Consider the following 123549-nt stretch of genomic DNA (forward strand, 5'->3'; position numbering starts at 1 on the left):
TAAAAACCGACTGTTTTTTTTTGGAATAAAACAGCGACTTTGCTCTGTATTTTTGTATGGTATTTGTTGTATTCTAGTTTTCTTGGTCTCATTTTATATTATTATAATCAAAAAGAAGCGCTAAGCCACAAGGGCTATACAGCGCTGCAGGGTAGGGAAGGAAGCGAGGGCATTGGGCGGCAGAAGGGAGGAGGGATGATCAGTAGGTTACAGAAAACAGCGGGGCAGGGGATAGTACGGGGATAGAGGGTAGCAAGAGATTGAGGTAGAAAGGGCTGAAGGTATCAGAATTTGTGAAGTCAGTCAGTTGTTGTCAAAAAGTCAATGAGAGAGTCTGGATGAAATGTGGGTCCATCAGCGAGAAGGGAAGGTAAAGAGAGAGCAGCGGACTGAAGACGATGACGGAGGTAAATTCTGCGTGCTCGTTGATAAAGTGGGCAGTTCAACAGAATGTGGCTGACTGATAATGGAGCCTGGCAATTCTCACAGAGAGGAGCAGGGCGCCTCTCCATGAGATATCCATGAGTAAGACGAGTATGGCCAATGCGAAGACGGGAGAGAGTAGTCTCCCAACCTCGACAATGGTGATAAGAAGACGGCCAGTAACCTATACTCGGTTTAATAGATTGAAGTTTGTTACCGAGCAGAGTAGACCAACATTGTTGCCAACGGGCGTGAAGGTGGGAAGATATTGCAGCAAAATAGTCCGTAAATGGAATACCTCTATATGAAACTGGTAGATCATGTACTGCTGACCGAGCAGCAGTGTCTGCCTGTTCATTGCCCTGTACATCAACATGACCAGGGACCCAGCAAAAAACAATATCTTTATGCTTGGTAAAGATGCGGCGTAGCCAAAGTTGGATACGGAGGACTAAGAGTTGAGGTGTATCAAATTTCTGTATAGCCTGTTAAGCACTAATGGAGTCTGAGACAACCACAAATGATGACAAAGGCATAGATGCAATACGGATAAGTGCTGCAAGGATGGCATACAATTCAGCAGTAAAAATACTAGCCGAAGATAGTAAATGCCCTCGTACGACGCTGTCTGGAAACACTGCTGCGAATCCTACGCCGTCAGAAGACTTAGAGCCATCTGTGTACACAGCAATGGCATGAGAATGAGAGTGGAAGTGGTCAAGAAAAAGAGAGAGGGAAGCGACTGTAGACAGTTGGGCTTTCGAGCAAGGGAGAGAGAAAGAACAGACTCGAACAGCTAGAACTTCCCAGGGGGGTAGGGAAAAGTGAGATGCTACATGAACATAGAAAGGTGGTAATTGAAGAGAAGACAAGAGCAAATGAAAGCGAAGAGAGAAGGGACGGAGTAAACAGGGGCGGCGAACAAATAAAGAATGTTTACTAATATCAGTGACCATTCTTTAAATGGAAGGATTGCGAAGATCATGAGAGCATACATAGTAGCGAAGGCAATGGGCATCACGGCGATCGGATAAGGATGGAATGTTCGCTTCTGCATAGAGGCTCTCAACAGGGGAAGAGCGAAAAACACCAAGGCATAAATGTAATCCTTGGTGATGAATGGGGTTAAGGCTAGTGAGAGTAGCAGGAGATGCCGCTGAATAGATCTGGTCACCATAATCAAGTTTCGATAAAATGAGGGTGGAATGTAGGCGAAGGAGGGTTCGACGATCAGCTCCCCATGAAAGATGATTATTATTATTATTATTATAATCAAGGGGAAGCGCTAAACCCGTAGGATTATGCAGCGCCCAGGGGAGGGGGGATGTGGAAGGCATTCAGGCTTAATTTGGGGAACTGGAGCACAGATCCAATTCCCTAAATCAAGAGCCCCTCACCAACATCAAGGAACCTTCCATGAGGGGCCATGAAAGATGAGCAAGGGTTTTAAGAAGGTTCAGCCGGCTGTGACAAGTTGCCTTCAGAGAGGTAATGTGAGGTTTCCAGGATAACCTACGGTCAAAGAGGAGGCTCAGAAACTTGACTGTATCACGTTCAGGGATACGGGAGCCATAGAGGTACAAAGGATGATCAGAGATGACAGAGCGTCTAGTGAAAGTAATTTGGTGGGTTTTAGTGCTGGAAAATTTAAACCCATGTGTGGTGGCCCATTTGGAAACACGGTCAACCGCATGCTGAGAGAAACTGTAACGAGGCGACAGTCAGCGCCTGCACAGGCAATAGCGAAGTCATCAACATAGAGTGATGACCAAATATTTGATGGAAGACTAGAGGCCAAATCATTAATAGCAAGGAGAAAAAGTGTTGTGCTCAGAACACATCCCTGGGGGACACCAGCTTGGATAAAGTCCGGGGAGAGCACATTATTAACCCGAACACGGAAGTGTCTATCAGTTAAAAAGTTCTTAAGGAAGGATGGTAGATTGCCTCGGAGGCCTAAGGAGTGGGCTTGGGCCAAAATATTATACCTCCAAGTTGTGTCATATGCCTTCTCAAGGTCAAAAAATATGGCAATAACTGAGTGGTTATTCGCAAAGGCATTACGAACATAGGTATCCAAGCTTAGTAAGGGGTCTATGGTAGAACGTCCCTTATGAAAGCCATATTGACGAGTGGAGAGACTGTTGTGTGTCTCTAAATACCACACTAAACATCTATTTACCAGGCATTCCATCACTTTGCAAACTGCACTGGTAAGAGCAATGGGACGATAGTGGGAGGCTTCATGTCCTGTAGTGCCTGGTTTGCGGAAAGGGGGAACAATGGCAGATTTCCACAGCTGTGGAAGAACTCCTTGTGACCAAATAAGATTGAAAAGGCGTAATAGGACTGCAAGGGCTGACTGATGTAAATGTTGTAGCATACGAATATGAATGTCGTCGGGCCCAGCTGCCGATGATCAGCAAGCTGAGAGTGTTGCCTCCAGTTCTTGAAGTGTAAAAGGCACATTATACCGTTCTTCTCTGAGAGAAGAAAAGTCCAAGGGTACTAACTCTCTGGCAGACTTTGAGGAAAGAAACGAGGGGCATAGATGGAGCCCCTGAGAAATACGGACCAGATGATTGCCAATTTCATTGGCAACATCTAGTGGGTTTGCTATATCAACACCGGCAACCCGCAGAACAGGAGCCGGGTCAGGAGAATATTTACCACTTAGTTTTCGTACTTTTATCCAGACTGCACACATAGAGGAAGCAGAGGTGATGGTGGAGACAATCTTGCCAGCAAGTGCGTTTAGCGTCACGGATGACATGGCGAGCGATCGCACGCTTCTGCTTAAAATCAAGAAGCCTCTCCGTGGTTCTATTGTACCGGTACCTGCCCCATGCAGCGAGTTTCAAACGTACTGCACGAGCACAAGCAGGAGACCACCAAGGCACGCATTTCTGAGAATGCCTGCCCGAAGTTTGGGGTATAGAATGAGAAGCTGCGGTTAAAACGGAGGACGAGAAGAGGTGTAAAAGCTCATCAATGGAGGACGAAGAAGGAACCTCACTAGAAACAGTTAGTTGTGAGTAAAGGTTCCAAATTGCCAGCGTGGGATACAAAGAGGTGGTGAATATGAAGGGGAAGTAAGAATGATTGGGAAATGATCGCTGCCATGTAAATCCGGGAGAACAGACCAGGTGAAGTCTAATGCGGTGGAGGAAGAGCAGACTGAGAGAGTGATGCAAAAGTGAGAGAGTCCGAGGATCAAAATGGGTGAGAGTACCTGTATTTAAAACATGGAGGGGGTGGGTGGCAAGAAAAGCCTCTAACTGAATCCCACGGGAATCACAGTGAGACCCCCCCAGAGGAAATGATGGGCATTAAAATTGCCAAGTAACAGAATTGGTGGTGGTAATGACGAAACAAGAAAGGCAATATCCGGAATAGATAATGCCCGAGAAGGAGAGAGAGATAAAGAACAGAGCGTATACCACCTATGCAAGTGGATACGGGCTGCTGTGTAATGCAGCGAAGTACGAACAAATAGCTGATGGTACGGAATATCAGTGCGTAGAAGAAGGGCACTTTCATTAAAGGTCCCATCAGGAAAAGGATCTGAAGAATACAATAAATTATAGCCTGAGATGGGAGAGATAACAGCAGAGTGTAATTTTGGTTCCTGTAAGCAAACACCAACAAGGAAAAACTGGGAGAGTAACATCTGAAGCTCACCCCGATTACCCGAGGCCGCATACATTCCACTGTAAATAGGCCATGATTGGCAATGATTAAGATACTTGAAATCCGCAGGTAAGGGTTCCTACAGACTAAAGGGGTTAGAAAAGTCCACATGCGGAGGCAGCGGAAAACGTTCAAGCAGCGAAGGAACGGTGCGCTGTGAAGAAAGGAGTTGTGCAGATAGAGGAGAGGAGAGAGAAGGAACAGAGGGTGGATCAGTGTCCATTGATGGTTTGGTCTCTGCAATGTATTCAGAGATTGCTTCAAGTGTTTCGGAATTCAGAGACGTCGTATGGGGGAGAATACTGGAGATGTTAGGGGGAGGACGAGTAAAGATTGGAACTGTAATGGACTGTACCAAGGTAGGGGGAGGCGAAAGGGTGGAGGGAACTGGAGAAAAAGCGTGGAAGGGGACAGAAGAGGCAGAAACCTGGGAGGTGGCAGAGGAGGAAGAAACTTGGGAGGGAACAGGGGAGGCAGGTGAACCTCTACACTTGTAACAGAGCCAGTGAGAGGGGAAGAACCCGGTACAGAGACAGGGAAGGTAAAATGAGGAGGTGGAAGGGTGGAAGGAGGGGTTAAAGGACCTTTTTTTGACTTCTGAGAAGTAGAGGGACAATTGGGAGGTGTCGTATGAGGTCTCGTCGATACTGAGGCTTGTGAGGGAGAACACGAAGAAGCGAGAACAGACTGAGGCGTTGAAGTAGGGACGTCTGAGCCTAGGACAGCAAAAGAATTAGATACAGGAGTGACTATGGGAGAGGTAACCACAGAGGAGGCTGCAGAAGATGGGACCCCAGAAGTGGGGGGAGGTTTTGAAACACGGGAATAAGAAACACTATGTAGTCTCCCTTGGAGGTGGAGATGAGAAACTGCCATGGCATAAGGTAGACCTTCCGCCTCTTTGAGGTAACGGATTTCCCGCTCATTTAAGTAGACTTGGCAACAGAGAGAGTACGAAGGGTGAGCCTCATGACAATTAAGGCAAGAGGGAGGTCGATTGCAAGACGTATTAGAATGGTCATCGGCATTTGGCTATGGATCTGCAATATTTCGCTGGATGGCCAAATCGCCAGCAATTTCTACACTGTTGCGGTGTAGGGATCACCTTTCGAACTTGTAACCGATGTCCTGCTACATAAACTGAGGATGGGAGTTCACGGCTTCAAAAGTTAAACGAGCCACATTGCTAGGGTATTGTCTCCGCCCGCGGGCAGGAAGAACATGAGTGTCTACCTTGAGGATTGGGAGATCTTGGAGTTCCAGCTGTTCAAGAATGTCATTGCCACATGTCTGGAAATTTTGTTGAACTATGGTATGGGGCAGAATGACGGTACCACTACAAGAATTGAGGGAATGATGTTTTTCAATAGTGACAGGAACAGTATCTATATGGGAAAGAAGAGAAAGATCATGAGCTTGGGTAGCATTCTGTAGTGTGATGTGCATACCGCTCTTAAGAGCATGAAAAGAAATATCTTTACCAACATGGCGTAGGAGCGCCTTTCCAATACTGTGGTCGGAAAGATAGGTGGTAGAGGAAGTCGGTCGTAAAGTGAAGAATTTAGTCCATTGTGCAGTCTGAAACCGAGCATGGAAAGGGAGTGCAGGACGTGTCGATCTTTTCTGAGAAGAACAAGAAGGTGGAGAAGTATCATCAGCAGGTAATTGTCATTGGCGTTTAGGCGTGGGACCAGAGTTGGTCCGACGTGGAACGGGCCGGCGATTCGAAAATTGCTGCACCGTAGAGGGAGAGGCCGGAAGCATAGTCAAAGGAGAGCAGAGGTCAGATAAATCAAGAGAGTCAGTCGAGACATCAGTACCTGAAGCGGGTGAGGAAACAGCACCGGCAAGAGGTACAGAGGCATGAGGAGTGTCCGAAGAGTGGTCCAAAGACGAGGCGGGGTCAGAACGGGGTTGGGTATCAAGAAGGGGCCCGGGGGTACCAGGTTCATGGATTGGGTTCTCCATGGTTAGGTTACTTCTTTCTTTTTGTTTTTAAGAAAAAAAAGAAAGAAAAGAAAATAAAAATAAAAAAAGAATAAAAAAAAAGGGGGGACCGGGGAGGGATAGTTCCTAGGAGGAATGAAAGGGCCAGAAATCTCCCTCCGCGCCCAAGAGGACCTCAGCACCGCAAGTAGCGTAGATGCAGCATGGAACCCGTGCCATACCCTACCCATCATGCCAGTAAACCAGCAATCCGGGATAGCAACCTCACATCTGCCGAGCTACCTCGGTGGACAAAAGAGAGGGCGGCTGGATATCCACCACAAAGCATACCTCCTTCGGCCACCACCCCCGGAATCCGAAAGGTGGCTTCCAGAGATACACCCGTCGCCCGAAAGACAACCAAAGCCACTCTCCGGGATACCGGAGAGGGATCGGGACATCCCCAGGCGATCCAGATTCCATGGCAAACTACGCCACCGCCAAGAACCTCAACGGAATGGGATGGACCCCGGTACCCTTTCCCCTACCTAGGAACTAGCGTGCCTGTGGGAAAAAATCCCAAAGGCCAAAAAGGAAGGGCAAGAAGGGAGGGGTGGGGAGGAGGAGGAGGAGGAAAGGAAAAAGGGGAGGATGGGATAGGGAAGAGGAGATTGGGGGGTAATTAGGTTCGGTCTGAGGAAGGAGACCGACAGGTCTAATTCTTCAGACCAAGAGCCTCTTCACCGCGCCAAGGAGCCCCCCTTGAAGAGGTCTCATTTTATAGAATGGAAGACATATTACAGAAATTGAGATGATTTTGACTGGTTTTACAATGAAAAGTACCTTGAAATTGAGCTCAAAGTAACAAATGTTCGATTTTTACCAAAGTTCAAAAGTAAACAAATCATGCCAAGCGTCCAATACACGTCAACTGGCGAGTCTAATATTCTTTCGCAAGTGCGCCAATATTATTTATACCATTTTTTACACTAATGCAGTAGTCTGCATAACAGTAAATCTTCTATTTTTTGTGAGAATAAAAATTCAAAGTGGAAAGCAAAAGAATGTAAGAAGGGCCTTGAGACGTGACTGATGAACAGAGGAAATGTCATTTTAGTGCCAGTAATATCTTTCTTGTTTATTCTGGACCCTATTCGGAAATTGGCATCTTTTGAAATTTGTGTGAAATTGGCAAAATTACTAAATACTGACCACTGTACTGGATAGTTGAAATTGGTAAATGGGTGGTTTCTTGCACTCATACGATAGAAAGAATGGAGTTCTAGCGAAATATTCATGTTTTCTGTAGACTAGTACAGTGGAATTGGCCGAAAATGGGCTTCAAAGTGGGCAAAATCGCCGATGCGTAAACATCGCCGAGACCGCTAACTTCACGAGAGCATAATTCCGTAAGTTTTCCAACAAATTTCATACTTTTGGTGTCATTATGATCGGGAAAAGATTCTCTATCTTTTCATAAGAATTTTTTTTTTTTTAATTTGGCCGACCCTGAGAACAAGTCTTGGAGAGGGCCTGTCGACCCTCAAAGGTTTAAACATATGGGAATCATACATATTAAAAATGTGCCAAACTCAATTAAAATAATGATCCATTTTTTATCAATTTAAGCATGAAACCTGCATGGGTTATTATACAGAGCTACAAGGCCAGGGTTAAGCTATCTACAAGGGAAGTCCCCTGTAATAAATGGAATTTACGGGCTAACATGGAAAGCCAAAATTGGCATAATCAGTGTCTGCACTGACTCTCTCAGAAAGCCCAATTTTCAGGGTTTTCTGAAAGGAGGGCAAGCAAGATGAGAGTGCCCAGGTGCTGAAAACAGACTTGAAATAAATTCTGTGAGCTTTTTGATAAATGGTACAATCAAAAGTAGTTTGACCGAGATTGGACAAGTTTCACAGGGAGGCACTCCATGTAATGATAGCTGTGTGTGTCTTCTGTGGCCAATATGCAGTTGAATAAAAAAAAAGTTTCCCAAATGTGACTACAGTGAACAGACACTGACCAAGAACCCAACTGTGGTTTTACCAAGAGGTGCTTCTCACCGACAAACTAGGACTAAAGACACTGCCATTTATCCAAAATATTTTGAAACAAAAAATGGAAAATAGTATGAATAGGGTACATGTGCAAGATGAAGAGGTCCTGGACTGGGCAATGTGCAGAACTTGCAAGTTCATTGCCTTGGACCAAGACCCCATAAGAGACTATCTTTAGAAGAGGTGACAACTGGAGTTGAATGATGGGATGCTCAAAGCTTTGAAGACCTTGCAATGCACTTTAAGTTAGACTACAACAACAACAAGAGAGAGAGAGAAAGAAAAAGAGAGAGAGAGAGAGAGAGATACTAAGGAATATAGCAAGTGACATCTGAAAGATGTGCATAAACTGAGTTCCTTGGCACTACACTTTTTATCCTCTTCGATGGATCAAGAGCGAGAGAGAAGGGAGGGCTGGATGAGGTAGACGTGAGGGAAGCAGGATAAAGAAATAGATAAAGATACATAGATACAAAGCATACACAAATATAGTACACCAATTGGTAATATTTGCTTTCTGTGGATACTCCAGTGATGAGATTTTCCTAAAATAATTTGTGACAGAAAAACTGTCAATAGGTTAATAACACAATAAACAAAAACAATATAATACTGTAGTATTAACAACTGTATGAAGGTTAGAAAAATTGCCTGTACATTGATTAAGCCTAGTGTTCACGATTTATACATTCTAGCAATAATTTACATGTATATTTACAAATTACATGTAAGGCACCATTCTGGGAAGAACAACATTCCTCCTTTACATACATACATACATACATACATATATCAACAATTTAACACTGACAATAATTAAACCAATGTCACTGATGCAGTAATAAAAATGCTAACTGAACTATGGATGTATACAGTGTATATATTTATATCAACATTTCATGAGATCATTTTTGTAGGCCACATTATAATTAACAATGATAAAAGTTAGCTAAAGATTCATGTAGTGACAGCTGCTGAATACTACATTTAGGTTGTGCTTCATATATTTAAATACCAATCATTCTCAAGGTCACTAATGATTCCACAACCCACAATTCGGAAAAAAAAAGTTTTAGTTCTCGCCAAAATATTGTCTAGTTTCATCTCCAATTTGTGGGTTGTGTACTGCTCCATCCATGGTACTGGATCTTTATGTTTTCCTGAACAGAAGTTTTTTTTTGCTTTGTGCAATGACTACATTAATATCAGTTTCGAATAATTTGTCTATCTTGTGCATTAAAAACAAAACAAATATCACATACCTAGGGACTTTTCTACCTGTTCATTACAGGCAGCTGTAAAATTAAAAGAAACCTTTTAAAAATTCCATATAGGCCACAAAATTATGAAAACTCACTCACTTTCAAATGCAGTGTGAACAGTGTCACTGCACATATCTGTGAATATCACAAAGGCTCAATTCATTTTGCTGCTGTTTCCAAGTAATATTGTTCAATTTTACATAAGCTTAACACATTTAAGACAGCAAAACACTTTTCGCACTGTTTGTAGTTAAACACTGTTGTCCAAGTACAGATGTTTAGCACAAATTTTATAAAAACCACAAGAAAGTGCATCTGTATTTCTTTAAACGAATAAACTCACCGATTTTCATTTCGAATTTATCAATGGTTCTATGTTCACAATGAGTTTAAATGCTGTTGGTAAATTCTATAAAAGATTTTTAATTGCATGAGCATTTGAGGCATTTAACCCTTTGACTGTCGCAACCCCCAATCCTGAGGTGTCTCCTGGTGTCGCAAAATTTAAAAAAAAAAAAAAAAAATTTTTTTTTCTTATGAAATGATAGAGAATCTTTTCCTCATTGTAATGACACCAAAAAAAACTGAATTTGATGGAAAACTGACGGAATTATGCTCTCGCGAAGTTAGCAACCTCGGCGCTGTTTAGAAATCGGCGATTTCGCCCACTATGAGCCCTATTTTCGGCTAATTCCATTGTTCCAGTCGCCCAAACTCATAGCTATTTCTTTAGAACTCCATTTTTTCTATCGATTGAGTACAAGAAACTGCCCATTTACCGATTTTAACTACCTAATAATGTGGTCAGAAATTTGCAATTTGGCCAATTTCACGAAAACTAAAAAATATGACAATTTCAAAATAAGGTCCAGAATGAACAATGCAGATATTCCTGGCTCTAAAATAACATTTTCTTTGCTCATCAGTCATGTCTCCAGGCCCCTCTGATATTACTCTTGCTTTCTATTTTGAATTTTTATTCAAACAAAACATAGAAGACTTACTATTATGCAGACTACTGCAATACTGTAATAATTGTATAAATAACATCAACCCATTCATGACTGCATATTAGAATGGCTAGTTGGACATTTATTGGACAATGGCATCATTTGTTTACTTTTGAACATTGGCAAAAATCAAACATTTCCCCTACTTTGAGCTCCATTTCTAGGTTCTATTTATAGTAAAATCAATCAAAATCACCTTTATTTCTATAATATGTTTTCCATTCTATCAAATGAGACCAAGAAAAAGAGAATACAACCATAAATACTATACGAAAATAGACCACAAAGTCGGCATTTTAATTAAAAAAAAAACGGCCGAAGTTTTTTTTTCTCATTATGCACTGCGTGCTCCAGGATTTTTTTTTATATGGTGCACACTGGCCACACAGACCCATTCTCTCACATGTGGGCCTACCAGCTTTCTCCTGCTTGATTTGAAGCCGCTAGAATTTATGAGTATATATACGTCAAACACGGTACCTCGTAAGACGTATATATACGGCCGCGACAGTCAAAGGGTTAATATCCTAAAACTCTTTGTTTTCAAATGTTCTGAAAGGTTTTAAGTTCCTAACATAAAAATAATACTAACTGTAATACTACCTTCACATGGTATTAGACTTCATGTTTCTGTTGACCAAAATTTCCAAAACATATTGGCCTGAAACCTCACAGCCTTTGCTAACATTGGAGAGAGAGAGAGAGAGAGACAGTTGCAATCACTCACCATGAAAAGGTTCTCTTGCTTTCAAAATAAAACATTGCATATAACCAAACTTCCAGAAATAGAGTGGAAACTCAAGAATCTTTTATAATGGGCTGAGTTGATGTGTATACTGATAACATATTAACACAAGTAATAACTGGCTACTGATTCATGTATGACTTTTTTATACAATAATTTAGTCATCCAAGAAGTTTTCTGAGGAGATAATATGCCAGTCATATATATCTGGAGTAGTATCTTCCATTTCATTAACATCAGCCATTGGCATGCTTTCACGATTAGCCCAACAGACGACATTTATATCATCACTTGCCGAGTGCCATCGTTCGTCCTCCTCTTCCTCATCTCCATCATTCTCTTCATTATCACTCATATTAAAGGCAGCTTGAATAGGAATAACAGGAAATGTATTACTGGTATTTTCTTGTTCATTAGTACTTTCATTATCACCATTGTCATCTTCAGAATCTCCGAACAAAGACTGAATATTAGCAGGAGAAAACACTGGGTTACCTTCTTCATTAAAACTTTCTTCCTGAGCATCAGCTTCTTGAATTTCCTCTGATTCATTGCTGTCATTGTCTGCATCACCATCAACACTATCATCATTGTCGTCATCCTCTCCCATGTTTGTTATGTGCACAGGAGATGGATTGAACCCTTCCATTAATTCTTGTAATAAGTTGGAGAATATGTGACACCTGCAAAATAAATATTACACATCAAATGTTAAAGATAGAAAATAATATATCATAAGACACTGAATTATTTTTTAATAAAACATTCAAAAAGAAAGCCAAATTTAATTAGTCTAGCATACTGATTGATAAAAATATACAAGACATTTCTCTCGCATCCAGACAGAATCCACCTAAAATAAGAATATTTTAAGTTATCCCAGCTTTAACTTTAATTTCAGGCTTGGACTGCAGGCCAATAGAAGTCTGAAAAATGCTGTTCAAACTGTGGGCCTTTCACAAAAATTGCATCATGTGCACTTTTTTTTTTTTAACTATTATCATTATTATTATTTGGGGAGTGGGGGGGCACTTGGACATTCAACAGGCATGCATGAATGTGACAGGAGTGGAGGCAAGTGGATTTTATGATTTGTGTTATTGGTGTGAGAGCAAGGTAACATTTATGGAGGGATTCAGGGATACTGGTTAGCCGGACTAGAGTCCTGGAGGTGGGAAGTACAGTGTCTGCACACTAAAGGAGAGGTGGGGATATTACAGTTTGAAGAAGCAGCTGAGCTGTAGTGTTGGCATGCCTCTGGCAAAATGGTGGATTGAGTAATAGTGAAAGTGTTTTTTCTGGTCGAAGTGGCCAGTGTAAAAAAAAAAAAAAAAAAAAAAAAAAAAAAAAGATATCAAGGAATTAAATTTCAATTAAAGCATCAGTCATTCAATCTATAAAGATAAATGCATGGAAGATAGAAAATATTCTATTCCACATGCTTTAATCAAATTTTGGAGATCTAGGGAGGTATCTTATTACAGCTTGCCTCAAAAATCATTAAGGAGGAATCACTAGTTGTTCCATATACTTTTTCCTCATCCCCCTCCCCTATTGTTACTGCCATATTAATATTGTGGAAAATGTAGTGTGATGTTGAGGAAAATGCAGTGTAGTATTGTCAAAAAATGTGAAACATAATACAGTGGACCCCCGCATAACGATTACCTCCGAATGCGACCAATTATGTAAGTGTATTTATGTAAGTGCGTTTGTACGTGTATGTTTGGGGGTCTGAAATGGACTAATCTACTTCACAATATTCCTTATGGGAACAAATTCGGTCAGTACTGGCACCTGAACATACTTATGGAGTGAAAAAATATCGTTAACCGGGGGTCCACTGTACTGTACAAAATGTAGTTTAATAGTTGAAAATGTAAAATCTATATAGTACAGTGCCCTGAGTATGCTTCATCTGTGAAATGTTGCAGTTTTTGAACTGTAGATTGGCATGCCTCTGGCAAGACAGTGATGGAGTGAATGATGATGATGAAACTGTTTCTTCTTTTTAGGGTCATCCTGCCTTGGTGGGAAAGGCCTGTGTGTTAATAAAGAGAATTTCCTACATATAAATTTCCAGTCTGATAATTTTGAGTACAGTACTAATATACATGTATGTGGAACACTGATACTGTATTTCATTAAGAAATTTTAAGTAATTAGTTGTAGGAAATCAAAAGATGCCAACTATGTAATGTAATTTGGAGGCCAAATTGGTAAATAAATTAAGCCTTAAACTATTTAATAAAAATGTACCCAAATAAATTTGAATAAATATTAATTGGGCCAAAATTACAACAGGCACACCAAGACAGATTTGGATAATCAAGATGCCACTTAAACAAATCAGGCAAAATAAAATCCTTAGATTACTGCTAAAGTGTACATTAAAATTTACAGTGGAACCCCAGTTTTCATCCGGTCCGGTTATCGTACACTTCAGTTTTCGACCATTTTTTCCGGTGAATTTTCCCCGTTTTCATACATCAGCTCAGAAATTGTCCATATGAGATGCGTCCACCTACCCGCGGGACGCGGCCACTTATACATTTGTGACTCAGTCTACCTTACTCGTTCAGTGAGCATTACTCTGTGCTTTCATCTGAAACATTTTGTAATAATCCATTTTTTTTTGTGCTTACGACTGCTAAATAAGCCATCATTGAGCCAAAGAAAGTTCCAGGTGCCAGCCCTTTCGTAAAGAAGGTGAGAAACACGATAAAATTCAAGAAAGAACTCGTAGCGTTCATGCGGCGGAACTCGCCAGCCAGGATGTATGGGAAGTCCAAATCAACGATCAGTTCCATCCTGGGGAAGAAAAAAGAAATCAAGGAAGCTGATGTTGCGAAAGGGGTAAATCTGCTAACGAAACAGAGACTGCAAACAATCGAAGATGTTCAGAAGTGGTTGTTGGTGTGGATCAACCAAAAACAGTTAGCGGGAGATAGTGTTTTGAGGCAATAATCTGCGAAAAGGCAAGGCAGTTGCATGCGGATCTTGTAAAGAAAATGCCTGGAATGAGTGCTGCTGTTAGTGAATTTAAGGTCAGCAAAGGCTGGTTCAACAGATTCAAGAAGCGAAGTGACATACACAGTGTAGTAAGGCGTGGCGAGGCTGCAAGTTCGGACAAACATGGGGCCGAAGAATTCTTTGATGAATTCAAGGAGTAAGTAGAGGCTGAAAGATTCCTCCCCCAACAAGTGTTCAACTGTGACGAAACAGGCCTCTTTTGGAAGAAAATGCCAAAGAGGACCTACGTCACACAGGAGGAAAAGGCACTGCCAGGACACAAGCCTATGAAGGATAGGCTAACTCTTTTGTTTTGTGGTAATGTTAGTTGGGATTTCAAAGTGATGCCTTTACTAGTGTATCTGGAGACCTGAAGTTTACCTGGAGAGGGTTTCGGGGATCAATGCCCCCAGGCTCGGTCTGAGACCAGGCCTCATGGTGGATCAGGGTCTGATCAACCAAGCTGTTACTGCTGGCCGCTAGAAAATCCCAGTGTTCAGGAAAAATATCAAGAGTAAATTATGTATGATGTGGAAGGCTAACAATAAGGAATGGGTCATGAGGCAAATTTTCACTGAGTGGGCCTGAGAGTGAAGAAATACCTCCTGGAAAATAAATTGCCACTCAAGTGCCTCCTGGTAATGGACAATGCTCCTGCTCATCCTCCAGACTTGGAAGACCAATTATTGGGGAAGTTTAGCTTCATCACAGTGAAGTTCTTGCCCCCTAATACCACTCCTCTCATTCAGCCCATGGACCAGCAGGTCATTTCAAACTTCAAAAAACTCTATACCAAAGCATTGTTTCAAAGGTGCTTTGAAGTGACCTCGGACACTGAATTAACCCCCACTCTTCATAGATCTAAACTTACTCACTGTTCAGAACATCCACACTTACTACTGTGCAACCTACATTTACATAACCTTAAATTCCAACATTAACCCTGACCTAAAACACTTTCTTGATAGTTGTGACAGGACCCACAGGCATAACACCAGACACAAGCATCTCTATGACATTCCCTGTGTCTGGCTAAACCTATCCAAAAATTCAATGTACATAACAGGACTTAAAATCTGGAACACCCTACCTGGAAACTTTAGAACTGCAGAAGCATTCATCACTTTCAAAACTACCGTTAGAAAGCATCTTATCTCCCTGACACACCCCAAATCAGCTAACTACATGAAAACCACCTATTCTCTTGTATCATACACACACAAAAAGCAACCTAGACTTTCCCTCGATATCTGCGATTCCCCACATTTCACACCTACGCTCACTCAATTGACTATAAACATAGAAATACGTAATACAACTATTACCTAATGAATCTTAACTAGTCATAAGTTTGCCTGTGATACTCCAATATAGGAGCTTCAATAGAAACTATGTATTGTACCAAAACAAAACCATTCACATTGCTAAATTTATGAACTGTAATGCAATTACTTAGCCTTAATATCAATATGCTCCTTAATCTGTACCAATATTGAGTTTTGAATTAATCTTAGTCTGCCCGAAATGCCTAGTCATGCTAGGTGTGATAGTGGCCCTCTCTAATTAGTTTTATATAATATGTAAACCACACAATATCCTATAATATGTAAATCCCACATTGTAAACTTTATGGAGAATAAACTTGATTTGATTTGATGTAAGAGAGTTCTGGAGAAATCACTTCAATATCCTCAACTACATAAGCCTTATAGATAAGACTTGGCAGGGAGTGACTTCCAGGATGATTAACTCTTCCTCAAGAAAACTGTGGCCAGAATGTGTCCTCCAGAAGGATTTTGAAGGGTTTGAGGCTGACCCTGATGACCCTACTCCTGTTGTGGAATCTATTGTGTCTTTGGGGAAGTCCATGGGGTTGGAGGTGAGTGGCCAGGATGTGGAAGAGTTGGTGGATGACCACAGGGAAGAGCTGCAAGACCTTCATCTGGAACAGCAACAGACCTTAGCTGAGGAAATTGCTTCAGAGGAGGAGGAAGAAAGAGGGAAGAATGTGCTGTCTTCAGCGATTAAGGACATTTGTGCAAAGTGGAGCGAGGTGCAAAGTTTTGTGGAAAAATATCACCCTAACAAAGCTGTTCCAATCTGTGTCAGCAACATGTTCAATGACAATGCCGTGTCCTATTTTAGGCAAATCTTAAAGTGACGCCAGAAACAGGCCTCTCTGGACGGATTTTTTTTGTACGACAGGGGTCCAGTGACTCAAGCTGGACCTAGTGCCAGTAAAAGACAAAGGGAAGTAACCCCAGATAGGGCTTTGACACCTGAAGCCCTTATGGAAGAGGATTACCCTTCCAAACAATAACCTCTCCTCCCTCCCACCTCCTCGCTGTCTTCCATATGCCAACAAGAGTCTTCAATAAAGGTAAAAGTGATGTTAAATGTTCATTTATCAACTTCATTAGTCATTTATATTTATTTCTCATAGTTTTCTGTATGTAAAACTATAGTTATTTTCTATAAAATGTATTTTTTGTTAATATTTTTTGGGTGTCTGAAATGAATTGGATTTACATTATTTCTTATGGGAAATATTACTTCAATTTTCATAGAAATCAATTTTTGGCCGACCTTCTGGAACGGATTAAAGACAAAAACCGTGGTTCCACTGTATTTACTTTTGATCAAGAATATTAAAAAATATTAAATTTAGAATTACTGTACTGTATACCAGTTAAGGATAACAGTAACATACTGTATCAGCTAATAAAACAGAATGCCAAGATTAGATTTATTCTAAATTCTAAATATAATACTTTAGTTACCTCCAAGTTCCTGGACCTTGAAGGAAGGAGTCCTGAGAATGGCCACAGTTGCTCATGGTGTAATTAAGGGCAAATAGGGATAAAATACAGTAGATTGAATATGAACTACTCAAAATGTCACATTAAGTGATCCAGACTTAATTTCTGCAAAAGAGCACTTTTGATTTTCTTCAAGGTAAAGTACTCACTAAACTGGAATACAATACTGCTGTACACAAATGACTCAATTAAGGCAGGTACATACTATATTCATGGGTTAGCACTAAACCTGTTGGGGTCATACAGCACCTGTGTAAAGGGTAGTAACCAGATTCAATCCAAGGAAGGGTAGCGTAGCTTCGATTCAAGAGCCCTTCACCAGCATCAAGGTGCCCCTCTTGGAGGGTCTAACCCTTAAACTGTCCAAACGTAGATCTACATCCATGTGCGGGGGGGGGGGGGGGGGGATGTTCCGAACTTAGATCTACTTTTTTTTACATGCTTTCAAACAGGGAAAATCAAGGTCGGAGCGCTATGCACGTGAACGAAGATCTACGTTTGGACAGTTTAAGGGTTAATGTAGATAAAACTGCACATCAAGAATGTGCAGAGAACTTTTACTGCCATTCCAATTCACTGCCTAAAATCCCTCAATTTGTACTTCCTAGAGTACAAGAGAGAAAGATATACTATACTTAAAACTTACTAATTTATGATGTACTGAAGTCGGATAAAATGGCCCATGATGACAGACATTACAATTTTGGCAAGCTATACTTTTAGCTTTTTATTTTCACTGGTAATTATGCACTTTTTTTTTTTTTAAAGTAACACTAAATTTAGTGTTTTTACTTGAAAACATAAGCGTTTCTATAGTCTTTTATACATTAACCCTTTCACTGTCCAAACCCCTGAAAAACCTGCAATGGTAATATTTTTCTTATGGAATACTGAAGGCGCAAGGTTAGCAGTCTAGGGACAATTTAAGAATCGGTGAATCCCATTTTCCAACAATTCCAATGCTCCAATTGAGCAGAGTCTCAGGTCTTTCTCTAATATACCTTCTATTCTTTTGATTAAGCACATTTAACTAACAGAACTACCTTATAAAGTACAAAGAAGTACGTAATTTGGCAATTTTACACAATCGAGAAAAATTCCAATTTAAAAATAAAGAGTACAAAATAGACACTGTAGGCATTCTATATATTAAAACATTTCCTTTGTTCATTAATCAGGTCCCCATGTCTCTCCTGTATTACACTAACCTTCTATTTTGAATGCAGCATCATGCAAAAGATGAAAAGATTTACTCTATTTCTTGGATAATAAAATATAATCAGGAATGATTGATCATATTTACCGAGTCCCACTAATTGAACCAGATCTAGTAAAAGCCAATAAAACAGATAAGTTGTAGGAGGTCCTTACCCATCATTAGGAAATCTGGCAAAAATTGAAAATTTCCACTACTGTCAGTCCTGAAACCAACTAAAATCATCTCTATTTCAGTAGTATATCTTCTAATTTGTAGTGTAGGGATCATCCTAGGAATGGAGGGAGTAAAAGAGGGTTTTGTGTTCAAGGGGCTTGGACATGCAGCAGGTATGTGTGAGCATATTAGATTGGAGCGAATGGTTTTTGGGACGAAGAAATGTTGGAGTGTGAGCAGTGTAATATTTTATGAAGGGATTCATGGAAACCAGTTAGCCAAACTTGAGTCCTGGAGATGGGAAGTACAATGCCTGCACTTTAAAGGAGGAGGGGTTTGGGATATTGGCCATTTGGAATGACATCTAAACTGCCGTATCTTAGCGCCTATGCAAAGACGGTAATTATGTGTGAATGATGGTGAAAGTGTTGAATGATGGTAAATGTGTTTGTTTCTTTTTTGGGTCACCCTACCTTCATGGGAGATGGCCAACGTGTTAAAAAAAAAAAAATTCCATTCCATCAAATACCAAGAAACAGCCTAGAAAACACCTCAAAGTCCCTTTTAAAAATCAAACAAGGTCAGTTTTGCTTTTCCAATTGTGCACTGCATGGCACAGGATTTTTTCTATATAGTGCACACACACTGCACAGACCCATTCTCTCATATCTAGGCCAAAATTTACCACTCACAGCTTATCTGTGGGAGCCAAGCTCAAAAAGTAGAGCTGTGCAAGGGATTTTGGCATCAAGAATGTGGATTTATGTGACAGATAGTGAAAGGGTTAAAATAAACTGAACAACATATTAACCTAATAAATTCTAAATAAAATCCAAAAATTAACTCCACAAGTCTTAAAACTCAAGAATTCCTAAACTGGTTAGCTTTAAACAAAACTGGAAGAATCTAGCTATTTAAATAAAGACAAAAAAAACGTAATTTTCTATAATTTCAACAAATTTGAAAACTTAAGCTAATACTATAAATCTTAATTTTTTTTAATCCTAACAACATTTAAACAAAACTGAAAAAATACAAAAGCTAAATATTTAACCCTTTCGGTGTTTTGGCCATACTAGTATGGCTTACGAGCCAGGGTTTTTGACGTACTAGTACGCATAAATTCTAGCACCCTCAAATCTAGCAAGAGAAAGCTGGTAGGCCTACATATGAAAGAATGGGTCTATGTGGTCAGTGCGCACAGTATAAAAAAAATCCTGCAGCACACAGTGCGTAATGAGAAAAAAAAAATGACCGTGTTTTTGGTTTAAAACATCGACTTTGCACTGTATTTTCGTATGGTATTTATTGTTGTATTCTAGTTTTCCTGGTCTCATTGTATAGAAGACATATTACAGAAATTGAGATGATTTTGACTGGTTTTACAATAAAAAGTACCTTGAAATTGAGCTCAAAGTAGCAGAAATGTTCGATTTTTACCAAAGTTCAAAGGTAAACAAATCATGCTAAGCATCCAATACACGTCAACTGGCGAGTCTAATATTCTTTCACAAGTGCGCCGATATTATTTATACCATTTCTACACTAATGCAGTAGTCTGCATAACAGTAAATCTTATTTTTTTTTTGTGAGAATAAAAAAATCAAAGTGGAAAGCAAAAGAAATGTAAGAGGGGCCTGGGGATGTGACTAATGAACAGAGGAAATGTTATTTTAGTGCCAGGAATGTCTTTCTTGTTTATTCTGGACCCTATTTGGAAATTGGCATCTTTTGAAATTTGTGTGAAATTGGCAAAATTGCTAAATTCTGATTACTTTATTAGATAATTGAAATCGGTAAATGGGTGGTTTCTTGTACATACTCATTCGATAGAAAAAACGGAGTTCTAGCAAAATAGTTATGATTTTTGTTGACTAGTACACTGGAATTGGCCGAAAATGGGGCTCAAAGTGGGCAAAATCGCCGATGAGTAAACATCGTCGAGACTGCTAACTTCGCGAGAGCATAATTCCGTAAGTTTTCCATCAAATTTCATACTTTTGGTGTCATTATGATTGGGAAAAGATTCTCTATCTTTTCATAAGAAAAAATAGTTTTTTTTTTTTTAATTTTGGCAACCCTGAAAACAAGTCTCTAAGAGAGCCTGGTGACCCTCAAAGGGTTAAAATGTGTTTAAAATGCGTGCGTGAGCGTGTTGGATAGGATTGAATGGAGACAAATGGTATTTGGGACCTGACGAGCTGTTGGAGTGTGAGCAGGGTAATATTTAGTGAAGGGATTCAGGGAAACCGGTTATTTTATATAACCGGACTTGAGTCCTGGAAATGGGAAGTACAATGCCTGCACTCTAAAGGAGGGGTTTGGGATATTGGCAGTTTGGAGGGATTTTGGGAGATGTTAAGTGAATGTATAGGAACCTTTGAACCAAGTGAGAGAGTAATTGTGGTAGGGGACTTGAATGCTAAAGTAGGAGAAACTTTTAGAGAGGGTGTGGTAGGTAAGTTTGGGGTGCCAGGTGTAAATGATAATGGGAGCCCTTTGATTGAACTTTGTATAGAAAGGGGTTTAGTTATAGGTAATACATATTTTAAGAAAAAGAGGATAAATAAGTATACACGATATGATGTAGGGCGAAATGACAGTAGTTTGTTGGATTATGTATTGGTAGATAAAAGACTGTTGAGTAGACTTCAGGATGTACATGTTTATAGAGGGGCCACAGATATATCAGATCACTTTCTAGTTGTAGCTACACTGAGAGTAAAAGGTAGATGGGATACAAGGAGAATAGAAGCATCAGGGAAGAGAGAGGTGAAGGTTTATAAACTAAAAGAGGAGGCAGTTAGGGTAAGATATAAACAGCTATTGGAGGATAGATGGGCTAATGAGAGCATAGGCAATGGGGTCGAAGAGGTATGGGGTAGGTTTAAAAATGTAGTGTTAGAGTGTTCAGCAGAAGTTTGTGGTTACAGGAAAGTGGGTGCAGGAGGGAAGAGGAGCGATTGGTGGAATGATGATGTAAAGAGAGTAGTAAGGGAGAAAAAGTTAGCATATGAGAAGTTTTTACAAAGTAGAAGTGATGCAAGGAGGGAAGAGTATATGGAGAAAAAGAGAGAGGTTAAGAGAGTGGTGAAGCAATGTAAAAAGAGAGCAAATGAGAGAGTGGGTGAGATGTTATCAACAAATTTTGTTGAAAATAAGAAAAAGTTTTGGAGTGAGATTAACAAGTTAAGAAAGCCTAGAGAACAAATGGATTTGTCAGTTAAAAATAGGAGAGGAGAGTTATTAAATGGAGAGTTAGAGGTATTGGGAAGATGGAAGGAATATTTTGAGGAATTGTTAAATGTTGATGAAGATAGGGAAGCTGTGATTTCGTGTATAGGGCAAGGAGGAATAACATCTTGTAGGAGTGAGGAAGAGCCAGTTGTGAGTGTGGGGGAAGTTCGTGAGGCAGTAGGTAAAATGAAAGGGGGTAAGGCAGCCGGGATTGATGGGATAAAGATAGAAATGTTAAAAGCAGGTGGGGATATAGTTTTGGAGTGGTTGGTGCAATTGTTTAATAAATGTATGGAAGAGGGTAAGGTACCTAGGGATTGGCAGAGAGCATGCATAGTTCCTTTGTATAAAGGCAAAGGGGATAAAAGAGAGTGCAAAAATTATAGGGGGATAAGTCTGTTGAGTGTACCTGGTAAAGTGTATGGTAGAGTTATAATTGAAAGAATTAAGAGTAAGACGGAGAATAGGATAGCAGATGAACAAGGAGGCTTTAGGAAAGGTAGGGGGTGTGTGGACCAGGTGTTTACAGTGAAACATATAAGTGAACAGTATTTAGATAAGGCTAAAGAGGTCTTTGTGGCATTTATGGATTTGGAAAAGGCGTATGACAGGGTGGATAGGGGGGCAATGTGGCAGATGTTGCAAGTGTATGGTGTAGGAGGTAGGTTACTGAAAGCAGTGAAGAGTTTTTACGAGGATAGTGAGGCTCAAGTTAGAGTATGTAGGAAAGAGGGAAATTTTTTCCCAGTAAAAGTAGGCCTTAGACAAGGATGTGTGATGTCACCGTGGTTGTTTAATATATTTATAGATGGGGTTGTAAGAGAAGTAAATGCGAGGGTCTTGGCAAGAGGCGTGGAGTTAAAAGATAAAGAATCACACACAAAGTGGGAGTTGTCACAGCTGCTCTTTGCTGATGACACTGTGCTCTTGGGAGATTCTGAAGAGAAGTTGCAGAGATTGGTGGATGAATTTGGTAGGGTGTGCAAAAGAAGAAAATTAAAGGTGAATACAGGAAAGAGTAAGGTTATGAGGATAACAAAAAGATTAGGTGATGAAAGATTGAATATCAGATTGGAGGGAGAGAGTATGGAGGAGGTGAACGTATTCAGATATTTGGGAGTGGACGTGTCAGCGGATGGGTCTATGAAAGATGAGGTGAATCATAGAATTGATGAGGGAAAAAGAGTGAGTGGTGCACTTAGGAGTCTGTGGAGACAAAGAACTTTGTCCTTGGAGGCAAAGAGGGGAATGTATGAGAGTATAGTTTTACCAACGCTCTTATATGGGTGTGAAGCGTGGGTGATGAATGTTGCAGCGAGGAGAAGGCTGGAGGCAGTGGAGATGTCATGTCTGAGGGCAATGTGTGGTGTGAATATAATGCAGAGAATTCGTAGTTTGGAAGTTAGGAGGAGGTGCGGGATTACCAAAACTGTTGTCCAGAGGGCTGAGGAAGGGTTGTTGAGGTGGTTCGGACATGTAGAGAGAATGGAGCGAAACAGAATGACTTCAAGAGTGTATCAGTCTGTAGTGGAAGGAAGGCGGGGTAGGGGTCGGCCTAGGAAGGGTTGGAGGGAGGGGGTAAAGGAGGTTTTGTGTGCGAGGGGCTTGGACTTCCAGCAGGCATGCTTGAGCGTGTTTGATAGGAGTGAATGGAGACAAATGGTTTTTAATACTTGACGTGCTGTTGGAGTGTGAGCAAAGTAACATTTATGAAGGGATTCAGGGAAACCGGCAGGCCGGACTTGAGTCCTGGAGATGGGAAGTACAGTGCCTGCACTCTGAAGGAGGGGTGTTAATGTTGCAGTTTAAAAACTGTAGTGTAAAGCACCCTTCTGGCAAGACAGTGATGGAGTGAATGATGGTGAAAGTTTTTCTTTTTCGGGCCACCCTGCCTTGGTGGGAATCGGCCGGTGTGATAATAAAAAAAATAAAAAAATATTGTGTATTTTTATATGTATATACTTCTAAACTCCAAGGTAGTAGGTTCGTAGACAGCAACCGCCCAGGGAGGTACTACCGTCCTGCCAAGTGAGTGTAAAACGAAAGCCTGTAATTGTTTTACATGATGGTACGATTGCTGGTGTTTATTTATTCTGTCTCATACACATGCAAGATTTCAGGTACGTCTTGCTACTTCTACTTACACTTAGGTCACACTACACATATATGTACAAACATATATATACACACCCCTCTGGGTTTTCTTCTATTTTCTAGCTAGTTCTTGTTCTTGTTTATTTCCTCTTACCTCCATGGGGAAGTGGAACAGAATTCTTCCTCCGTAAGTCATACGTGTTGTAAGAGGCGACTAAAATGCCAGGAGCAAGGGGCTAGTAACCCCTTCTCTTGTATATATTACTAAGTGTAAAAGGAGAAACTTTCGTTTTTCCTTTTGGGCCACCCCGCCTCGGTGGGATACGGCTGGTGTGTTGAAAGAAGAAAGACTTCTAAACTGTTGTATTCTGGGTACCTCTGCAAAAACAGTGATTATGTGTGAGTGAGATGAAAGTGTTGAATGATGAAAGTATTTTCTTTTTGGGGATTTTTTCTTTCTTTTTGGGTCACCCTGCCTTGGTGGGAGACGGCCGACATGTTGAAAAAAAAAAAAATCGGTAACTCAGGTATTCAAAAGTTAGGCATGTCCTGCATGTCTAATAATAACCAGGAAATATAATGCCATACCAAGATTTCTACATTTTCCTTTACTCACTCTCCAGGAAAAACAGGTTTCATAAGTTTTGATTAATGGTAGGTTAATTTTGTTTTGATGTGTGCAGAAATGATTAATAAGAACCATAATCACATTTCCTGGGGTTCTGATAAAACATTCGTACACATTCCTTCAAGTACCAGATACAAGTGCATTATTAAAAATTTAAATAATTATCTTTTCATCATTATTGCAGAAAACAGCACTGGCAACTTTTGTCCCTGTGTGATCCAAAAAAAGTATCCTCACATTGCATATCTCCAGTCCAATTTACCTCAATTCACATGATAAGAATAGTGCAGTGGCAAAGTTTCTAGTGCATTTATTTAATAAATTTTAATTACAGGTAAATATAATTCTCTGTACAGCAGAACTGTACCTTAAAAAATCAACAACAATTTGTACAAAGCTGTTGCTTTAAGATCGAGTGGGGGTACAGGGCAAAGATTAAAAAGATATGAAGGGGGGGGGGACCTAGGAATAGCCTTCTTGTATTAATACTGGTAGAATTACCGACAATATGTTAAGTAAAAGGACAAATGCAACTAATGTGACATTTTATTGTGGCAATGTTTCACTCTCCAGGAGCTTTATTAAGCCGTTACAAATAATACACGGACACAGAGGGTATACATATATACATGTATAGGCTTTAGAGTGAGGTGTAATACTAGTGGTAGTAGTAGTACTGTGTAGCAATATTAGTTGTAGTAGTAGTAATACAATATGGTAGAACAAACATACACATGAGTAAAAGGTTATACAAGCTATTACCTGGGTAGCATAAAAATAGGTTAGACAAATATTTCTGTTGGAGGATGGATTAGAGAAGACCTATTTTAGTGTTCCTCCTTTTTAATGTGCTTGTGTAGTATTAGCAGCAGAGACTATGTGAGGGCAGGGTTTACTGTTTTCAGGAGGATTCTTGCTAAGACTTCAGAGATGATGAAGCTGCCTTTGTTTTGTTTGTGTTAGAAACCGTGATTAATGCTGATTCAAGGCACTTGTGTCTGCGGAAATTAGTTTCTTGATCACTAATCGGGTGTCCCTGAATTTCATGAGATGATTAGTGGAATTTCGGTGTTGTACGCAGGCGTTGTTCAAGTTATCGTTCCTACATGCATTATTGTGTTCACTGAGGCGTGTTTCAAGGTTTCTTGTTGTCTCGCCTACATAAATCTGTCACAGCCTCCACAGGGTATAGTGCAAACCCCTGCATTGACAAATTTAATCCGTTCCGTGACCTTGTTCGTATCCTGATTTATTCGTATGTTAAGTCAATTTTCCTTATTTAAATTAATTGAAATGCAATTAATCTGTTTCAGCCTCTCAGGAGGCATGACAAAATAATGCTAATAACTCTACGGCTTAGTTATCTATCACAATTCATCTAATATGACATAATAAACAATATTAATAACATAGAAACATGATATATACTCTAGAATTAATAAAATAGGTCATAATATGGCAAGTGATGGCAATGCCGGCAGCGGCAGAAAGCATCCGCCATTTACTCTCCCACTCTAGTGTCTTCCCAGTCCATAACCCCACACCTAGCTTGTGTTTATCTATGATTAGTGGTGAGGTTCTCACATATGTAACCACAGGTGTGGTCAAGACAGATGTACATATATGTGAAAACATGATCACTGTGGCCACAGTGTTGGCGGCAGCGGCCACAGTGGTGGTGGTGGCGGTGTTGGCGGCCAGCTGCCTCACTATGCTGCTGCCTTCTTTGTTTCTCTAGCTTTTTTCATAGTTTTTAATCACTTCCTGAGCTTCTTACTGATTGTACGCAAATACTGTCTCTTCAGGCGAGGCATTGTGTAAGAAATTTGCACAATGTAAGACAAAATTACGCATCCCAAGGGTCTGCTGTGGACACTCAAGAGTGGCACACATCTTCCTTTTGACCCTTGGTTGGCACTGAGATAGCTGTGGTCTAGCAGTACTTACAGCCACACAGAGGGTTACCAATTTGTATTTTGAAGCATTTGGCACAAAAATATTAAAAAAATTATGAAAAATGTCTAAAAATGACAGCATATTATTATTGTTATAATTACTATTATTCTTAGTATGTTATTTATTTATTTTTATTTATTAACACACTGGCCGATTCCCACCAAGGCAGGGTGGCCCGAAAAAAGAAAAACTTTCACCATCATTCACTCCATCAGTCTTGCCAGTAGGGTGCTTTACACTACAGTTTTTAAACTGCAACATTAACATCCCTTCTTCAGAGTGCAGGCACTGTACTTCCCATCTCCAGGACTCAAGTCCGGCCTGCAGGTTTCCCTGAATCCCTTCATTAATGTTACTTTGCTCACACTCCAACAGCATGTCAAGTATGTACGTATTATAATTATTAATACATACGTATTATAATTATTATTATTATTATTATTAATTTAGGGAACTGAAGCACAGATCCAATTCCTTAGATCAAGAGCCCATCACCAAGTATATACTAATAATAATAATTAATAATAATAATAATAATATTGGCAGTTTGGAGGGATATGTTGTGTATCTTTATATGTATATGCTTCTAAACTGTTGTATTCTGAGCACCTCTGCAAAAACAGTGATAATGTGTGAGTGTGGTGAAAGTGTTGAATGATGATGAAAGTATTTTCTTTTTGGGGATTTTCTTTCTTTTTTGGGTCACCCTGCCTCGGTGGGAGACGGCCGACTTGTTGGAAAAAAAAAAATAACAACAGTAATCATAATAATAATAATAATAATAATAACAATAAGGAGAAACTTCAAAAGGCTGCCAGTAGTTGGTGCCACCATCAGCAAAACATTGGTAACTACTACCAGTACACTTTCACCTGTCTAGACTTAGTAGTCCATTAGTATTAGGTTAAGTCTGCCCGAAATGTTTCGGCATGATGGTGACTCTCTTCTTTAATCATATTATGATATGAAAACACACATTGTAACCTTTGCAAAGAAATAAATATTTTATTTATTTATTTATTTAAGGAACCTCCCTTGAGGGGTAAGTTCGCATCCTGAAATTTCGTTCGTATCCAGAAGCAAAAAATCGACCGAACGACAGTTTGTATCTTGAAAAATTCGCATGGTGGGGCGTTCGTAAGCCGAGGGTCCACTGTATAACATATCCCTCCAGACTGCCAATGTCCCAAACCCCTCCTTTAAAGTGCAGGCATTGTACTTCCCATTTCCAGTACTCAAGTCCAGCTATATAAAAATAACCAGTTTTCCTGAATCCCTTCACTAATTACAGTTACCCTGCTCACACTCCAACAGCTCGTCAGGTCCCAAAAACCATTCGCCTCCATTCACTAATATCTAACACGCTCATGCACACTTGCTGGAAATTCAAGCCCCTAGCCCAAAAAACCTCCTTTACCCCCTCCCTCCAACCTTTTCGAGGACGACCCCTACCCCACCTTCCTTCCCCTACAGATTTATACTCTCTCCATGTCATCCTACTTTGATCCATTCTCCCTAAATGACCAAACCACCTCAACAACCCCTCTTCAGCCCTCTGGCCTAATACTTTTATTAACTCCACACCTTCTAATTTCCACTCTGAATTTTCTGCATAATATTTACACCACACATTGCCCTTCTTTGCCTCCATAGATAACTTTTTGGTCTCCACATATACCTCAACACACCACTCTCCGTTTTTCCTTCATCAATTCTATGGTTATATTACGAGTGTAGCGATTAACCCTTAAACTGTCCAAACGTAGATCTATTTTTTTTACATGCTTTCAAATGGAGAAAATCAAGGTCGGAGTGCTACGCGCGTAAACGTAGATCTACGTTTGGAAAGTTTAAGGGTTAAGCAATAGAAAAAGGATGAAATGAAATAAACTCCTGACAGCATATGCTGCTCTGCCTATCTTCTGCAAGGTGTGTAAATGGTGTATGTACACCAATTAATTTCTACATTATGGTTTTCTTATGAAAGAAGTGATTTAATGCATTTAGCCTCACAAACTATATTTTCTCTTATAAGACTAACATGTCTGAAGGAGGAAAGAATGGGAAGACGTTTTCATAGCTGGAGCAAGAATGCCTGCGACCACCACATACGTAATAACATACATATCTTATTCATTCTAGAGAGTATACGAGGCTTTTATGTTACTTATATTGTTTAATATGTCATATTAGATGAATTTTGATAGATAAGTAAGCCGTAGAGCAGATATTAGCGTCATATTGAAATACTATTTTGTCATGCTTCCTGACAGCAGGAATTCCCCTGGAGCAAATTAGTAATGGCATTTCAATTATTGAGGAAAATTAACCCAGCATACGAATAAATCAGGATACGAACAAGATCATGGAACGGATTAAATTCGTAAGCAGAGGTTCCACTTTATCTGTCTGGTTTTATATAGGAAATCTTTGGTGAGCATCTCCCACTGTTGTATGCTGATGGGTTCATATGTGGACTGGTCATTCAAAAGGTCCATTCTGGTGTTTTATTCACTGGTGTTGAGTATGACAACTCCATTGCCACATTCCTTTCAGACTGACCACATCAGGTATAGGCAGTGCACCACACAAACTAGCCGGAGTTCTTGCCAAACATCTTTCCCGCTCATCATAAGCATTTAGGCGACCTCAACTGCATCAGAGACCTCTCCATCCGAAACAAGAAACTAAGTATAGTTTGGACGTGGCTTCCCTCTTCACTAAAGTACCCACCACACAAGCCATTGACCTTCTACGACAAAGTCAATCAGGACCTTAAACTTCCTCTACCTCCCAGAGATTTCATTGACCTGATTGAACTCTGCATTAATTTTAACTGTTTTTCTTTCAATAACAGGCTCTACAAACAAACCTATGGCATGGGAATGGGGTCCCCCTTCAGCACCATCTTAGCCAACTTGTATATGGAACACCTAGAGGCTGAACACTTCGCCAACATCATCCCATCAAGTGTCAATTAGTTACATTATGTGGACGATGTCCTCGTAATAACTCCCAAATGTTTTGACGGACGGAATCTTCAGGCAAGGCTCAACGCAGGTGAACCGGTGATCCAGTTTACACTAGAAGAAAAGCCCAATGACAAGCTACCTCTTCTAGACGTCCTCATCCACAAAGTAGATAATCTAAGATTTCAAGTTCACCGGAAACCTACAAATAAAAATGATCTCACACACTTCCATTCCAATCAAGATACTAGGCCCAAAAGAGGCATCATCACTGGATTTTTCCTAAGAGCTTACCAAATTTGTAGTCCTGAGTTTCTTGACGAGGAATGTACATACATTCACCAAACCTTCACTGAGTTACATTTTCCTTCCTTTTTCATCAAAGACTGCAAAAAAGAGCTCTTCAGATCATTAATTCTCCACCCACCAACACCACTCCTAACAAAGTTATAATTCTTCCCAACAGCCAGGTTGCACTGAACGTTTTTTAAAGTACTAGCACAAGCTAACACTAGTCAACATCGCTTCCAGCACTTCAATAAAGGATCTAACCAGGACAAAATCCATGCACCATGAACCAGTCAATGCAGGGGTTTGCACTATATCCTGTGGAGGCTGTGACAAGATTTATGTAGGTGAAACAGCAAGAAACCTTGAAACACGCCTCAATGAACACATTAATGCATGTAGGAACGATAACTTGAACAACGCCTGCATACAACACCAAAATTCCACCAATCATCTCATGAAATTCAGGGACACCCAATTAGTGATCGAAGAAACTAATTTCTGAAGACACAAGTGCCTTGAATCAGTATTAATTGCAGTTTCTAATGCAATTTAACAAAACAAAGGCAGCTTCATCATCTCTGAAGTCTTAGTGAGAATCCTCCTGAAAACAGTAAACTCTGCCATCACAGTCTCTACTGCTAATAATTTTTGACTATAGGCAAGCTAATATGAGCAAGAATAAGTTACTCGGATAAGTGACAATTGCACCTATTGCTGAATGGTGTAAGGCAGGCCATCAAATTAAGGAAACAAATTATTGGCATTTGTGAGCATTCAGTGACTAATCTGGCATATCAGTTCTGTGGTGGTGGTGATGACATGCCAACAGCATGACTACATCCAGGGAAGCCTAGACAAATGTCTATGTACTTTAACTGTAATGCTGTATTACAGCTGAAACACATGGGGACATTTGTCTAGGATTCCCTGGAAATGTTCATGGTGTGGGGATATCATCACTAGAACAGATTACTCTGAGGCACTCGATGTATGCTCAAGGCATATTCCTTTAAGAAAAAGGAGGAGTAGATGTAAAACAGAAAGAGACAGGTGCTCCCTTTACAGGCAAAGAAAAAGAATAACAGAGCAGCTAAAAGAGGCCAATATATCTGCAATGTTTTTCTTCTTCTCTTTTTTAGTAATTGTATACAGGAGAAGGGGTTACTAGCCCATTGCTCCCGGCATTTTAGTCGCCTCATACGACACGCATGGCTTACGGAGGAAAGATTCTTTTCCACTTCCCCATGGACAATAGAAGAAATAAAAAAGAACAAGAGCTATTTAGAGGAGCCTAGATGTATGTATATATATATATATGCATATCTGCAATGCGTAGGGAGACACTGTTTCACAGTCAGAGAAATAGCTACCAAACATAAAAACTAAAGACTGAAAGGAATCGGCCGGTGTGATAATAATAAAAAAAAAATATCTGCAATTATAGGAGTCAGGAATCGCGGGAAGAACTAAAAGCCATAAATGAAATCGAAAGAAACCCAAAGTATTTCTTTTCTTATGCCAAATCAAAGTTGAGAACAACATCCAGTATTGGGCCCCTACTTAAACAAGATGAGTTCTATACAGATGACAGCAAGGAAATGAGTGAGCTACTCAAGTCTCAATACGACTCAGTTTTAAGCAAGCCGCTAACCAGACAGAGTTGAAGATCTAAATGAATTTTTTATGAGAGAGCCACAGAATTTGGTAAACACAAGCCTATCTGATGCTATCCTGATGCCAAATGACTTCGAACAGGCGATAAATGACATGCCCATGCACTCTTGGTAGATGGATCCATAATTTCCTGACAAATAGAACACAAAGAGTAGTAGTCAACAGAGTAAAGTCTGAGGCAGCTATGGTGAAAAGCTCTGTCCTGCAAGGCACACTACTCGCTCCTACAGTGGACCCCCGCACAACGATCACCTCCGAATGCAACCAATTATGTAAGTGTATTTATGTAAGTGCGTTTGTACGTGTATGTTTGGGGGTCTGAAATGGACTAATCTACTTCACAATATTCCTTATGGGAACAAATTCGGTCAGTACTGGCACCTGAACATACTTCTGGAGTGAAAAAATATCGTTAACCAAGGGTCCACTGTATCTTGTTCCTCATCCTCATATCAGACAGACAGGGATATAAGCCACAGTGCCGTGTCTTCCTTTGCAGATGACACCCGAATCTGCATGACAGTGTCTTCCATTGAAGACACTGCAAGGCTCCAGGCAGACATTAACCAAATCTTTCAATAGACTGCAGAAAACAGTATGAAGTTCAACGATGAGAAATTTCAATTACTCTGATATGGTAAACATGAGGAAATTAAAACTTCATCAGAGTATAAAACAAATTCTAACCACACAATAGAGCGAAAAACAGACGTCAAAGACCTGGGAGTGATCATGTCGGAGGATCTCACCTTCAAGGACCATAACATTGTATCAATCGTAGCTGCTAGAAAAATGACAGGATGGATAATGAGAACCTTCAAAACTAGGGATGTCAAGCCCATGATGACACTCTTCAAGTTGCTTGTTCTATCTAGTCTGGAATATTGCTGCACACTAACAACACCTTTCAAGGCAGGTGAAATTGCTGACCTAGAAAATGTACAGAGAACCTTCACAGCACGCATAAATGAGGTAAAACACCTCAATTACTGGGAGCGCTTGAAGTTCCTGAACCTTTACTCCCTGGAACACAGGTGGGAGAGATACATGATTATATACACCTGGAAAATCCTAGAGGGACTAGTACCAAACTTGCACATGAAAATCACTCTACGAAAGCAAAAGACTCGGCAGACGATGCAACATCCCCCAAGTGAAAAGCAGGGGTGCCACTAGCACATTAAGAGACAACACAATAAGTATCAGGGGGCCCAAGACTGTTCAACTGCCTCCCAGCATACATAAGGGGGCATTACCAATAGACCCCTAGCTGTCTTCAAGCAGGCACTGGACAAGCACCTAAAGTCGGTACCTGACCAGCCAGGCTGTGGTTCGTAGGTTGGATTGCATGCAGCCAGCAGTAACAGCCTGGTTGATAAGGCTCTGATCCACCATGAGGCCTGGTCACAGACTGGGCTGCAAGGGTGTTGACCCCGGAACTCTCTCCAGGTAAACTACCACCATCACAGAACTGATATGCCCAGTTCATCACTGAATGCTCACATATGCCAATGGCTTCTATCATTTCCTTTATTTGATGGCCTGCCTCATGTTATCCATTAATCTGAGCAACTGCCACTTGTATCAGTGACTTATTCTTGCCCATATTAGTTTGTTTATAGCCAAAATATGTCCAGTGAAGTCAGCACTCAAAACCACACAATGCAGGGAATCACGTGACATCCCACTGTGTTGTCAGGCAAGCATTAATTTTTGTTGCACAGAAACTCAATAGGATCGGTATTATTTCAACATTAAAATATGAAGGGCACCTCAACTCGGTATACTCTAACGATAAGCACTGAATTTCTGCATAGAAAATGCAACACTGCAAGAGAAAAAACATGTATTTATTTAAAACAAAATTTTAAAAATAACACTGTCTTTACTTGGTCCTGCTTGGAAAATATATCTGAGCAAAATTCTCCCTGAAAAAGATTTAAAACAGTAAACCAAAAATGTTCTGATATTACCATTACTTATGATGAAGGCTAAATTAGAGTTCATTTACTATATCAAACAATAAAACAAACAAAAATTATTACATGACCAATCTCTAATGGTTATACTCCTCTCCAAGGAATCCCCCAACTGAAGTCTGTATACACCATGCATTTTAAATAAAAGCTTTTCGTTGTCTTATAGTCAGGCTACAATCAACCTTGATGTACCTTTCATCGTCATGCTCCACATTCTCTTCAGCATTCTCTTCTACCTCCTCCTCTTCCTCTTCCTCTTCCTCCTCCTCCTCCTCCTCCTCTTCTTCCTCCTCCTGTTGGTCTTGCTCAGATGATATGTCCACTTGCTCTAGTGGTGGTAAGTCAACTACTTCAAAGACATTGTTATCTTCTGGAGCTTGGGCAGCATCACTAGCTGGTGCAGAAGCCAATCTGCTTTGGATAAATTCATTACAAACATGTGACACAATGAGCAATATTGAAATACAGAGTACAGTAATAGTAACAGTAGTAAAAATTTACTAATTCATACATACATGGTTGTACAGTATAATAATGAAAGGTATGTGGCCACTATATGTCAGTATAGGTAAACTGATGACAAAACAGCCAGGTACTGAGAATCCTTTACAGGTGTATTTTGCATATACAGTACCAGAGTAAAGTAACACATACTTTGACTGTCGCGGTCGTATGTATATACAAATCGAGCGGGAGAAAATACACCTATATATGAATTCCATGGTTTTGAAGCGGGTGTGACCGAGAAAATTACCCAGGATAACATAATTAGTGATGAAAACCCTTGTTCATATTCACCTGTACCAGAACGAAAGAGGAAACTATAAAACTGGAGGCATTAAGGTATCTTTGGAGATAAATAACTTTACCCAGGAGGCAAAAATGTGTGAATGGCAAACACTATGCTTTCACCAAGATCACGCCTACACCAGTACCATAGTGTCAGCACATACTGGGCGACAGACCGCCTGATTTCAACCCCTGAGTAAACGTGTGTTTATGTACCTGAAACAAAAGTGCTGTATGTATTTTTATCCCTTACGACACTAACACACTGGGTGTAAAACATGGGTTTTAAGTAGTACATATATTGCAGCAAGGAGGCTGGAGGCAGTGGAGATGTCATGTCTGAGGGGATTTTGTGGTGAGAATATATGAAGAGAATTCATAGTTTGGTGATTAGAAAGAGGTGCGGGGTCACAAAGTATTATCCAGAGGGCTGAGAGAATGATTTGGCTGGAGGTGATTTGGACATTTAGAGAGGATGACAGCTTTGAGGGGACTTGAGCTAGAACACACCAAAGCCATGCTGGTGTGGGGTTCTTCTGTAAAAACTTGCCTTTGTGGTCACAGTGGGCCCAAGCTAACATACATTTCAATGGTGTATAGAAATATATCTAGCTGAATTATTTTTTTTAGGTGTGCCATGGACCAGTGGTTAACACACTGGCCTAAGAGTTTTAGGACTTGCCTGCCATTGGTTTGAGCCCCACCAGTCCCATGATTTGATTTAATACTCTACCTGGTAGGCTTGTCGATAAAATTATAATGCTAGTCTTGAAACTCAAAGTGGGATGTCTCAGGTTTCCCTGAGGCTACTGGCTGCATCTTAAGTGCCTTCCAGGCTTGTAGTGGAGGGTTGTGTCCATGATGCCCCTGCATTGTGTGGTCTTGAGGGCTGAGTTTGTTGGACATTTCTGGTTACTGATTATTTAATATCGGCAGGAATAAGTTGCTGACACAAAAGACAATTGCAAAGATCATTCGTATATACAAGGCAGGCCATCAAGTGAAGGAAATAGTTGAAAGAACCAATGTATGTGAGCATCCAGCAAGGACCTGGTTGTGGCCGTTCCTAGAGGACAATATGTATTGTGCCCACACCAAAAGCACATTCTCAGAAGCCTTGAAAAATATCTCTACTATTGTTAACCATAACAACAAATCTAGGTTTGCTCCATTTTATCATTTGCCGGAACATTTCATGCAGTGTGATGCAAGATTTTTATACAAGATAGTGCTCCATAACACAATGAAATCTGTTGTTCACTGGTTTCATGCCTGCGATGTATCTTTGATGACTAGCCAAGATATTCCCCAGATTTGACCTCCATTGAGAACCTCTGGGTCCTGATAGATCTCTACTAGGGAAAGATATCAGCCCATTCCCACTGCTTTAGGACACCATCCGTAAGTTATGGGGGAATTTACCCAATGAAACCCTGACGTGTTGACGTGTACTTAGCTCTGTGAAGACCTGTTTGCGCGCTCTCTACGAATTGAAGCAAGATGCCCTCCATCGAGCAACTTTACCAACAGCTTAAGGAAGAATTGAGGATGGCGAAGTTGGAGATTCGGCGACTGACCGAGGAAAACAAGATGATTCGTAGTAGTCCTCCTGTTTTGAGTCCTCAGGTCAAGAAGGGAAACTGGTCAGTGGCTGGACAGCAGGGAACGAAGTTGACGATCAAGAAGACGAATGGAAAGGTAGAAACGATGAAGAAGAAAGAGACTGCCGTGGAAACTGTTGTGGAAACATCTAATACATTCTCAGTGCTACCCGACGAATGTGAGTCGACTACTGGGAACATCACGACGAACGACACACAGGAAGGTAAGAATATTGTTGTTGTTAGGGATAGCCAAGTTAGGTATATGGATAGCATTCTGCTTGAGTAGAGACAAAGAGTTTGCTTTCCTGGGGCTGGGATGGAGGATATTGTTAGCTGTCTGGATGACATCGTATGGGAGCAATCCTATTATCTTTCTCAGTGCTGCAACGATATTGGCAGACGTAGGAGTGAAGACCGGATTAGCAGGTATAGGTCAGCAATAGAAATAATTAGGAGTAAGGGTGGGAACCCTGTCATATGTGGTATTTTGCCAAGGAGAGGAGTTGGAAATGAATGGTTGTCCAGGGCAATTGGTGTCAATTGCTGGCTGGACAAATACTGTAAGGAAAATGCGGTAACATTCATTGACAACTGGGACCTCTTCTATGGCAGAAATGACATGTATGCCAGGGATGGGATTCACTTATCTAGGTCTGGGGTGGTAGCACTGGCAACTGCAGTGGAGGGAGCAGTTAGGACTTTAAACTAGGAATAGTTAGTGGTATGGGTTTTGGCAGGAAAACAGTGAAGTCCCAGTGTAGTAATATTACGAGTTCTAGGGGAACTAGTAATAAGCAGAACGAGGTAGATATTGAAAAGCCAGGGACTTTGGGTGATAAGGACAGTAATAGGTTTAGTAGAAAAACAGAAATGAGCAGGTAGGGTAAAGAGAAAGGAGAGTCTTTCAATGTTTATTATGCTAATTACCGTAGTGCTAGGAATAAGATGGACGAGTTGAGATTAGATGCTAGTGCAGGTAACATTGATGTATTTGCCTTAACTGAGACGTGGTTTAATTCAAAAAGTCGGGACATGCCTGCGGAATGTCATATTCAGGGTTTTAAATTGTTCCAAGTAGATAGAAGTATCGGGAAGGGGGGTGGGGTGGCATTGTATGTCTGAGATCGCTTGAACTGTTGCATAAAAACGGGTATTAAGTCTGAAGTAACACATACAGAGTCTGTTTGGATAGAATTTTCAGAGGGGCATGAAAAACTGATTTTAGGATTGATATACCATCCCCCAAACTTAGATAGGGACCAAGGGAGATTACTATGGGAGGAAATTGTTAAGGCCACAAGGCACGATAATGTAGTAATTCTAGGTGACTTTAACTTTAGTCATATTGATTGGAATTTCTTGACTGGGAATTTAGAATCATACGACTTCTTAGAAGTAGTTTAGGATTGTTTTTTGAAGCAGTTTGTGACAGAACCTACAAGGGGAAATAACCTGCTTGACTTAGTTATGGCAAACAATGAATCCCTTGTTAATAATTTAGAAATTTCAGAGGAACTGGGTGCTAGCGACCACAAATCAATTACATTTAGCATTGAATGGAAGTACGATAGTAGCGATAACTCAGTAACAGTCCCAGATTTTCGCTTAGCAGATTACGATGGGCTTAGAGAACACTTATCATCTGTTGACTAGGGTAACGAAGAGAGCTATCAATATGACAGTTTTCTGAACACTATACATGCTGCTCAAAGAACGTTTATCCCATATAAAGAAATTAGATCAAATAGAAATGACCCAAAATGGATGAATAATAGGCTCAAATATCTACTAGGGCATAAGAAAGGAATTTATAGGCGTATCAAAAGAGGTGAGGGTCATCTTATGAATCAGTATATTGACATTAAGAGGGACATTAAAAAGGGGATAAGAAAAGCTAAAAGGGACTATGAAATTAAAGTTGCTAGGGATTCTAAAACTAACCCAAAAAGTTTTTTCCAGGTCTATAGAACAAAAGTTAGAGATAAGATAGGTCCCCTTAAAAAAAACTATAGGCACCTTACTGACAAAGAGAATGAAATGTGCTCGATTTTTAATAATTATTTTCTCTCAGTTTTTACACAGGAAGACACTAACAATATTCCAGTAATTAATTTTTATAGTGGGCTAGAAGAAGATAAATTATGTAACATCACAGTCACTAGTGAAATGGTTGTGAAGCAGATAGACAGACTGAAGTAAAGTAAGTCGCCGGGTCCTGATGAGGTTTTTTCAAGGGTTCTTAAGGAATGCAAAATGGAACTCTGTGAGCCATTAACTAATATTTTTAATTTATCTCTTCAAACAGGTGTAGTGTCTGATATGTGGAAGATGGCTAATGTAATTCCTATTTTTAAAACAGGGGACAAGTCGTTACCGTCAAATTACCGCCCAATAAGCCTGACCTCAATTGTAGGCAAATTACTAGAGTCAATTATAGCTGAGATTATAAGAAGCCATCTCGATAAGCATAGCTTGATTAATGATACTCAGCATGGATTCACAAGAGGCCGGTCTTGTCTAACTAATTTATTAACTTTCTTCAGTAAAGCTTTTGAGGCTGTTGACCACGATAAAGAATTTGATATTATTTACTTAGATTTTAGTAAGGCTTTTGATAGAGTTCCGCACCATAGACTGTTAAAGAAAGTGGCAGCTCATGGAATTGCGGGAAAAGTGCTCTCGTGGATCAAGTCATGGCTCACTGACAGGAAGCAGAGAGTGTCCATAAATGGGGTTAAATCCGAGTGGGGATCTGTAACAAGTGGCGTTCCACAGGGATCAGTCTTGGGCCCGTTGTTGTTTATAATATATATCAATGATCTTGATAAGGGAATTACTAGTGATATGAGCAAATTCGCCGATGACACAAAGATAGGTAGGATAATTGATTCATCAAACGTAGATGTTATGGAACTTCACGAGGATTTAAACAAACTCTATTCTTGGTCAGAAAAGTGGCAGATGCAGTTCAATGTAGATAAATGCAAGGTTCTGAAGCTTGGGAGTGCCCATAACCCTAGTACTTATAAGTTAAATGATGTAGAACTTAGCCATACAGATTGCGAAAAGGACTTGGGGGTTATGGTGAGCAGCAACCTTAAACCAAGACAGCAATGCCTAAGCATACGTAATAAGGCAAATAAATTACTGGGATTTATATCAAGAAGTGTAAGCAACAGAAGTCCAGAGGTCATACTGCAGCTTTATACATCATTAGTAAGGCCTCACCTAGATTATGCAGCTCAGTTCTGGTCTCCATATTACAGAATGGACATAAATTCGTTAGAAAACATTCAGCGTAGGATGACTAAATTAATACATAGCATTAGAAATCTACCTTATGAAGAATGATTGAAGACTCTTAAGTTACATTCACCTGTTAGACGAAGAATGAGGGGAGACCTGATCGAAGTGTATAAGTGGAAGATAGGTATTAATAAAGGGGATATTAATAAGGTCTTGAGGATGTCTCTCCAAGAGAGAACCCGCAGTAATGGATTTAAATTAGATAAGTTTAGATTTAGAAAGGACATAGGAAAGTATTGGTTTGGAAATAGGGTAGTTGATGAGTGGAACAGTCTACCTAGTTGGGTTATTGAGGCTGGGACTTTGGGTAGTTTCAAATTTAGGTTGGATAAGTACATGAGTGGGAGGGGTTGGATTTGAGTGGGACTTTCACATCAGAGCTTATTTCTTGGGTGGCATTGAAAACTGGGTTGGGCAAATGTTTTGTTAGTGGGATGAATTGTAAAGGACCTGCCTAGTATGGGCCAACAGGCCTCCTGCAGTGTTCCTCCTTTCTTATGTTCTTAATCATTTACTAGACAGTTGAAGGATGCCCTAAAGTGCACTCATTTTAATAACAAGCACTGTATGTTTACGAGCACCTTCACTACTACTACTACTGCCTGCTGTCTACCTCCCCAACTTCCCTATTGTATTGCCTTGACACATCCATCTCTCAACGAGTTATCCTGATGTCATGTCTGCACGTTTCAGCATCCAGACACAGGTACAAGCAGGATCAAGCCGAAATTTGCCGAATTTCTTTGAGAATTGTAGAAACAGTGACCCCACGCTACAGCGACCCACGCTACTGCGTCCCACACTGTTTCTCAAGTCACGTGTTCAGCGTCACTTGTATGTTCTGTTGTTGTTGTTCAGCGCAGCACAGCTATTTCAGCAACCCAGAGGTGAGTTTTGTGGTGATTTCTGCGTCCAGAGTGAGTTTCTCCACGTGGTTGTGGGAGAAGAGGAGGAAGTAGCCGGGTTCCTGCCTCACTCACACCTCACCCGCCTACCACCACTATGTGCCCACTCCCTCTGCTGTGTTTTCTGCTGTTTTTCAGGTAAATTCATTGCCAGAGCTGTGTATCCGAGTGCCCAAGGCCACTCAAAGCTACGTGGATCAGCATGCTACGTAGATCACGACGCCACGTGGGGTGTGGACAACGCCACATGGACCTACGAGCCACGTGAGTTAACAAGCCAGATGTCCCAGGCCATATGCTGTGGTCTGCTGCCCGCATCACATTGACGTCACTGACGATGCTGCCCGACTTCACGTCACCCACGGTGCTGCCAGACTTCATGACGTCACGATGTCTGCCTGACGTCACCTCGAAATGTCTGCTGATGTCACAGTGCTGCTGACGTCACCTCGCGACGTCATGCCTGACATCACATGATGTCACATCGAGTGTTTCAGTAATTATGTCAGTATTGTCGAGAAGATTGAGAAAAGATATATGTCGTGTGTTAATTAATTCCTTTGTCAGTGTTCTCACATGTTAGTGTATGGCTTAGTGTCATTTTGTGCACAGAAAAGCATCATCTGCTAGTTTAAGCCATGTTGTACCGCATGTACCGCGGGTGTGTGTGCAGTTTTCTGTGTGGTCTTGAGCCCAGCTGTGTGTCGACCACAGGTCTGCGGCCAGACCCCTGTGTAGCACCTTGTGTTGTCACCCGGTGTGACCAGCACATTTGACAGCTGATATTAGTCAACCCTGAGCATATGAGCCCCTTGTACAGAAAGCTCTTATTGTTCTCCGCTCATAGATGTTCTGCAGAATCATACCTGCTACGATTTCAATCGAGATTTGTTTCACTTCACCTCCAGACCTTCAGAGTGCAGTTATATGTAGAGAAACAAGTCTGGGGACACTTAGACTAACCTCTGCTATAACTCCAACTGCCGAGAGAATGACACTCGTCAAGCCACAGTTAGCCCTGTTGGCAGGCGCTGTGTCAGCCTCGTGTCATAGCTTCAGTGAGCTCCTGCACAAAGATGATGTCACTTTGACTGCTAGCTCACTCACTGCAGTCTGATGTATGATGTTATGACTCCCAGATGTTTCGCCCAGTCATCTCTGCCACGACTCGCTCCACGACTTACTCCATGCTCGCCGACAGTGACAGCCCAGTGACAGTACCAGTCGAGAAGTGTCCTCCTGAGTCGCTTGCCAGAAGTCCTGCCCAGTTGCCAAGTTTTGACGACTCCTCACTTGAGGGCACCAGCATATCGTGCTCCAGGTTGAGTGAAACCTGCAGTGGCTCCTACAATGACTGCTTCACCGTTCTAGAGGAGACCGTAACCCGTTACGTCACAGCTCAGCCGCAGCGATGTCTCCTGTGTTGCAGTATCTGTCCAGACACACGAAGGTGTGCAGTGATGCCCTTCCAACGCTCACTGCCTATGACCACAATGTTTTGCACACCCCACGTTTTTTTCTTCCCTCCCTGTAGGAAGTTCTTTTCCATGTCCATATGTATATATATGTTTTTTTATTTTGTGTTCTGTGCCCTGTTCCTACGAGAGAGAGTGACCGAGTTTTTTTACCACCAGTATTGTCGCGTCGGGACGACGCGAGGTAGGTGGCTGAGCAAATGTAGACAGCCTGTACTGTCTGCACAGACAGCCTATTCTGTTTGCCAGCTTAGTTCATATTTCGTGGCACTAAGGTGCTGCCCCCTACAGGCCTGCCCAGGTCAGTGGGACGCTAGTCCCACTCGCTCGCTCACTCACTCAGCGGCCTAGCAGTAGTCAACAGTCTTACTCCCTCTCTCCCTCGTGGGATGGCCCTCCCGGCCATGGGCACTCAACACACAAGCCTGTGTGCCCACCACGACTTTGCAAATAAAGTAAGAAGCCTCCGAAGACGTTTATCATTGAACCCCGCTCTGCAAGAGCCACCAAACAATCGCGTTATAGGCATTCTCTACTTTTTCTCTCACCAGTTGTGAACCGACAATGGTCCAGGACAGACCTGAATGCCATCAGTAAGATTCCTTTCCTAAGTAGGGTTTTTTGGTATACTGTATTGTACACAAATGCTGACGAATTTTTATTTTGAAATATGCAATAACTGATGACCCTAAATTTAAAGCTTACTGAATAGGTTCCATGGTGGGCGACATATCTTTCTAGCAAGCGCAATGTGATAAACTCTTATAAGAGTAGGGCAGAATTGCATTAAGCTGAAGCAATGCCTACGTGGGCAAGATGGACCCTTAAACAGAGTAGTGCTTAATATTCCAGTTTGGTCCACTTGGTACAGGTAAGAGAGAAGCAGTGCTCACCGGTCTAAGTCCCGCAGGTGCTGATCAATCCTCCTAGCCAGCTCAAGATCCCGCTCCTCAAACTCTCGCCTGCAGAATCACAAAAAAGCTTGATTAAGGACCTAGAAGGGAAAGGGGAGAAAGGAGGTGCTTTGAATTTTTTAAAGGAATATCTTAGCACATTAGTAAGTTTATTTAGGCACAGGTACACAAGTGCAATTATCAGTGTCAATTACCTAGGATAACCAAAAAACAAGTTAGACTGACTTATTTCCACTGGGGTTCTTGAAATGTCTATTTTACAACAGCTTATTCATTGTTCCAGAATTATGTAAACAAAATAAATACATTACTTCTTACACATTCCTCAAATTCCAGAGACAATGGAATAAAAGGTTAAGATCTACGGTGGATCAAGAGAAATCAGGGTTAACCAGCAAATCGTGAGATTTTACAGAGGATGTGTGTAGTGAACAGTGGGATTAATTGTAGCAAATGATTGTTTAGGCCCTGGAGAAAAAAAAAGGTAAAAGGGGGAAGGGTAGAATGAGTGGCAGAACATTAGCACAAAAACAGCTTGAAATGGTGCATAACTCTTACTAGCATATTGCAAAGCAGTCAAGTGCAAGGGAAGGAACGTCAGCAAGAGGGATGAGATTTAAAAAGTGTAATGAAGAGGAAAAGGAAAATGACAAACCTGAGATGCTGAATAATAACATAATTATCCAGGAGATCATCCACTCGGACTTCCTCATGCAACATGCGACAGAGGGAGCACTCTATAGAGCCATCATTCCTCCAAAGTTTCTTGGCACAGTCATAGCAGAAGGTGTGGAGACACAGCAGCAGTTTGGGTGTTCTCTTGACGTCCTGAATATCGTAATCTTCAAAGCAGATGGGACAGGAGAGTTCCCTGGAGGCCAGGTCTTCCGGACAGTATGTTGCCATGACCACAGTCCTCCTGGTATCACTCTTTCATTGTACCAACAATACCAATCACACTCAATGCTTAGCTAAAATAACAGCGTGTAATTTCCCCCATTTGCCCTCCTTAACACCCATTGATTTGTAACAAAATAATACTTAAAGAGTTGTTGGATAACAGCCTACGAATGTTTCTTCCACTAAGATGCTCACAGTGCACACAAGGTGCAGCAATAATGAAGGACAATAGATCACTCACGCCATCACTGGTAAATAAACGAAGCTGTCTTTCACTCTCATGAAATCTTTCATTTACAACCTGATTCTTCCTTGTTACAGCACAGCAAGGTGCAATATGCACTCGTTGGTACATATACAAAGATTAACACCAAATACCTCAGTACTTTGAGTATAAAATAACGATATGAGGTACGGTACTCCTCTTGCCAGTAGACTAAAGCAACTGGTTTCTTAAGGAGATTTGCGTTCGTTTTAAAACTTCGATCATTATATGTTCGTTGTCCTTTCAGAACAAAACGAATCTTCTACGAAAAGTCTGTATTTTATAGTTAGTGTTCTTTTAAAACTGTGTAAGATTGGAAACGCTGGTGAGAATGATATTAATGTTATATATATATATTCTTATTGGGCATCATCAGAATCGAACGCAAGATGTTGCACTCAACCTAAGAGTTGCCACATTCAAATGTTCTTTTTTTTCATTCATTGAGGTTTTCTTTCTCCGTAAAACCCGAAATTTGAATCTCCTTTAAGTTGCTTGGTATATGCACATTATTTCCACAGAAGCTACATATGACTCCTACACATGCTTGTATATATAAACGAGGTATATTTAATCACTCTTCGCTAACACTCAGTATATCACACTTCCATGAACTACACAAACAATCTCGATTATTTAGTCACTACATATATATTATTGTTATTATTATAATCAAGGGGATGCGCTAAACCCGTAGCGCCTGGGGGGAGATGTGGAAGGCATTCAGGCTTAATTCGGGGAACTGGAGCACAGCTCCAGTTCCCTAAATCAAGAGCCCCTCACCAACATCAAGGAACCTTCCCTGAGGGGACTACATATATAACACATAACTTTAACAATGGTCTTGAAGGTACATGTTATCAGTACACAAAATAGCATACTAAGTAGATTTAACGTAAAATAACTTAGTACAGTCAATGATTTATTCTCATTGGGTTCCCTAAAAAAAAAAAATCTTCCATAAGCGATAATGATAAGATGAAGGTACTCGTTACCACAAGAAAAAAGCAACCTGCAAGTAAGTAAGTTTACTTAGGTACAGTTTTACACAATTTCTGGATGATTGCAATTGTAGTTTTAGTTTAGTTTAATATGTTTATTATGCACCCCATACCCATCCTGTGGGCGGTAGTCAAAAGATTACAGAGGTACATAATTGGTCCAGGGACTGGACTCCAAAGTTTTGATAGCTGAGCAAGTTACAGAGGCAATGAACTCACAATTTACAAAGGTAATGAACTCACAATTTACAAAGGTAATGAACTCACAATTTACAAAGGTAATGAACTCCAGGTAAGTCTGGTCACAATCATGACAAGTTACAAAGGTATTTACAGATTACAGAGGTACGTAATGGGTCCAGGGACTGGGCCCCCAAAGTTTTGATAGCTGAACTAGGTACAAAGGTAATGAGCTCACAAGTTACAAAGGTAATGAATTCTGTAGAATGGTTACTTACGTTTATACTTTGGCTACAATCATGAACAAATTATAGAGTAATGAGCAATTCACACTTCCACACCCGGTCACAACTGTAATGAGTTATTGGTGCAAATATTGAATTGTATTAAATAGAAAGTCAAATATTGTAACTGTAATCTTGGGGAGCGCTAAACCCGTATTATTATTATAATAAAAAAAGAAGCGCTAAACCACAAGGGCTATACAGCGCTGCTTGAGAAGAGAAAGCTAAACACAATGGCTTATTTGGTCTTTAAGATAATGGTGTATATTTCTCAGCGTATATACATTTAGAGTTCACCTGAATTCCCCATTTTAGAGATTAAAATATTCGTGACATTAAAGTACAAGTGATTTACAGTCTTAATCACCCATGTGTGATCTCTGAGGACCTCCTTACCTTCGTAATGTCCTTGGTACATATTTTCCAAACGTCAGAAAATAATAGTTTGGCGAAAATAAGTGAACATTAAAATGGTATAAAATACCGACAGATTGTTAGGTAAGACACATATGCAACAGTTAGGTATCTTTATTTCGAAACGTTTCGCCTACACAGTAGGCTTCTTCAGTCGAGTACAGAAAAGTTGATAGAAGCAGAAGATACTTGAAGACGATGTAATCAGTCCATCACCCTTAAAGTTTTGAGGTGGTCTGACAGAATGGAGCCTTATATAGTGCCAGGAGGTGAGACGTAGGTTGCTTTGGGAGGGCGAAACGTCTACAATAAAGATATCCAGATGTTGCACATGTGTCTTAACTTTCATATTGTCGGTATTTTATACCTTTCTTACACAACTTGTCAGACACTGCAACATCATGGAATCTTGGTTCAGAGGACATCTACAAGACCTTCTTCACGGCTGCTGCAACTAACCCATCTCTTTGGGAAGGACCTACTTCCACTGGGGAATCCCGCCTACCAGTGACTGCCCTCGTCTGCTGCCCGTCCCTTCCACTGACGCCTATATAAACGTCAGTCTTCTTGCCTTTGCTCCAGATTCTCCTCCACCACGATGCTGTGAACACTAACTCCAAGGCCGAGGGACTGATTACCTCATCTTTTGTATATAGTTCTACTGTCTTCCTATTATGTCCTAGAATCTGCATTGATAAAGCCACTGGATGGCGAAACGTCTACAATAAAGATATCCAGATGTTGCACATGTGTCTTAACTTTCATATTGTCGGTATTTTATACCTTTCTTACACAAAATCACAGGCATTTCACCAATGGCCTTCTCAATTGAGTTTGCAAGTGCTACCACCCCAGCCCCAGAGAGATGTACCCCATCCCTTGCATACATATCATGTTTGCCATAAAAGTTGTTCCAGTTGTCAATGAATGGGATTGCAAGTTCCTTGCAGTATCTGTCTAGCCAGCAATTTACACCAATTTCCCTAGACAACCATTCATTTCCTACTCCCCTTCTAGGCAAGATGCTACATATGATTGGGACCCCTCCCTTAGACTTAATGAAATCTATAGCTGACCTGTACTTATCTAGCAGCTCTTCTCTCCTACCCTTCCCAATATCATTTCCACCAGCACTGAGACAGATAATGGGCTTGTTCCCATTACCTGACATGATATTATCCAGCCTGTTAACTATGTCCCCAACACTAGCTCCAGGGAAGCACACTCTATCTCTCATCTTCTTATTCCTATTACAAAAAGCACGGTCAATATATCTTATCTGAGAGTCACCAACCACAAGAATGCGCTTACCTCTGTTAGCAGGGGCAGTAGTACCCTTACCTTCAGTGGCCACTGAAGTACATTCATCCTGAAGAACAGAGAAGCAATTTCCTACCTTCAGATCTTCACTCTTAACTTTCCTTATTCTGATTCTCCTCCCATTACTGGAAACCACTCGCCACTAGTAGCAGGTGCTGGACTGCACCTCACTGCTGGTAGCCATTTCTACCTCCCCACCTACAGCCTCCTCACAGCGAGAGACAGACTGCACCTCATTGCTAGAAGCCTCATTCCCCACAACTCCAGCCACCTCACACTCTCTCCCAGACCCATTGAGGTGGACCTTCAGCCTCCTAATCTCCTCCTGGAGAAGCAAGACCTCCTCCTTCAACTCTCCAACCTCAATTTTTAAAACACTGCAGAAGCAAGCCATGCTTTGTAACCGTCCACGCTAATCCCCAAAGCAGCTCAGGGTCTGTGACCTCACGTGACGACTGACGACTGACCACTGATGAATTGGCAGAGTACAAATAAACCCTTGGGGTCATACAGTGCCTAGGGGATGAGAGACAGTCAGGCTCGACCAATGAGGATAGATCAAATTCCATGGAACAAGATTCCATCACCAGTATCAAGGCACCTGCCATGAGGGGGACTGTCAAGTGTGATTTATGTACCAATGTTATCAATACTAATTTTGAGCTACTTTAATTTTATTACTATTAATACCAGTATGATGCTACTTTGACTGACTTCCATTACAGATATTATAATCACAGTGTACTCAGAACAAAGTCCATTAGTCATACACCAGACCATACCCATTATTCATTTTATTTTTTTTTAACACGTCAGCCGTTTCCCACTGAGACAGGGCCACTCAAAAACAAAGAAAAACCCAAAAAAGAAACTTTTATCATCATTCAATACTTTCACCATTACTTATACATAATCAATGTCTTTGCAGAGGTGATCAGATACAACAGTTTAGATGTCCCTCCAAACTGTGAAATATCCCATATCCCTCCTTTGAGGTGCAGGCATTGTACTTCCCATTTCCAGGTCTCAAGTCTGGCTAATGGGTTTCCCTGCATCCCTTCACAAACTATTACTCTGATCACACTCCAATAGCTTGTCAGATCCCAAAAACCATTCATCTCCATTCACTCCTCTCTAATACGCTCATGCATGCTTGCTGGAAGTCCAAGCCTCTCGCCCACAAAACTTCCTTTATCCCCTCCATCCAACCTCTTCGAGGATGACCCCTACCCCACCTTCCTTTCCCTACAGATTTATACGCTCTCCAGGTCATTCTACTTTATTCCATTCTCTAAATGACCATACCACCTCAACAACCCCTCTTCAGCCCACTAATACTTTTAGTAGCTCCACACCGCCTAATTACCACACTACGAATTCTCTGCATAATATTTACACCACACAGTGCCCTTAGTCACACCTCCATTGCCTCCAGCTGCCTCCTTGCTGCAGCATTTACAACCCATGCTTCATACCCACATAAGAGTGTTGGTACCACTATACTTTTGTACATTCCCTACTTTACCTCCATGGATATTGTTTTTTTGTCTCCATAGATACCTCAGTTGAAAGGCTATCTCCCCCAACCAGCGAACCAGTACTAGGGTCGAACGATGGGGCCCCGTCGTTCGATCAGTGCCCAGGTTCAAGCCAATGAGAAGATGGTTTTGTCAATTGCAGAGGTGTTGTGGGTACCACCTGCCTGTCTGCCCTTGTCATTCCCATTCTAGAGCTGGTTGAAGCACGGTCTGCTCTCTAGTGGCTTCTATCCTGCCTTGCTTACTGTGGAGTGCACTAATACCTATTGTTGTACATAGTGTACATACTTCTGTTCTTACTTGGTGAAGGATAATATAAGTCAGAAGTTTTTCTGCTGTGTTTATTTTGCTCCCTTTACACCCAGGATAACAGGTCTTTGAATTCCTGGGTTGTAATATCAATGCAAAACTCACTTTTTTTTTCCTTCTTCAAAGTTCCTCGAAATATCCTTGCCATTTACCCACTACCTTGCCCTGCTGCATTTCATACCCTAATAATCATCCGTCACTCTTGCTACCCAATACCCCTGCATCCTTCCCTGCCCTGCTGTGCTGTATGACACTTGTAGGTTTAGGATTTTTTTGATAATAATAAGAATAATAGGTAGTAGGTTGGTAGACAGCAACCACCCAGGGAGGTACTACCGTCCTGCCAAGTGAGTGTAAAACGAAGCCTGTGATTGTTTTACATGATGGTAGGATTGCTGATGTCTTTTGTCTGTCTCATAAATATGCAAGATTACAGGCATGTCTTGCTACTTCTACTTACACTTAGGTCACACTACACATACATGTACACATTTATTTATACACACTCATCTGAGTTTTCTTTGATTTTATCTTAATAGTTCTTGGTCTTATTAATTTTCCTTTTATATCCATGGGGAAGTGGAATAAGAATCTTTCCTCCGTAAGCCATGCGTGTTGTAAAAGTCAACTAAAATGCCGGGAACAATGGGCTAGTAACCCCTTTTCCTGTAAAGATTACTAAAAAGAATAAGAAGAAGAAAATTGTCAAAGTGGGAAGTCTGAATGTGCGTGGATGTTGTGCAGATGATAAGAAAGAGATGATTGTGGATGTTATGAATGAGAAGAAGCTGGATGTCCTGGCTTTAAGTGAAACAAAGCTGAAGGGGGTGGGAGAGTTTCAGTGGAGAGGAATAAATGGGATTAGGTCAGGGGTTTCAAATAGAGTTAGAGCTAAAGAAGGAGTAGCAATAATATTGAAGGATAAGCTATGGCAGGAAAAGAGGGACTATAAATGTATTAATTCAAGGATTATGTGGAGTAAAATAAAGATTGGATGTGAAAAGTGGGTTATAATAAGCGTGTATGCACCTGGAGAAGAGAGAAGTGTAGAGGAGAGAGAGAGATTTTGGGAAATGTTGAGTGAATGCGTGGGGAGTTTTGAATCAAGTGTGAGAGTAATGGTGGTTGGGGATTTTAATGCTAAAGTGGGTAAAAATGTTATGGAGGGAGTAGTAGGTAAATTTGGGGTGCCAGGGGTAAATGTAAATGGGGAGCCTTTAATTGAGCTATGTGTAGAAAGAAATTTGGTAATAAGTAATACATATTTTATGAAAAAGAGGATAAATAAATATACAAGGTATGATGTAGCACGTAATGAAAGTAGTTTATTAGATTATGTATTGGTGGATAAAAGGTTGATGGGTAGGCTCCAGGATGTACATGTTTATAGAGGGGCAACTGATATATCGGATCATTATTTAGTTGTAGCTACAGTTAGAGTAAGAGGTAGATGGGAAAAGAGGAAGGTGGCAACAACAAGTAAGAGGGAAGTGAAAGTGTATAAACTAAGGGAGGAGGAAGTTCGGGTGAGATATAAGCGACTATTGGCAGAAAGGTGGGCTAGTGCAAAGATGAGTAGTGGGGGGGTTGAAGAGGGTTGGAATAGTTTTAAAAATGCAGTATTAGAATGTGGGGCAGAAGTTTGTGGTTATAGGAGGGTGGGGGCAGGAGGAAAGAGGAGTGATTGGTGGAATGATGAAGTAAAGGGTGTGATAAAAGAGAAAAAGGTAGCTTATGAGAGGTTTTTACAAAGCAGAAGTGTTATAAGAAGAGCAGAGTATATGGAGAGTAAAAGAAAGGTAAAGAGAGTGGTGAGAGAGTGCAAAAGGAGAGCAGATGATAGAGTGGGAGAGGCACTGTCAAGAAATTTTAATGAAAATAAGAAAAAATTTTGGAGTGAGTTAAACAAGTTAAGAAAGCCTAGGGAAAATATGGATTTGTCAGTTAAAAACAGAGTAGGGGAGTTAGTAGATGGGGAGATGGAGGTATTGGGTAGATGGCGAGAATATTTTGAGGAACTTTTAAATGTTAAGGAAGAAACAGAGGCAGTAATTTCATGCACTGGTCAGGGAGGTATACCATCTTTTAGGAGTGAAGAAGAGCAGAATGTAAGTGTGGGGGAGGTACGTGAGGCATTACGTAAAATGAAAGGGGGTAAAGCAGCTGGAACTGATGGGATCATGACAGAAATGTTAAAAGCAGGGGGGGATATAGTGTTGGAGTGGTTGGTACTTTTGTTTAATAAATGTATGAAAGAGGGGAAGGTACCTAGGGATTGGCAGAGAGCATGTATAGTCCCTTTATATAAAGGGAAAGGGGACAAAAGAGACTGTAAAAATTATAGAGGAATAAGCTTACTGAGTATACCAGGAAAAGTGTACGGTAGGGTTATAATTGAAAGAATTAGAGGTAAGACAGAATGTAGGATTGCGGATGAGCAAGGAGGTTTTAGAGTGGGTAGGGGATGTGTAGATCAGGTGTTTACATTGAAGCATATATGTGAACAGTATTTAGATAAAGATAGGGAAGTTTTTATTGCATTTATGGATTTAGAAAAGGCATATGATAGAGTGGATAGAGGAGCAATGTGGCAGATGTTGCAAGTATATGGAATAGGTGGTAAGTTATTAAATGCTGTAAAGAGTTTTTATGAGGATAGTGAGGCTCAGGTTAGGGTGTGTAGTAGAGAGGGAGACTACTTCCCGGTAAAAGTAGGTCTTAGACAGGGATGTGTAATGTCACCATGGTTGTTTAATATATTTATAGATGGGGTTGTAAAGGAAGTAAATGCTAGGGTGTTTGGGAGAGGGGTGGGATTAAATTATGGGGAATCAAATTCAAAATGGGAATTGACACAGTTACTTTTTGCTGATGATACTGTGCTTATGGGAGATTCTAAAGAAAAATTGCAAAGGTTAGTGGATGAGTTTGGGAATGTGTGTAAAGGTAGAAAGTTGAAAGTGAACATAGAAAAGAGTAAGGTGATGAGGGTGTCAAATGATTTAGATAAAGAAAAATTGGATATCAAATTGGGGAGGAGGAGTATGGAAGAAGTGAATGTTTTCAGATACTTGGGAGTTGACGTGTCGGCGGATGGATTTATGAAGGATGAGGTTAATCATAGAATTGATGAGGGAAAAAAGGTGAGTGGTGCGTTGAGGTATATGTGGAGTCAAAAAACGTTATCTATGGAGGCAAAGAAGGGAATGTATGAAAGTATAGTAGTACCAACACTCTTATATGGGTGTGAAGCTTGGGTGGTAAATGCAGCAGCGAGGAGACGGTTGGAGGCAGCGGAGATGTCCTGTTTAAGGGCAATGTGTGGTGTAAATATTATGCAGAAAATTCGGAGTGTGGAAATTAGGAGAAGGTGTGGAGTTAATAAAAGTATTAGTCAGAGGGCAGAAGAGGGGTTGTTGAGGTGGTTTGGTCATTTAGAGAGAATGGATCACAGTAGAATGACATGGAAAGCATATAAATCTATAGGGGAAGGAAGGCGGGGTAGGGGTCGTCCTCGAAAGGGTTGGAGAGAGGGGGTAAAGGAGGTTTTGTGGGTAAGGGGCTTGGACTTCCAGCAAGCGTGCGTGAGCGTGTTAGATAGGAGTGAATGGAGACGAATGGTACTTGGGACCTGACGATCTGTTGGAGTGTGAGCAGGGTAATATTTAGTGAAGGGATTCAGGGAAACCGGTTATTTTCATATAGTCGGACTTGAGTCCTGGAAATGGGAAGTACAATGCCTGCACTTTAAAGGAGGGGTTTGGGATATTGGCAGTTTGGAGGGATATGTTGTGTATCTTTATATGTTTATGCTTCTAGACTGTTGTATTCTGAGCACCTCTGCAAAAACAGTGATAATGTGCGAGTGTGGTGAAAGTGTTGAATGATGATGAAAGTATTTTCTTTTTGGGGATTTTCTTTCTTTTTTGGGTCACCCTGCCTCGGTGGGAGACGGCCGGCTTGTTGAAAAAAAAAAAAAAAAAAAAAAGAATAATACCCAATACCTCCAGCTTTCCATCTACTAACTCCCCTACTCTGTTTTTAACTGACAAATCCATTTGTTCCCTAGGCTTTCTTAACCTGTTTATCTCACTTTAAACCATGGTTTTTCGTTTTCATTTTATGTGTTTGTTTTTTGGGTATCTCAATGACTTTGAACACTGCGATTAAAACTAATCAGCTATCAATCTTATAAATTAATGTTTTTTTTTGCTTGGAGTATGAACCAATTGATGTTAATAAAAAAATGTTCTATTATTTAAAAATTGGAGTTACAGCATATTTATCAAGCATCCTTTCACATTTTTAAACAAAATATAAATTACCAAATTAAGGTGTAAATAATAAGAATAATTGTTTAATAACTTTATTTTTCTTTCTATAATCTAAACTGTAGGTCCTACAGCAATATCATTATCAGGTCCTAATGTAAGGTCAATGGCATAAGCCTGATAAAAAAAAAAATCCTTAATGTCTGGTACAATACATGTTCATTTTTGGAGACATTCCTCCACAAAAATCAGTAAAATCAAGGATAATTGAACTATTCCTTACATCAGTGCCCGTTGTTACAATCATAAACAGAATGCCTCAGGACTCCCAGACCTTTCACAGGATAAGTTTGAGGGATCACATACCAAGTCAAATATTAGATAACCTATTATACTAGCATGTGTCATCATTTTTAATTTTAACAAGTCGGCCGTCTCCCACAGAGGCAAGGTGACCCAAAAAGAAAGAAAATCCTCAAAAAGAAAATACTTTCATCATCATTCAACACTTTCATCTCACTCACACATAATCACTGTTTTTGCAGAGGTGCTCAGAATACAACAGTTTAAAAATATATAAGTATAAGGATACACAACATATCCCTCCAAACTGCCAATATCCCAAACCCCTCCTTTAAAGTGCAGGCACTGTACTTCCCATTTCCAGGACCTAAGTCCAGCTATATAAAAATAACCGGTTTCCCTGAATCTCTACGCTAAATATTACCCTGCTCACACTCCAACAGCTCGTCAGGTCCCAAATACCATTCGTCTCCATTCACTCCTAACACGCTCACACACGCTTGCTGGAAGTCCAAGCCCCTCGCCCACAAAACCTCCTTTACCCCCTCCCTCCAACCTTTTCGAGGACAACCCCTACCCCGCCTTCCTTCCCCTACAGATTTATATGCTCTCCATGTTATTCTACTTTGGTCATAATATACATGTATAATGTATTATAATTAGATTACTTATATTTCTCACAGCATTCTCAATATTCAATTTCTCAACCACTAATCACAGAGTACATAATCAATATCAAGTGTCAGACAGACCACCCTTAACATTAAACTTAGTGACCTTTGTCATGCAGATCATGCAGCACAGGCTCAGTAAAATGGCACAAACACCATCAGGCCATGTACAATAAACTTTGTTTTTCTCCCTTCATGAGTAGTTTATGGTTAGAGGAAATCAGAGAAGTTTAAACAGTAAATGTCCTTGTAAGTTGTCTGGAGATCTAAGGCCTACTTTTATTGAAAAAATATTTTTCTCCTTTCCTCCATACCTGAAAAAACCATATACAGTGGTACCTTGACTTACAAGTGCCCCAAAATTATGAGTTTTCCAAGTTACGAGATGTCGCTCAGTTGATTTTTTGCTCTGAGTTGCGAGCCAAAATCTGAGTTACGAACGAGCTTCAGATATGCAGCCACTCACAGGAGAGAGGAAATATCAAAAACCTTGATGATAACCAATGTGTAACATCCTTTCAATTTTGATACCACTGGTAGTGTCATCCTGCTAGAATGTTCTATAACATATGCCCTAAGTAAAGAGAAACAATTCTGGAACGTGTAATACATGTTTGGCAGGCCGGCTTGTTGGGTGGCCGGCTGGCTGGCTGATTTGCTTTGGCTGTATCTATCTCCTTCTGTCTGTCTGTATCTATCTCTGTTTCTGTCTATCTGCCTCTATCTGTGTGTCTATCTCTGTCTCACAGGTACACATGCTGTAAATAGTTATACATAGTGTAAATTACCCAGGATAACCCCAAAAAAATCCAGATAAAGTGCTATACTATCCTTGTAGATATAAGGCATATTAAGCATGACTGGCAAGTAATACACACTTTCACTTGTTCAGGAATCAGATGTGGCCGACTCTGCATCGTGTGTAATATCTGTTGGTTCATGAGCGGCTCTCTCTCTCTGAGACAGAGACAAATAGAGACAGAAAGACAGATAAACAGAGACAGATAAACAGAGACAGATAAACATAGACAGACAAATAGAGATAGAAACAGATAGATACAAACAGATAGACAGACATGTTTATTTGTAACAGTGAAAAATAAATACAAGGCACTGCATGATCATTAAATGTCACTCCACTGGCAGTGGAGTGACACTCATCTTACACCATGCTTCAAGAAGTTTCATATATACTTCAGCATTTCTAAAACATTGCTGGGACCTTGCAAAAAAGTAAAAAATCATTTCTTATTTTTAAATACATTTTTATTTAAAAACCCATAACAAAAAAAAACTGGGGTGTTTTTTTGGGAGCTGGAATGGATTAATGGCATTTCAATTAATTTTAATGAGGAAAATTGATTTGCTATATGAGCAAATTGATTTACGAGCTCTGTCACGGAACAAATTAAACTCGTAAGTCAAGGTACCACTGTAGAGGACATTTAATGGATCCACCTCAATTTAATGAACTTTAGAAATGCTTGACAAATTCCACTGCATCAATTGATTCTGAAACAATGGACAAAGTCAGCTGTTTACAGAACTGTGTTATTATCATGATCATGGCAACACATTCCCATCTCTCTTCACCAGAATCAAATTGCCAATAGTGGCTACCCATTCTCCTTATTAGCCTGTTAAATAGAGGATTTACTGTATATGGCATTAGATATGGTATTTTGTAATCCTGAGACTGCTATTCACAGCCAAAATATCATGTGTTCTGGTACCTTAATTAAAAAATAAAAAAAAAAAAAAAAAAGATCTAGATATCAAAAAAACTGATCAATACAAAATCAATTAAACTGTTAACAATGAATCAAGTTTTCTAATCTACAAAATAACTATGGATAAGCTACACTACTAAACAATTTTAATCCAGGTAGTTTTACTATCCCCCCAATGAAAAGCAGGGGTGCCATGAGTATGCTAAGACACAGGGGGCCAAGACTGTTCAACTGACTCCCAGCATACATAAGAGGGATTACCAATAGACCCCTGGCTGTCTTCAAGAAGGTGCTGGACAGGCACCTAAAGTCAGTGTACTTGGTCAGCTGGGCTATGGTTTGTACATCGGCTTGTGTGCGGCCAGCAGTAACAGCCTGGTTGATCAGGCCATTTCTCTGCAAAGCCTGGTCACAGACCGGGTAGCAGGGGTATTGACCCCTGAAACCTTCTCCAGGTATACTCCAGGTATCCCATATTACACTAGCCAACTAACTAACAGTCAAATGAACTAGTTTTTAACTTTTGTTTATGAATAAATGTAATTTATATATCAATACATGTATATATTTTTTTTAACACGTCGGCAGTCTCTCATCAAGGCAGAGTGACCCAAAAAAGAAAGAAACACTTTCACCATCATTCACACATAATCACTGTCTTTGCAGAGGCACCCAGATATGACACTTCAGATGTCACTCCAGTCTATATCCCAAACCCCTAACTTAAAATGCAAGCATTGTACTTCCCACTTCCAGAACTCAAGTCCAGCTAACTTGTTTTCCTGAATCCCTTCGCACAATATTATCCTGCTCACACTCCAACAGCTTGTCAGGTCCCAAAAACCATTCGTCTCTATTTACTACTAACATGCTCACACAGGAGCTGTGACTTGACCCTTGCAACCACATATGGGTTAGTACACATGCATTAAAACACACACACATATACATATACTGTACTCCTATCTAACATGCTCATGCATGCATGCTGGAAGTCAAAGCTCCTCACCCACAAAACCTCCTTTACCCCCTCCTTCCAACCTTTTCGGGGACGACCCCTACCCCACCTTCCTTTCCCTACAGATTTATACACTCTCCAAGTTATTCTACTTTGTTCCATTCTTTCTAAATGACCAAACCACCTCAACAACCCCTCTTCAGCCCTCTGACTAATGCTTTTATTTACTCCACACCTCCTCCTAATATCCACACTCTGAATTCTCTGCACAATATTTACACCACACACTGCCCTTAGACAGGACATCTCCACTGCCTCCAGCTGTCTCCTTGCTGCAGCATTTACAACCCAAACTTCACACCCATATAAGAGTGCTGGTACCACTATACTTTTGTACATTCCCTTCTTTGCCTCCATGGATAACAATTTTTGTCTCCATGGATACCTCAACACACCACTCACCTTATTTCCTTCATCAATTCTATGGTTAACCTCATCTTTCATAAACCCATCCGCTGACAAGTCAACTCCCAAATACTTGTATCTGAAAACATTCACTTCTTCCATACTCCCTCTCTCCAATGTGATATCCAATTTTTCTTTATCTAAATCGTCCTTGAAAAGGTTGGAGGGAGGGGGTAAAGGAGGTTTTGTGGGAGAGGGGCTTGGACTTTCAGCAAGCGTGCATGAGCGTGTTAGATAGGAGTGAATGGAGACAAATGGTATTTGGGACCTGACGAGCTGTTGGAGTGTGAGCAGGGTAATATTTAGTGAAGGGATTCAGGGAAACCGGTTATTTTCATATACATGTAGTCGGACTTGAGTCCTGGAAATGGGAAGTACGATGCCTGCACTTTAGAGGAGGGGTTTGGGATATTGGCAGTTTGGAGGGATATGTTGTGTATCTTTATACGCATATGCTTCTAAACTGTTGTATTCTGAGCACCTCTGCAAAAACAGTGATAATGTGTGAGTGTGGTGAAAGTGTTGAATGATGATGAAAGTATTTTCTTTTTGGGGATTTTCTTTCTTTTTTGGGTCACCCTGCCTCGGTGGGAGATGGCCGACTTGTTAAAAAAAAAAAAAAACATGTACATGTATATATATATACAGTAGAACTCCCATATCTGCGGAGGATGCGTTCCAAGGTCCTGCAATGGATACTGAAACCACAGACAGTAGCAAACCCTATATATAAGTCCTATTCATGCCTATTATAAAGCTTACTTGATAAATTATGAACAATAATTGGAGACTTATCACTTTTTCACTGATGGGAAGCACTTAAAATAAAATAAAAAAATTAAATATTTATTTCTTTGCTAAGGTTACAATGTGTGTTTACATATCTAAATAAACTATTATTGTTATTATTATAAGAAAGTCACTATCATGCCGAGGCATTTTGCACAGACTTAACCTCATGACTTCTCATAGGCTTTGGAGAATGGCCATCTTCTCAACTTTTGCTCTTTGGGGCCATTATTATGTAAAATAAAGAAGTATTTTTTGGCCACAGTAAACTGTTGATAACTGAAACCGCTGATAATGAATCAGTGGATATGGCCAACGTGTTAAAAAAAAATCCACTTTTTCTTTTTTTAAATCCACATATATACATATATATTATGCAGTGTATATTATACATAGTGTTATATACAAGTAAATCAAATTAATAAAATGTCAGGTACCATATCAGAAATGCATCCTATTAATAAAATGAAGAAAATATTACAGGGCTGAAGAGTTTTAACTGATCAGAGTTGAACTGTATAATAATCCTTGAGTTACTAGACAACAATAACCTCAAATACCATAGCTTAATTTGCAAGTTATAACTAATAAGTGTTCATTTTTTTTTATAATACTGAAGAGAGATTCAAAACTACTTTCACTGATTTCCTTCAAGAAATTTTTTTTCAAAATTAAATTATAAGCTTTCCCCAAGATCGATATTTTGGAGAGAAGACTATGGATATTGTTGAAGACGACAACAGTAAAACATAAAATACGTTACAATATTTCTATAAAAAATCGTTAGGCAATTCATTTAGGAACATTAGTCTTTCATTAAACTACAGTAACAAGCAATGGATGACTGATGGCTATTGTGAGGGATAAAAAATCTAACATTAAATGGTCCAATAATGGTTCATATTCATGAGAAAGTCGAACTTTCATTTTAAAGTTTTCTAAAGCTTACATGGAATATTTATTCACGAAACTTATTCTAAAGCTATAATAACAGTTTTTTAACACAGGCTGTTTTCCACCAAGACAGAGTGGCTCAAAGGACAAACCTCATTCACTATTACTCATTTTCTGGCTGTCTTTCCATAAGTGCAGACATCACGAGTGAATTGACTTTCTGAACCCCCAACATAAGAATCTATACTTCAAACTGCAGGTACATGTACTGTTCTTGTGTAACAAATTTTCATTAATGGAACTTTGAAATGATTAATTAGCCATTTTTGTACTGTCATAAATATACTGTATTATACAACTGAAACTTAAGAGTACATTGCAGAATTAAGACTTTCACTGCATTCTTAAGACTAACTTGTCTTCCAACTCTCATAAAAGAACTAGCATAGGTATATGTGAGAGAGAGTTGCCCTTCCCCATTTATGCAGTAACATTTGGTGATCTTGTCCACTGTTTCTACCTTCAAAGTGTCCCTTACACAGTATTATTTTCCCATTCTTTTTTTTTTATCTTTTTTTCCACTTAATTTGCAACTTTTTCATTTTTTTTCTTTTTCTTTCTCATTTGTAAATGTTACTGAAGAAAAAATTTAATTTTTGTCCGCACATTGTCTCTGGTCAAAATTCAGTAGCAACTCATTCACAATATAATACAGTACATAAACCATAAACAGGTTCACTCACTTTATGGGAATCACTTTAAGCAAATTCACTATTATGGGATGTCCTATTTTTATTGGCAATTATGCACTTAATGGTTGCTCTATTAGGTACACCTTTGCACCTGCTCGTTAATAGAAACTTCTAAACGGCAGCACCTCAATGCCTAGAAGCATGAAGATATGGTCAAGAGGTTCAGTTATTGTTTAAATCAAACATCAGAAGTAACTTTAACCATGGAATGATTGATGGTGCCAGATGGGGTGGTTCAAGGATCTCAAACTGCTGATCTGAGATTTTTACACACAAATCTCTAGAGTTTACTGAGAATGGTTTGATAAATACAAAACATCCAGTGAGCAGCAGGTCTGTGAGTGAAAATGCCTAGATAATGAGAGAGGACAAAGGCCAGACTGGTTCAAACTGACATGAGGGTGACAGTAAGTTAAATAACCACGTTACAATAGTGGTTTGCAGAAGAGCATCTCTGAATGTGCAACATGTTGAATCTTGAAGCAGAAAAACCACACCGGGTTCCACTCTTGTCAGCTAAGACAGGAACCTGAAGCTACAGTGGGCACACACTCACCAAAACTGGACAGTTGAAGATCAGAAAAACATCGCCCAGTCTGACGAACTGTGTTTTCTGATGCAACTGGCAGATGGAAGTGTCAGAATTTAGCATGAACTTTTGGGATGTGGCAGAACAGGAGATTTGCAGCATGAATGTGCAACAGACAAACCTTATAGCAACATGGACCAGGATATCTAAGGAATGTTTCCTGCATCTTGTTGAATCCATGCCAAGAATTCAGGCTGTTCTGGGGGCAAAGGGGGCACTACCCAATACCAGAAGGGTGTACCTAATAAAGTGGCCACTGAGTACATTTGCCATATGCAATCAGTGTGGTCTGCAAAGTGTAATGAAGTCTAACTATATGTACTGAATAAAGTGCCGATGACTTGACTCATCTTAACATAACTGCCATGGGCCTGGAACACATCTAAAGTTTAAAATGAAGATAACTTGCACTGTATTCAATAGATGCTCTAATTATTTCAAGTCAAATATTGCAATGTATGGAGTTTTTTGAACCAATAGTTTTTGATGAATACTATTGCAATACCATAAAAATAAAACTGAAAAAAACTCACATTTTAACATAGTCTTTCTTATTTAATAAATTATTAGTTTAGTATTTACAATGAAGAAAAATAAGTCACTATAATGTAGCTGGAACCAATTCAATAAACTCTCAATTATAGAGGAAATTGCAAATGATGTTTCAGTCTTTCCTGAACCACTATCAAGCCACAACTATAACTTAATATTCCAGGATGGATTGTAATGTCTTTAGTTTCCTCTTGAAGTGTGATTTTTTTATAATAATATATATGGCAGTTTACAATGGTTGATTACCTGTTCATTCTGAGAATTTCTTGTGGTCATAAAACAAAATACAGTAGGGCCTCGCTTTACGGCGTTTAGTCTTACAGCGTTTCGTTAATACGGACATTTCAAATTATGTTGAAAAACTCATTATATGGCTTCCCCACCAGACTTTCTAATACGGTCACCGCGCCACACCCAGTTTATTTACATTTTCCGTGAGCTCCGCGTCTCTCCATTATGTCTGGAAACTTTCCAAAATTTCAAGTATTTTAAAGTTATTTCATATTTTATATATACAGTGGACCCCCGCTTAACGATCACCTCCAAATGCGACCAATTATGTAAGTGTATTTATGTAAGTGCGTTTGTACGTGTATGTTTGGGGGTCTGAAATGGACTAATCTACTTCACAATATTCCTTATGGGAAAAAATTCGGTCAGTACTGGCACCTGAACATACTACTGGAATGAAAAAAGTTCGTTAACCGGGGGTCCACTGTACTCTGATAACTATATTTATGTGTACCTGTACCTAAATAAACTTACACACTGTGCTGGTGTGCGAGTGTTACATGAGAATGGGAATGTTGTTCATTATTTATTCTACTGTACCAACGTGGCAACAACTTGTACACAATGTAAAGTGTTTGTATTATGGTATAATACAAATGTGTATGAACCAAAACCAGACGCGTTCGTCTGTTTGTTTACATACCCCACGTCTCTGTCCTCTCTCATTTACTAGTTATATCTCTCTCTCTCATTTATTTGTTTTATCTTGTTAACTCACCTCTCACCCTACATTAAGACTACAAACATTTTAAGTTAGGTTATGAGTGAACTGTATATGCATTTTATCACTCTGGTGTGCTTTAAATGTTGTAATATATTATGTGTGGGTGGGGTGGCCTGGCCTGGCTACCATACCTACCACACCTGATTTCTTACAGTAAATGCTACTCATCTCACCCTATATTAAGACTACAAATATTTTAAGGTAAGTAATGATTATACTATATGTGTATTTTACTTTTTGTTTTTTAATTCCTAGTTCTATTGCTAACTTAATATATGTTAGTGTAAACTTGTTATCTAGTATTTATACGCGTTTATAAGTGGAAAAAAAAGGCATTCCACTTTATGGTGATTTCCGCCTTACGGCGGTAGCCTGCAACCTAGCCTGTCATGTAAGTGAAGCCCTACTGTACTAATTCAGTACTTATTAACCCAATTTAAAGTATTAATATAGTAGTATTTAAAAAATCTATTTAAAGCTTGAATTTTTCAAAATAAAGTGTCAACTTTATCAATTATAACAAGATAAATTAATACACAGTAACTTATTGTGTTCCTAGAATTCCCCCTTAACCCTAATGATATGAGAAGATTTAAGTTTGAAGATTACATAAGCTTCACTGTTGCTCTGCATCACAGTCATATGGTCCTTTGTCAGTGCCATTCTGAATAATTTCGTCTTCTGGAAATGTATACTCTCCTTGATCTGTAAAGTCAACAACACATTGATGTAGTTAAAACAACAAACTTATATGAAAGATTTTCCTAGGATATTATTATTATTATTATAAAAAAGAAGCACTAAACCACAAGGGATATACAGTGCTGCAGGGCAGGGAAGAATGTGAGGGTATCGGGTAGCAAGAGTGAGAGGGATGAGTAGTAGGTTATGGAGTACAGTGGGGCAGTGGATAGTGCAGGGGTATAGGGTAGCAAGAGATTGAGGTAGAAAGAACTGAGGGGAGTGCTAAAGGTATCATCATCAGAGTTTGTGGAGTAAATCAGTTGCTGTCAAAAAGTCAATGAGAGAGTCTGGATTAAAGGAGGGTCCATCAGCAAGAAAGGACAGTAAAGAAATACATTGGAGGTAAATTCTGCGTGCTTGTTGATAGAGTGGGCAGCCAAATAAAATGTAGCTAACAGATACTGGAACCCGACAATTCTCACAGAGAGGAACAGGGCGCCTCTCCATGAGATACTCATGAGTAAGACGAGTGTGGCTGATGTGAAGACAGGAGAGAGTAGTCTCCCAACCTCGACATTGATGACAAGAAGACGGCCAGTAACCTATACTCAGTTTAATAGAATGAAGTTTGTTATAGAGCAGCGCAGACCAATGTTGTTGCCAATGGGTGCGAAGGTGGGTAGCAGTTACAGCAAAATAGTCCATGAATGGAGCACCTCTACATGAAGCTGGGAGGTTATGTACTGCTGATTGCGCAGCAGTGTCTGCCTGTTCATTGCCCTGTACGTCAACATGACCAGGGATCCAACAAAAAAACAATATCTTTGTGCTTGGTAGAGATATAGCATAACCAAAGTTGGATATGGAGAACTATGGGGTGAGACGCATCAAATTTTTGTATAGCCTGTAATGCACTAAGGGAGTCTGAAACAACCACAAATGGTGACACAGGCATAGATGCAATATGGATTAGTGCTGCAAGAATGGCATACAATTCAGCAGTATAAATGCTAGCCAAGGTGATGGAAGGAGAATGAGAGTGGAAGTGGTCAAGAAAAAGAGAGCGGGAAGCTACTGTAGGCAGTTGGGCTTTCACGCATGGCAATGAGAAAGAAGAGACACGAACAGCTGGAACTTCTCAAGGGGGTAAGGAAAAGTGAGATGCTACATGAACATAGAAAGTACATGAACATAGAAAGGTGGTAAGTGAAGGCAAGACAAAAGCGAATGTAGGCAAAGAGAAAAGGGACGGAGTAAACAGGGGTGACAAACAAATAAAGAATGTCTACTAACATCAGCAACTATTCTATATATGGAAGGATTGAGATCATGAGAACGAACATAATAGTTAGTTAGTTTAATATGTTTATTATGCACCCCATACCCATCCTGTGGGCGGTAGTCAAAAGATTACAGAGGTACATAATTGGTCCAGGGACTGGACTCCAAAGTTTTGATAGCTGACATAATAGCAAAGGCAATGAGCATCACAGCGGTCGGGCAAGGATGGAATATTCGCTTCTGCAAAGAGACTCTCAACAGGCTAAGAGCGAAAAGCACCACGGAATAAACGTAATCCCTGGTGATGGATGGGACTAAGGCTAGAGAGAGTAGCAGGAGAGGCCGCTGAATAGATCTGGTCACCATAATTGAGTTTTGATAAAATTAGGGCTGAATGTAGGTGAAGGAGAGTTCTACGATCAGCTCCCCATGAAAAATGAGTGAGGGTTTTAAGAAGGTTCAGCCAACTGAGACAAGTTGCCTTCAGAGAGGAAAGGTGAGGTTTCCAGGAAAACCTATGGTCAAACGGAAGGCCTAGAAACCTGACAGTATCACGTTCTGGGATATGTGAGCCATAGAGGTACAATGGATGATCAGAGATGACAGAATGCCTAGTGAAAGTAATTTGGTAAGTTTCAGTACTGGAAAATTTAAACCCATGCATGGTGGCCCAATTGGAAACACAGCTGACCGCATGCTGGAGAGAAACTGCAATGAGGTGACAGTAAGCGCCTGCACAAGCTGGAGCGAAGTCATCAACATAGAGTTATGACCAAATATTGGATGGAAGAGAGGCCAAATCATTTATAGCAAGGAGAAAAAGTGTTGTGCTTAGAATACATCCCTGGGGGAAACCTTCAGCTTGGACAAAGTCTGGGGAGAGCATATTATTAACTCAAACACAGAAATGTCTCTCAGTTAAAAAGTTCTTAAGGAAGGATGGTAGATTGTCTTGGAGGCCTAAGGAGTTGGCTTGGGCCAAAATATTATACCTCCAAGTTGTGTCATATGCCTTCTCAAGGTCAAAAAATATGACAATAACTGAGTGGTTATTTGCAAAGGCATTATGAACATATGTATCCAAGCATAGTAAGGGGTCAAGGGTAGAACGGCCCTTACGAAAGCCATAATGACTAGTGGAAAGACTGTTGTGTGTCTCTAAATAACACAATAAATGTCAATTTACCAGATGTTCCATCACCTTACACACTGCACTGGTAAGAGCAATGGGACAATAGTGGGAGGCATCATGTCCCATAGTACCTGGTTTGCAGAAAGGGGGAACAATGGCAGATTTCCACAGCTGGGGAAGAACTCCCCATGACCAAATAAGATTGAAGAGTCGTAGGAGGACTGCAAGAGCTGAATGATGTAAATGTTGTAACATCCGAATATTAAAGGTGTCAGGCCCAGCTGCCGATGATCAGCAAGCTGAGAGTGTTGCCTCCAGTTCCAGAAGTGTAAAAGGCACATTATAAGATTCTTCTTTGAGAGAAGTAAAGTCTAAGGCTGTTAACTCTCTGGCAGACTTTGAGGAAAGAAATGAGGGGCATAGATGGAGCCCAAGAAATAAGGAACAGATGATTACCAATTTCAATGGCAACATCAAGAGTGTTTGCTATATTAACAACGGCAACCCGCAGAACAGGAGCCGGGTTGGGGGGATATTTACCACTTAGTTTCCGTACTTTTTTCCAGACTGCACTCATAGAGGAAACAGAGGTGATGGTGGAAACATAATCTCACCAGCAAGTGCATTTAGTATCATGGATGACATGGTGAGCGACCGTTCGCTTCTGCTTAAAATCAAGAAGTCTCTCTGTGGTTCTATTGTACAGGTACCTGCCCCATGCAGCGTGTTTCAAATGTACTGCCTGAGCACAAGCAGGAGACTGCCAAGGCATGCATTTCTGAGAATGCCTGCCCGAGGTTTGGGGTATAGAATGAGAAGCTGCGGTTAAAACTGAGGTCGAGAAGAGGAGTAAAAGCTCATCAATGGAGGACGAAGAAGGAACTTCACTAAGAGCAGTTAGTTGCGAGTAAAGGTCCCAATTTGCTCAATAAAATTGCCAGTGTGGGCTACGAAGAGGTGGTGAATATGAAGGAGAAGCAAGAATGATTGGAAAATGATCGCTGTCATGTAAGTCCGGGAGGACAGACCAGGTGAGGTCTAGTGCAGTGGAGGAAGAGCAGACCGAGAGATCGATGCAAGAAAGAGTATGAGTACGAGAATCAAAATGGGTGGGAGTACCCGTATTTAAAACATGGAGGGGGTGAGAAGCGAGAAAAGCCTCTAGCTGAATGCCACGGGAGTCACAGTGAGACCCCCCCGAGAGGAAATGGTGGGCATTAAAATCGCTATGTAACAGAAGTGGTGGCGGTAAGGACGAAACAAGAAAGGCAACATCTGGGATAGATAATGCCCGAGAAGGAGAGAGATACAAAGAACAGATTGTATACCACTTATTCAAGTGAATATGGGCTGCAGTGTAATGCAGCGAAGTACAAATAAATAGCTGACAGTACGGAATATCAGTGCGTGTAAGTGTGATGTAGTTCAACTATGCTTGGTAGGTCGCTAAGGGAGACCTAATTTAATCAATTATATATGATCACACCTTGCCTTAGCAAACAGATGTCAAACACGCCTTTTCGGCTTAAATCTGAGGTCTTTTGTTCTTGACGGCGTCAGACCTCGGCATCTGGTTGTAACACGTGGTCTACGCCTTATGGGGAACGGGGTGCTTAGAGGATCATGTAAGCCAGGGAACAGCTGAGCAAGGAGGTTGTTGGAGACAGGTCCAGTGAGTGAGAGCTCTGGACAGCCGCGTGTGTAGTGGACCACGCATTGGGAATCTTGGGTCAGTTGGTCGGTGAATTAACCCTTTCAGGGTCCATCCCGTAGATCTACGGCTTTACATTCAGGGTCCAAACCGTAGATCTATGCCATGAGCGCAGCTCACTCTGATAAACTGTGAGTGGTACATTTGGGCCTAGATATGAGAGAATACATCTATGTGGTATGTGTGCACCACATAAAACAAATCCTGCAGCACACTGTGTATAATGAGAGAAAAAAACTGAGACCATGATTTTCGATTAAAACAGTGACTTTGCAGTGTTTTTTGAGATTATGATTTTCGATTAAAACAGTGACTTTGCAGTGTTTTTTTATATGTTTTTTATAGTTGTATTTTCGATTTCTTGGTCTCATTTGATAGAATGGAAGACAAATTACAGAAAAAGAGATGATTTTGATTGGTTTTAGCACTAGAAATGGCTTGAAACTGAGCTCAAAGTAGTGGAAATGTTAAATTTTTGCCGATGTTCAAGAGTAAACAAACGACTTCACACGTCTAATACACGCCAGCTGGTGGGTCTAATATACATTCACAAATGTGGTGATGATAGTTATACAATTATTACAATATTGCATAACAGTAAATCTTCTATTTTTTTGGTGTGAATAGAAATTCATTATGTGAATAAAAAATCAAAATGGAATTTATTTGTAAAGCCTCAAAACGTAACTAATGAACAGAGGAAATGTTAGTTTAGTGTCAGGAATACCTACATTGTTTATTCTGGATCCTATTTTGAAATTGGAATATTTTGAACTTTGTGTTAAATTGGCCAAATTACCAATTTCTGATCACTTTATTTTTTGTAATTGAAACAGTTGACTTGGCGATTTCTTGTGCTCAAGCGATAGAATAGAAGTAATACTAGTGAAATAGCTAAGAATTTGGTCGACTGGAATAATGTAATTGGCCTAAAATGGGAGTCAAAGTCGGCAAAATTGCCGATTCATAAATATCGCTGACACATCAAAATTTGCGAGAGCATAATTTCGTCAATTTTCCATCAAATTTCGTACTTTTTGTTTTATTACCTTCACAAAAAGATTCTCTACCATTTCATAAGAAAAAATAATTTTTTTTTTTTTTTGAAAATTCTTGGACACTGGGGCACCACTTCAGATTTTGGCCTTGGACCCTGAAGGGGTTAAGAGTGAGTATGTCTCCTGTGTTATCCCAGTGCTTAACAGAATAGGGAATAGCATATGAAGGTACAAAATAAAAATGGAAACTATGGCTATAGTTTACTTAATAACATAAAAGGGCTAGAATACGACATACCCTGATGGAAATTTACATAAGATAATTGACCTATGAGACTTATTACCATATAATTGGTTAAATTAGGTCTCCCTTAGCAACCTACCAAGCATAGCTGAACTACATCACATAAGAAGGGCACTTTCATTAAAGGTTCCATCAGAAAAAAAGGATCCGATGAATACAATAAATCACAGCCTGAGATAGGATGGATAACAGCGGAGTGTAATTTTGGCTCCTGTAAGCAAACACCAACAGGAGAAAACCGGGAGAGCAACATCTGAAGCTCACCCTGATTACCTCTGAAGCTCACCCTGATTACCTCTGAAGCCGCGGATATTCCACTGTAAATAGGCCATGAATGGTAACGAGAAAGATACAAGAAATCTGCAGGTAAAGGTATCCACAGACTAGAGGGGTTAGAAAAGTCCACATGTGGCAGCAGCGGAAAACGTTCAAGCAATGAAGGAATGGGACGCTGCGAAGATAGAAGTTGCGCAGATGGTGGAGAGGGAAGAGGAGAAACAGGAGTTGGATCAGTGTCCACAGATAGTCTAGTCTCTTCAATAAATTCCGAGATAGCTTCAAGTGTTTCGGAAGACAAAGACATTGTATGGGAGACAATACTGGAGATGGAAGGAGGAGGATGAGTAAAGATTGGGACAGCAATGGACTGTACCAAAGTGGGGGGGGGGATGAAAGGGCAGTCAAAAGTTAATCGAGTAGCATTGCAAGGGTATCATCTCCGCCCGCGGGCAGGGAGGACATAAGTGTTTACTTTGAGGATTGGGAGGTCTTGGAGTTCCAGCTGTTCTAGAATGTCATCACCACGTCTGGAAATTCTGTTGGACAATGGTATGAGGCAGAATGACAGTACCACTATAAGAATTGAGGGAATGATGCTTTTCAATAGTGACAGGCATAGTATCGATATTTGAAAGAAGAGAAAGGTCATGAGCTTGGTTAGGATTCTGGACAGTTATGATGCATGTACCGCTCTTGAGAGCGTGAAAGGATATATCTCTACCAACATGATGTAGGAGCGCCTTGCCAATACTATGGTTAGAAAGATAGGCAGTAGAGGAAGTCAGTCATAAAGTAAAGAATTTAGTCCATTGTGTATTCTGAAACTGAGCGTGAAAAGGGAGTGTGTGACGTGCCAGTCTTTTCTGAGTAGAATGAGAAGAAAGTGAAGAAGTATCATCAAGCAACTGTCATGGGCGTTTAGGAGTGGGACCGGAGTTGGTCTGACGTGGGACGGGCTGGCGATTTGAAAATTGCCACACTGTAGAGGGAGAGGCTGGAAGCATAGTCAAAGAAGAGCAGAGGTCAGACGTATCGAAGGAGTCAGCTGAAACCCCGGTAACTGAAGTGGGTGATGAAACAGCACCAGCAAGAGGTACAGGGGCATTAGAAGTGTCCAAAGAGTGGTCAAAAAACAAGGCAGGGTCAGAATGGGGTGCGGTATCAAGAAGGGGCCCAGGGGAGCAGGTTCATGGACTGGGGACTCCATGGTTAGATCACTTCTTTTTGTTTGTTTTTTAGAAAAAAAAAGGGAGGGGGGAACATGGATGAATAGCTGCTAGGAGGCAAAAAAGGATCGTAAATCCCCCTCTGCACCCAAGAGGACCTCAGCACCGCAAGTAGTGCAGATGTGGCATGGAACCCGTGCCATACCCTACCCTTCATGCCAGTAAACCAGCACTCCAGGATAGCAACCTCACATCCACCGAGCTACCTCAGTGGACAAAAAAGAGAGGGTGGCCGGAGACCCCCCACAAAGCATACCTCCTTTGGCCACCACCCCCTGGAATCCGACAGGCAGCCTCCAGAGATACACCCGTCACCTGAAAGACACCCAAAGCCACCCCCAGGAGACCAGAGAGGGATGGGGATATCCCCAGGTGATCCAGATTCCATGGCAAACTACATCACCACCAAGGACCTCAATGGAATGGGATGGACCCCGGTACCCTTCCACCTACTTAGGAACTAGATTCCCTGTGGGAAGCATCCCAAAGGCCGAAAAGAGGAAGGAAATAGGGGAGGGATGGGGAGGAGGAGGAAAGGGGAGGAGGAGGAGGAAAGGGAAAGAGGGAGGATGGGATAGGGTAGGGGGATTGGAGGGTAATTAGGTTCAGTCTGAGGAAGGAGACCAAAAGGTCTAATTCCTCAGACCAAGAGCCTCTTCACCATGCCAAGGAGTCCCCCCTTGAAGAGGTGTCCTAGGATAAAATTGTGGTTTGAGATTACACAGCACATCACAAATCTTGTATAGCCTAATACTATTCTATACTCTTTCATTCCGGATAGTGTCTTGTTCCAACAAATCTTTCATTTTGTGTAGTCCAGATGTGTTAGTTTTTGATAATGCAGCTGGCACACCTAGATGCAGTCTGCTTACTACTGGAAAAGGTGTTCATCCACAATCACTCAAGGGTGTAAAATTGTTCCTAGATTCTTTACAAGTCCAATAATAATGACTGGATTACACAAGATCTTATCAGCAGATAGCTGTAGAAACATGTTATGAACAAGGTCCAGAAGAACTGTAAGAAAGTTAGGCTTTCTATTTATGCAAATTTGCTATGTGTGATGTCTTATTTCTATCAGAAATTTCACTTGCATGATTAGTGCAGCTCACAAAACATGCTAAAGATTCTTATTGCATAAAATTAAAGGTTGCTGATATCACTGAACTAGTACAGATGCCATGGTCCTGGAATGCAGCTATTGCATAAAGCAAAAGACATCTTTGTATACTGCATATCCAGCTACCAGATGTTTTCCTCAACTCTTCAACCATTTCAAACCAAAGTAGGGTAATGAAGGAAAAAAAAAATCTCCATGTTTTGTTCACTGAAGGACAAGAGGTAACCAGCTCTCGCTCTTTGCATTTTAGTAACCTAACTAGTAAGCTAACTAGCTGTTCTTATAGGATAGAAACAAAAAGGCTATTGATTTTAGAAAATGATTTAAGAAACATGCAAGAAAGTTTAGGTGATAAATATACTCAATAGTGAATCTAAGTGTAAGTAAAGATTAACCAATTCATGAGGATTTTTTTTTTTTTTTAACAAGTCGGCCGTCTCCCACCGAGGCAGGGTGACTCAAAAACAAAGAAAATCCCCAAAAAGAAAATACTTTCATCATCATTCAACACTTTCACCTCACTCACACATAATCACTGTTTTTGCAGAGGTGCCCAGAATACAACAGTTTAGAAACATATACGTATAAAGATACACAACATATCCCTCCAAACTGCTAATATCCCAAACCCCTACTTTAAAGTGCAGGCATTGTACTTCCCATTTCCAGGACTCAAGTCCGGCTATATAAAAATAACTGGTTTCCCTGAATCCCTTCACTAAATATTACCCTGCTCACACTCCAACAGCTCGTCAGGTCCCAAATACCATTCGTCTCCATTCACTCCTATCGAACACACTCACGCATGCTTGCTGGAAGTCCAAGCCCCTCGCCCACAAAACCTCCTTTACCCCCTCCTTCCAACCTTTTCGAGGATAACTCCTACCCCGCCTTCCTTCCCCTACAGATTTATACGCTTTCCATGTCATTCTACTTTGATCCATTCTCTCTAAATGACCAAACCACCTCAACAACCCCTCTTCAACACTCTGACTAATACTTTTATTAACTCCACACCTTCTCCTAATTTCCACACTCCGAATTTTCTGCATAATATTTACACCACACATTGGCATGGGACATTGACAGGACATCTCCACTGCCTCCAACCACCTCCTCGCTGCAGCATTTACAACCCAAGCTTCACACCCATATAAGAGTGTTGGTACTACTATACTTTCATACATTCCCTTCTTTGCCTCCATAGATAACGTTTTTTTGTCTCCACATATACCTCAACGTACCACTCACCTTTTTTCCCTCATCAATTCTATGATTAACCTCATCCTTCATAAATCCATGAGGAAATTTAGTTCAGAATTCCTACAAGTCTAAAACAGTAAATGGTTATCATAGTTTTCACTCATATGACAAGGTAGCAGTACCTCCCTAGTTAGCTGCTCTCTACCAGTCCCTATATACCAGTGATTACCTATATTATTTACATATAAGGTAAATGTACTGACATTTCTATTATTACAAACAACTTATTACTGCAAAATATATGATAGCACACAAACATTATTGAGTAATGAACTTACAATTTTTCACTGCAATATTTAAAAGAAATTCATAAGTACCTTGGCATTGTCTTGAATTTAACTTGTAGATGATGAACTGGACGACAATAAAGAAGAGTGTGAACATGCCATTAAAGAGACCTAGGCAAAAATATGCCCTGGAGCCTCCCACTACCTTCACCAACAGACCACCCACCATTGCACCAGATGACACCCCTGGTATGAATCAATGAAAGTTATAAATGTTCACAACCACAGCAAATATAATGTATAACCGATATTTTAGTCGAAATTTTAAGCTCAGAATTGGTAATATAAATAAGATAGTTTCAATTTGCATATTTTTATTTGTAAAATACAGTATATAATGATACTGTATTTCAGGAATCATTGGCATGAGCTGATGAAATTTTTTTACTCAACTATAGCAACTTGGCTGGAATATACAATGGCTGAAGTACAACTTAAGAACTGGCAAAATAAGTGATAACAGTAATGAGAACATGTCTGGTAAATTTTTTTTTTAACTAAATGGTAATATTTTGTTTTACTCCTTGACTTTATGTCACATACTCTACAGTTCACTCTCTAGAATGTCAAAGATATATAGTATGTCACTATATGTTCACCAAGCCACACAACCTTTACCACCTTACTTTTAGCATGTATGTACTGTACTTCTTCCCATTCTTCATGACAAGTCCAGTTAGCTAGCTTCTGAGAGTTGCTTGAAGAATATAAACTTGCTCAAACTCTACCAGCATGAGTAATTTCCCAGGATCTCTCCTCTCATCATGTCTCACATTCTTTCCTCCAACACTTCTTTAGATGCCTCCCACACTACTTTAAATTTTTCCTAGACTTGTACACCCTCTTTACCAACCAATCTTGCTCTGTTCTTTCTACAAAACCAAATCACCTCAACAACTTCTTTTTGACTCTGAATTGTACATTTCATACTGCCACTCACTCTTCTAATTTCTTCATTGCCTATTTGCTGAATAATGATCACATCAGATACTTATCTCAGGCAAGAAATTTCCACTGCCTCCACCATCCTCATTTCTGTAATAATAAGAATCTGTATTTCACACTACTAATACCAGAGTTGGCATCACTATATTCATTATACATTCACATTTTTGCATCAAGTGAGTAATTTTCTTCTTTCTTCAAACTTCTCAAATACTACTGCAGGTTTCTTTCTGTCTTCTGTTATTATAGGAATTATGAATAAATGAGGAATGGGTATAATTCAAAACCGCTGCATTAGCATAATGCTGTAAAGTGGGGCCCGTCTAAACATCTATGTACTACCAACATTTAAATACATCTAGTACTTCCTCCAATCTTGTATTCTGACCTAATTTTCCATGACTTATATTTCAATTTATTATAAAGTATTTTCTATATTACCTTTCAACCTTGTAAACCATCCACACTCTCTCTCTGCCTACCTCTTACTCTTCTTCAGAAAATCCTAATAACACTTAATTTCAAACAGCAATTGTGACAGCTCTCATTTAGAATTAGGTTAATTAACTTTTAGGGCAACAACTCCGTTAAAAACTAGCATTCCCTTTTATTCCACCTCAAACGTACACACACTATTAAACAGCCATGAAAATATCACAAATCCCTATTCAAGTTATTCTCTTACTGTACCCTGCTTCACTCACAAAATCACTCTTCAGCTTCTCAACAACTTGACTTTTATTCCATTAAGAAAGTATTATTCACATAAATGCAAACACTTTAGACATATGTACTCTTAGCTTTTTCAATTCACTCCATCCTGTAATCATACTTTGTCTTTCTTAACACCCAATAACAGTTCTACCATACACTTGAGTAACTTTACCAGGTCTACTCAACAGACTTATTTCACCACAATTCTTACACTTGCCCATATTCCCTTTGAATACAGGAACCCCCTACATAATACAGTGGACCCCCGGTTCGCGATGCTATCGGTATCCGATAAATCCGGTAACCGATGCATTATATCGCATAAAAATTTGCCTCGCTTCCCGATACAAAACCCGGTATGCGATACGGTTTGTACGAGACGTGTCCACGTGTGGCCTGAACTGCCCCGTGTGTGCCAGTGTTTACAAGCCAGCCAGTGTGCGCGCATCTAAGGATACATTCGGCACATGCCATATTATCACTATTTTCAGTGCTTGTTTCTGCAAAATAAGTCACCATGGGCCCCAAGAAAGCTTCTAGTGCCAACCCTTTGAGAAAAAAGGTGCTAATGACTATTGAAATGAAGAAAGAGATAATTGCAAAGTGCGAAAGTGGAGTGCGTGTGTCGGAGCTGGTCAGGTTGTATAGTAAACCCCAATCAACCATCTTTACTATAGTGAGTAGGAAAACGGCAATCAAGGAAGCTGTTCTTGCAAAAGGTGCAAATGTGATTACAAATCAGCGACCGCAAGTGTTAGAAAATGTTGAGAGACTGTTACTGGTGTGGATAAATGAAAAACAGATAGCAGGAGATAGCATCTCTCAAGTGATCATTTGTGAAAAGGCTAGGCAGTTGCATGACGATTTGGTAAAAAAATTGCCAGCAACTAGTGGTGATGCGAGTGAATTTAAGGCCAGCAAAGGTTGGTTTGAAAGATTTAAGAATCGTAGTGGCATACATAGTGTGATTAGGCATGGTGAGGCTGCCAGTTCAGACAACAAAGCAGCTGAAAAATATGTGCATGAATTCAAGGAGTACATAGAGGCTGAAGGATTGAAACCTGAACAAGTGTTTAATTGTGACGAAACAGGCCTGTTTTGGAAGAAATTACCAAGCAGGACCTACATTACTCAGGAGGAAAAGGCACACCCAGGACATAAGCCTATGAAAGACAGGCTTGCTCTGTTGATGTGTGCCAATGCTAGTGGTGATTGCACAGTGAAGCCTTTATTGGTGTATCACTCAGAAACTCCCAGAGTGTTCAGGCAAAGGAATATCCTCTAGGCTAATTTGTATGTGCTGTGGAGGGCAAACAGTAAGGCATGGGTCACTAGGGACTTTTTCTGACTGGTTACACCATGCATTTGCCCCCAATGTGAAAAATTACCTAATTGAAAAGAAATTAGACCTTAAGTGCCTCCTGGTATTAGACAATGCCCCTGGTCATCCTATAGACTTGGCAGAGCGACTTTCTGGGGACATGAGTTTCATTAAGGTCAAGTTTTTGCCTCCTAATACCACTCCTCTCCTGCAGCCCATGGACCAGCAGGTCATTTCCAACTTCAAGAAACTGTACACAAAAGCTATGTTTGAAAGGTGCTTTGAAGTGACCACAGAAACTCAATTGACTCTAAAGGAGTTTTGGAAGGATCACTTTAATATCCTCAACTGTGTAAACTTTATAGGTAAGGCTTGGGAGGGAGTGACTAAGAGGACCTTGAACTCTGCTTGGAAAAAACTGTGGCCAGAATGTGTAGACAAAAGGGATTTCGAAGGGTTTGAGGCTAATCCTGAGAAGCCTATGCCAGTTGAGGAATCCATTGTGGCACTGGGGAAGTCCTTGGGGTTGGAGGTTAGTGGGGAGGATGTGGAAGAGTTGGTGGAGGAAGACAATGAAGACTTCGTTCGGATTTTTAACCCCGGAGGGTTAGCCACCCAGGATAACCTACGAAAGTCAGTGCGTCATCGAGGACTGTCTAACTTATTTCCATTGGGGTCCTTAATCTTGTCCCCCAGGATGCGACCCACACCAGTCGACTAACACCCAGGTACCTATTTGCTGCTAGGTGAACAGGACAACAGGTGTAAGGAAACGTGTCGAAATGTTTCCACCCGCCAGGAATCGAACCCGGGCCCTCCGTGTGTGAAGCGGGAGCTTTAGCCACCAGGCCACCGGGCCACTAACCACTGATGAGCTGCTAGATCATCTTCAACAGCAAGAGGCCACACCTGAGGAAACTGCTTCGGAGGAGGGGAGAGAGAAATTGAAGAAGTTGCCTACTTCAAAGATTAAGGAAATATGTGCAAAGTGTCTTGAAGTGCAAACCTTTATGGATGAAAATCACCCTCACACAGCTATTGCAAGCCGTGCTGGTGACTATTACACTGACAATGTTGTGAAACACTTTAGGAAAGTCATGAAGGAACGAGAGGTACAAGCCTCTATGGACAGATATGTTGTGTGACACAAGTCCAGTGACTCTCAACCTGGTCCTAGTGGCATTAAAAGAAGAAGGGAAGTAACCCCGGAAAAGGACTTGCTACCTCAAGTCCTAATGGAGGGGGATTCCCCTTCTAAATGCTAACACCATCCATACTCTCCCCTCCTCCCATCCCATCAATCATCACCAGATTTTCATTAACCCTTTGAGGGTTTTGGTCGTACTAGTACGTTTTACGCGTAGGGGTTTTTGACGTACTAGTACTCATAAATTCTAGCGGCCTCAAATCTAGTGGGAGAAAGCTGGTAGGCCTTCATGTGAAAGAATGGGTCTATGTGGTCAGTGTGCACAGTCTAAAAAAAATCCTGCAGCACACAGTGCATAATGAGAAAAAAAAACTTTGACCATTTTTTTTTAATAAATCAGCGACTTTGCAGTGTATTTTCGTATGGTATTTATTGTTGTATTCTAGTTTTCTTGGTCTCATTTTATAGAATGGAAGACATATTACAGAAATTGAGATGATTTTGACTGGTTTTACAAAGAAAGGTGCCCTGAAGTTGAGCTCAAAGTAGCAGAAATGTTCGATTTTTACCAAACTTCAAAAGTAAACAAATCGTGCCAAGCGTGCAATACACGTCAACTGGTGAGTCTAATATTCTTTTACAAGTGCACCAATAATATTTATACCATTTTTTACACTAATGCAGTAGTCTGCATAACAGTAAATCTTATATTTTTTTTGAGAATAAAAATTCAAAGTGGAAAGCAAAAGGATATAAGAGGGCCCTTGAGACGTGACTAATGACTAGAGGAAATGTCATTTTAGTGCCAGGAATGTCTTTCTTGTTTATTCTGGACCCTATTCGGAAATTGGCATCTTTTGAAATTTGTGTGAAATTGGCAAAATTGCTAAATTCTGACCACTGTACTGGATAGTTGAATTTATAAATGGGTGGTTTCTTGCAACCATTCGATAGAAAAAATGGAGTTCTAGCGAAATATTCATGTTTTTTGTCGACTAGTACAGTGAAAATGGCCGAAAATGGGGCTCAAAGTGGGCAAAATCGCCGATGCGTAAATATCGCCGAGACCGCTAACTTTGCGAGAGCATAATTCCGTAAGTTTTCTATCAAATTTCAAACTTTTGGTGTCTTTATGATCGGGAAAAGATTCTCTATCTTTTCATAAGAGAAAATAATTTTTTTTTTTTTTTTAAATTTGGCCGACCCTGAGAACGAGTTTCGGAGAGGGCCTGTCGACCCTCAAAGGGTTAAAGGTAAGTGTCAATTATTCTTTCGTTATTTATTGTTATTGTTGTTATTGTAATTATTCTATTGCATTAAACTTTATATTTCATGCAGTAAAAGTTTTTTTTTCATACTTTTAGGTGTCTTGCACGGATTAATTTGATTTCCATTATTTCTTATGGGGAAAATTGATTCGCTTTCCGATAATTTTGGTTTGCGATGAGCTCTCAGGAACGGATTAATATCGCAAACCGGGGTTCCACTGTATCTGCCCTATTCTTGGATACCATCCTGTGGTGTAGTTGGGGATAGGAGGAGGTGAAGGAAAAAAAGCAGGGAAATGGTCACTGCCCTTGAGCTCATTTGGTATCTTTTTTTTTTTCTGTTCTTGCCTTTTTGCAGTTGCTGTAGCCTTACCTATTTCTTACACATTTTGAAGCACTTAAAAATATATCTGGCAATCCTGCTCAATTGTAGAGTGTAAAAATTGACTATTTCCACTTGATATAAAAAGTAGTACATACAGTACTATTCAACTAATTTATGTTCTAAACTGCTGTTTTATTTGTTATAACACTACACAGTATAAGGAAATACAGTGGACCCCCGACTTACAATCAGCTCCCAACTCGAACAATTATGCAAGTGTATTTTTGTAAGTGCTTTTGTAAGTGTATTTTTGGGGGTCTGAAACGGACTAATCTAATTTACAATATTCCTTATGGGAGCAAATTCATTCAGTAACGGCACCCGAACAGCCTTCTGGAACGAATTAATATCAAAAGTCAGGGGTCCACTGTACCTAGGAAATGACAGCTACTGAGAGCTATAAGCAATATGAAATTTTTATTTCTACAATGTCAAACACTGAAACACTTTTGAAACTGACTTTGCCTTACCAATGTGTGAATAATATGGGCTAATTTCATATTTTCTGATGATTGAATTGTTAACTATTAGTTGTCATTATGTTTTTACAATTAGTAATTTTGATAAAAAAAATGCATATAAACCACAAAAGAAAAATTACTACACAGGTACCATAAAAATAAGCCATTTTTAAGGCAGTAAGTGGAGCTTTATGATAATAAGTGGCAGCTTTTTTAATGTACTCACTCCCCATGATATTAGAACAGCAACCACCCAGGGAGGTACTACCGTCCTGCCAAGTGAGTGTAAAATGAAAGCCTGTAATTGTTTTACATGATGGTAGGATTGCTGGTGTCTTTTGTCTGTCTCATAAATATGCAAGATTACAGGTATGTCTTGCTACTTCTACTTACACTTAGGTCACACTACACATACATGTACATGTTTATTTATACACACTCATCTGAGTTTTCTTTGATTTTATCTTAATAGTTCTTGGTCTTATTACTTTTCCTTTTATATCCATGGGGAAGTGGAATAAGAATCTTTCCTCCGTAAGCCATGCGTGTTGTAAAAGTCAACTAAAATGCCGGGAACAATGGGCTAGTAACCCCTTTTCCTGTAAAGATTACTAAAAAGAATAATAATAAGAAAACTGTCAAAGTGGGAAGCCTGAATGTGCGTGGATGTTGTGCAAATGATAAGGAAGAGATGATTGTGGATGTTATGAATGAGAAGAAGCTGGATGTCCTGGCTTTAAGTGAAACAAAGCTGAAGGGGGTGGGAGAGTTTCAGTGGAGAGGAATAAATGGGATTAGATCAGGGGTTTCAAATAGAGTTAGAGCTAAAGAAGGAGTAGCAATAATGTTGAAGGATAAGATATGGCAGGAAAAGAGGGACTATAAATGTATTAATTCAAGGATTATGTGGAGTAAAACAAAGGTTGGATGTGAAAAGTGGGTTATAGTAAGCATATATGCACCTGGAGAAGAGAGAAGTGTAGAGGAGAGAGAGAGATTTTGGAAAATGTTGAGTGAATGCGTGGGGAGTTTTGAACCAAGTATGAGAGTACTTGTGGTTGGGGATTTCAATGCTAAAGTGGGTAAAAATGTTGTGGAGGGAGTAGTAGGTAAATTTGGGGTGCCAGGGGTAAATGTAAACGGGGAGCCTTTAATTGAGCTATGTGTAGAAAGAGATTTGCTAATAAGTAATACATATTTTATGAAAAAGAGGATAATAAATATACAAAGGTATGATGTAGCACGTAATGAAAGTAGTTAGATTATGTATTGGTGGATAAAAGGTTGATGGGTAGGCTCCAGGATGTACATGTTTATAGAGGGGCAACTGATATATCGGATCATTATTTAGTTGTAGCTACAGTTAGAGTAAGAGGTAGATGGGACAAGAGGAAGGTGGCAACAACAAGTAGGAGGGAAGTGAAAGTGTATAAACTAAGGGAGGAGGAAGTTCGGGTGAGATATAAATGACTATTGGCAGAAAGGTGGGCTAGTGCAAAGATGAGTAGTGGGGGGTTTGAAGAGGGTTGGATGAGTTTTAAAAATGCAGTATTAGAATGTGGGGCAGAAGTTTGTGGTTAAAGGAGGGTGGGGGCAGGAGGAGAGGAGTGATTGGTGGAATGATGAAGTAAAGGGTGTGATAAAAGAGAAAAAGTTAGCTTATGAGAGGTTTTTACAAAGCAGAAGTGTTATAAGAAGAGCAGAGTATATGGAGAGTCTTTTAAAGGTGAAGAGAGTGGTGAGAGAATGCAAAAGGAGAGCAGATGATAGAATGGGAGAGGCATTGTCAAGAAATTTTAATGAAAATAAGAAAAAATTTTGGAGCGAGTTAAACAAGTTAAGAAAGCCTAGGGAAAGTATGGATTTGTCAGTTAAAAACAGAGTAGGGGAGTTAGTAGATGGGGAGAGGGATGTATTAGGTAAATGGCGAGAATATTTTAAATGTTGAGGAAGAAAGGGAGGCGGTAATTTCATGCACTGGCCAGGGAGGTATACCATCTTTTAGGAGTGAAGAAGAGCAGAATGTAAGTGTGGGGGAGGTATGTGAGGCATTACATAGAATGAAAGGGGGTAAAGCAGCTGGAACTGATGGGATCATGACAGAAATATTAAAAGCAGGGGATGATATAGTGTTAGAGTGGTTGGTACTTTTGTTTAATAAATGTATGAAAGAGGAGAATGTACCTAGGGATTGGCGGAGAGCATGTATAGTCCCTTTATATAAAGGGAAGGGGGACAAAAGAGATTGTAAAAATTATAGAGGAATAAGTTTACTAAGTATCCCAGGTAAAGTGTACGGTAGGGTTATAATTGAAAGAATTTAGAGGTAAGACAGAATGTAGGATTGCAGATGAGCAAGGAGGTTTCAGAGTGGAGTTTACCTGGAGAGAGTTCCGGGGGTCAACACCCCCGTGGCCCGGTCTGTGACCAGGCCTCCTGGTGGATCAGAGCCTGATCAACCAGGCTGTTACTGCTGGCTGCACGCAAACCAACGTACGAGCCACAGCCCGGCTGATCAGGAACAGACTTTAGGAACCATGGTTGTTTAATATATTTATAGATGGGGGTTGTAAAAGAAGTAAATGCTAGGGTGTTCGGGAGAGGGGTGGGATTAAATTATGGGGAATCAAATTCAGAATGGGAATTGACACAGTTACTTTTTGCTGATGATACTGTGCTTATGGGAGATTCTAAAGAAAAATTGCAAAGGTTAGTGGATGAGTTTGGGAGTGTGTGTAAAGGTAGAAAGTTGAAAGTGAACACAGAAAAGAGTAAGGTGATGAGGGTATCAAATGATTTAGATAAAGAAAAATTGGATATCAAATTGGGAAGGAGGAGTATGGAAGAAGTGAATGTTTTCAGATACTTGGGAGTTGACGTGTCGGCGGATGGATTTATGAAGGATGAGGTTAATCATAGAATTGATGAGGGAAAAAAGGTGAGTGGTGCATTGAGGTATATGTTGAGTCAAAAAATGTTATCTATGGAGGCAAAGAAGAGAATGTATGAAAGTATAGTAGTACCAACACTCTTATATAGGTGTGAAGCTTGAGTTGTGAATGCAGCAGCAAGTAGGCAGTTGGAGGCAGTGGAGATGTCCTGTCTAAGGGCAATGTGTGGTGTAAATATTATGCAGAAAATTAGGAGTGTGGAAATTAGGAGAAGGTGTGGAGTTAATAAAAGTATTAGTCAGAGGGCTGAAGAGGGGTTGTTGAGGTGGTTTGGTCATTTATTTATTTATTTATTTATTTAATAATTTGAACATACAGAGGTACAAAAAAATACAGGTAAGAGCAGCATGCCAAAGCCACTTGTATGCATAGCATTATGGGCAGGCTTAAAATTAACTTAAGATTAACTAAGCAATGATGTAATCAGTGATAAAACATTACTGTAAACAGATAACAATAAAGCACAAATGAGTATTACAAAGACAGGTCATATGGTTGCATGCATTGCTGTACATTCAGTAGAATGGAGTATTCTGTTAGGTAGTGTATTTAAAAAATAACAAAGTTAGATTGGGTCTTAGGTTTAACATTTATGTGATATAATTATGAGAAACATTTAAGATATTCAATTTATAAGGTTCAGTTATTCAGTATTTATTTGGTTTTGGGTGAGTAAGTGATCTTTGAGAATAGACTTGAATTTATAAACAGGTAGTGTTTCTTTTATATTTACAGGTAATGAATTCCAGATTTTAGGGCCTTTTATGTGCACTGAATTTTTGCATAGCGTGAGATGGACACGAGGAACATCAAAGAGTGATCTGTGCCTTGTGTTATGGTCATGTGTTCTGTTGAGGTTGGCAAGGAGATGTTTGAGGGGAGGGTTAATATCAGAGTTAAGTGTTCTATGTATGTAATAGGTGCAGTAATAAGTATGGATGTTTTGTATGGTGAGTAGGTTTAGTGTTTTGAATATTGGTGGAGTGTGCTGCCTGTAGTGGGAATTTGTTATCATTCTGACTGCAGCCTTTTGTTGGGTAATTAGTGGTCTGAGATGGTTAATTGTTGTTGATCCCCATGCACAAATTCCATAGGTGAGATAGGGGTAAATAAGAGAGTGATATAGGGCCAGGAGGGCTGACTGTGGAACATAGTACCGTATCTTCGATAGTATGCCTACGGTCTTGGAAATTTTCTTAGAAATTTGTTGTATATGTGTATGAAATTTGAGTCTATTATCAAGGTGGATTCCTAAGAATTTTCCCTCTGTTAGCTTTGTGATAGGTGATCCATTTATCATTATGTTAAGAGGGACGTCTGTAGCTCTGTTACCAAACTGAATGAAGTAGGTTTTGTCAATGTTTAGTGTAAGTTTGTTAGTCCTCATCCAGGTAGATATTTTCTGTAATTCGGTATTTACAGTATTGGCTAGCATGACTGGGCTCGGGTGAGAGAAGATGTATGTAGTGTCATCTGCAAATAGTGTGGGTTTGAGAGAATGGATCAAAGAGAGAGAATGGATCAAAGTAGAATGAACCCCAATTCCCACCTACTGAAACAGCAGACTTAATGATTTCTTCTCCACTATAGGAAAAAACCTTGCCAATAAAATCCCAAGCTCAGATACCCCACCCAATGACTACCTCACTGGCAACTACCCGAATACACTGTTCCTAGCTCCGACTAACCCAACTGAAGTCTCCCTTATTATCAACAAACTAAAAAACAAGACAGGAGATTTAAATACCTTACCACCCATTATATACAAAAAAGTGTCACAGGTGCTATCACCAATCATTGCAACACTCTTTAACAAATCCATTGAATCCTTTCCTACAGTTCTCAAAATAGCAAGGGTCACCCCGATCCATAAAGGAGGAGACCATACAGACTTGAATAACTATAGGCCAATATCCAATTTACACCCTCTCTCTAAAATCTTTGAAAAATTAATCCATAAGCGTATCTATTCCTACCTCATCTCCCACAACATACTCAACCCCTGTCAATTTGGGTTCAGGCCTAATAAAAATACTAATGATGCTATTATCCACATGCTAGAACATATTTATACAGCAATAGAGAAAAAAGAAGTCCCACTGGGGATCTTCATTGACTTACGTAAAGCTTTCGATACAGTTGACCACGACTTGCTCCAAATAAAATTGTCGCACTATGGTATAAGAGGGCACTCCCTCAACTACCTAAAGTCATACCTCAGCAACAGAAGCCAATATGTGTACACAAATGGGGCAAACTCTTCTGCACAACCAATTACAGTTGGTGTCCCACAGGGAAGTGTCCTAGGCCCTCTTCTCTTTCTCATATACATAAATGACCTACCAAATGCATCGCAACTACTCAAACCCACACTATTTGCAGATGACACTACATACGTCTACTCTCACCCGAGCCCAGTCATGCTAGCCAATACTGTAAATACCGAATTACAGAAAATATCAACCTGGATGAGGACCAACAAACTTACTCTAAACATTGACAAAACCTACTACATTCAGTTTGGTAACAGAGCTACAGATGTGTCTCTTAACATAATGATAAATGGATCACCTATCACAAAACTCACAGAGGGAAAATTCTTAGGAATCCACCTTGATAATAGACTCAAATTTCAAACACATATACAACAAATTTCCAAAAGAATTTCCAAGACCGTAGGCATACTATCGAAGATACGGTACTATGTTCCACAGTCAGCCCTCCTGGCCCTATATCACTCTCTTATTTACCCCTATCTCACCTATGGAATTTGTGCATGGGGCTCAACAACAATAAACCATCTCAGACCACTAATCACCCAACAAAAGGCTGCAGTCAGAATGATAACAAATTCCCACTACAGACAGCACACTCCACCAATATTCACAACTCTAAACCTACTCACAATACAAAACATCCATACTTATTACTGCACCTACTACATACATAGAACACTTAGCTCTGACATAAACCCTCCCCTCAAATATCTCCTTACCAACCTCAACAGAACACATGGCCATAACACAAGTCACAGATCACTCTTTGATGTTCCTCGTGTTCATCTCACGCTATGCAAAAACTCAATGCACATAAAAGGCCCTAAAATCTGGAATTCATTACCTGTAAATATAAAAGAAACACTGTCTGTTTATAAATTCAAGTCTCTTCTCAAATATCACTTACCCACAACTAAATAAATACTGAATAATTGTATCTCATAAATTGTATCTCATATATGTATCTCATTATTGTATCTCATAAATGTCAACCTGTGACCCAATCACACTTTGTTACTATTTAACTTCATTACCTAACAGAATACTCCATTCTACTGATTACACAACAACACAGTAAATGACCATATGACCTGTCTTTGTAATACTCATTTGTACTCAACTGTTATCTGTTTTACAATAATTTTTGTACCACTGAATATATCATTGCTTAGTTAATCTTAAGTAAATTTTAAGCCTGCCCATAATGCTCTGCATGCTCTGGTGGCCTGGTGGTTAACGCTCTCGCTTCACACGGTGAGGGCCTGGGTTCGATTCCCAGCCAGAGTAGAAACATTGGACGTGTTTCTTTCCACCTGTTGTCTATGTTCCCCATCAGTAAAATGGGTACCTGGGTGTTAGTCGACTGGTGTGGGTCGCATCCTGGGACACTGACCTAAGGAGGCCTGGTCACAGACCGGGCCGCGGGGGCGTTGACCCCCGGAACTCTCTCCAGATAAACTCTCCAGATACAAGGGGCTTTGGCATGCTGCACTTTAAAAAATTGTATTCCTTGTATTTCTCTGTATCATGTTCAAATTAATAAATAAATAAATAAATAAATGACATGGAGAGGAAGGTGGGGTAGGGGTTGTCATCAAAAAGGTTGGAAGGAAGGGGTAAGGGAGGTTTTGTGGGCGAGGGGCTTGGACTTCCAGCAGGTGTGCATGAGCGTGTTCGATAGGAGTGAATGGAGACGAATGGTATTTGGGACCTGACGATCTGTTGGAGTGTGAGCAGGGTAATATTTAGTAAAGGGATTCAGGGAAACCGGTTATTTTTATATAGCCGGACTTGACTCCTGGAAATGGGAAGTACAATGCCTGCACTCTAAAGGAGGGGTTTCGGGATATTAGCAGTTTGGAGGGATATGTTGTGTATCTTTATATGTATATGCTTCTAAACTGTTGTGTTCTGAGCACCTCTGCAAAAACAGTGATTATGTGTGAGTGAGGTGAAAGTGTTGAATGATGATGAAAGTATTTTCTTTTTGGGGATTTTCTTTCTTTTTGGGTCACCCTGCCTCCGTGGGAGATGGCCAACTTGTTAGAGAGAAAAAAAAAAATACCACTGGCTTTCAGTCTCTGTCATATAATCCCATCTAACCAATCTTCACTTCCAGATTAGTACTTCATTAACTCCCTCCACAATTACATTCAGCTGATCATTCATTTTAACAGATCTCATATCTCATCACCCCAAACATCAAGTTAATTTTTAAGTTTTGTGCCTGCAAAACATCTGTTCAGTTTATCCAACACTGCTGCCTCTTTATTCCATATTCTCCACTTCAATTCTTGAAGAAATACTTAGAAATAAGATAAACAAAATACTGACCAATTACTGATTAGAATACAACTGGTTAACCATGTATATAATCTTATATTATAATTGGATTGAATGCTTTGTATACTGTAATTTTTTTCAACACACCAGCTGTCTCCCACTGAGGCTGGGTGACCCCAAAAATGGAGGAAGGGGGGGGGGGGGTAAAGGAGTTTATGTGTGGGAGGGGCTTAGACTTCCAGCAATCATGTTTAATTTTTTAAATAACCATAATTTTTAAATAACTTTAAACTCATAACCAATGAATAAACATTACATAATGGATACAGTAAAACAATATCAGGTCAAATAAATTAAGAAAAATGACAAGCAGTGTGAACGTTTTGGAGAAAATGGTCTATCTGTGCAACAGTACTAGGACACATGGTTAAGCTCTACAAAATTAATATTGAAATTGACCTTTACTTAACTCACCACCAATAAAGACAGATTTGACAATTCCTTGCATTGTAGCCTGGGCACCTTTTGGAGTCATGAAGCTTGCATAACTCATCATATTAGGGTAGAAGAGTCCAAATGATAACCCATGAAGCAGATCGACTGGGAGAAAGAACCACGGGTTGGTGACACAGGAGTACAGGAGAAGACGAAGAGAAAATACTGCCATTGACAGTGCAAAGGTGGGGATTTGGCCCAATTTTTTGATGGTGTATGCTGAAATGCAGAAAATGTTTATATTATATATGCATGTAAAATAATTTACTATAATTTTATAGTGTACTGTACTTTAATATAAAAGTGCAAATCATGCAAATTTTAACTTTTTAATACAAAAATAAACAGGTTTTTCCTTACATGACAAAAAAAGAAAGGGCACTTCTCCCAGGAAGCACTGTGCTCCTAACATAAGACCTTGTAAAAGTTTCATGTTAGGAAAATCTGGATTCCAAGTAACAGCTACATCTTCCACTATGATGAACAGGAAAGTCCATAGTGTTCCCATAGTCAAGCCTATCACTATAACAGTTAGCTGGAATAAAAATAAAATAGTATTATGTATTATATGCTTTCAATATATTCACTAATATCCCTCCCCTGCATGGAAATTCAGTTAACAAATTCATTTAACCAATAAAGCAATAAGACATTTCAAATAAAAGAAACCCAAGTGAAGAGGTTTATATTTCAATAAATAAATGGAAAACAAAAGATACAGTCACTGAAATATATAATCATTGAAATATACAGGACTAACATACAGTACATACCATAAAAATCATCATCTTCGAAGTGCAAATAATTTTGCCAACATTTTTTGCTTTTAGTTTCTCTCTTTTTGAGAAAGAAAAGGGAATCTGCAGAGAAACAATGAAGTTCAGTGTGAGGAAGACACCAGATATAATTAAAGCTGAAGAGTAGTTGATGTGTGCACTTCCTTTGGAATAGTGATCTACCAGAGCTCCACTTACTGTACCAACTAGTCCCCAACCAACGCTCCCCCACATACGCTGACGACCATATCTGTGACGAGCTTGACCCAGAATGGAGAAGCACACAGTGTCTGCCATGGTGGTGGTGGTAGAATTTCCTCCATAAAGCAACACCAAAAGAATGAATATGAGCCAAAATTCTGGAGTATGAATCACATCTGAGAGTGTTACATCCTTTTCATCTCTGCTGTCATCAGCACCACAGTGGTAAAAACATGTTGCATGATACTTCTCCTCACAGGTGAAATTGGAAAATTCAGACAGCATTGGTGCTGTATTGGTGTCAGTAATAATTGTGCAATTACCATCATCACAAATGTTGAAAGTAGATCGTTCAGCGCTTATATTAAAAATTAAACCTGAAGGTAATGGGAAATTTTCAGTAAAATTAAGAGAGATTAAGTTCATGTTCTGTGGGTAAGAACAGTTTACCATGCAGTTTATATTGTCTCTTTGGGTTTCTGTCACTTGGTCAAGTGTCTCATTATTACTACATTTCTGCAACACAGAAAAACTGAAACTGTTATGATTTTCATATACACTTGAGCAAACAGATAGTCTAGTAATATTGTCCAGACAGTGAAGTGAAACTGTTGCTTCTCTCTGGGTATGAGATGACCTTGAGATATCCGGTAGAAGGAAGATTGATATGAAGGACGTGCTGAGGACAATCATTCCTGACAAAAATAGTGCACGGTGAATTTTGAAAGCATCAGCTAGCGTGCTAATCATTAAGGTGATAGCAGAACTTGCAAAAGGAGTAACTGTCCACATGAGGCCCACAGCTAACGTTGGGATGCCCTTCTGCCTTGCCACCACTGGCAAGAATGTGAAAAACGATATTCCTGTGGAGGAATTACTTTGTTGTAAAAAAAATTATTGGTACAGCAGATGTTAAAATTTAATATTTTATATCAGAGCACTTTATCAGATATTATATAGGAGAATCCAGTTTTCATAATTGTGCCAATTATGAAAACTGGATTTTCCTATATGTACAGAACATAATAATAATTTTCAAAGAATACATCATTTATTATCATTAAACCTAAATAAGCTCAAACAGCTTCTGGCCTCCAATAGTACTTGATACAGTATTACATTTCTGACACATGGAAAAAAATAATTATCACTGTGCTTGAATTATACAGTATAGGTTTTAATAATATACATTTATATTGAATGTAAAGCATTGGTTTTAAATGTTGCAGCAAGGAGGCTAGAGGCAGTGGATATGTTATGCTGTTGGTGAGTGCAAAAAGTAGCATTTAAAAACAAATTCAGGGAAACCAGTTAGCCAGACCTGAGCCCTAAAAGTGAGAAATACACTGCCTACACTCTAAACGAGGGGTGAGTATATTGGAATTCTGAACTGTGATGTCAACACACTTCTGGAGAGAAAGCAATAAAATGAATGACAGTAAATGAGTTTCCTCTTATTTTGGGTCACCCTACCTCAGTGGGTGTATTATAAAAAATATGCAATACAGTACTCTAACCAACTATATATAAGCCACAGAAATCATTAGCCCACAATTCATATTTGTGAAACTCTATAACTATTGAACTATGGTAAAATATTAATGAGAATAACCTGTTTGCTTATGAATAGTTTTACTGTGTTTGGATAGTGTCAAATATATTAATTTACTTAGTTACACAAAAAGATGAAATGAATAATGCAGGCAAATAATATGCATGAAGTTGTTCATACCTACACCTCAATATCCAAACAATAACATATGATCACACCAAGACAAAAATATGTATCCCTCTATGTATCTATGTATCCCTCAAAGAACAGAACCTAGGGGATTGGCATCACACCTAATTTCCAAGGTGTACAATGCCATAAACAGGGTAACATCAGCAGCATATGAATACCTTAAATTTGTCACTATATCAAAAAGCCTCATCAAGGAAGTATTAATGCACAAAAATAACTACGTACATATGTGAATTAGTGCATCACTAAAATTGATCAGAAATTACTATACAGATTAAGACAATCATATGAACCAATGATTGAAAAATTAGCTATTGCTGTATTCAGTATTTAAAAATATCCAAACAGTAAAATGATCCAATTCAAATAGAAAATTTTGATTCAGATTTAGATTCCTTATTTCAAATCACTGTACATGCAAAGTATACAATAATCAGAAAGCCCATAGGATGCACAGCATTTCAAGCAAAACATAGACTAGTACCTTTATAACAACTACAGCAGGTCCTTGAATAATGTCATTTTGTTCAACGTCATTTTGTTGATGAGAAAAAATCAAATGAATACAAATTATTGTAAAATAAAAATTCATAAAGTATACAATTCATGCAAATGCACTACAATAAATACGGTATGAAAGCGCTCAGTGAACCTGCCATATTTGTTACTACAGCCTCTCCTCACTTGACAACGGAATTCCATTCCTGAGATCACGTCGTTAAACGAATTCGTCGCTAAATGAGGAGCATACTATAATGGTAGTGCATTTGTGTCAACCATCTCTGACATTGTTTCAATGTCACCTTTGCATCATTTATAACATTTCTGGTATATTTTTAAATGTTTATACAGTAGTGTACTATATGTATACTGAAATAAACAGAATAGAGGAAATCAGCTCTAATATTCAATTCAAAATTCAAAGTTTATTCTCTATAAGGATTACAATGCTGAGTTTACAGAATTTGGTTATTGTGTGGTTTACATGTAGTAAAATAATAATTACAGAGTGTACCACTAGAACATCTAGCATGGCTAGGCATTTCAGGCAGACTTAGTTTAATTCTTAATTTTAAAATATTACAAATTATGAGGTAAGTTGGTATTATGGCTAAGTGACTAAATACTAGTTTGTGAGTTTAGCAATGTGAATGCTTTGTTTTGGCACAGTACAAAGTTTCAGTATTGGAGTATCACAGGCCAACTTATGACTAGTTTGGAATCATTATTTTAAGATTGAGATTAATATTTCTGTTTATGGACAAATGGGTGAGTGTAAGTGTGAACCACCAGGTGGTATTCATGTTGTTAGTTGACGGGGTGTATCAGGGAGATAAGATGTTTTCTAATGGTAGTTTCGAAGGTGATGAATGTGTCTGCAGTTCTGGAGTTTTCAGGTAGGGTGTTCCAGATTTTAGGGCCTTTGACATACATTGAATTTTTGTAAAGGTTTAGTCGGACACGGGGAATGTCATAGAGATGTTTGTGTCTGGTGTTATGCCTGTGGGATCTGTCACAACTATCAAGAGAGCGTTTTAGGTCAAGGTTAATATTGGAATTTAAGGTCCTGTAGATGTAGATTGCACAGTAGTAAGTGTTGATGTACTGAACAGGGAGTAAGTTTAGATCTATGAAGAGTGGGGGGGTGTGTTGCCAGGGATGGGATTTAGTGATTATTCTTACTGCGGCTTTTTGTTGGGTTATTATTGGCTTTAGGTGTGTTGCTGCAGTTGATTCCCAAGCACAAATAGCATAGGTGAGGTATGGATAAATAAGTGAGTGGTATAGTGTGAGAAGGGCATTTTGCGGCACATAGTATCGTATCTTGGAGAGGATCTCAACCGTTTTGGATACTTTTTTGGTTATGTGTTGGATATGGGTGCTGAAATTCAGGTTGTTGTCAAGGTATAAGCCTAGGAATTTACCCTCGTTATGTCTGGTAATTGGAGTGTTGTCGATCTTAATGTTAATTTGCGCAACTCCTGCTCTGCTACCAAACATAATATAGTAGGTTTTGTCAGTGTTAAGCATAAGTTTATTGGCTGTCATCCAAGTCGATATTTTGATCAGCTCCTTGTTAACAATGGTGTTGAGGGTGGCAAGATTAGGGTGAGAGATGACACAAGTCATGTCGTCAGCAAAGAGAATGGGTTTCAGGTGTTGGGATACGTTTGGAAGATCATTGATGTATATGAGGAAGAGCAGGGGACCAAGGACACTTCCCTGCGGAACTCCAGGTATGAATACTGGTCAGAGAGCCTGTCGTAAGCCCGAGGCATTGGTAAACAAGCTTCAATGAGTGCTGAAGGTGCACTGTGCACCCCTTATGTCTGTGCCCCCCCCCCCCCAAAAAAAAAGTGTGACATTCAGAACAAAACTAGAAGTTTTAAAGATATCTGATGATGGTCAGTAAGGTGTGGTTTCATTATACGTCGTTTCGCTTAACTCACAGTTTCTAAGAACCTATCGACAATGTTAAGTAAGGACTTACACTGTACACAGTTTTCACATTTTTAATGTCTATTACATGATATTAACAGAAAGTTAAAATAGTTAAGATACAAGTTACAAGATAGTTTATAAAATAAAATATAAAAAATTAATTGTCTATTTGTAAAAGGGCAAGTGGTACTAGGTTATGAAATTACAATACAGTAGAAATTAAATGAGGATTATTCAAGACCTTCCTGGTCATTTGAAGCAAAAAACTTTATTAAAAAAATCAGTGCCCAAATGAAAGGACCAACAATGATCATTAAAATAGTAAGTCTGGTACCAGTTTATAATTGTTTGAGCAGGCAGAGGTAAAAAGATATTTGATGTATAATTCTCAATACAACAACTGTATCAGAAGGAAGGGATTACAGTAGACCCTCAACCAACAGCATTAATCCGTTCCAGAGACCTTACTGTTAGTCGAATTTGCCGTTGGTCGAATTAATTTTCCCTATAAGAAATAATGAATATAGAATTAATCTGTTTCTGACACCCCAAAGTATGAAAAAAAAAATTTTTTACATGAAATATACATTTCCCTACACCAAAACGAATGGGACATGCAAAATAAACAATAATTAAATGCCACTTACCTTTATTGTGGAGTTGTTGAGTGATGAGATGGTAGGAGGGAAGATAATGCAGGTGTTTTATTGTTTGGAAGGGTAATCCCTTTCCATAAATACTTCAGGTACCAAGTCCACATCCTCGCCACAAACCTCCAACCCCAAGGACTTTCGCAATGACACAACAGCTTCCACTACTGGCATAGCCTCCTGAGGGTTAGCCCCAAACCCTTCAAAATCCCTCTCTTCTACACATTCTGGCCACAGTTTCCTCTAAGCAGAGTTCAAGGTCCTCTTAGTCACTCCCTCCCAAACCTTACCTATAAGGTTTACACAACTGAGGATATTGAAGTGAACTTTCCAAAACTCTCTTAGGGTCAACTGAGTGTCTGAGGTCACTTCAAAGCACTTTTGAAACACTGTTTTTGTGTGTAGAGTTTTTTGAAGTTTGAAATGACCTGCTGGTCTATGGGCTGGAGGAGAGGAGTTGTATTAGGAGGCAAAAACTTCACCTTAACGAAACCAAACTCCCCTGCAATTTCTTCTTGCAAGTCGTGAGGATGAGCAGGAGCATTTTCCATTACCAGGAGGCACTTGAGTGACAATTTCTTTTCCTGGAGGTATTTTGTCACAGTGGGGCCAAACACACCATAAAACCAGCCCAAGAAAAATTCCCTAGTGACCCATGCTTTACTGTTTGATCTCCACAGCACACACAAATTACCCTTGACGATATTGTTTTTCTTGAACACTCTGGGAGTTTCAGTGATACACCAATAAAGGCTTCACTTTGCAGTCACCACTGGAATTACTACACAACATTAATGTCTGCCTGTCTTTCATAGGCTTATGTCCTGGGAGTGCCTTTTCCTCCTGAGTAATGTAGGTCCTGTTTGTCATTTTCTTCCAAAACAGGCCTGTTTCGTCACAATTAAACACTTGTTCAGGTTTTAAATTTTCAGTCTCTATGTATTCCTTAAAGTCCTTCAGATATTTTTCAGCCGCTTTTTTGTCTGAACTGGCTGCCTCACCATGCCTTACCACACTGTGTATGCCACTACGAATCTTAAATCTCTCAAACCAGCCTTTGCTGGCCTTAAATTCATCAGCAGCAGCACTATTTTGAGGCATTTTCTTAATGAGATCATCATGCAACTTTCTTGCCTTTTCACAAATTATAGACTGAGAAACACTATCTCCTGATAATTGTTTTTCGTTTATCAATACCAATAACAGTCTCTCTACCTCTTCATTTATTTGTGGTCTCCATTTTGAAAACATACTTGAACCTTTCGCAACAACAGCTTCCTTGACTGCCTTTCTGTTTGCCAAGATAATACTGATGGTTGAATGTGATTTGTTGTATTGCCTTTCCAACTCAGACATATGCACTCCACTCTCGTATTTTTCAATTATCTCTTTCTTCATTTCCATTGTAATTCTTACCCTTTTTAACACAAGCTTGCACTAAGAGCTTTCTTGGGGTCCACAGTGGCTTATTTAGCGGTTACAAGCACTAAAAACACTGGAATAATCCAAAATATATGGCAGGCACACGTGGAATCGACCACAACAGCTTGTAAACAATGGCACACAGAGTCTTGGAGTGGCTGGGCCCGCATGGACATGTTCTGGACGAACGTCACTGGTAGAGTTTTTCGCCATTGGTAGAGACATTTTTTTATGCCAAAAAGCGCCGTTAGACGAATTTGCCGCTACTTAATGCAGCCATTAGTTGAGGGTCCACTGTATAACATATGGTACAATGTATTGGAGTAAAAAAAAGTGGAAGCATGAAGTGGCATGAAATCACAAGCAAAAGTAAAATGCTGGCAAAGAAATACTTTAATGTATCTGTCACTGAACCTAATTTATTCAACTTATTCAACAATCCTCTGAATAATTTACCCTCATATCCAATCTCAAATAAGACGTACACAGACAATTACACCCCTACAAAATGAAACAAAACATATCATACTAAATGAATGTCAGTTTGATTTCAGGTCAAAAAACATGAAAACAACCATTATAAACAATGCCATAACGAAAATAAATACCTCACTTGAAAATAACGAGTATCCACTAAGCCTATTTATAGATCTGTGAAAAGCATTTGGATATGTTGATTATAATATCCTTTATTAAACCTTACCTCAATAACAGATACCAACATGTGATCATCCTCATCAATTCTACCCATACATTGGGCACCAAAAGGCAGCATCCTAGGCTCTCTACTAATTCCAGACGCATCCCTTAATGTACCTGTATTAGGTGGTCACCATTACATTGCTGTATTAAACAGGTAACTCAAGTGAGAGATTACATGCCTTCTATTTTAGATCTAGTGTTTACTAGGAGATCTATTTAAGAAAAGTTATCATGATCTATCAAGAGACAATTTATGTACAACAGTAAATCTTGACTAATTTTAGTTCAATAGTTTTATGCACCCCACACCCATTCTGTGGACATTAGTCATAAGACTAGGCACAATGTGTCCAGGGCCTCCAATATTCTGTTAGCCAAATAATGAGCATTTTACAAGAATAATAAAATCAATCACAAAATTAGTGAGTCGAAACAATAATGCCTAAACATTTCATCCATAATTACACATTACCAAAAGTTCTTCCCAAGCACTTTAACTTTGCCTACTTTAAATGCAGCAACCCTCAACCACTGTCACTTGTTCAACAGAGCACTATCACCCACAGGGCCTAGTAAAGCCATCAAATTAACAACCTTTGCTCAATCCCTTGTCCTAGTGTATTTCTAACATGTAACTGTATTTATTAACTGTTCAGTCAACAGAACCTTGGTACCCAGTCCCTGGACTCATAGGTGCCTCTGTAATACTGCTTTTATTGCAATGTACAATAAGATTATGATGATGGGAAAGATAAATTCAAGCAAGATAAGCTTAATTACAAAATAGTAAAGTAAGCAGATCTAAAATAGAATTAGATTAAATGAACTGCAACACTGAAAGGGATCAATCTCAAGAGCTGTATATATGTATACAGCAATGGTATTAAATAGATCATCCCAAAAAATGAGACAGAGCAAATATGAGGGAATGGTTAAATATGAGGTGCTGGAAAACCATGTTTTCTTGAAGAGACAATTCAAGTGGGGGTTCTATTTCACAGAAACTATAACTTTTGGAGCAAAACTTAGTTAAGATTTGGATTCAGCAACTCAAAATTAATCAGAAATATGTTTTTGAACATGAACTGAAACCACTGTTGGCCATTGTAATCAGAAATAAAATATAAAAGCTGAGATTAATAAAAACAGTGTACTAAGTCAGTAGAAATAGATAATTAGCCTTTGAGGGCTGAAGGAAGTGTGCAGAAGAACAAAGTTGTACACTCTTGATTACCAAAATTACAAAACTTGAAAACTACTAGATAAAAGCAGAAAATAAGAACCATCTGTAGCAAAAACTTACAATCATAACTGTAAAACTGTTGTTTGAGATCAGCAAAATTATCTATTTTCAATGTACTGAGCTACTATGATAAGTCACATAAATTATATATGAACAGAATGGGTGGACAGCCAGTACAGTGGTACCTTGGGATACAAATTTTTTTCGTTCCAGAAGGCTGTTCGAGTGCAGATACTGAACGAATTTGTTCCCATAAGGAATAATGCAAACCAGAGTAATCCGTTTCAGGCCCCCAAAAATACACTTACAAAAGCACTTACATAAATGTTTGAGTTTTGAGCTCTTCATATCCCGAGGTACCACTGTATTTACAGTTCTTGAATTTATATAATACATAAATGCAAAATGTAATTAAAAAAGAATGTTCTTGTGTGACAGTATACCTGTGGGATCCTATAAGAATCAGCACTTTCTCTGATGAATGGTAAAATATTGAATAATGTCTTCATAATACATGGAGTATACAACGGGTTTCGGGGGTCGATGCCCCCATGGCCCAGTCTGTGACCAGGCCTCGCGGTGGATCAGGGCCTGATTAACCAGGCTATTACTGTTGGCTGCACACAACCTGATGTATGAACCATAGCCCAGCTGGTGAGGTATTGACTTTAGGTGCCTGTCCAGCGCCTTCTTGAAGACAGCCAGGGGTCTATTGGTAATCCCCCTTATGTATGCTGGGAGGCAGTTGAACAGTCTTGGGCCCCTGACACTCTTATTGTGTTGTCTCTTATCGTGCTAGTGGCATCCCTACTTTCATTGGGGGATGTTGCATTGTCTGCCAAATCTCTTTCTTTCATAGGGAGTGATTTTCGTGTGCAAGTTTGGTACTAATCCCTCTAGGATTTTCCAAGTGTATATAATCATGTATCTCTCCCGCCTGCATTCTAGAGAGTACAGGTTGAGGAACTTAAAGCGTTCCCAGTAATTGAGGCGTTTTATCTCCGTTATGCGCGCCGTGAAGGTTCTCTGTACATTTTCTAGGTCAGTAATTTCACCTGCCTTGAAAGGTGCTGTTAGTGTGCAGCAATATTTCAGCCTAGATAGAACAAGCGATCTGAAGTGTGTCATCATGGGCTTGGCATCCCTAATTTTGAAGGTTCTCATTATCCATCCTGTCATTTTTCTAGCAGATGTGATTGATACACTGTTATGGTCTTTGAAGGTGAGATCCTCTGACATGATCACTCCCAGGTCTTTTACATTAGTTTTTTGTTCTATTGTGTGGTTGGAATTTGTTTTATATTCCAATATAGTTTTAATTTCCTCATGTTTTCCATATCTGAGTAATTGAAATTTCTCATCATTGAACTTCATGTTGTTTTCTGCAGCCCATTTAAAGATTTGGTTGACATCCGCCTGGAGTCTTGCAGTGTCTTCAATGGAGGACACTGTCATGCAAATTCGAGTGTCATCTGCAAAGGAAGACACAGCACTTTGGCTTACATCCCTGTCTATGTCAGATATGAGGATGAGGAACAGGATGGGAGAGAGTACTGTACCTTGTGAAACGAGCTTTTCACTGTAGCTGCCTCAGACTTTACTCTGTGTGTTCTATTTTTTAGGAAATTATAGATCCATCTACCAATTTCTCCTATTATTTCTTTATCACACATTTTGTGTGCTATTACACCATGGTCACACTTGTCAAAGGTTTTTGCAAAGTCTGTGTATACAGTACTACATCAGCATTTTGTTTGTCTTCTAGATTATCCAGGACCTTGTCATAGTGGTCCAGTAGTTGGGACAGACAGGATCGACCTGCTCTAAACCCAAGTTGTCCTGGGTTGTGTAACTGATAGGTATGGAGATGGGTGGCGATCTTGCTTCTTAGAACCCTTTCAAAGATTTTTATGATATGGGATGTTAACACAATGGGTCTGAAGTTCTTTGCTATTGCTTTACTGCCCCCTTTGTAGAGTGGGACTATGTCTGTTGTTTTTAGCAGCTGTGGAACAACCCCAGTGTCCATGCTCCCTCTCCATAGGATGTTAAAAGCACATGAAAGGGGCTTCTTGCAGTTCTTGATGAACACAGTTCCACGAGTCTGGGCCTGGGGGCAGAGTGCATAGGCATGTCATTTATCGCCTTTTCAAAGTCATTTGACGTCAGGATAATATTGTGTATGTTAGACCAAAATTGGCAATTGCAGCTGTGGTGTGGTGAAACACATTTGAGAAACTGACATCATTTCAACAAAAAAAAAAAAAATCATAAAAGGATATAAGGGAAAATTGAAGTTTCTTTGTACCAACAATAGAGAGGGTGTATATTACACAAAAAGTAGCACACACAGAAAAGCAAGAATTTTCATACAATCGTTGAAAGCTGGAATGATATCAGAGGTCATGTATGCTACAACTACCGTACTAGAAATTTATGTGTAAGCAAGATAACAACAAGCAAAAGTTTTAATCATTTTACTAAACACATGCAGCAAAAAAAAAAAATGGTTACTACATGCACACACATACACAAAACAGTATTTAAACAAAACTAGTGTACCTCCATATTTCAGGAAATAATGGATCTTGAGTGGAAGAAGGTCCTTATTAATGTTGAAAATCATGCCCCAATCTTGAGGAGAGAATCATTCACTGTTGAGGAGCCTCTCACTAGAGCCACCAACAAACACCAGTTTCTGCAACCATATTGCACTGTTGAATTAATTTGTCAAAAGTGGCTGTTAGTATACTAGTCATAACTGCATCTCATCAACATACATCATAAATTGTCAAACAGAAGGTATAGCACTGGTACAAACTTGAATAAAATTATGAATAAAGTTTAAACAAATTTATCTGTGTGGAAGAGTATTACTGTAAACCATAACACAAGTTTTAAATTCTAAATGAATATATTACAAAATAGTGCAGTGTTTCAATCTTAAGTGCTGAGTAGGGGAGAAAACCATAGCACACATGCATCCTTTCTATATGTGCACTTGCTTCCCACAACATGCTTTGGATAACAATAGCAATGCAAATATCACAAAGATGAGCAGAAATCTGGAAGTCAGAGATGTCAGCCAAGCCTGTATACCTTGTACATGTACTTGTAGAAAAAAAAAAACTATTATATCACTAATATTACACAGCTCAAATCATGCTGATAATGGACACGAGAGAAGTATACATTCAACAAGTTACCTAGGTACAACGAGTTAACATTTAGTGTGGATACTTTATATTCTCACTGCGCAGTGGTTAGAATGTTCAACTTACACCTGAGGACCAATGGAACCCCACTATTTGGCGAGACATGTCTCATAATAATAATAATAATAATAATAATAATAATAATAATAATAATAATAATAATAATAATAATAATAATAATAATAATAATAATAATATTTATTTCTATATGTACAACGTATACAGTCCTAGCTGACATCAATGACATACTACTATTTATTCCTGACTTTACTGATACTAGGCCTAAAGTAATAACTGAATACTGGCATATTTTAAGAATAAATTATAGCTGAAGATTTCCAATATTAAGTGGGTTCTGCTACATAAATGGTTTTATTTTGTGCAAGTGGAGAAAACCTAACATAATGTAACTTATAAACAATATAAGCTAACGTAAACTAACGTAACTTCGTTATCGGTAGAAATGGAACTGGTGTGTCTCTACGTCTTGTTCAACAATCAATATTTGCACCAATAACTCATTACAGTTGTGACCGGGTGTGGAAGTGTGAATTGCTCATTACTCTATAATTTGTTCATGATTGTAGCCATGTATAAACGTAAGTAACCATTCTACAGAATTCATTACCTTTGTACCTAGTTCAGCTATCACAACTTTGGGGGCCCAGTCCCTGGACCCATTACGTACCTCTGTAATCTGTAAATACCTTTGTAACTTGTCATGATTGTGACCAGACCTACCTGGAGTTCATTACCTTTGTAAATTGTGAGTTCATTACCTTTGTAAATTGTGAGTTCATTACCTCTGTAACTTGCTCAGCTATCAAAACTTTGGAGTCCAGTCCCTGGACCAATTATGTACCTCTGTAATCTTTTGACTACCGCCCACAGGATGGGTATGGGGTGCATAATAAACATATTAAACTAACTCTCTACGTTAACAGTAATTGACTTGGCACGCGATGCTAACTGTAGATTGTCTCTGAGGTGGCATTCAAGCCAAAATATAGGACTATTTAACATCTTTCAAACTAACAATATGCATAAGAAATGGCTAAGCTTACGATAATGAAAATAAGGCATTCTGACCTTTTTTTTTTTTTTTTGGTTATCTTGAGTAATTTAAGCACATGTTACTGTCTTAGACAATTGTAATCACCCAAAATTGTGTAAAATTGTACATATATACATCTGCTTACTGACTACTCCTCGACAAAGAGGCATTATCACTAACATAATTTACATACTTCACACCACACAGGTGGTACATGCCTTGACAGTGCAACTAGGCCTTAGTCTTCAAGATGTTGGCACAACCTCTTCACTTCCAAGGACTCACCGTGAAAATAAATGGTATAAAATACCGACACACTGGAAACATAAACACATATGCAGTTAGGTAAGACACATATGCAACAGTTAGACAACTTTATTCCGAAACGTTTCGCCTACACAGTAGGCATATGTGTCTTACCTAACAACCTGTCGGTATTGTATACCATTTTGATGTTCACTTATGCAGTTTAATGTGATCCTTTATTGACAACGTTTCGCCCACACAGTGGGCTTTTTCAAGTCACACACAGATCTACCTGGGGTGGAAGGTACTGGAGTATTTATAGTCAGGTTCAGAATGTTGAGGTCAGGTGGAGAATGTTGCATCTGATGATCTACCAGGTGGGGTAGCTTGGCAGGGGTATTGGACAAGTTGTGAGTAGACCTTCTGCAATGTTCTATGTTCTTATGTGGGACAGCGATGAAGAAGTTTCTTGGCAAGTGGTTCAGCTATGTTATAGAAGCCATTGTTCTGGTTGAAATTGTTGGTTATAGAGATAAGCGATGATTCCAGGATTCTTCGGTATTGAGTGTTGTTTTCTGTGGCGATAAGTCTTGAGTTTCTGTAGTTAATTAAATGGTTGTGTGAATTGCAATGTTGTACACAGGCATTCCTTGTATCGTCAGTCCTGCTTGCGTATTGGTGTTCTGAAATATGTCCTTGATGGTCGTGGTTGTGGAGGTAGATACTTGGAATGATGTATTGGAAAAGATGTTGGAAATATGTTTGGCAATGGAGTTGGTGGGGAGGACTATGTATCTCTTCTCGGCAGTGTCTTCTCTGGGTGTGTTGAATATGTTTAATGCCCGCCGTCTGCAGTCTCTGATGAAGTGACGAGGATAGTGGAGTTTAGAAAATACTTGTTCAATTATAGTGCATTCTTCCTCAAGGAACTCATTGCTGCAGATTCTGAGTGCCCGCAGGAAGAAGCCTATAATTACACCAAGTTTAGTTTTGGTGTCGTGGTGAGAGTAGAAGTGGAGAAGATCGTTTTGGTTGGTTGGTTTTCGATAGACTTTAAAACGAAGTTCATGGTCAGTTTTGCAGAGAAGAACATCAAGGAAAGGAAGAGTGTTGTCGACTTCTTCTTCAAGTGTGAACTGGATTGAGGGCTCGACCTCAACATTCTGAACCTGACTATAAATACTCCCGTACCTTCCACCCCAGGTAGATCTGTGTAACTTGAAAAAGCCCACCGTGTGGGCGAAACGTTGTCAATAAAGGATCACATTAAACTGCATATGTGTTTATGTTCCAAATGACAGTGTCCTCCATTGCAGACACTGCAAGGCTCCAGGCGGACATCAACCAAATCTTTCAGTGGGCTGCAGAAAACAATATGAAGTTCAACGATGAGAAATTTCAATTACTCAGATATGGTAAACACGAGGAAATTAAATCTTCATCAGAGTACAAAACAAATTCTGGCCACAAAATAGAGCGAAACACCAACGTCAAAGACCTGGGAGTGATCATGTCGGAGGATCTCACCTTCAAGGACCATAACATTGTATCAATCGCATCTGCTAGAAAAATGACAGGATGGATAATGAGAACCTTCAAAACTAGGGAGGCCAAGCCCATGATGACACTCTTCAGGTCACTTGTTCTATCTAGGCTGGAATATTGCTGCACACTAACAGCACCTTTCAAGGCAGGTGAAATTGCTGACCTAGAAAATGTACAGAGAACCTTCACGGCGCGCATAACGGAGATAAAACACCTCAATTACTGGGAGAGCTTGAGGTTCCTAAACCTGTATTCGCTGGAACGCAGGCGGGAGAGATACATGATTATATACACCTGGAAAATCCTAGAGGGACTAGTACCGAACTTGCACACGAAAATCACTCACTACGAAAGCAAAAGACTTGGCAGACGATGCAACATCCCCCCAATGAAAAGCAGGGGTGTCACTAGCACGTTAAGAGACCATACAATAAGTGTCAGGGGCCCGAGACTGTTCAACTGCCTCCCAGCATACATAAGGGGGATTACCAACAGACCCCTGGCAGTCTTCAAGCTGGCACTGGACAAGCACCTAAAGTCGGTTCCTGACCAGCCGGGCTGTGGCTCGTACGTTGGTTTGCGTGCAGCCAGCAGTAACAGCCTGGTTGATCAGGCTCTGATCCACCAGGAGGCCTGGTCACAGACCGGGCCGCGGGGGCGTTGACCCCCGGAACTCTCTCCAGGTAAACTCCAGGACTCACCGCAAACTTCTTCAATGACGCCGAAGCCGACAAGATCACTATCTCTCCTACATGTTTACTCAAGGACCCTGGCTTTGTAGTAACATCTCTAGTTCTATGGGCCAAGAAATCGATGTTTGCCAAGGGGCTTGGTCGTGATATTACTAGTCGATCAACTGTTGACTAAATGTCTCATTGAAAATCAAAATGACTGGGCCACAATCGACCGCCACATTGATGCTCAAAATCAGTTACACTGAAATCTCAATGGATCACAGGCACTTAACGATGAACTAAGAATCTCCTATTAACATGTGAATCTCAGGAACACAGAGCCAGGGATATACCATCGAATTACCATATTACTCCTATTTCAACACTAGTCCCAAATTTGCACACGAAAATTACTCACTACGAAAACAAGACTGGGCAGGAGATGCAAGATCCCCCCAGAGAAATGCAGGGGCGCCACAAGTACGCTATGAGACAACACATTAAGTATCAGGGGAGCCAAGACTGTTCACCTGCCTCCCAGCATACATAAGAGGGATACCAAATGACTCCTGGATGTTTTTAAGAAGGCGCTGGACAGGCACCTAAAGTCAGTACCTGATCAGCCGGGCTGTGGCTCGTACGTCGGTCTGACTGTGACCAGCAGTAACAGCCTGGTTGATCAGACCCTGATCCACCAAGAGGCCTAGTCATAGACTGGGCCGCGGGGGCGTTGATCCCCGAAACCTCTCCAAGTATACACACATCGTCAAGGGCTGCCCAGTAAAGAAGAGATACTGCACTAACTGCTGCAATGGACACAAAGGCTGCACCTCAACCTCTGCCAAAATGTCTCAACTGAATGAATGACCAACACATTCTTGCAGCCAAGTGCCCATATAAGATGGAAATCGCTAACAAGAAAAAGTTTGAGGACCAAAAGAAGCTCAACACTATAAAGACCCCCAATCAATGCTGCCATCACTGGACCTCAGGCTGACACCAAGAAGATTCTTCTAGCAACACAGCCTGTCTCTACTACCAACACTCCCAGCCGGCACAGCCACCAAGATCATATCTCGCATGATCTACGTCTACGTGCAAAACGCCATATCCACTGGAACCTAAACTCCGCGATAAATGAACTCTTCCGCCTCAACAACTTTGCCAGCTTCAGTTTTTCTGACAGTGCACCATCAGCAGAAATACTGAAAATCCTTAACGCAGAAGACATCACCATCCCAACAGATCCTCCACGGAACCATAGGTACTCAGTCTGCCTAGCCTGCCACCACCTCCACACCCACTACAGCTCCACCTGAAGATCAAGATTCTCACATCTCTGAAGACACCCCTCCAGATTGATCGAAAAAACTGGAATCGACCTCCGCATGAATCAGATACATGATCTATGCCAAGTTAAGCAATAGCAGCACTTCTCCGCTCTATGGAATATTACCCCATTCCTAACTACCATCCCTCCACTTCCCCCCAAACTACTTCTTAAATTACAACCAAAGCTTCGCCTTGAAGCCAAACATGATGCCTTAAGCTGTACTGATAACTTAGTCACACAGCACACACTCTCACAAATTATTTACGTTGATGGTTCTGTTCACCAATTCACTGGTGCAGCTGGTAGTGCTGCTGTTGTCATACCGAGTGATGGCTCTCATAAAGAAATTGGAACACGCATCAATAACTGGGCCTCTAACCTTCAAACTGAACTGTTTGCCATACTCCTTGCACTCAAATGTGTCCATATATCTAAGGTTACCACTCTAATTGTAAATGATTCTCTGTCATCTATAAATCCTCTCAACTCATTAAGTATAAATTGTGGCATGCTTGTGTCAGAAGCCAGACACAGGTATGGTAAGATTGTGGACAGTGGAGTCAGAGTGCACATGCTGTGGATTCCATCTCACATTGGTCTTCAGATGTACGATAGAACTGATGAACTGGCTAAGTTGTATGCTTTCAAAGAGGGGGTAGATTACAATCTTGGCTTGTCAGGTAGCAGTTTGAGAACAATAATACGAAAAGAACTTCAACTGAATTTTATTGACCTAAGACTCAAGGAGACTGACACAAGTCAGTCCGTCTACCATCATTCTATCATGCAGGAGGAGCCACATGTCTATGGTGCATCCAACAAAATAAGCAGACTCTTGGATGTCACTACCGCCCGGCTCCGGCTGGGTTACAAGTATCTTTGGCAGGTTAATTAAATCACCACCACCAGATGTAGACCAAACGAAATGAAAACTTTGCCAGATGAACTATTGTCACACCCTGCGTCATTACGTACTGGAGTGCGATAAAATTAATGAATTCAGAGATAACTCACACAGAAATGTTCATGTCAAAATATTTTATCCACAGTGGTATATTACAGACCATTCTGGAAAAATACCCCGACTTTGCTCATCGTAAATAAAGTATTACCACATTGTATCAATCGCATCTGCTAGAAAAATGACAGGATGGATAATGAGAACCTTCAAAACTAGGGAGGCCAAGCCCATGATGACACTCTTCAGGTCACTTGTTCTATCTAGGCTGGAATATTGCTGCACACTAACAGCACCTTTCAAGGCAGGTGAAATTGCCGACCTAGAAAATGTACAGAGAACTTTCACGGCGCGCATAACGGAGATAAAACACCTCAATTACTGGGAGCGCTTGAGGTTCCTAAACCTGTATTCCCTGGAACGCAGGAGGGAGAGATACATGATTATATACACCTGGAAAATCCTAGAGGGACTAGTACCGAACTTGCACACGAAAATCACTCACTACGAAAGCAAAAGACTTGGCAGACGATGCACCATCCCCCCAATGAAAAGCAGGGGTGTCACTAGCACGTTAAGAGACCATACAATAAGTGTCAGGGGCCCGAGACTGTTCAACTGCCTCCCAGCACACATAAGGGGGATTACCAACAGACCCCTGGTAGTCTTCAAGCTGGCACTGGACAAGCACCTAAAGTCAGTTCCGGATCAGCCGGGCTGTGGCTCGTACGTTGGTTTGCGTTCAGCCAGCAGCAACAGCCTGGTTGATCAGGCTCTGATCCAACAGGAGGCCTGGTCACAGACCGGGCCGCGGGGGCGTTGACCCCCGGAACTCTCTCCAGGTAAACTCCAGGTGTGTGTGTGTGTGTGTGTGTGTGTGTGTCTCAGTAGTATCCGTTCCCAGTAGTTCCAGTTATCAGTAGTATGACTCACTACCAACCGTCTGCGTGAATCACTGACTGTTATTCATGTTGCTGCTGACCATAGCATGTTTTGAATGCCGCTCACCCTTAGGACCCAGTTCGTGAGTCAGTCTTAGACAGCAGAGAGGCAGGACGGGTGATGGTGCTTCCCATACTTTCAGTTATAATTATACGTACTAACCAGCCTTCATGAGTGTTCTTACCCAATCCACGTTATCGAACCCCCACATGACGTGTGTGTGCGTGTACTCATCTAATTGTGGTTTCAGGGGTCGAGACTCAGCTCCTGGCCCTGCATCTTCAATGACCGTTACTGGGTCCTCCCTCTCCCTGCTCCATGAACTTTATCATACCTCGTCTTAAAACTATGTATAGTTCCTGCCTCCACTACATCGCTTGCCAGACTATTCCACTTCCAAACAACTCTGTGGCTGAAGAAATACTTTCTAACATCCCTTTGACTCATCTGAGTCTTCAGCTTCCAATTGTGACCCCTTGTTTCTGTCCCATCTCTGGAACATCCTGTCTCTGTCCACCTTGTCCATTCCATGCAGTATTTTGTATGTCGTTATCATGTCTCCCCTGACCCTCCAGTGTCCTCAGACCGATTTCCCTTAACCTTTCTTCATAGGACATTCCCCTTAGCTCTGGAACCAGCCTTGTTGCAAACCTTTGCACTCTCTAATTTCTTGACGTGTTTGACCAGGTGTGGGTTCCAAACTGATGCTGCGTACTCCAGTATGGGCCTGACGTACACAGTGTATAAAGTCTTGAACAATTCCTTACTGAGGTACCGGAACGCTATTCTCAGGTTTGCCAGGCGCCCATATGCCGCAGCAGTTATCTGGTTAATGTGTGCTTCTGGCGATGTACTCGGTATTATACTCACTCCTAGATCTTTCTCCTTGAGTGAGGTTTGCATTCTTTGGCCTCCTATCCTATACTCTGTCTACGGTCTTCTCCGATCTTCATGACTTTGCATTTGGCGGGGTTAAATTCTAGGAGCCAGTTGCTGGACCACGCATCCAGCCTGTCCAGGTCTCTTTGTAGACTTGTCTGGTCCGCATCTGATTTAATTCTCCTCATTAACTTCACATCATCTGCAAACAGAGACACTTCTGAGTCTATCCCTTCTGTCATGTCGTTCACATATACCAAGAATAGCAGTGGTCCCAGGACTGACTCCTGTGGGATCCCACTCGTCACCGGCGTCCACTGACACCTCATCACGGACCATGACTCACTGTTGCCTCCCTGTTAGGTATTCTCTGATCCATAGTGCCCTTCCCGTTATATGTGCCTGTTTCTCTAGCTTCTGTACTAATCTCTTGTGAGGAACTGTGTCGAAGGCCTTCTTGCAATCCAAGAAAATGCAATCAACCCACACCTCCCTCTCATTTCTTACTTCAGTTACCTTGTCATAAAACTCTAGTAGGTTTGTGACACAGGATTTGCCTTCCATGTATCCGTGCTGGTTGTCGTTTATAATCTTGTTCCACTCCAGGTGCTCCACCACTCTCCTGATAATCTTCCCCATGACTTTGCATACTATACACGTCAGTGACACTGGTCTAAATTTGGTGCTTCATTTCTACCTCCTTTCTTAAAGATGGGGACTACATTTGCCTTCTTCCATACTTCAGGTAGTTGCCCAGTTTCAAGGGAAGTACTGAAGATTTTGGTTAGTGGCACACAGAGTGTCTCTGCTCCCTCTCTAAGGACCCACAGAGAGATGTCCGGTCCCACTGCCTTTGAGGTATCAAGGTCACTTATGAGCTTCTCCACCTCCTTAGTTGTGTAATTCATCCAACAATTGTTGGTATATCCCTTGGTGATGTACTCCACTGTTTTGTCTTCCCAGTGTCCCTTCAGCCTCCACTGTAAATACTTCCTGAAATCTCATGTTGAGCTTCTCACAGACTTATTGGTCATTTCTCGTAAGCTCCCCACCTTCTTTCCTCAGCCTGATTTCCTGGTCCTTGACTGTTGTCTTCCTCCTGATGTGGCTGTAAAGCAGTTTCGGGTCAGACTTGACTTTCGATGCTATGTCGTTTTCATACTGCCGCTGCGCCTGTGTGCGTATTTGTGTACTCATACATGGGTGAGTGCGTGTGCTCATGTATGTACGCTCGTGTGTGTGTGTGTGTACTCACCTATTTGTGTGACCCAACAATTAATATTTGCACTGATAACTCGTTACAATTGTGACCGGGTGTGGACGTGTGAATTGTTCATTACTTTATAATTTGTTCATTTCAGTACCCATGTATAAACATAAGTAAGTAAAGTTACTTACGTGATTCATTACCTTTGCAACTTGCTCAGCTATCAAAACTTTGGGGCCCAGTCCCTGGACCCATTATGTACCTCTGTAATCCTTTAACTACCGCCCAAAGGATGGATATGGGATGCATAATGAAGATATTAAACTAACTCTGAAGAAAAAATAAAGTAGATGACCATACCACCAGATTTACCTAAAAAAATCCACGATTCTTCACTACATCTACGAACAAGAACAGTGGATTACCCATTAAAGCCAACAAGCCCTAGGACTGCGGGTTATCAACCCGCAGTCCTAGGGCTACATGCTCCTCTGCAGAATTTGTGTCGACATCAAGATGCATTAGAGCTCACCGGTATGAAGACTGCATAGCAATGTTAATTTCGAATCAGGGTTGACATACGACGATAACGAGAATCAAATAAGTTTATTATACTTAAATTTGTCCAGAATATATTTTATATTGTGGTTAATTTTCAGTACGTTTGGCTGATGGGTGTTAAATCCATTGGAATTTCTCACTGTTTTCGAGATGGGGTCCCTTCATAAATTTGTGACTATCATTTTTGTACCACATAAAAATTAAAATTTGAATTTGAACTAGACATTATCCTCATCATCCTACTGAGTCTCGCATTATTAGTCGCATTCGTCGTACAGCGCCTGGAGAATGGGAAACAATTAGGTTTGATCCAAGGAAAAGGTGATCAAGTTAAATTTCTTGAATCACGCGCCAGTAAAACAATGTGATGAAAAAAGGCCATCATGTGTGATGAAATATGACAGATACACCATCTTGCGTAATGGAATATAACAAACAAACCACCGTAATTGAATACAACAAACCATTTCGCGTGATGGATGTATTAGGTAAACAAGGTCTGGTCTTGGTCTGAGGTGACTGGTACATAAGCTCCTTGCTCGTACCACCAGAACATGTACATCCTCGTGCTATTAATAAATATTGCAGTGATAATGACAACATAACTGGTTCTAATGAAACAATAATAAATGATAAGTATAAAATGCGAAAAAAAGCAAGGAATGCGGATACGAATAATAAGAAAACCCAACAATCTCAAATGACAAGTCATATTTTTCAATGTCAGTATCATTGGCTTCCTTGCTTAGACATAGTAACATACAGGGTTATAAACTATTCCACACTGATAGGGTCAGCAGGAAGGGTGGTGGAGTGGCGATGTATGTCAGAGAAAATTTAAATTGTTGTCTTAGACAAGATGTAAGATTAGAAACATCGAACACAGAATCTGTTTGGCTACAGTTTCTCGAGGGACATGACAAATTAATTTTGGGTGTGATTTACAGGCCCCCAAACCTTGATAGGGAGGGCAGTAAGCTGTTATGGGACGAAATTCATAAGGCATCTAGATATGAAAATGTTGTGATAATGGGAGATTTTAACTTTAGACAAATTGATTGGAACAATGTGACAGGAAATCTTGAGTCTCGTGACTTTCTTGATACGGTTCAGGATTGCTTTTTAGAACAGGTTGTGACAGAACCAACTTACTAGAGGAAACAATCTGCTTGACTTGGTTTTTGCCAACAGTGGCCCGGTGGTCTGGTGGCTAAAGCTCCCGCTTCACACACGGAGGGCCCGGGTTCGATTCCCGGCGGGTGGAAATTCCGACACGTTTCCTTACACCTATTGTCCTGTTCACCTAGCAGCAAATAGGTACCTGGGTGTTAGTCGACTGGTGTGGGTCGCATCCTGGGGGACAAGATTAAGGACCCCAATGGAAATAAGTTAGACAGTCCTCGATGACGAACTGACTTTCTTGGGTTATCCTGGGTGGCTAACCCTCCGGGGTTAAAAATCCGAACGAAATCTTATCTTATCTTAACAAAGATTCACTAATTAATAATCTTGAGGTTAATGATGAGCTTGGGGAAAGTGATCACAAATCACTTAGTTTTAATATATCATGGAATTACCCAGATAACTGCAATCAAATCTCTGTCCCAGATTTTCGCTTGGCCGACTTCATGGGACTGAAAAATTACCTGGGTGGGCTAAATTGGGATGTCCTGATTATGGGTCAGGTAAGTGATCTTGGTTGCCAATATGACGTTTTTCAGAGCATAGTTCTAGCTGCCCAGACAACTTTTGTTCCAAGTAGGGAAGTTAGATCTAACAAAAATTATCCCAAATGGATGAACAATTGATTAAAACATCTCATTGTTCAAAAGAGAGGCATATATAGGCATATCAAAAGAGGGGATGGGCAGTTAAGAAATCAATATATTAAATTAAAGAGAGAAATAAAGAAAGGAATAAGAAAAGCAAAAAGGGATTATGAGGCTAAGGTCGCAAGGGATTCAAAGACATCCAAAAGGGTTCTTTCAGGTATACAGAAGTAAGATTAGGGACAAGATTGGCCCACTTAAGAGTAACTCTGGTCAGATCACTGACAGTGATAAGGATATGTGTGAAATTCTAAATACCTACTTCCTCTCAGTTTTCACCCAGGAAAATACTAGCGATATTCCTGAAATAATAGATTATGTAGAACAGGATAATAAACTATGTACGATTGCGGTAACTAGTGACATGGTCCTCAGACAAATCGAGAAACTAAAACCTAACAAATCCCCAGGTCCTGATGAACTGTTTGCAAGGGTGTTAAAGGAATGTAAAGAGGAACTTAGCATACCTTTGGCTAATCTTTATAACATATCACTACAAACTGGCATAGTGCCTGATAAGTGGAAAATGGCAAATGTAATACCTATTTACAAGGCAGGTGACAGGTCCTTGGCTTCGAACTATAGACCAATAAGCCTTACCTCCACAGTGGGGAAATTTATGGAATCAATAATTGCCGAAGCAATTCGTAGCCATCTTGACAGGCATAGATTGATTAATGAATCTCAACACGGTTTTACAAAGGGGCGTTCCTGTCTTACGAATTTACCAACTTTTTTCACTAAGGTGTTTGAGGAGGTAGATCATGGTAATGAATATGATATTGTGTATATGGACTTCAGTAAGGCTTTCGATAGAGTTCCTCACCAGAGGCTGTTGAGGAAACTTAAGGCACATGGAATAGGAGAAATTTTTTTCCTGGGTAGAGGCATGGCTGACAAATAGACAGCAGAGAGTTTGCATAAATGGGGAGAAATCAGAATGGGGGCACGTCACAAGCGGTGTTCCTCAAGGGTCAGTGTTGGGCCTGTTGTTGTTCACAATTTACATAAACGACATAGATGAGGGAATAAATAGCGACATAAGCAAATTTGCTGATGACACCAAAATAGGCCGTCCAATTCATTCTAATGAGGACACTAGAGCACTCCAGGATGATTTGAATAGACTGATGCAATGGTCGGAGAAGTGGCAGATGCAGTTTAATATTGACAAATGCAAAGTTCTAAATGTTGGACAGGTAAATAACCATGCCACATATAAACTAAATAATGTAGATCTTAATACTACTGATTGCGAAAAGGATTTAGGAGTTCTGGTTAGCAGTAATCTAAAACCAAGACAACAGTGCATTAGTGTTTGCAATAAAGCTAACAGAATTCTTGGCTTTATATCTAGAAGTATAAATAATAGAAGTCCTCAGGTTGTTCTTCAACTCTATATATCCTTGGTTAGGCCTCATTTAGACTATGCTGCTCAGTTCTGGTCACCGTATTACAGAATGGATATAAATGCTCTGGAAAACGTACAGAGGAGGATGACAAAGATGATCCCATGTATCAGAAATCTTCCATATGAGGATAGACTGAGGGCCCTGAATCTGCACTCTCTCAAAAGGCGTAGAATTAGGGGGGATATGATCGAGGTGTATAAATGGAAAACAGGAATAAATAAAGGGGATGTAAATAGCGTGCTGAAAATTTCCAGCCAAGACAGGGCTCGCAGCAATGGTGTCAAGTTGGAAATATTCAGATTCAGAAAGGATATAGGAAAGCACTGGTTTGGTAAGAGTTGTGGATGAGTGGAACAAACTCCCGAGTACAGTTATTCAGGCTAAAACGTTGTGTAGTTTTAAAAATAGGTTACATAAATACATGAGTGGGTGTGGGTGGGTGTGAGTTGGACCTGACTAGCTTGTGCTGCTGGGTCTGGTGCAGTGCTCCATCCTTGAGTGGAGATGATCAGACTGAGTGGGTCATTGGGCTAATCCGGAGGTGGGGGTCTTTGGTCTTATCCGGGGGGGGACATGGACCTGCTCCGCATGGGTCAGTAGGCCTGTTGCAGTGTTCCTTTTTTCTTATGTTCTTATTTCTTGCATTTTGTCAGACTAGTAATTACGTATTAGAATTTCTTATTCACCTTGAGGGAAGTTCCTTGCTGCTGGCAAGGGGTTCTTGATCCAAGGAGTTGGACCAGCCCCTCCCCTCTCCCGGAATCGAACCCGATGACCTCCCGTCCCCCCAAGACCTGGATACTGACCTACGGACTTAGCGCTTCCCGTGAATATATGAAAATCCTATTACTCAGTTCTTCCACTTCAGCAATAATATATAAATTAGGATAAAAGCAACAGTATAAGAGGCGTGATAGTCCGATCAACGGTATTCTCACTACAGTTAAGTTGGACTGGCGCCATGTCATGGAGTGAATCCTTCATGGGATCCGTGAGTAATTTATTCATCAAAGTTGAATCAGCAGAAAGTTTACACGAAACACTGACAAAGGATGTGAACTTCAGAAATCTCTGGCTGACCCTCGTGTATGAGAATTATTATTATTATTATAATCAAGGAGAAGCGCTAAACCCGGAGGATTATACAGCGCGTGGGGGGGATGTGGAAGGCATTCAGGCTTAATTCGGGGAACTGGAGCACAGATCCAATTTCCTAAATCAAGAGCCCCTCACAAACATCAAGGAACCTTCCTTGAGGGGCGTGTATGAGAAAAGTCCTTGAAACTGACAAAGGTCTTTCTAATTTTAATATTATTACCATATCACATATTGCTTATTTTTTTTTAAATATGATAAAAAATAGAGTTAACTTGTGAAACAATTATGCAGTATAAAGGCCACCTATTAATAATAAACACCATATTAATCAAATTAAGTGCATAGTAACAGTAATTTGACCTTGCTACATTAAGTTCGTCGAGGTGCCATGAACGTTCAAGTGAGTGAATTATTTAAACAGTATACACAATGAGATGCATTATCTCACCCAAAGTTTACTTTAATCCGTTACACAGATTTAAGCACACATGATTAGTGTTAGTTTAATATGTTTATTATGCACCCCATACCCATCATGATGTTTAGTGTACAGATGAATTACGGTCTTAATGATCCACATGTATTAGACAGGTCTCAAACCTAACACTAAATTTAAACTGAGAATATCTCGTGATTAGAAACTGTGTAAAGCTTGACGCTGAAAGTACCAGTATTCAGCTTTGATCCAAGGAAAGGGAGGGTAGCTCCAATCTCTTTCATCATAAGCTCTGCACTTAGCATCAAGGTCCCCCCCACCCCCCTCGAAGGGGCCGCATTCCAGCTATAAACTAACCAACAATGATATTCTTATGTCTTAGATCACTATGTATTGATTTTTTGTAATGGGATGAAAATCCTGCTGGTTAAGCCAGTGGATGATGAACCAGAGAAGGGGTCATCATGTGACCGGGTCACTGGTCCCATGTCACCAGACACACCTGTTGCCAAACCTGACATCTTTAAAACATAAAATAGGGCAAAAATTTAATCAAGTATATATATATATATATATATATATATATATATATATATATATATATATATATATATATATATATATATATATATATATATATAATGAAATATACTACTCCCTGCGGTTACGGTAACCTTTATTCAGGTTTAGATATACAGATGGTTTAATAACGTTTTTAATTTTAACGTTTGTATATGACAAACGAATATAATTCTCGCCAGTCAGACTAAGACAGCTGGGAGAAGCCAGTGGCTACTCCCACTGATATGGAAAATTTCCTGTTCTTGACAAGGGTATCATGTACAGTATTTTGTCCTAGTTGCACTTTATATATATATATATATATATATATATATATATATATATATATATATATATATATATATATATATATATATATATATATATATATATATATATATATATATATATATATATATATATATATATATATATATATATATATATATATATATATATATATATAATATATATATATATATATATTATATATATATATATATTATATATATATATATATATATATATATATATATATAAATTATATATATAGTATACGTATATATTAGAAATTTCAGTGTTAACATACTAATAATTTAGGAAAAAATATGATTTCCAGTTACCCCAAGTTTCCCCTAAGCTTGCATCCGTTTTCCCTCGACTCGCCCAAACCTGTTCACCGATCCGATTTGATCCTGAAAATATTCACAATAACAGAAGCACTGTAGATGTATAGTGAAGCACAACACGGGTCATCGACACAACAGGCCAAGATAACACTGTTCCCGCAACTCAGATAAGCTGACTTTCACAACAAAGGGGAAAAAAATGGCTACCTTGTGGATAAGAGTTGATCCAGCGGTGGTGACGAGGGCTGAGCCAGCAATGGTTTATGGTCCCCGTGTAGCGCCTTAGTATGTTGCCATGTCTAGCTTTTAACATGTACTACTGCCGCCCCTAACATTACTCACATTATAACTTTACACCAATGGTTTCTCGTCTGAATGGTAATAACACTAATTATTAATTTGCAGGAAAATAAAAAGATATCGGAGATCCGGCTAGATCGATGCGAGTAGATTTTTGAAAATATATCTGCATGTTGAGAAATCTTGTTTCCAAAAAGTAAGACGGTTTACTCATCACGAGTTAGTTTCTCAGATTATTTTGTTAGTTACAGTTCTCAGGAAACATGTATATAAAACCAGTTGCGTCACCCTGACGCCATAATGGCTCCCAGCATCACTGTTGCAAGCCAGTGTGACGGCGGCAGTGCAAACAATATTAATGACACCATGACAGTTTAATTATCCCTACTAATGCGAGTAATGAATTTAGTATCAGCTATAGGAGGGTGGGAAATATAGCGGTCAACTGGTATTCTTTTTTAATCAATACCTGTCAGGATTCACACATTGAGTTAAACTGGTGTTATAAATGTTAATTTGTCGGTCCCAGTGCGACTTAACCTCAGTAGTTATAGAAATCTCTCTTTACTCAGTAACAATGTAAGAGATTTTAAATGCGTTCAGTTTTGCATTAACATGCAATACATGCTTAACCTAGTAGACTACGATATTGTAGCTATTAACACTTAGTTTTTTATCATTTTTTTTAACATTTAGTTTTTCTGCTAGCTTTGTATTCGCGAGTGAGGTTAGCACTCATTTTAACAGTGAGGTTGAGTGTCATATTGACAGTGAGACTGTCATCCTGGCAGTCAAGTTGAAGGTAATCATAACAGTGAGGGGGCTCATGATCTAGGCTTTTTATTCTAGGGAATTGAATCTGTGCTCCAGTGTCCTGAATTCAGCCTGAATTTCAGCCTTCCATCCCCCCCTCCCCTCCCACATGTACTGTATAATCCCTACGGGTTTAGCGCTCCTAATAATAATAATAATAATAATAATAATAATAACAAAACTGAGATGGAGCGTCATCTTACCAGTGAGGTCGAGTATCATCCTGGCAGTGAGGTCGAGTGTCATCCTGGCAGTGAGGTCGAGTGTCATCCTGGCAGTGAGGTCGAGTGTCATCCTGGCAGTGAGGTCGAGTGTCATCCTGGCAGTGAGGTCGAGTGTCGTCCTGGCAGTGAGGTCGAGTGTCATCCTGGCAGTGAGGTCGAGTGTCGTCCTGGCAGTGAGGTCGAGTGTCATCCTGGCAGTGAGGTCGAGTGTCATCCTGGCAGTGAGGTCGAGTGTCATCCTGGCAGTGAGGTTAAGGGTCATCTTGACTGAGGTTAAAGGTTATCCTAATGGGTATTACAAGTACATGTACTTGTATTCTAGCACAAGCTAGCTTGTTCTCTGATTTTATTTGCACTCCAAACACATCATGGTGGAAATGCTTGACACAGGTGAGGACCTTGGGACCGCATATCTTTCATTCCGCTGACAGTCAACGTGGAATACTTAATTAATCAGGCTGATATCATTTAAGTACCCGGAAAACTGTTTATAGTTCATGTATTCTCCTCTGCTGCCAAACTTCAAAGGTTTTTCTTACACTCTTAGAAATCAAGACTTTTGCTACAAATAAAGGAATTTCATTGTATGAGTTCAAGAATATTCTATGGGTATGTAAATCGTCATTGGAATCAGTAATGGAGGATGCAATTCGAAATCACCTTCGAGAACGTAATTTGATCAGTCAGTCTCAATATAACTCCATAATAGGAAGTTGTTACTAAACAAACAATTTCATCTCTTAAATTGATGTATTTAAAGCAGTGGAATATGATAGAATATGATTTGGATGGTTGCAAACTATTTTACATCACATGTTTTTTTTATATATTATCATTACTTTTACTGCTACCACTACAACTACTACTACTATTAATATAATAATAATAATAATAATAATAATAATAATAATAAATATAAGACCTTAACAGGAATTTGAACACGATGTGCTTTGACTGGAAATCTCAAGGCGGCTAGGAGCTATGAATCGACACCTGCAACCACAATTAGGTGAGGGGACACACACACACACACACACACACACACACACAGGTATGATAAAGCTCACGGCTCAGGGAGAGTGACCTAGTAGCGATCAGTGAAGAGGCGGGGCCAGGAGCTCGGACTCGACCCCCGCAACCTCAACTAGGTGAGTACAACTAGGTCAACTAGGTGAGTACACAGTGGTAATTATTAGTTTACAATGAGCAAAGTCAGGATATTTTTCCAGAATGGTTTGTAATATACCACTGTGGATAAAATAGTACTTTCACATTTCTTGAACATTTCTGAGTGAGTTGTCTCTGAATTCATTAATTTTATCGCATTCCAGTACATAATGACGGAAGGTGTGACAATTGTCCATCTGTCAAAGTTTACAATTTGTTTGGTCTGCATCTGGTGGTGTTGATTCAATTAACCTCCCAAGGATACTTGTATCCCAGCTGAAGCTTGGCTGTAGTGACATCTAAGAGTCTGCTTATATTGTTGGATGCACCGTGGATATGTGGCTTCTCCATGACAATGATACAAAGACTCTTGTTACTTCCACTGCCATTGCACCAGAAACCTGCCAGACCTGCTGCCTCTCTTGTATTCCTAGGGGATTATGAGGTAATATTGATGCCCATTCTAACAATATATCTATCATTGTTTCACACACTGAAAATATAACTGAAGGAAAATTTATTAGAAAGGTTAGTGTATAGTTACTGATTAGAATGCATGTGATCTCAGCAACCACACAACAAAGATGAAGAGAGGCAAGTGCTCTTCTACGGACAGTCTGTGATCTTGAGTCAAGGATACAAGTAGCGACACGGTTTTCAAGGCGCTCATAATGGGTGTCCCGTGGCTCGGTAGCGCACTCTGCTCTGAGTTTCCGGTGTTCGATCCCCGGTACGGATGGAAACGTTGGGCATGTTTCCTTACACCTGCTGTCCCTGTATTTGTCCTGTTTCCTGACGAACCTTACCTAACCTAACCTGCTGTCCCTGTTCACCTAGCACTAAGTAGGTACCTGGGTGTTAGGCGGCTGGTGTAGGTCACATCCTTGGGGTGGTAGTTAAGTTTAGATGGGGCTGGGTCTCTGAAATGAAATGAGGTAAGGCAACTGCTTTTAGCCGCAAGATTGATTTGTGTTAAAAAAAAAAAATGCCGGTCATTATATGATTTAAACCCGTCTCAAGCGATTTTTCCCGGACAAATTAACAACTATGCTCCAGATGAGACTATAATAATCTGACACATCATAAGACTGACCGTCGGAGTCTTGACGCTTCTCACATCGAGGTCACATATTCATCACCCTTGCTTTTATATATATATATATATATATATATATATATATATATATATATATATATACATATGTAATTGAGTTTTCTTATACGTTATAGACGAAAAGTAACTCCTCGTGCACAAGCTAGCCTAATCTATCAAAAACTAACCTATTATTCCTTAACCATATGTAAAGTCAACAATAAAAATTATTCAGCTTATTTAAAAGATTTGACATTTTCTTTTGTTTCTCTCTACCAAAATATTTAATGATATAAAATAAATCTCACAGTCATTGCTACAGTGCATAATCACATCACTGATAATATATGTACTATCAGAAGGTGTTGGAATGATAAGTGAGAGGGTTGAGGAAACACTTCTGGGAGGAATGAAAACCACTCAGTTCCATATCTGACGACACTTGATGGAATGGAGCAGAAGAGGATATTTTACGAATCTGTTCTATTACTTGTACACCCAGCCAGTGCCCCTGAAGCCTAGCAGGGTATACCCGGAGTTAATAACTGATAATCTTTATTAACTATCACAAGCCTCTTCATTACCTAGCTAAATAAATAAATAATATGAACAATATTCAGTTAACACACACACACAAATATATTACACACACACACAAACACACACACACACACACACACAAACACACACACACACACACACACACACAACCGGTGAAGAGGCGGGGCCAGGAGCTAAGACTCGACCCCTGCAACCACAAATAGGTGAGTACAAATAGGTGAGTACACACACACACACACACACAGATAAGAAGGGAGGCCCAACGTCAATATGAAAACGACATAGCAGCAAAAGCCAAATCTGACCCGAAGCTGTTATACAGCCACATCAGGAAGAAAACAACCGTCAAGGACCTGGTAATCAGGCTAAGGAAGGAAGGAGGAGAGACAACAAGAAATGACAGTGAAGTATGTGAGGAACTCAACAAGAGATTCAAAGAAGTGTTCACAGAGGAGACAGAAGGGACTCCAGAAAGACGGAGAGGTGGGGCACACCACCATGTGCTGGACACAGTACACACAACCGAGGAAGAAGTGAAGAGGCTTCTGAGTGAGCTAGATACCTCAAAGGCAATGGGGCCAGATAACATCTCTCCATGGGTCCTGAGAGAGGGAGCAGAGGTGCTATGTGTACCCCTAACAACAATATTCAATACATCTATCGAAACAGGGAGATTGCCTGAGGCATGGAAGACAGCAAATGTGGTCCCAATCTTTAAAAAAGGAGACAGACATGAAGCACTAAACTACAGACCAGTGTCACTGACATGTATAGCATGCAAAATCATGGAAAAGATTGTCAGGAGAAGAGTGGTGGAACAACTAGAAAGGAATGATCTCATCACCAGCAGCCAACATGGTTTCAGAGACGGGAAATCCTGTGTCACAAACCTACTGGAGTTCTATGACATGGTGACAGCAGTAAGACAAGAGAGAGAGGGGTGGGTGGATTGCATTTTCTTGGACTGCAAGAAGGCGTTTGACACAGTACCACACAAGAGATTAGTGCAAAAACTGGAGGACCAAGCAGGGATAACAGGGAAGGCACTGCAATGGATCAAGGAATACTTGTCAGGAAGACAGCAGCGAGTAATGGTACGTGGCTAGGTGTCAGAGTGGGCACCTGTGACCAGCGGGGTCCCACAGGGGTCAGTCCTAGGACCAGTGCTGTTTCTGGTATTTGTGAACGACATGACGGAAGGAATAAACTCCGAGGTGTCCCTGTTTGCAGATGACGTGAAGTTGATGAGAAGAATTCATTCGATCGAAGACCAGGCAGAAATACAAAGGGATCTGGACAGGCTGCAGACCTGGTCCAGCAACTGGCTCCTGGAGTTCAATCCCACCAAGTGCAAAGTCATGAGGATTGGGGAAGGGCAAAGAAGACCGCAGACGGAGTACAGTCTAGGGGGTCAGAGACTACAAACATCACTCAAGGAAAAAGATCTTGGGGTGAGTATAACACCAGGCACATCTCCTGAAGCGCACATCAACCAAATAACTGCTGCAGCATATGGGCGCCTGGCAAACCTCAGAACAGCATTCCGACATCTTATAAGGAATCGTTCAGGACCCTGTACACCGTGTACGATAGGCCCATATTGGAGTACGCGGCACCAGTTTGGAACCCACACCTAGCCAAACATGTAAAGAAACTAGAGAAAGTGCAAAGGTTTGCAACAAGACTAGTCCCAGAGCTAAGGGGATTGTCCTACGAAGAAAGGTTGAGGGAAATCGGCCTGACGACACTGGAGGCCAGGAGGGTCAGGGGAGACATGATAACGACATATAAAATACTGCGTGGAATAGACGAGGTGGACAAAGACGGGATGTTCCAGAGATGGGACACAGACACAAGAGGTCACAATTGGAAGTTGCAGACTCAGATGAATCAAAGGGATGTTAGGAAGTATTTCTTCAGTCATAGAGTAGTCAAGCCGTGGAATAGCCTAGAAAGTGAAGTAGTGGAGGCGGGAACCATACATAGTTTTAAGGCGAGGTATGATAAAGCTCATGGAGCAGGGAGAGAGAGGACCTAGTAGCAATCAGTGAAGAGGCGGGGCCAGGAGCTATGAATCGACCCCTGCAACCACAAATAGGTGAGTACAAATAGGTGAGTACACACACACACCAAGTTGCAACAAGACTAGTCCCAGAGTTAAGAGGTATGTCCTACGAGGAGAGGTTAAGGGAAATCAACCTGACGACACTGTACACCGTGTACGTTAGGCCCATATTGGAGTATGCGGCACCAGTTTGGAACCCACACCTAGCCAAACATGTAAAGAAACTAGAGAAAGTGCAAAGGTTTGCAACAAGACTAGTCCCAGAGTTAAGAGGTATGTCCTATGAGGAGAGGTTAAGGGAAATCAACCTGACGACACTGGAGGACAGGAGAGATAGGGGGGACATGATAACGACTTACAAAATACTGAGAGAAATTGACAAGGTGGACAAAGACAGGATGTTCCAGAGATTGGACACAGTAACAAGGGGACACAATTGGAAGCTGAAGACTCAGACGAGTCACAGGGACGTTAGGAAGTATTTCTTCAGCCACAGAGTAGTCAGTAAGTGGAATAGTTTGGGAAGCGATGTAGTGGAGGCAGGATTCATACATAGCTTTAAGCAGAGGTATGATAAAGCTCACGGTTCAGGGAGAGTGACCTAGTAGCGATCAGTGAAGAGGCGGGGCCAGGAGCTCGGACTCGAACCCCGCAACCTCAACTAGGTGAGTACACACACACACTTCCTGCGGGAGGTCCAGTGGGACAGAGAACTGGCAGGAAAGCCAGTAAATGAAATGATGGAATATGTAACAACAAAATGCAAGGAGGCAGTGGAAAGGTTTATTCCCAAGGGCAACAGTAACAACGGGAAGACCAGAACGAGCCCCTGGTTTACCCGACGGTGTAAGGAGGCAAAAACAAAATGCAATAGAGAATGGAAAAAGTACAGAAGGTAGAGAACACACGAAAATAGGGAGATCAGTCGCAGAGCCAGGAATGAGTACGCACAGGTAAGGAGGGAGGCCCAACGACAGTATGAAAATGACATAGCATCGAGAATCAAGACTGACCCGAAACTGTTGTATAGCCACATCAGGAGGAAGACAACAGTCAAAGACCAGGTGATCAGATTAAGGACAGAAGGTGGAGAACTCACAAGAAATGATCAGGAGGTATGTGAGGAGCTGAACAGGAGATTTAAGGAAGTTTTTACAGTAGAGACAGGAAGGGCTGTGGGAAGACAGCACAGAAGGGAACAACAAGAGGGAATATACCAACAAGTGTTGGATGACATATGAACAACTGAGGAGGAGGTGAAGGAGCTCTTAAGTGACCTTAACACCTCAAAGGCGATGGGACCGGACAACATCTCCCCATGGGTCCTTAGAGAAGGAGCAGAGATGCTGTGCGTGCCTCTAACCACAATCTTCAACACATCCCTTGAAACTGGGCAACTACCTGAGAAATGGAAGACAGCTATTGTAGTCCCCATATTTAATAAAGGAAACAGAAACTAGGCACTAAACTACAGACCTGTGTCTCTGACATGTATTGAGTGCAAAGTCATGGAGAAGATTATCAGGAGGAGAGTGGTCGAACACCTGGAAAGGAACAAGATTATAAATGAAAACCAGCATGGGTTCATGGAAGGCAAATCTTGTATCACAAACCTCCTGGAGTTTTATGACAAGGTAACAGAAGTAAGACACGAGAGAGAGGGGTGGGTAGATTGCGTTTTCCTAGACTGCAGGAAGGCCTTTGACACAGTTCCCCACAAGAGATTAGTGCAGAAGCTGGAGGATCAGGCGCATGTAAAAGGGAGGGCACTGCAATGGATAAGGGAATACCTGACAGGGAGGCAGCAACGAGTCATGGTACGTGAAGAGGTATCACAGTGGGCGCCTGTTACGAGCGGGGTCCCACAGGAGTCAGTTCTAGGACCAGTGCTATTTTTGATATATGTGAACGACATGATGGAAGGAATAGACTCTGAAGTGTCCCTGTTCGCAGATGACGTGAAGTTGATGAGAAGAATTAAATCGGACGAGGATGAGGCAGGACTGCAAAGAGACCTGGACAGGCTGGACATGTGGTCCAGTAACTGGCTTCTCGAATTCAATCCAGCCAAATGCAAAGTCATGAAGATTCGGGAGGGGCAAAGAAGACCGCAGACAGAGTATAGGCTAGGTGGACAAAGACTACAGACCTCACACAGGGAGAAAGACCTTGGGGTGACCATAACACCGAGCACATCACCGGAGGCACACATCAACCAAATAACCGCTGCAGCATACGGGCGCCTGGCAAATCTGAGAATAGCGTTCCGATACCTTAATAAGGAATCGTTCAAGACACTGTACACTGTGTATGTTAGGCCCATACTGGAGTATGCAGCACCAGTCTGGAACCCACACCTGGTCAAGCACGTCAAGAAGTTAGAGAAAGTACAAAGGGTTGCAACAAGGCTAGTCCCAGAGCTCAAGGGAATGTCGTACGAGGAAAGGTTAAGGGAAATCGGACTGACGACACTGGAGGACAGAAGGGTCAGGGGAGACATGATAACGACATACAAGATACTGCGGGGAATAGACAAGGTGGACAGAGATAGGATGTTCCAGAGAGGGGACACAGGGACAAGGGGTCACAACTGGAAGCTGAAGACTCAGACGAGTCACAGGGACGTTAGGAAGTATTTCTTCAGTCATAGAGTTGTCAGCAAGTGGAATAGCCTAGCAAGTGAAGTAGTGGAGGCAGGAACCATACATAGTAACCAGGTAACCTCCAGGTAGTTTTAAGAAGAGGTATGACAAAGCTCAGGAAGCAGAGAGAGAGAGAACCCAGTAGCGATCAGTGAAGAGGCGGGGCCAGGAGCTGAGTCTCGACCCCTGCAACCACAATTAGGTGAGTACACACACACACACACATATTAACCAGATAACTGCTGCGGCATATGGGCGCCTGGCAAACCTGAGAATTGCGTTCCGGTACCTCAGTAAGGAATCGTTCAAGACTTTATACACTGTGTACGTCAGACCCATACTGGAGTACGCAGCACCTGTTTGGAACCCAGATCTGGTCAAACACGTCAAGGCTGGTTCCAGAGCTAAGGGGAATGTCCTATGAAGAAAGGTTAAGGGAAATCGGTCTGACGACACTGGAGGACAGGAGGATCAGGGGAGACATGATAACGACATACAAAATACTGCGTGGAATGGACAAGGTGGACAGAGACAGGATATTCCAGAGATGGGACACAGAAACAAGGGGTCACAATTGGAAGTTGCAGACTCAAATGAGTCAAAGGGATGTTAGGAAGTATTTCTTCAGCCACAGAGTTATTAGGAAGTGGAATAATCTGGCAAGCGATGTAGTGGAGGCAGGAACTATACATAGTTTTAAGACGAGGTATGATAAAGCTCATGGAGCAGGGAGAGGGAGGACCCAGTAGCGGTCAATGAAGAGGCGGGGCCAGGGTCTGAGTCTCGACCCCTGCAACCACAACTAGGTGAGCACAATTAGGTGAATACACACACACACACACACACACATATTTTTATTAACACATCGGCCGTCTCCCACCAAGGCAGGGTGACCCGATAAAGAAAAACTCACCATCATTCACTCCATCACTGTCTTGTCAGAGGCGCGCTTAAGCTAAAGTTATAAAATTGCAACATTAACAGACTGGAGTCTGGCTGTGAGGATAAAGTACTGTGTACACTGATGATGCCGAGTGTGCAGGTCTGAATCCTG

General features: G+C 40.3%; 2 protein-coding genes across 10 annotated transcripts; both read right to left on the reverse strand.

Moving 5' to 3' along the window:
- Positions 1-8696: 8696 nt before the first annotated feature.
- On the reverse strand, positions 8697-43521 carry LOC138852649 (ring-infected erythrocyte surface antigen-like). 4 transcript variants are annotated; one of them, XM_070084752.1, is made up of 5 exons: positions 42796-43521; positions 42120-42188; positions 33340-33561; positions 11612-11799; positions 8697-11482 (listed from the first exon to the last, which is right to left on the reverse strand). In XM_070084752.1, exons 1-5 carry the CDS (start codon positions 43044-43046, stop codon positions 11274-11276), a joined length of 939 nt encoding a protein of 312 aa, XP_069940853.1. In that variant the 5' UTR covers positions 43047-43521; the 3' UTR covers positions 8697-11273. The 4 variants fall into 4 exon arrangements, with proteins under 4 accessions (XP_069940853.1, XP_069940831.1, XP_069940839.1 ...); XM_070084730.1 differs by having other exon boundaries at positions 8697-11799; positions 42796-43519; XM_070084738.1 differs by having other exon boundaries at positions 8697-11799; positions 33340-33558; positions 42796-43517.
- Positions 43522-52703: 9182 nt separating this feature from the next.
- On the reverse strand, positions 52704-115041 carry LOC128689722 (major facilitator superfamily domain-containing protein 6). Of its 6 annotated transcripts, XR_011391975.1 has the most exons (8): positions 113838-113966; positions 97614-97749; positions 86645-87711; positions 86232-86406; positions 85851-86090; positions 71656-71811; positions 61172-62045; positions 52704-61093 (listed from the first exon to the last, which is right to left on the reverse strand). XR_011391975.1 is itself a non-coding variant. In XM_053778141.2 (7 exons), exons 2-7 carry the CDS (start codon positions 97675-97677, stop codon positions 61957-61959), a joined length of 1791 nt encoding a protein of 596 aa, XP_053634116.2. In that variant the 5' UTR covers positions 97678-97749; positions 114947-115041; the 3' UTR covers positions 52704-61956. The 6 variants fall into 6 exon arrangements, 5 of the variants coding, with proteins under 5 accessions (XP_053634116.2, XP_053634099.2, XP_053634107.2 ...); XM_053778141.2 differs by lacking the exon at positions 113838-113966 and adding an exon at positions 114947-115041 and having other exon boundaries at positions 52704-62045; XM_053778124.2 differs by having other exon boundaries at positions 52704-62045.
- Positions 115042-123549: the final 8508 nt, after the last annotated feature.

This window comes from Cherax quadricarinatus, chromosome 1 (assembly GCF_038502225.1).
Source record: "Cherax quadricarinatus isolate ZL_2023a chromosome 1, ASM3850222v1, whole genome shotgun sequence".
Taxonomy (NCBI): Eukaryota; Metazoa; Arthropoda; class Malacostraca; order Decapoda; family Parastacidae; genus Cherax; species Cherax quadricarinatus.

Bases quoted from the DNA above. Each gene is read 5' to 3' on its own strand.
- LOC138852649 (XM_070084730.1), bottom strand. From the start codon at position 43,046: ATGGCAACATACTGTCCGGAAGACCTGGCCTCCAGGGAACTCTCCTGT. The intron at 42,189-42,795 runs GTTTGTCATTTT...GTGATTCTGCAG, and splicing joins GTTATTATTCAGCATCTCAG to GCGAGAGTTTGAGGAGCGGG. The intron at 11,800-33,339 runs GTACATCAAGGT...TTTATTTTGCAG, and splicing joins GTGGAGCATGACGATGAAAG to GTGTCACATATTCTCCAACT.
- LOC128689722 (XM_053778141.2), bottom strand. From the start codon at position 97,677: ATGATTTTCAACATTAATAAGGACCTTCTTCCACTCAAGATCCATTAT. The intron at 86,407-86,644 runs GTATGTACTGTA...TTTTTATTCCAG, and splicing joins CGAAGATGATGATTTTTATG to CTAACTGTTATAGTGATAGG. The intron at 86,091-86,231 runs GTAAGGAAAAAC...TCTGCATTTCAG, and splicing joins GCCCTTTCTTTTTTTGTCAT to CATACACCATCAAAAAATTG.